The 144,179-nt window shown below is 45.0% G+C and overlaps 1 protein-coding gene and 1 long non-coding RNA gene across 2 annotated transcripts; one reads left to right on the top strand and one right to left on the bottom strand.

The window, feature by feature from the left end:
- Window positions 1–40,639: 40,639 nt before the first annotated feature.
- LOC135385234 (caspase-3-like) lies at window positions 40,640–111,508 on the top strand. The gene is made up of 7 exons (XM_064614427.1): window positions 40,640–40,690; window positions 78,512–78,563; window positions 82,118–82,250; window positions 90,449–90,630; window positions 97,210–97,251; window positions 97,346–97,454; window positions 110,961–111,508. Exons 1-7 carry the CDS (start codon window positions 40,683–40,685, stop codon window positions 111,215–111,217), a joined length of 783 nt encoding a protein of 260 aa, XP_064470497.1. The 5' UTR covers window positions 40,640–40,682; the 3' UTR covers window positions 111,218–111,508.
- On the bottom strand, window positions 64,750–67,161 carry LOC135383216 (uncharacterized). The gene is made up of 4 exons (XR_010419746.1): window positions 66,784–67,161; window positions 66,517–66,706; window positions 65,924–66,001; window positions 64,750–65,816 (listed from the first exon to the last, which is right to left on the bottom strand). It is a non-coding gene; the product is annotated as an uncharacterized LOC135383216 (long non-coding RNA).
- Window positions 111,509–144,179: the final 32,671 nt, after the last annotated feature.

The following is a 144,179-nucleotide window of genomic DNA, read 5'->3' as shown; positions in this document are numbered from 1 at the left end:
GAGCGTGGCGCCATCTAGAATCGGGAAAATCGTAAATCGGAGTTGCTCCCCGACTGGTATGGCCTCTTAACAGCATGTGCCCAAGGCGGATATTCCTTGATGGACTGCCAATCTGCCTTGATGGACCAGGGTGTGTTTGGTGGCTGCTTCTGATGGGCTTGGCCGCGATGGTGTTCTGCAGCCTTCGTTCGCCTGGTGCAGACCGAGGTGGGAGTGCAGGAAAGTCGTGTTTATTTGCACCAGACGTCACGGTGGCACTACCGCCCGTGGGAGCGTCAGAGGGAAGTCGTAGTATCCGATCTGGTGTCTTTTTTGTGGCGGAGGTTTTCAGTGGACATAAAGACAACGATGTAGGAAGGCCGGATTTACAGTTAGTACACGATGGCTCTCTGTTATTGTTACATTCTGATTGGCGGCGAGGCCTAGCGCATACGCCACACCTAGTAGCACCTCGGCAAATTCGAGCAATATGGCCAAATCGTTGACAGTTTCAGCACTGCATGGGACCTTCTATATGTCGCGACTAGGAAATACGAGTGAGAAAGAGACACAGGCGATCCGGTCGGCGGCCAGAACCAAACTTGCCGCGAGGTTGTAATGCCCGCGCCCAGCAAGCTACCGGCGCTGATGATGGCACTGGCCGTACGGCCGCTACAAGCCCCCCCCCCCCCCTCCTCTATCGAGCTGCTGGAGGCAGAGAGCGATAGCGCGCAAAAGTGGGGGCCCAAGATACGTGACGGGAAGCGGGCGTTGGGGGTGGTCCTTCGGAAAGCACAAGTGGTAAGGGGAAAGAGTCGTCCGGCTTAGGAAGCGTGATGGGTGCAGCAAGACCAGGATTCTCTAGGTAGGCGGACATCAACCGATGAAGCGAGGTGGTGTCTTGCCGGCCCTTAAGCGAGACGGTGAAGTGGTGACGGTCCTCTCGGATGACGTGGAATGGCCCAGAGTAAGAGGGCTGCAGCGGTCTCTTGCGGGCATCGCAGCAGATGAAAACGTGAGTGCACGTGCTCAAGTCAGGGTGCTGGTAACGGGCTGAGCAACGGCCTGAGCGGGTCGGGGCGAGTCGAAGGTCGGTTATGACACGACGGTGTCCACCGCACCCATGACCGATCAATATAATGGCGTGGAAAAGATAAAATATGTTTTTGTCATTGTTTACTGAATACGTGCGATTGGTGATGAGTCGTTTACAAATATGCTTAAAAAGTGTATGGCTATGAGGGTATAAAATAAATAAATATTACTATTAATGGCAGCATGAGTGATACAAATACCACGTCATACAGGTCCTACTCTACACGCGAATGGCAGAATAGAATGTAGGAATAAAATACAGTGCGAAACAACTGGATGCGCACTGAAGAAGCAACGACTTTTCCACTCCTGATAAAGGTTGACAATATGTTGAAGGTACAATGTAGAATCAACGAAAATATTTCCTCCGTATATCTACAGTTGAGTGGCTCATGGAAAATCAACGTTATGCTTTACGTTCACAATTCACCATTGACCAGGTACTGTTGAAACAGCGTTGATTCAGCGTTATGATTCTACATTCAACATTGTTCAACATTAGTCAACATTAAACAACGTAGATTCTACGTTCCACCAACAGTCGGTGTTGACTGGGTAGCGGTGTGTCGGATGGCCCAGCGATGACCTGAACGTCGGTGTTTATTGGAGAGTTCTTGCTATGCCAACGGTGTCGGACTTCCTACGAACTTCCTATTTCTTATGCACCGAATTTAACGCTACGAAGCCACATACAGTCTTTTTTTATTGGAAGCGCAACGATTCACGAAGAGAGCTATACAAGAAAACCGGAGACTATTTATACGCTATTGAGTTAGAAACTGGTGCTACTTTCTGTGTAGCACCTCTTCGTAACTCAAGCAGCAGAAATGTAGCGCTCGTTTTGCTTTTATCGCTGTTTTTGGGAGGCGCAGTGTTTCCAGTAAAGAAGACACCGTCTATGTCGCAAAGCTGAGCTGTACTGAACTGTTATATAAGGATACCATGTAAGGATACAAGGGGAAACCTCCTGCAACAGTTGCTACCACTTTGCGTTCTTGTTGCTCATGCATGCCTGGTTTCCTCTTACATTTGATGTAGAACAAAAAGAAATAAAGAAAAAGTCATTCTGTTTGGCCTAGTGGCAACATGTTGCGTTCTGAAGCATAAGTTCGCGAGTTCCAACCCTGGCGTGAGAACTGTTACGAATTTTTGCTGTGGCATTTTTTTAAATGTAATTATTTCCTGAGTGTGTTAGACTTCAAAACTACTTTACACTCAGGACGTGCAAAGCTCCAATGAATAATGTGCAGACTCTCAAAGCCAATCGCACAAAGGACTCCTAGGCAGTGCAGTGTCTATCTTGTGTAACTCAGAAGTAGTTATCCCATTCTATACGTTATTTCAGACCACTTCGCCCACATTCCCAGGGCATCCCAAAGGGTCCATGGATGAAGCAAATGAAGAACTTCCCGGAAGGATTTTGCGAAGCATCCATATCCGATTATCAACATGAAAGCGGCGCCCAAAAGTACTCCTCTCAAGGATATACAATGTTTAAAGGGGAGAAGGTGAAGAATGTTCTACTCCATTACTCATCTGATACGTGGGTCAAAGCATCAGTAGAAGCATCATTCACCCTGCGAAAAGAATACAGCGTTTCACTAGTTGTGAGCCCCACAGGCAAGATAAAAGGTGGTTGGTGTGGGTGTCCCGCCGACCAGGAAGGGTTGTGCAAGCATGTTCGTGCCATCGCCTGGTTCGTACTCGACGTCGTCCGTGCTGGCATTTCCTACATCCTTGACAGCTTGTCGTGCACTCAATAACCACAGCAGTGGGGGCATCACTGTGCTAAGGGTGGTCTTAACTGCCAGGAGTTTGCACAACTTAAATTCATCAGGCATAAACCCGGAAACTGTGACCGCTCTCCACGCAAGACAAAATTAAAAGCTAAAGTGAGACCATCAGAAAGTGCTGTGAGAACTCTTGCTGGAAGCATGACTAGTCAGTGAGAGGCACTGATGCACAGCAGGATATTACGTGAACACAATTTCCAGCCAGTTCCAAAGAAACAGCCCGCATCTGAAAAGCAAACCCACAGTCAAAACCCAGTGAGCCTTCCTCTCAGAGTCATGTGGGAAGAGGAAAGTCGAAAGTTCCCAAAGCATCATCAGCTCAGCTTGTAAAATGCACAGGAGTTGGAGAAACAGACGCGCGAGCAAAGCTCTGTCGAGCTATGGGCGTCCGAGAGGGCGACCAGGATTACTGCTTCTCACTTTGGAGATATCATAAGATAGAAAGCTCCGCTTACAGAGAGCTTCGTAGAATCTGTCTTTTCCAAACGGTGTCATCCGACAAAATATATGAAGATTGGACAAGAAAACGAGAAGTCAGCGTTGGGCGACTACGAAGCTGTCAAAAATGTGTAAGTTTTTCCAGTGGGGCTTTGTGTAAACCCTGATGTTCCGGACCTTCGTGCGTCACTTGATGGCCTTGTTTGTGATCAGTCTATCATGGGGTATGGGTTGGTTGAAGTCAAAACGCTCGCAAAATTTAAGGAACAAAACATCGACACGAGTGCTGCAATTTCGAGCGAACTGGCTCCGTTCCTGAAGTGTGGAAAGCTCAAGGAAACGCGTAAACACTACTATCCGATACAGGGGCAGATAGCTTTAACCGGTCTGTTGTGGTGCGACTTGGTTGTTGACAGTGGTTCAAGCGAGCCATTTGTGGACAGAATTTACTTTGATGAGCATCTCTGGAAAGATGTTATGCTTCCAACATTGCTGAGCTTTTATCAGGTTACTGATGTGATGAAGAACGTTTCATATGTGTAGATATGTATGCATGTAAATTAATTTTGTGTAAATAATAGACACATCTTATGCAGAGTACGGAAGGATAATTCTTGTAACTATGTGCATATCTCAATGCAGTTCAATGGCTACACTCTAAATCTGGTGATGCCTTTTCAGCGTTAAAAAAAAACAGTCCATTTTTGACACTAAAGTATTTGGTTAATAATAAAAACATGGTTGTAACTAACGGTTATTTTCTTAAGTGAAATTAAAGAACACACTTCAAAGACGTCACCGACAAATTTGTAAAGTATACTGTATACCGCAGGTTATAGTGGTTTATTCGAGCTGTTCAAAGGAAGAGCCCACGCTGACTGTTGAATTTCGAGGGTTTGTTTCAGAGTTTGATTATTCCAAGTGTAAATAAGATAGAGCCGAAATGTTTCGGGTACGTTTGCTCCGTAGGGTAGCCTTTCGGATTCATTTGGAGGAACCGACATTCAGTGGAGAGAAACAGTCTTTGGCGTAAAATAAGTGCCTTTTTTAACGCTGAAAAGGCGTCACGTAGTGATTTTAAGCGTCACCAGATTTAGTGTGTAGGAATCATATGCTCAATCATGACAAAATAACAGCTCCCGACATTTAAAACACACAATCTGCAGGTGCCTTTTCAGCATTAAAGGTGAATGCCCTGCAAGTATTGTTCAAACTTGCAGAAACAGATGGATCTTGTTTCGTACGTGGAACATTGCAAACACACGTAATCTTCCACAGATGCTGCGCACAGAGTGGCAGCCCCTCAAGCTATTTCCTTGTCAGCAGTGGTTCATCTAAGAAGTTGCACAACAATGCACAAGTCTTCCAAACAAAATTGAGTGACCCTGACATTGAGTTACAAAAAACGTACTTCAAAATTCGAAACGTTTTCACATTCCGAATAACACGTTCTACATGAATGCGAACTCTAGCGATCCTTCGTGTTGTGGTTGCATCTTCCAGGGTCAGCTGTGGAGCACCATTTAAGAATGGGGGAATATTTAAGCCAACATTCAGTGCAGCAAGGTCCTCAACAATAAGAAATCCCCGGTCCGCCATAACACTGTCGAGTGGTTCAAGTAATTGATACAGTCCACTCTGTTTAACTAGAGCCTCATCTAAGATCCTCCCAGGTGCCAAGTCACTTACAAATGCAACAAACCCATTTGGAGCAATACCGGGTGTACCCTGTTACCCACTCTTAATAGTACAACTTTTGAAATCCACACTAAGAAATCCACCCTTCAAATTCCAATCCTTTCAAATTCAAGCTGTCAAAATAAATCACAATGGGTCTATGCAGTCCAGTGTTAAGCATGGTTTTACGTGAGAAAATCAGTGTTTAAGAGGGTCACACTCCAGAATAACGAGTCTTTATGCAATTCTGTGTCGTATTCAGCATGTATCTCTCAATTATTCATTAACCTAATTAAGTTAGAGGCGTAAATAACTACGCGTATGAATACTAGGAAAACAACGCTTCAGAGGTTCGGCCGTTCGGCTACCATTGGGGACGAGGCTATTAGAGAAAATGAAGTAACGACGGAGCTGTCTGGTGTTGCGTGATGTGCTGCATAAAAAGGATAATCACTGCAAGCTCTAATAAAGCATATGTTTCTTCTGCCGATTTCGTAAGGTATTTTTCAGACGTGTAACGACTTGGTGTGCTAACACGCGCGTGTAACTTATGAAGGAATTCATTGGTGAAGTGACATTGATGCAGTCGTAGCTGTTTCGGACAGGCAATCTGGTAGCGAAAAATGTCCACGATAGGCAACATATAAAACGTACCGCAAAACTGCTGTGTCGACCATTTGTCACGACGGTAATCACGTACATCACGGTAAACATCATGGAAACGTCTCTTGCTTTCCTCGGCCTCGGCCTACGAAGAACCGCTAATGTTATGTTTGATAAGCGCCGCGAAAAGTAGTTTAGCAAGGTAAAACTGTGCCGGCAACGCCGTCACATGAGTGATCTGTTTAATTAAATCACAGTGAAAGATGCAAAGGATTGTTACTGGTCATGTAGAAAGCAGATCTCGTTCACCAACATATCAATGGATTGTTTAAATAGTGTTCTTGTCAATGGACAACTGACGTTTTCGTCCCGTCTATACGAGCAATGTTGGCCCAGAGCTTGGTTTCTGGATGCCACAAAAAACTTCTCGCCAATGTGGTGCACTGTGACTCAATGGGGCATTTACAGCTCAGTGTCATTACCACATGAGGCAAGTTGACTCCCTCAGGTGCTGTCACAGCAGTGCTGTAGAAGATCCAGAGTATATTCTTTGTCATTGCCCACACTACTGAGCTTTCCAAACTGCCATTTTGAGATCTCAATAATCTGAACTCCTGCCCCTCTCTCTAAAATTCCTTGGCCTATAGCTAAATCGAGCCCACGAATGCCTGCTCTCGAAGCTCTTTTGGCAATTTTGGACTCCATGGGACATTATTTCCTTCCTCACACCATAAGCAGCTATGGGGTAGAGTACCGCCCCAGGCAATGAAACTTTCTCTCCGTCTCTAGATAAAGTTGATGAACAGCATCTGCAACTTCTGTGAGGTGGTTTAAACCAGTCTTATAACTACATGATACAGACAAAATACAGAAACCGACACTTCCTCAGGTAGGACCTAAGGAAGCGTGGACCTCCATGCGAAACCTTGTACAAATTAAACTTAAACAAAAATCTTCAGTGTCGGTTTCTGTATTTTGTTTATGCGATTTACAGGACTTGACTCCCCTCTTCGTATATCAACCACATGGTATGTGGATGGAGTGACTAGTTTGCCACAGTACCACAAATAGGAACACAAATGGCTGATAAATCTGCTACAGAATCTGGGCCATGACGATGAGCACTTGGAATCATCACAGTTTTCAATACCATGCAGAGGAAGATAGAGTAGAGTACCCTCAAATTGTGTACTACTTTTTCTGAATTACTTCTAATTATGCAGCAGCTACATAGGCAGCAGTTAAAATGCTACTCAGAATTGCCAAAACTTCATGCTAGCACTCAATTCTTTTTACAAACTTTGGTTTGTGATGTGACAAATGTTTCGGTGACTTCCATAGGCCCGGTTTCACCAACTCTGGTTAACTGAACCAATATCAAGGGTTGCCAATCCTCGAACAGACACTTAACAGACACTTCTTTTTTTCCATCGGTGATGTGGTGAAGCAGATAGTTTGATGACCGTTCATCTTAGTTCAGATGCTGAAAAGGTTGGTGAAACTGGGTCATTATGTAGCCTTTGTGTTTTGGTGCTGTGCAATGGTTTTTCGAGCGATTCAAACTACAAAAAAAGGTTAGTAATAAAAAAAAATTCTTGGCATACCTACCTACCTACATATATGTCCTGGACAGCATGTAAGAAACTCAACAGAATATAAATGTCATCATGACATTGGTAGACAGACTGATACCGAAACAAATCGGAAGGGGAGGGCTGGGTTCCACGAATGGGCACTTGTTCACTGCCTCCTCTTGAAAGAAAAGTAGGACCGAAAGTCGCGTGCTCTGTCAGAGACCACCATAGTCCCCTCAAGACCGTGCCTTTTTGATGCGAACTCGTCTCCCCTAGCTTTGAGCGTAGCTCAACTGTACCAAATTGGTGGCACTGTTGAACAGTATGATGTCATTTGTACCGTTTCTAAGGCATTTTGTACAAGGGTTTTGTATGCCAGCAGTGTACTGTCTGCGAAAGGTAGTTTCCGTGTCCACTTCAAGAAGACAATTTTTTTAAGAGACTTAGAGGATGCGTAACTAATGTGTGATTCCCACTAAACATCAGAAGAGAGGTCCACACTTAAATACCTGAAACCCTCAACTCAATTAATTGTAGGATCAAAATTACGTGGAAATATATTGAGGTTTGTCTTGTTCACAAAAGATATCATTGCACACTCTGCAAAGGTCATCGGTAGTTGCCATGGCCTACATCAATCATAAACACTGCAAACCACTCATTGAGCGTTGTCAGTCCACGGTATGCAAAATGAAAAGCGTCATTGCCCATTGTGAACATGGCCATGCAACAGTGCTTGTGGCTTCGCATTACTCACTAGTTTATTTCATCACTTTGTTATGAGATGACTAATGCTTTGCCAATTCAACACTTGGAACTTTGGAACAACTTTGCAAAGCATATGTACTCGTATGCACTTGCTTTAATCACTTCAGGAGTATTTCTTCCGTAACATATCTCAGCACAGCATTATGTCATGTAGGTAACATAATTTTGGCACAGTATTTGCTTGATATGTCCAACAAGCAGAGGTATCAAACCTTTGTGCCAAAATGGTGTGCCACGTGTCCGTGTAAAGACGAGTCGCTTAGATGGAATAGGTACAGCATCTTGATGTTGAATGCAAGAAGTTAATGTTTGAGAACATATATGTCAGGGGTTAAATAGAGCAGTATATCATACACATCAGAAGAATGCCAACACTTCAGTGATTTACGTTTACCTGTTATTCCAATGTTTACTCTCCCTTCTATTGGAATTATGTATTTCAGAATCATTTTTGTATTACTGAATTTTAATTTGGCAATCCTTTCACATGTCTTGTGATAGACAGGTTAGCAATGTAAGCAGTGTTTATGTGTCTCTCACAACCTGCATCTTTATGCAAAAGTACTCCAAAAGCCGGGAGACGACATAACTAGACAAAAAGGTAGAGAACTCCAACTTAACATAACAAAATAACAAGGTTTACTCAGACGTTTCATCCGTCATGCGACGGACATCATCAGTGCCAAACTGAATGAGCGATTGCAAAACCGGTCATTATTTAAGGAGATGAGAGTATTGTTCGGGGAAGAAACACGGTTTTTCTTAAAAACCGAGGGGTCACTGCGTATGTTCCGAGACTCTAGAAGCTTCATGTGTCCCCATCTTTGTTCTCTCTTGTTATGTTAAGTTGGAGTTCTCTACTTTTTTGTCTGCATTTTCATGTCTGAGGCTGTTTTTGTGACAAGAGGGCAAGGGTGCCGGCAACATGGCACATGTTCACAAAAATGCAGAACCGGAGACACACACACACAAAAAAAGTATAGCATAACACAGTCCCAATCATTTTGTCGTGTCCTTTTTTATGTGTCGTCTGTTCTACAGTTTTTTTTTCGTTTTTTTTTCGAGTGTAGTTTCTGGATTTTAAGCCCAGGAGCAGTTGCTGTAGAGGATGCTGAGAACATGTGAAGCATACATTTTCTCATTCTCACATTATGCTGTAAGCAGTGTGAAATACAACCCAAAAGGAATTTAATGAGAGACAACTTGTCATCAAGATCAGTGTGGGAACATTGCAAAGGAAAAATAATTCTGAACCATAATGGATTCCTATCCTATTTAATGGTACAGTATCAGATGAAAGTAATCCAAATAATCTTAAAGAAGTAACCGTGCAAATTATCAGTCAAACAGTGAAGCTGGCTGCAGTACACTACAATGTGTCACATGTAACAACATCAGTGTTTCTAAAACTGACACATAAACCCTAGGGAGGCCGCAATAGTCAAAGCGGGGGTTACACCAGTTGGCGAAAAGAAAAAGCAGATGAAATGAACGCAATATGCGACAAAACCAAGGAAACTATCACGCTACAACTGCAATATATTGAAGTTGTTTTTAAAAAATAGAAGTTAGTTCAGCGCACAGATATCAGCTGTCGAACACACAGCCATCCCGAAAACTATGCCCATCTTCGTTGATGCACCCACGAATTCACAGGAAGACCGCCGAGGCTTTCCCACTCGGATTAAGTATCTGTACCTTGAACTGTGAACAGTTTGGTGTACACTCCAGAAAACGAGAACAGCTGATTGCCGATTTCATGGGCGCGGCCATGCGAGCCGACAAGGACAGTTCAACAGAGGAGCACTTTGAACGCGAATGTGGCGCTAGTGGTAGGCGCAACAATTTGCACTTCAAACGACGTAAAGTGACCAAAAATTAAGCAGCGAGGATGCATGCTTGCTCATTTGTGATTATTTGGGACTGTAATCCACATCACGGTTCAGAAAAGCTGCTAAAAATGCCGATGACTGGCACAAGAAAAACGAGTTTGCAATGTTTTTTGACCCGTTGCGGTTCAAGCGAATATATCTTTTTTGTGCTTCCTTCCTCTTTTTTTCTTTCTTGTTTTTTCTTTTTCTTTTATTGTTTTTTACTGTTGTCGGTTCGTTCCGGAGCCCTAGCTTGGAAAGCTGCTCCTGTTTAGTTTCGGTATAAATCGGAATGTGGGGGCAGGGGGAACAGTCCACCGCTCCTCGAGTTTTCACGGTGCTGGCTCTGCCCCCCCCCCCCGAATTTTCCCTCCGAGGACCTCTTTGAAAATGCCGTACTTCTCAACCTCTAACTCCATGTCCAGCAGTGCTCTCCTTCAGGTTAGGTTAGGTTAGGTTATGTTAGGACTCGCTCCCCCTTGCCGACTTCCGAGTTAGTGCGAGCGAAATATCTCGATAATGGAAAATCTGAAACGGTGCACTAAAAACAAATGTCACCTCTGTGGATAATAATTTGAAGCATATAGATGAAGGATTCATCTCATATCTAAACCGATTGCCAGCAATTCTGCTCTTTCTGTTTCTCGAAGAAAGAAAAACAGCTTCACACACACACACACACAAATACATCTTAGTGAATTATGCAAATTAGAATGCCAAAATACCTTGCAGATAAGGTTTTCCTCCACTCGCGTACGCGTACGTGCGAAACTAATGTACACATAGTCCTAGTTGTTTTATTTTAAAAAATCTCCATTAAAATGGCTACGACCACGAAGTATGCGTTTGTGGCACCCGGTTTATTTTGTGTGTGTGTGTGTTTCAGCTTGGGGGGGGGACAAACTTTTATAAAAAAAGTCACGAGAGCACGTCATTTTCACAGTTGAGTTCTACGGGCGCGCATCTTTTCCAAGAGAGACTATAATGACTAATAAGGATGACTAATCAATTAAATTCATTAATTAACTCTAATAAGGACGTCTTGAACAAAAGCCAGATACCGATATGAGAGACTGTCTATCCACGTTTAAAAATTTTGAAACGCGTACGTGCATTAAAATATCAATCCCTGAATTTTGACATGCAAATGGCCAAAACCGAAACCTTGGCAACCGCGTCTGGGGTGGTGGTCTTCACGGTACGGGATCTGTATGGGATAGTTCTGTAAGTCAACTGCGCTCGGAACTATATTGTCTTGGCTCAGAAACCGTATGTTTCTGGAACGTAGAGAGGGAAAAAAGGAATCACACAACACGAATATACTTCAAGTACTCTTCTCCTTAAGGAAGCGAGGAAGCGAAAGATTTATTGACTCTACGTTGCACTAGTGTCAGCGCGCTGAGCGGTTGAGCTGGAATTGGAATTAGAATTGGAAATGAATAAAAAAGAATGATAAATATTACTAGAAAGAAAAAGAATGAAAAAAAGCGTTATCTGAGCTGATCGAGCTCGGTTCACTCTGGAAATTGTTGCACCGACGACTGGCGCCACGTTCGAACTTACCTAAAATTGCTCCTGTGTTGAACGGTCCTTATCGGCTCGCATGGCCGCTCGCATGGCCGCGCCCATGAAAGCAGCAATCAGCTGTTCTCATTTTCTGGAGTGTGCACCAAACTGTTTGTAGTTCAAGCTACAGGTGCTTAATACGAGTGGGAGAGCTGAGAGAGTGGCAGTCTTCCTGTGGATTCGTGGGTGCATCAACAAAGATGGGCATAGCCTTCGGGATGTCTGTGTGTGTGACAGCCGGTGTCTTTCTCCGTCTGTTACGTCGCGAGACAACTGAGATCACCGTCTGTGCGCGCTCAGGAAGCTTGAAATCTGCCCTGATACATATACAGTAATATACACCTTCAATATACGCTGATACATATACGGTCAATAAATTGGGACTTGCTCCACGGCAATCTTTCCCGGAGTTCACAAGAGACACTGTTTGTGGATTTATGCCTTACATTTAATCTATCGCATGTCGTTCCACATCCTACCCGAATAACTCATGCCACGCAGTCAACCCTTGACTTGGTTTTAACCTCCCATCCTGAGCACATCACTTCTTTGCATGTCACTGATGGTCTCAGTGACCACAAGGCCATTTTCTAAGATATATCTTCAAGTAGTCCAAATGTTCATAAATTCAACGATAAAACCATATACGACTATGCTCGAGCTAACTTCCAAGCCATCAACGAGGGTCTTGAAGCTCTGTATGAAAGTTCATTTCATGGCACCTTGCCTCACTCCATTGAGGATAACTGGTCCCTCTTTCATGACAACATAAACTACCCCAAGTACAATGTTCCAAAGATAAGAGTGAAATCTTATGATCACAATCCTTGGTTCACGAAAAGTCTTAAAATCTTGCTAACCAAGGAAAAGCGCTTATTCAGGAAAGCAAAGCGTCTTGGCGACAACGTATCATGGGCTAAATTTCACTACTGTGAACGGGAATACAGGCGCTCGAGCAAGGAAGTGAAACGTAAGTTCTTTACCATCGACCTCCCGACTCTCTTGACGAATAAACCAAAACAATTTTGGAAAATCTTATCTCCACCAAAATCCCACCGTATCAGTCTAACTGACACCCGCCAACAGCGACTGCGCCAACGCTTCCTTGTTTTCATCCGTTTTCAACACCGATAACGGGTACACCCAAAATCCATTATCAGTAATCGCCTTATCACCTATGGTCCCCATTCATATGAGCACTCATGGCATTTGTAAAATCATTGAGTCACTTAAGCTGTCGTCGAGTGCTGGTCCGGACTCTATTAACCCGAAGGTTCTATACAACACGAGATCTACTTCCAGCAAGATTCTATGTTGCATATTTACTCAGTCACTCCAAGATTCTGCTTTACCGCAGGACTGGAAGATGGCGAAGATTGTCCCTATTCACAAATCAGGCAGCTGCCACATCGTTAATAACTACCGCCCCATTTCGCTCACTTCTATAGTATGTAAAATTCTCGAACGCATACTCTAACGTAGTTAAGTACCTTGAAGAAAAATGCTTCTTCTATCACTTGCAGCACGGGTTTCGAAACCTCTTTTCATGTGAAACTCAAGTAGTCAGTTTTGTTCACGACATCTTTCTCCACGCAGACAATAATCATCAGACTGACGCCGCTTTCTTAGACTTTCGCAAGGCCTTCGATATGGTGCCGCACTCTAAGCTTCTATACAAACTCTATCTGCTTAACCTCGACCCGTATGTCACCCGTTGGATAGCTCAATTTCTGACTAATCTATTCTGACTAAGTTATTTGTTACTTGAAAAACAACCACCTATCCCCAGATGTACCTGTGCTTTCTGGTGTCCCTCAGGGTTCAGTCCTCGGCCTTCCCCTTTTCCTTATCTATATAAATGACCTTCCTTCAGGCATATCTTCCACGATTCGTCTCTTTGCTGACGACTGTGTAGTGTACAGGCAAATCCTCTCTCCTTCTGACCAACTAACCTTACAAAGCGACCTTTAACTAATCCGGCGTTGGTGCAATGAGTGCAAATACCTCTGAACATTGCACAGTGTCGCATTTTGTCGTTTTCTCGAAGACGGGTCTCCTGTCTTCCTCCCTTCCCCTACACTCTAAGTGATATCACATTAACCCGAGCAGATTCTTACAAATATCTTGGAATCCACCTTTCCTCCAACCTAACTTGGAACTAGCACATCAACCACATAATAACTAACGCTTCTCGCTCCCTAGGCTTTGTAGACGCACCTTCAGGTTGGCGGGCTCCATCTTAAGCTCCTAACCTTCACGGCTCTTGTAGGAAGCAAGCTGGAATATGTATTACCTATTTGGGACCCTCCCCAAAAGTATCTCTGTGACGCCCTAGAAGCCATCTAGAATCGGGCTGCCCGTTTCATTTCCAACGACTACAAATTCGATCCCTTGTAACCGCGTTAATATCAAATCTTAATCTGGACTCACTCGAACATCGTCGCCGTCTTGCCAAGTTAGCCCTCTTCCATTGGTTCTTTTTCATCTTGCCACCGCACCAATCGCCCATCACCCGCCCGAGTGTCATTTTTCCTCGCATCCACCACACCAATAAGGTCACATGCTTTCATTGTAATATCAATGCATTGTCCAGATCATTCTCTTGTTCAACTGCCATCGAATGGAACAACCTCCCATCACCTCTCGCAACTATTATCTACCATACAGTATTTTGTAACACCCTCTCCCGTTCACTCCACCCACAAGACCACCACGCTTGTATGTCAGTTGCTATGAAATTTTTCAGCTCCCCCTTATCATATTTGTTAATTATCTGTACTTACGTGAACGAACTCCCTGTTTCACGCTTTGATACCTGTTTTCATATAAGATTGTACTGTCGTCGTTTTTTTATTTTCCTGTTTACTTACTGCTAATTGTGTTGTTCTTTTTTGCTTGCTTGTTTGTTTCTATGTATGTATGTTCTATCTATGTTCTATGTATCTTACGCTCCAGTTCCCACCCCCCATGTAATGTCCTCCGGACCCTTGGGGTTCTCGAAATAAATAAAGAAATATGAATGTTATACTAGTGCGTGCAAATAGCGTCTGATGTAGGTCCACGGTCTCGTCATGATACAGTGAGGAATACTGCGGCACACTTGATTCAAAGCATTGCTGCGAGTTAGCTTGTTTCCCGACTGATTGTGTGCTGAACTGAACTTGCATTTTTGTAAAACAACTTCAATATAATGCAGTCGTAGAGAGATAGTTTCCTTGGTTTTGTGGCATATTGCCCTCACTTCATCTGCTTTCTCTTGGGCCCCGTTTGGGCTATCGCGGCCTCAATGGGGGTCCTGACACACGGTTTTGGAAACACTGAGGCATACTGTATATTGTTACATGTTGTAGTGTACTGAAGCCAGCTTCACTGTTGTATTGTTTCTTCGCATGGTTACTTCTTCAACGTTACTTGAATGAGGAATGCGGAGAATGAGGAAATGTATGCCTTGCATGTTCTGGATGTGCTCTAATTGCTGACCCCTGCTGTTGGGCTAAAATCCAGCAACTACACAAAAAGATTAACAAATACAGAACAGGAGACAGAAACACGGACACAATGACATGATTGAGATCATGATATGCTGTCAATTTTTTTTGGTGACGAAAAACCCGAGACTGGGAAAAAGGACGAAAAACAGACGACACAACACAAAGTCTCAAACACAGCTAAAGTTTAATCGACAACCGCACACTTTTAACAACATCAGGTGGGGGAGGAGGGACAGTGCAAAATGCTCGCCAAAGCAGGGCCGAAGGTCACAGACGCTTTGCTGACACAGTTCCCAGCCCCCAAAATTGACAACGTTTCTCTCAAAAGCCTCCGACTGAGACACTGTCCCTCCTCCCCCACCTGATGTTATTAAAAGTGTGCGGTTGTCGATTAAACTTTAGCTGTGTTTGAGACTTTGTGTTGTGTCGTCTGTTTTTCGTCCTTTTTCCCAGTCTCGGGTTTTTCGTCATGGATCTTAGCCACCAGCTCATTTGCTTTTTAACCATTTTATCTCTATAATTTTTTTCTGTGTCTCTGGTTCTTCATCTTATGAACATGTGCCACATTGCCAGCACCCTTTCCCTCTTGCTACGAAGAGAGCCTCTCAGCAATAAAAATGCAGGTTGTCAAATGCACGTAAACAGTGGTTACATTTTTTGGGGGTCTTCACTCATCTAATGTTTATGCCAGAAAATGCTCCCCTAGTTCACATGGCATACTGAATATGAGTGTGCTCAACAGCCACAAACTACATTGTAAATTAGCACTGCAGTATGTTTATCGGCACACATGAAATTACCCTTCATAAGTGCATCATGCAAGCTGATTGATTCTGATGCCAACTGCTCATGAAATAACGTGGGGTGGGGTGAAAGACACTGGAATCACATGTTGCGTCACTAGCAGTGCCGTACTCACTCAGCAGTGACATCACAAGCAGTGATTTTTCACTGAAGCCTGCAACTCAACGATGTAATTTACATCTTGATTGCAGAAAAAGTAAGCACATGTTTGTTATTACTTGGTATACAGTTGAAACTTGTTAATGTGATGACGGTCATTCTCGTTGATTTTGGCAATGAAACCATTTTAGGATAAAAAAACACCTGTCAAGGTGTAAGCTATGAAAAGTAGTAAGTTGAGTGAGGCATTTTAAATTGCCATTTTTCCTTTATATTTTCAGTGCTGACATACATCAGCTTGTGTAACTGTCAACCTGGGCTATTCCAGCCAAAACCAGCCAGAGATGTAGCTTGACTCTGTTAAATATCACTGAAAAAAATTGTGTGCATTTTTTAGACGATGCATATATCGAATATAACTCATCATTTTGTTTTCTTGAACAATGGGGGCACATTAAACTGTGCCGAAATATGAAGTTGTCCCTTACGAGCTTCCTTCTGACATCTACATATGCATCATTTGTGCGCTTTCCTTGCCTGGTGTTAGAGGGGAACCACGGCTCTGCCATCCCAAAGGGTATGTAGAACGAGAATAAATCTGGTGACGTGGTGAGAACTCGAGAAAGGAGCACATTTGGAGTCAAGTTTACAATAAATTTCTGACAAATTAGCATTCTTGAAGGAGCCCCAGATTATTTATGCTTGTAATTGATTGCTTGTGATTAGCTTCACATAAAAATATCAAGCTGATCTATATTCATTGTTTAACCATTTGTTTGAGAATAACAAGCACTTGCAAAAAATTACTTTTTTTTTTCCGATAGTATATTCACATATAGGTCGTCTAAAAGAAATCTTCCCTTATTTGTATAACTAGTCCTCTCCTGCAACATATTGAAAATCTAGAGGTTTATTTTTCTTTAGAAAAAATTAAAAAAATTGTCACCATAATGTGCTGCAGCTTGTTCGTCAGTTGAGGCCATCTAGGAAGCAAAAAAAATATTTTGAGAACCTACAGGTGTATTTGCTCTTACGCAAGAAAAATGTTTCGTCAGCTCATTCATATCCCATCTGTATGACGCTATAGCACACTTTGAACAAATTCTGCATTCAACCGTTCTGCCCAGTTCTACAGATTAATTGCAGTCGCTGCTTCATAACAGCTTTGTCAACATTTATGATTGTTTTCACATACCTGGAGTCATCTGGAAAGTGAACAAATCTCATCATTTCAAGGGCATACCCTCTCCTATAGCATGTTCAGAATCTGCTGGCATGTGTTTTCTGTAGGTCTTATAGCATCAGCTGACCATATTGGCTCAGATCATGTCAGAATGCGACGTAACAGCTTTTGGAAACAATTTATTATGATCTCGTGTGCCCTTCAACCACAACAGAAAAAAAAAACAGTCTTTCTTTCAGTGGAAATAGGTGTTTTTGCTGCATTAACAGAAGGTGGCTCAAATTAATTGTGTACCTCCTTGTGGCCTGGGTGGAGCATGCCTCACTGTGCTTTATGTTCAGTAATTTCTTCTCCAACCGTATCTCTTTGGCAGTGAGCCACAACGTATGCAGTCTTCAAGCTTTCTTTCACCCGGAAGAACAGCTTACAGCTCTGCAGGCATCAGAATATCTGCACACTATAGGGGGCTACAATCTAGCCCTATAGGTGCCAACGTCTTAAATGGTACTGCGAACACAGTCATAGTACCCTATATCACGGCACAAAGCAATTATGTCAAAGTCATGCTTGTGGAGGCAAAGTCACGCTTGCCAAAGCCAAAGAGGCAAAGTGATGCTTATGGAGGGTATTATTATGCCCTGCTGCTCAGTGTACGGCTTCTGTTTTTAGCTGGAACAAACCAATAAAAAAAAATCTGAGGAAAGAAATATGCCACCTTCAGTTGTCATCGACCAAGCAAACTAAGTCAATAATGGTGGTTGTTATTCACTCTGCTATGTGATTGTCTTCATGTAAATTCACCTGTTTGGTACTGTTGTATCAGGTAGCTTCCTTGTAGCGTAACATACATGTGACCACATAGAGGACAAAGAGGAGGAATTAGCTAGTCTGCCGTAGGAGCTCTCACACTGGCATAGCTGGTCAAAAAGAAAATGTGGGCCATACATCACATAAAACACAAATACCAGTATATTTTCAGCAAGCACTGGTTAATTTCTAGTAGGTGCGGTGCATATAGCATGTCCATGAACTGATTTCTTATTCTTAGAGAAATAATATTTTTGCAGTTATAAAGGATGACAACATGTTCTACATCCGAAGCGAATGTACTAATTAGGTCTCGTTTAATTATTAGAAACAGAAGGTCGGTGCAAATGCAATGTCGGTTTCCCTATGTGCCGCTATAGTTTTCCAAAGTATGCTCGTGACCATTTAGTGCGAGGACATGGCCCCGAAATAATGGCTGTGTGAGAGTAAGTCCCGGAACGTTCTCTTTGCCTTTTCACTTGAACGTGAGGAAGAAACAACGCTGCAGAACTGCAAGTTTTACAGCGATTTCGTATTTCAGCACAATATTTATAAGCTGTAAAAATGGGTGCAAGGGTACCATACAGTGAAGTAGCTGGTACCGTAAATTTTAGACCTCTTCTTGGCATAAAGAGTGACTGCTAATAAACGTACTTGGGGATTTCTGAATGCGAAGATCATAGGAGAGAAACGAAGGCAAACAAATACAACGGAGGATGCCATTTCTTTCTCACACTTCTGATTGCAGTTACTTCATTGCTCTTAGTTTTCTTCAGTTCCGACATCTGATAACCAGAATTTACACTGTATGTCCACGCGAATAAAAAAGATGCAAAAATTCCTGTGAGAAAATTTCATGGTTTTTAAGACCTTGAAAATGGCATTCTTCGATTTGAGTGTATTCAAAGACCAGTGAAAACAAAGTGCTTGAAGTATTATGTCTAGATACATCTTTTGCAGCTTTTGCATGGCAAATCGTTGTCTAGGGAGGTGCGCGAATCAATGTGGATGTTCCTGAAATTGAATCTTATTTCGTTACACTTTGAGATTACCGTATGCTGGTTACAAAAAAATTAGGACCTGTGCTGACTCAAGTTATTCATTCGAGAGAAAATAGTTTTTTCTTGCAAACAAACACACAATTTCTTCACATTCATATGCAGCTTATTTGCAGAAATGCATTTCGAGAGTCTGTCCAGTACCTGTTCCGTGCGTTAATCAGAACGTAGGCTCACAAGGAAAACCACAGGCAGGTTCCGATTTCACGATTCTACGGTTCTGAGGCTGGAACACACGCAAACACATACAGACGGATAAACACAACACATCCACACGGTATCGGAATCAGGCTTTTTCGTCGATCGTCACTTTTCAACTCTACGACTTCACAACCAAGGCAGCTGCAGGAGAATGGCGATGTTCGCGACAATGTTCATAATATAGCAGGTGTCCACCATAGCTGGGACGGCTGGGACCAACACCGGGAACTCATTCGGTGACACCACACGAATTCAGAGTTCGACATACTCAAATTTGACAGGCGAGCAGCAGAGCAAATCATTAACAGCAGTGTCAACAGAATCCTGATAGCCGGCGGAGAATACAGTAAACGATTCGTCCAGACTCGGCACTCTCGTTCCCAGCCCAGCGCAAAAAGCCTCACCCTGCGGGGAACTATTTTGAGACGCGGGAGCCAAAAGCCTTCGCTGCTCTGAGGCTGCCGTGCCTGTCGACCAATCAGAGACGATTTATTTTGAAAGTTTGAATCTGAAGGGTTTGTATCGCAAAAGTTGATTTTTACGGCTTTATCTTTACAGCGTGGATTTTTTCGTGATTTATTTCGAGGAGTTTATTCTCGAAGTTTATTTTGCGAAGTGTAAACCAGAGTGATCCCCAAACATTCCTGTGAGAAAATTTCATGGTTTAAGACCTTGAAAATGGCATTCTTCGGTTCCAGTGTATTCAAAGACCAGTGAAAACAAAGTGCTTGAAGTATTATGTCTAGATACATCTTTTGCAGCTTTTGCATGGCAAATCGTTGTCTAGGAAGGTGCGCGAATCAATGTGGATGTTCCTGAAATTAGAATCTTATTTCGGTACACTTTGAGATTACCGTATGCTGGTTACAAAAAAATTAGGACCTCTGCTGACTCAAGTTATTCATTCGAGAGAAAATAGTTTCTTCTTGCAAACAAACACACAATTTCTTCACATTCATATGCAGCTTATTTGCAGAAATGCATTTCGAGAGTCTGTCCAGTACCTGTTCCGTGCGTTAATCAGAACGTAGGCTCACAAGGAAAACCACAGGCAGGTTCCGATTTCACGATTCTACGGTTCTGAGGCTGGAACACACACAAACACATACAGACGGATAAACACAACACATCCACACGGTACCGGAATCAGGCTTTTTCGTCGATCATCACTTCTCAACTCTACCACTTCACAACCAAGGCAGCTGCAGGAGAATGGCGATGTTCACGACAATGTTCATAATATAGCAGGTGTCCACCATAGCTGGGACGGCTGGGACCAACACAGGGAACTCATTCGGTGACACCACACGAATTCAGAGTTCGACATACTCAAATTTGACAGGCGAGCAGCAGAGCAAATCATTAACTGCAGCGTCAACAGAATCCTGATAACCGGCGGAGAATACAGTAAACGATTCGTCCAGACTCTGTACTCTCGTTCCCAGCCCACCGCAAAAAGCCTCAACCTGCGGGGAACTATTTTGAGACGCGGGAGCCATCATTGTTGCAGCGACGAGTGTCGTGTGTGTGTTGTGCTGATTTCGTGCTGTGTGTGTTGAAAATCGCTGTTCTTTTTGCAAACATTTTATAAGTGCCTTTGCTACTGAGCTATAGGTGTGCCTAATATGCCTGTTCAGCGGTTCCAAAGAGATACCATGGGCAGTTTCAAGATTTTTTTAAGGGTCCTGAAATCCCTGAGTCACGTTAGATTCCATTTTACTGCTGCATCTGTGTAGCTTGTGGGAAAATGTTATGTGCAGTAAACAAACATCTGCCATCTGCTGCCCACAGTACGTGCAAAGTACTTCTGTGTTTGTGGAGCTATGGTTTATAGTGCTGCGCTGCACGATTCGTCGGAGTCGTCGACATTTTATTGACGTTTCAGTGATTCAATAATTTAGTTGCTGATTTCTTTAAGTTGGCGTAAACATAGTGTTCTGCAGGGGAGTTACTGACGTACAAAATTTACATTTACCAGCAACGGTAACGCCATCAGGAACGCTAGTTCAAGAAACATTGCCCCGAACAAATGCGAGCTTTCGTTAAGAAAAAAGATACATATTCAGTAAAATAAAATATTACTTCACAGCACTTAGATTCTGGTAATGTCTTCTAGTTGTGGATGCTATATATATGCATGTCAGTGAGCCAAGAAAACTGGGATCATCGTATGTATGGACATTATTTAAATTATCTACGTACCTGACCCTACGTACCCTTATCTACGTAGTCAGACTGCCTTCATCTGACTGATCTTTTGTTACAGTATACGGGCACACAACTCACATAGCATGAAAGACTACATACTATCCATTTGGTCATAATATAATTGGACCAAGTTAATGTGGTCCATTCATCCATAGTTTCTGCAGGTTGTTGCAGAGTCCAGTTTTATTACCTCAGTATGATCATTTGCAAACAGTCTGTACTTGCTGCTTCACACACGTGTGATGGAAAGTAAGAGAAGAAGGAATTTCCTTCATGTATGAGGACCATCCAGCAAAAGTTCCTCTGCTGTGAACAAAACAATAAATCTATAGCATAACATTGAAAAAAATTATGTACAGATTAGACCTCAACGTTGCTCCCCAATATAGTCACCTTATTTAGCTGAACATTTTTGATACTGCACTCTAAATAATTTTACACCTTAAAGGGTGTGAAAGAACATGTGCATGGCGCACACCTTTTAAGGTGTAACGGAACACCCTCAAGAAATCAAGGGTGTAATTGTATGAAAGGGTGTAATGTAACCTGCAAACCATAGAAGAGGCAGCTGGAAATTATTACAGCTTCACTGCGAAAGTATAGTGTTTCTAGTTTTTACAGAAGGCAGATGCTTGGTACTTTGGAGTGTTATTGTGGCTATCTTGGCATCACTCTTCGATCACAGCAATGCAAAATATTCCTTAAAAAGTCAAGAATATACTTTTCTCGCACTGAACTTGTAATACTTCCCAGGTACACTACTCCAGCTGTACCCTGTGTGAAGCAAATATACGACATTGCAGACACGTGTTGCACAGCACACACATGTTATAGGTGATTGACGCGGGTATATGCGGGCATCATACATATAAGACACAATCACAGAAATTGATTAGTTAGTCATTAGTTATGCTTTTATTAGGTTGACATTATGCCGTGCACCATACATATCCTACATTACGTAGGCATGAAGGTATTCAAACGTATCACCTAATACAGCTTTATCACATAGTCCTCTAACCTTGAGGGGTTATATGACAGTGTACGAAATGTTGAGTAACTGTGCATTTGGTCTTTATATCACAACTTGTATCACAAGCTTAAGTTCTGAGTACCACAAGCACTCCAACACTGCACAGGAACAGGAATACATTTGGCCTGTGTAATGGAGCCTCTCCCACCTCCAAATACACCCTTTGTTGCACCCTCATCACACCCTCCTGACAATGTCTCATAAAAAGGTGTAATTCAAAATAGTTACACCCTCGAAAATTTTCAAGCCAAAGTTCTAGGGTGTAAAACAGGTGTATACATGAGAATACACCAATTTTGCACCTTTAAAGGTGTGGAAATATTTAGAGTGTGTGAGTATTAGTAGTAAGTATTCAATACGTTGTCTGTGCAATGCTATGTCCTGTTTACAAAGTGAGGCATTCACTTTGCATTTCACCTGATCAATTTGTGTTTCATGATCACTTGCGAATTGGTGACTGCCGAGGGGCGCTTTGAGAGGAAGATGGAACAGCAAATTGGGCAAATTTTCATTGAAGTAGGAATCATCACCTTGAGCACGAGGAGAACGAAGTATACAGGAAGCTCACGAATAGGAAAATCACGTTTGTGAGTCTCCTGTATACTTCATTCTCCTCATGCTCAAGGTGATGCTTCCTACTTCTGCGTTGCACCAGCTCACTTGCGTACTTTTTCTCTCTTTGGCAAATTTCCAGATGAATTTCTGTAACAAATGCCGAGTCTTCGAAGACGAGTGCAGACAGCGTTGACGTGGTACGCTACACCCTTCCAAGTCCTGTGCTTTTTTGTTTCATTGTACTTTGAAGCTTACCCAGGATCTCGCAGTACATCTGCATTTACTGTGATTGCGCGTGTGAGGTAATCTACAAGTTGCATACAACGATAGTCCTAAAACAATGTCGGCATAGCCTTTCCACACGAACCTTCAGAATGCTTTCACCGGGCACCCACCATGACTTCCTATGGTATTTTGTCTCAGAACATGCATAATGCACCCACGTTTCATTAATAATAACGGTTCCAAGGAATTCGTTTTGACCGTCTTGATACCATTGAAGGAAAATTCAAGCTGCATTCATTCGTTGATCTTTACAAACGTTACCGAGCAAATGTGGCCCCCATCTCGTATAACTTTCGTTGACCAAGCTGAAGGAAATTTGTTCCCATGAGTATCAGAGTGCAGGACCAGTGATCCGCCAGTCTCCGTTAACACTTCTCGGAATTTCAGAAACGAAACGGTGTTTCGTGGAGCTGATCTCCCAGTGTAATGTTCATTGTGCAGATTTTATAGAGGATCCTGAATAGAGGACACACCATTTCAATGCCTGTAAAGTGTTTTGTATAAACAGGTCTTAACTGTCAGTGGATATTCTCTAAAGCACTCTTTTTTTTAACGAAAAGTAGGATAGCTCTTACTTGCTAGGATAGTCAGATGTACTCGGAAATATTACATCCATACTTGAATGCCTGATACATAGGTGAACGGCACTCCATTAGCCAACGTCTGCAGTGCCGGGATGTCACACCCAACTACTACACCATTCAGATTTGTCCTAGTGGTGTTTCCTTTGAATAACAAATATCGGGAAACTTATTTTTGGATGACCCTCCTAATTCCAGTTCTCTTTCTGCACTTGGCTACATTTTTTAGATTTCTTGTGGTGGACTCTTGTGGACAGACAACAGCATGGAAGACTTAAGAATAATTGGGGTTTACATTGCGAGACAACTGAGATCATGAGCGATGCCACAGCAGTCGGTCTGTGGATTGCCGACCTGAGTGTCCTTAAATGTGCAATGAAATCTCACCACACAACACATCGTATTTAATGTCCCTTGCGGAAGATGGCATGTCTGAGCAACTTGTATCTTGGCACTAAGTTACTGGTGTTTTTGGCCGGGTTCGAACTGGCGATCTCGGGATCAGAAGGCGAACACACTACAGGCTCAGCCACCAAGGCCGGTTCACGGACAACTTGAACAACACAGTTATGTTAACTCTGCCATCAAGTAATTCAGTTTCCTGCATATGTTTTGTAACAATTAAACTTCAGATTTGTAAGTATGAAGGCTAAGTTTAGAACCACCTATTATAATTTAGTGACTCTATTTGATGTGTGAGTGTGTTCACACCTCTTAAAAACCTAATAAGACAAAATCTTGATGATTTCTAATATGTGGTATATACAAGGCCAGCTACAAGACGCCTACAATTAGACGTAAATTACTAAATGTCTACCAGATGTCTTGTAAATCACTAATTTTAGACATCTAAATAATGGTAAGATTTTTAGACGTCTAGTCAACGTCTAGTATGGGCACTATCCCTAAAGTCTAAGGTTAGAACAGGTCAGGATGTCTTGTAGAGTACCATGTGTTCACTCTTGGAGAAGAGGTGTGGTTTAAAGACAGGACTCGCAAGAATCACTGGCTCAGAGGAACCATCGTCCGTTGCCTCAGAAGTGTTATTTACGTATCCGAGGACCACAAAGAGCATAGGATCCATGCCGCCGATCTCAAGCAACGACATTCCGATACTGACTGGATGCACGTATTTGAGCCGGCAATAATAGATACGTCAAATGCGTCATCATTACAGGAGCAGAGTTCGTCTGTTGCACCGCCATCTTAGCGTCGCTATCCTGCACGGGAGCATCGTCCTCCAGACCGGTACGGCTCTACTTAAAGGGCAGGAGTGTGGTGGCGTCAGCGGATGAAGCTGAAGAAGGAAACTCCGAAAAGGCACGCGACACGGGAATTCTGTTTCATTCGGAAACCGGGAGCTGCCTGAGACCCACGTTTCTATATAGCTCATTAAACAGTGCACTGCCACCTTGTTACAAATATGTACTTCCGAAATAGTTATCTCTGATAGGGTTTTGCTCACACTTGTAACTGCACGCATTGGACGTGGTTCATCCTTCCCACTCCACAAAGCATGCGACATTCGAATCTCAAAAAACTCTGACACAGGCATCGGTATGTTTTTAAAAGTAAAAAACCGCTTTGCTTTGGGAATAGCATTATTTGCTTCAAATCACATCACCTAATGATGCCTGCCAGATCGATGCTGATTTATTTGCTCCCCCAAATGAATGAGCATGTGCAATTTCGGGAAGTACTCACTATCTCCGTAACATTCACAAAAAACACTGCTATGATCAGTGATTGTTTCTGCAAGCAGAGACACGGCATTGAGTGTTATCATGGCCGATAGAATTAAGTGCGTTACTTTGACCAGCATTAGCAAGCAGTTGACATTGGGGTTCTCAAATTGCAGGTGCCTCTCAAGTATGAGTGGGAGGTGCAGCAACAAAATTCGTGCTGCACTAGCAGAAGTACGCACGTTTTGTTCATACTCTGTATGGTAGTCACTTGGGCTTACTGACTTATCGTAATCGAAATGAGTTAGCATCTCATTTAGCTCCTTCCGTGTGAACCACTTCATAACGTAGATTGCGTAGCCCAGAAACAGGGATACCGCTTTTGGGATGATGCGCTAAGTAGGATATGCGTCGGACCAAACAGTAAGTCAGTTGTTTCTGGATAGTGGTTCACATCCGCAAAAATGCATTCTCCATTTAGGCTGAATTACGAGGAAAGGGCTATCCGGTCTGATGGAATGGCAGCAGCATTTAACTGGCTCACCTGATTTTTTATCATTTCGTCACTCCGAAGCTGGCATTGTCCATGGAACACAATGTTAGGGAATGTGTCTCTAGTATCTGTGCAGGCTTTGCAGGGCCGCCTAATGTTTGGCCAAATGATTCCTTAAAACCTCCGACAGCGTGGCAGGCCAGTGTATCACCGATAAAAGCGACAAGACACCCAAAAAACTTCTGAGTGCCAGATGCAGTGTGAAGAACAATTCCAGATGAGCTCAAAACATTGACTGTATGTATTGTCTCTGAAAGGACTTTTTTCTTTGTTGCGGCACTTTTTAGAGTGCTACTACCCACAGCTAGGTAGCAGATAATATGCTGTCAACTTTAAACCTGTCCGTTGGTTGAAGATTGAGAAAGGAAATATAAAAAACTGTGAGTTTTCCTTCGCGACCTCTTTTCATGCCTATGGCATTTGCAAGCTCTATGTCGTCACAATATATCACCAAGCGAATGATACTGCAAAAATTTGCTGTCAGTACCGGATGACCTTGTGGACCAAGCCCATCGTGAAAATCAGTTAGAACACCGTGGATAGAAGAGTGTGTCGAGCAAAAAGTAGAGCTGTCATCTGGGTGTTGACACAAATGAGACAGCAAATCTTTAAGAGACACAGCATATGCTTTTTCCTCGCACTGATGCATACTGGCTTCGGCTGCAGGTATATACTCCGGCTTCTTTGTACGCTTTAAGCCGCAATTTATTTGCGCTAAGCTGAGGATCTTCAAAGCTGAGGCCCCTTCTATGAAACATGTTTCTAGAGATTGGACGAATCCAGAATTTCTCGAATCCGAATCCGAATCGAAGGAAGGTTCTGCGAATCCACGAATCCTACGAATCTCGAATCTTTCGAATCCTTTCTTCAAAAAGAGTTTAAAAAGCCAGGGAAAAAACTGTTCTACTGAAAAGTGTTTTGAAGCAGAATTTGATATCTTTCTTTAAGAAAAAACAAATTTCGAGAGAAGACATACCCACCAAGTAAGCACAAATACTTGCTGTGACGTTGCACCAGTATTGCCATGCAATATTATTATGTTGCTGATGGCCGCTTTCGTTATACTGCTAAAGATGTTATTGAAACAATATTGCAAAAATGTGAGATTGCAATGCTGATGTGACATTGCTAAAGACCGGCTTCGTTATTTTGCAACAATATTACAGAAACAGCATTGCAAAAACTGTGATAATGCAATGTCACATTCCAACATTGCCAATGACCAGTTCTTTTACTGTGTAGCAACGTTACGAAAGCAACACCGAAGGAACACTACAGTCTTGATGATGTATGTGCAAGCGAGCACAGTATGCTTACATATTTCAGTAATCGTCCTGATCCTGGGCAGACTTCAGGGGAATGGTGCCGACATTCGTCTGAAAGCCTACCGGGAAGGCCTTGGAGAACCGCTGGCAGCACACACAGGATCCGAACCCCTGTTACCTCCCAGTCTTTGAATGGAAGGCGATCATTCTAACCACTACGTCGCACGAGGGCTCAAGGGCTGTGGTCGCACTGACGCTATGGAAGAACGTCATATCGAGGGTCAGCGCGCGTTCACATGTGCGTAAGAATGGATTGTAATTAACTTCAAGTTGTCCCTCAGATCAATTTTCTTTGAGATTATGTTGTCCTCGTCTCGATCCTTTTGTCCATAGTCATCTCCCATAGTCCGTCCGCAGTGTTGTCCCAGAATATGTCTCTCACAGTCTGAATTAATAGACTTCTCCCTGTTTGTAAACAAATGACATCATAGTGTTCGACAGCGCCACAAACTTGGTAGAGTTGAACTACGCTCGAAGTTAGAGGCGAACAAGGTCGCGCCCGAAACCCACGGTCTTGAGGGGATTACGATGGTCCCCGAAAAGGACGCGACCTTCGGTCTTAGTTTTCTTTCAATAGGAGGCAGCGAACAAGTGCCCATTCGTGGAACCCGGCCCTCCACTTCCGATTTGTCTCGATTTCAGTTTGTCTACTAACGTCATGATGTCTTTTCTCAGGTAGAGGTCTATTCTCCCCATCATTGGCACACTAACTGTAATGTTCCCTCACTGCAGCACGTGAAGCATTGTCTGAGCAACATAACCGTAATGTTTCTAAAATGCATCATCTCAAAATGCTGCACCAACATTGAACTAGCGGCATTGTGGTAACATTCCATTTTTGGACGAAACATTGCCGCAACATTTGAACACGTCGTCAGAAACAAACTGATAAATGAGGGGAGAACGTCACGGGAAGTTCCGAAGATTTCATTCATTGTTTATTGGTGGGAATTACAGATAGAACAAGATTTTGCAAACATTGTGTTACTGGAGCACTCGGTGCAAGTAATGTGATGTCATGTGATGTGATAAAGAAAAAAATGGGGATGTGAGTTTCGACGAAGTCGATCTGGTTACCACAGTGCCTCGGCAACGTTGCATGCAAAACGTGCAACATTGCAGCAATATGTTTGTTTCGATGTTGCTGCAATGCTTCAGCTGCAATGCTTCAGACGTTGCCTAGAGGTAACATGTCTATTACACATTGTAACTGCGACGTGTCCTCAATGTACCAGTGCAACATTGCTCTCGCAAGAGAATCACACTGTTAGCTCTACGCATCTTTTGAGATACACACACTAAACCTTTTTACACCCCTTCCAGTGTAAAAATGGTGTTTGATAACTCACACCTATTTGGGTGTAAGCAGTTACACCCTTTAGAACGGTGTACCTGGTTCGTCCCATTAATGCCACTGGGAACGTACTAGACAGGGCGTCTCAAGGAAAGTGGCAGATCCCAATGACCAATCAACGAAAACCTGAGGCTATACTTGTGGTACTTGATTTACATACAGGTGCACGTCAAAAGTAGCACCTGTTCAGCTCTGGTACCATAAATGTATAGCCTCAGGTTTCTGTGTATCGCTCTCTTAGGATACTCTGGTCCACTTTTCCTGCACCACACTGTATATAGGGTGTCCTTGTCTGTAATTCTGAATCCATGGTTCAACAATTCCTTGCAGGTTGTGGACGAAATGTCCAGGGAAAAGTAACAGCAAACAGGTGCCAGTTTGCTTGGTCTTTTCCAGCAGTTTTTTTTTTTTTTTTTGCAGGAAGCATTACAAATTGTAAAACAATGAATTCAAAATTACATACAGGTTATACATGTGTTGCATACGATACTCCAGCTGGTTAAATGACTGGCATCATGGATGACGCATAGGCAAGCAGTCACCAGATGACGAATGACCATATTGAAGCGACGTGTAAAACCATATTGACCATATTGACGTGTTAAAGGTTCATGCGAATTCGCAATTCGCATGATCCCTTTAACACGTCACAACTAACTCTTTAAATATTCTGCCAATGATGAGGACGGTGCCCAGAAGAACAACAGTCTCTGTTCGAAATATTGTCGCCTCCTATCCTGAGGCAACTCCCTTCCTAAAAAAATAATGGTTCAGCCATTAAAAAAATCAGGTTTGGGCAGGATTAGCTGAGTGAACGTTACGACGAATAACAGCTGAAGTGCAAAATGCCCTTGACTTGTCTACATAATATGTATATTAAACGTTATGGAAATCTGAAAAGGTATGCACAAAGAGCTGGCAAGGTAGTTTGCCACTAATGATTCAAGATGCCTTAAAAAGCAAAAGGCCATTACACTTAGTGGCCACAGTGTGTTAGCACAGCACTTGGGACATTTGCATCCGGCCTCACAAAACGTATAACCGTCACTCGGCGTCTGTGGGATACGCCGGAGCACTTGCCATCTTGTTGAGCAGTCTGATCACTGACGCTTTGGGTGTGGTGGCGTTGAGCTTGTACCAGTGGTTTTCGATGAAGGTCAAAGTGTTAGTGACGTTTTTGAAGTATCTCACTTGGAAGACCCAATAGGCAGCAAATATGGCGGCAATTGCTCCCTCTGCATCGATAACCCGGAAGATCTCCTGTCTTTCTACGTACAAGTGTAGATGTTGGGCCTCCTCGAGAGTCTCCCCTGTGTAGAGGACACACGGTGTGGATGGAATGTTCTTTTCCTGCAATACAAATGTAATTCAGTTACCATTACTGCATTCAAAATAAATACACTGTGTTATGCCAAGCCTTATTAGCCCTGTGTGAGAAACAAAAGGAAGTAATCCAAGCATGAATTAAGCAACAGACACACTCTGGTCTGGTTATTAGCATCAGGCATCTGCCAATAATCAAGTTGGAATGAACATTTTATTTTAGGGAAACAGCCGATGGTCACCTACTGGGCACGTGGAAGGGACAACAGCGGGTCACGTGCCTCGTTTTGCGTAGCTTGTCGTCGCCGTGTTCAGAATCATTTTTGCAACTTTAAGGCATTAGTTGCCTCATAAGGATATTTGCAGGGAGGTCTGCTGGGACTGCTATAGAAAGTGGAGTGGCTACAGAAATTATGCCCTTTGTGATGTTGCTGCAAGAATACTGCGCATGTTCAACGCCAAGAATTGCCTTCAATGTACCCAGACAGAACTCAAATGAATGTATTCATCAAAACATAAAGCTAGTGGGCCACATTGCTATCGGTGGCACAATCGAGCTCGCAGAATGGTAGGCTCCCACAGGGAAAACGCAGTACATGTTCAAAAAATTCTTTTTCGAAGTTAAGAAAAAGCATCTTGGTGACTATCTGCTGTGTGAAAGGGGACAGCCTGTGGTCCACCTTAGCATTGACCACGTGTTCCGAATGCCATGGCAACATTGACTTTTTCCACCTGCAATATTGCCCATTTCTGAAAAATGCATATTTTATTTCGTAATTATTTGGCAGCCTCCCCAGGAACTGAGAGAAATGAAAATTTTCTCACGTAATAAGTACGCACACAGCTCTTTGTGTACTAAATTTCAAAGCCCTACGTGGATGCCATGAACAGAAAAAAAAAAAAAGAAGAGACAAAAATGTGTTTTCGAGCTGACGACGCGTAAAGAAAACATATTGGTACTGAATTTTTTTAATACAGAACTGAATGCCTGTGAACATTTTTGCCATGGCAAATTATAAATACCTGCAGCTGTATTGCACGGAAAAGTCGTTAAATGTGCCACACTTTTTGGGCAACTTCTGACCTTTATCGCCACCTTGTAGGAAAACGGCAAAGAATCCCACAACAATACTTATTTCACGTTGATATTTCAGTGACGGGAATCCATGAAAAAAAATGAAAATTGCACAAAGGACGCGGGAAACAGGGCATTTCTGCAAAATTCCACGCGGAATCAGTTTTCATAACATGTCTGCTGTTAACAGGGTTACTGTAATTACAGATAGGCTTCTAGAAACAGCGAGGTGAATAAGGGGAACAAAACTCACATTTTTGGGCACAAAAAGGTGTGACACACCTTCAGTCTCACGAACACAGCGGCAGAGCGCGCGGACAGCGGCCACTGCAAGTTGATCTGCAACAGATAGAATGCCACCAGCTCCAGCAATTGTGAATTCTAAGCAGCATCTCCAGCTGAGGCACAAGCCACATATGAAATGATGACTTCCAGTTGACCCCATACATTCTTTTAAAAATTAGAGGCACTCTACCCTGCAGAAATCAACAATGGTGGATCTGCCCTCCTGTGTGAGCAGGATCATTATGTGTTACCCATAGCAGTGTAATGATGCAAGGGAAGATGGCAATAAATGTCTTGAAACTCAGAAAAGCAACTATGATTGCTTACGCTTCTTTCGCCTTTCACATATTTCTTCCCTGTGAGGAATCTGCCGTAAGCTATCAAGCAGGGAGTTGCAGGTGTCGATCGTGCTATCCAGTGTCTTCCTGACCAGTTCTTCCACTCCACGTTCGACCGGTTGCAGTGCGTTCCGCGCAGTCAAAGTTGTGAAGTCGTTGAAGAACTAAAACCAATATTACAACATGATTAAATACGGCACAAGTAATACGGCAGTTCCTTCACCCGCTGCGAATCCTGGATGTAGGGGTACTTGTCGAGCGCCACCTGTACAGGGATTGTTGCTAAGTCTGCAATCCTAGCCTTGTGTGTTACAGCCATTCTTATTTTTATCTGAGGTTCATCGGGGTTTCTTTTCTTCGTCTCACTTTTCAGCCACTCCTCGTGAATCTCTTGGCTTGCAATGTCCTCGGGGCCAGGATCAGGCGGAGCAATTTCCTTGGGAAAAAAAAAATATATGTATGCGCACAGTGTCTTGCGATACAGAGTGGCTCAGTGTCAAAACGATACAGAGCGCTTCACAATGCAATGACAAAAGTCGCAGCTGTCTGTGACTCAAGTTGCAGAAAAATAGTGTTTTTCTTTTACAGCTCGCTCTTTCTGAATCTATCGTTTAAAAAAGGACACAATGCAATTAATGAAAGAAGTGCAATGAAGTTTTTGCACTGTTGAATACGAAAGCTTGTAAACTTGCAGCCACAAAAGCTATCACTACTTTTGCTTGACAAATACATGCAAAGTGTGCCTGTAACGCTGGCCTCCCGCAATGCACCATGCTTGAAAAAACGTACCTGACGTTTTGTCCTTTGCAGCTCATGTACATCGTTATCACCGCTAGCTGGACGCCTTTTGCTTGCATATTTCACACGATTTTCCAGTACTACATCGTTGTCCATCATCGACGTTCGTTCTTGAACTTGTTTCTCACGGAGAGAAGCCATGAGCTCTGGACAAATGTTTAAAGAATTAACACTACATTTTGGCAAAGGTAAAAGCACAGCCCTGTCATCTGCAAATCCTTACTGCACTCTCGCACACTTTCCTTACCAGGTTCCACATCCTCACACAGGAGCAGCATTGCAAAAACTTTTTTTCAAAAAATGTAATTAACTGGATTTGATTTACATCATATTCATATAAGGTAAATCACATATCATCCAAGTTTTTTCCAGGTTTTTATCATCCAAGACTGATCTTCAACTCGTTCATACATCCTTTACAATTTGATACAGTAGCTAGGAAGCTGAGCCTTGTTTCAGTTCCATGTACTGTATTTTATTGAATATGAGACAATATCTTTTTTTTTTTTTTTCAATATAGCAAATTCCAAGCTCCAGTGTCACCTTACATCTGAATCCCTACGGTACCGGCAGAACATGTTCTCGCCAGTGGGGAAAGCATTCACCCATATCCAGTAGAAGGACCAACGATGTGGTGCACACCTCATAAGCACGTGTCTGAAATGTGCGAAGCGCTGCGTGTCTGTAGAACGCTTTGTGTTGCTGATGTTTACAAGAAGGCAAGCCCCTCAAATGCGAAACGTGTCAAAATGCTGTATGCAATATCGCATTTTATTTCCTATTCGGTGTCATCGTGCGCGGGCTCCGTGACGAAAAGTGAGGCATGTCCACTGCTTCGAAGGGAACACAAGACGATTCTCTGAGACGATAGTGATAGTGATAAACCAAATGGTGACACGGAGTACGTATGATGGTGACTAAGCACCAGTGACTTCATGATCACCGTACCGCTACGCCTTTTCCGTACTCATGTTCATTATTGTCATTTTTTCCCAAGTATCATTGCTCTCAACTCAGGGGCCGTCCTATAGTAAAACGAAATACGGTACCACCCTGTAGGTGCACGATCCCTTTTTTGACATGTCGGAAAAGTGTGGCCAAAATCGGGTCTATCAATGCTGTTACCACGGTCCCTTGATAGCTTTCTGGTCATGCAGCTCCGTCAAAAAGTTGGCCTAGGGACAACGGGAGCCGCGTGGTGGCGCCGCGATCGGAACGCGGTAGAATCTCCCGCTCGGGCCAGTCATGGGAACGGCAGATGCAGTGTTGTTTTTGCGCTTTTCCAGACATCCCACGAGAAAATTATTTATTGCAATGGTTTCCTTGCAATGGTTGCAGCAACTATAATCGAATAATCGTTTTCTGTTCGGCATTATTTTATGCGGAAAGCCGCTGCCGACCATTTCGAGTGGCACGGATGTATTGTTGCGAAACTCCTATCTTCAAACCCTCAACCGGAGATTCTGGCGCAGTTTATGTGCGTAGGGCACGGTGGTAAGGTGATCTGTACTTTACTTAGCGCGTACAGTACCTCCTACAGTTAATTGCGGACAGTTGCTGCGCCCATGACGGCGTACTAATTGACGCGATCAGCCGATCGCAATCACACCAGTCCTTTCACGAGGTACCAGATGAGTTACACTCAATTGTTGCCGCGGAGCTGATGAGGACAAAAGTATAGCGCATAAAAAGATCCCAACTGACAGACATGTCACAAAATTTAACCGCTGTGTCCTTGTCGTTCATCTCTTGTTTTAGTCATCTATCGTCTCGACCTCATTTCTTTTACGAGACTGAAAGGAACCGCCATGTATCCGACATGCTTACGTGAATCAATCTCGAGCGGCCTTTTTATCCTGCCATGCTAAACAACTTTAATAATGCGTACTTTATTTAGCGTGTAAAGGACTTTCTACAGTTAATCGCAGACAGTTACATGACCACTTAGAGGCCGCGTTCACATGTAGCAACTCGGTAGCTCCACCAACAAGCAACCTTACGGTGACAGGAGAGTGTGGGTTCGAATCCAACTGGTGGAGTCTTTTCCTTATCAACCGTTTGTCAAATTATAGTCTCTTTTTTTGCGCGAACAGATCAATATTACATTCTAGAATTGCAATTGACATATTTTCGTGACGTTCGTAATAAAAGAAGCAAGTCATTTTTGAGCTGCACGTGCAGGATTTGAACCCGTGAGTGCACGAACGAAATTCTCCACGCCCTCGGGAGCCATGTGACAGTACTCCTCTCGCTGATTGGCCAGCGCGCGAGCAACTTTTCGTTCGAGGAGCGATTACGAGCAACTCGAGTTGCTGGAGGTTGCCGGTGTCGGCGTGTCGGCCGACTCCCAATCACTCCAAAGTTGCTCATAGTTGATGGGAAAAGTTGCCCCGTGTGAATGCTGCCTTAGTATTTCACGCGATCGCTAGATCGCGATTACACGATTATTACAAATGTTGACATCCCTGGGAGCCAAATCAGCTCAAAAGCGCCAGATGCATGAGCAATTTTCTTTCAGATTCTATCCATAAAAGCACTGAGTTCGTTGTTGGTGTCTACGGCAGACGCTTTCTTTTTACGGGGCTGTTTCCCGGGCGTCGTTGTCTGACGGAACGGCTTCGCAGTTTCGACGTGCTCAGATACGAAGGCAGCCATCGAATATGCGCGGCACTGCATCTTCTCGAAGCTTTGACTTTCCACGCTTGTGCAGCACTTTATCGCCGTTGATGACGAATTCGTCGTGCCATATGACATCGCTGTGGTCAGAGTGCTTCTCGCAGACACGTGTGTGTGGAGAGTCAAAACTGAACTACACACCATCAATGCGATAGATAGCACGTTTCCAATTCTCACGTTTGTCAGAATACGCAGGAAAAGCGAACATGTGTACCTTGCCACCCCCCGAATACCCAGAGCGTATTTGGTAACACAGCATGTCTCTGGCATGCTGCTAGCACACGGTTATAACGCGACAACAGCCGAAAATCGTGAAAAGCAATGGGAGACGCAGGCGTCTCTCTCCCGCGTTCCGATGGCAGCGCCACCACGCGGGCGCTCCGGTCCCTGGGCAAAGCTTCCCCATAGAGTTACGGAGAAGCTGCGTGACCAGGAAGCTATCAAGGGACCGTGCTGTTACTAATGGCCATTAGCTAATGCAAATGGAGATAAACTCGAAAACCATCAATTAATATTCTGAATATTCCGAGTTCGGCTGAACCAACAAATTGAAAAAGCATCGGCCATGTGGAACGAACACATCCCATGAGGAACCAAGGTGTTCACACTCAGTATGCTGGGAACCCACTGAAGGGGTCATGTGATCATGTGTGTGCTAATAATCACTGATGTATTACGAGTATATCAAGTTGCTGTTCATTTCCATATATATTTTCATGTGCCCCAATGTCTCCTGTTTGCACTCGCTATCTAATTGAGGTAAGGAGGTGATCTAAATCATGATTAGACCCTGAAGTTTTCGGGTTTTATTTTTTTTCAAATTCGAGAGGTAAAACTCAGGTCTGTTTGTATGTTTGCTGTACCACTTATCCACATTGCCGTGGAGGTCAACCGTGTATCTTATGAAAAATTATTATGTAATTCCAGTGAGGTGCCTAGGTAAGATGCAGTTTTGCAGGTAGAAAACGGGTTTAACCATATACTAGTGAACCACGATTCAGGTTGCAAATTTGGGAAAAAAATTGTTTTTAACCCTAAAACTTAAGGGTCTAATCATGATTCCTTTTAAGGATCTAAATCGCAATTAAAATCCACCTCACAACAGAGGTGCAAAAATTGACCTCACCACCCTCCTTTGGTCCCCTCTCTGTCACCAAGCTTTTTTCCGCTGTACGGCAGGGTAAATTGACAATTTCAATCAATCCCTGGGAATTAATTTCAAGCATACTGCAAAATGCTATGACATGAGGTTGGGAAAAATCGTGAAGCGCTTTCTGCTTCTATGAACAAAAAGGGAGTTCACTTGGCAATTTTTAGAACTGAACTTAAGAAATTAAGTTTCCAGCAATTGAAAATTTATCCAACTTATTTCGAACAATGGCAAAAGTTGTGTAAGGTCAAGCATTGCTGACCACACAACACTCTGGCAAATAGTATTTTTGTATATTTTTTTACACGTTACACGGGACACCCTGTGGTGACGAGAGAGTAATACGCTTTTTATGCCGAACAGATTATGCAAATTATCAGGAAGAAAATCATATCGTGGAGGTAGTCAGGGATGAAACCGACACTTACAAGTCCATCACCAATGACATCTGTCAGTCCAGGGTAGCGCAGCAGCAGCAGGTTCACAGCCTTATGGTAGAACGTGCGGGATGGATAACTGCATCAGTGAAACAAAAACTATTCAAGCACAGTTACTGAAAGAACTTCTCTACAAAAATGAGTGTTCAGCTTCCCAGCACTGCAGCATGTTCAAAGACCTACTTACAGCGTAATCTTGACCATTGACTGAGAAAGCACTTCGACAATTTTAATTTCAAGCGACGATCTCAGTGGCTGCCCATGTGAAACAGCAAGCATTGCTGTATGAAGTGCACCAAAGTCGGGGAGTGTGTATCCTTTGCCGTCATGATCCTCACAGTGCACTCTGCAATGGAATGCCACTTTTATGTATACACAAAGAATACCGAGGTCACAATGAGAACTAGCGATACCTAATGAAACAACTAATGGTTTCAATTCTGCTCTTTCTCAATGAAAATTGTATTGCTTGCCTGGACTCTACCACACTGGTACTAGGCCCTGGTTGAAGCTCTTCTTTCCTATTGGGTGATACTGGCTCCTGAAAAAAGTGAAACAGCCTAAGAGCATCAAGGCAGGCCCTTTCGGATAGCTACCTGCTGTCCGGAGTCAGTCGTATTCCCGCTTGGACAGAGACGCACAGTCGACAAGTGTGGAATTGTGTCCTCGTCAATAAGGGACACAAAACACTTAAAATCGTTGTCGTATAACTGCAATGTAAATTGCGATGGTTACACATGTTGGACAGTACGACGGCTGCAACTGTATGATGTTATGCTCTACTACAGCACGCAGGCAATTCAGAGCCGATGGGTCCCTCAATCCACGGCCAGCGTGCCCCCCCCCCCCCCCATAAAAAAAAACTGTCCTGAAAGGAGGGCGCACCGAAAGCAGACGATGGCCCTGCCGTAGTCGACCAAACAAGGCTGCGGTTGTGCCGCAATAATATGTATATACACCTGCTTCTGATTTCGGTCTTTCCCTCTACAAAACGTAGCTATGCCGGCCCCTTCCCTCTTCCATGTAAAAGTGGCGCCCAAACGATAGTAAGAAGTGACAGGTTACAGTACCTTAAAGAGAGCATCTCTAGCAGACAGGCTGATGCCGAGGAGACTGCAGTCGCGAACTGCATCCTTCAATTTGCCTTCGTCTGCATCGAACTGAAACTTGCGTTTCACGTCAGTGCCATCAACTTCGACGAGACACGCGGTTAGATGCATTGCGAGCAAGCGAGCGGTGGAAGACAGTACCAGTACCGACTGCTTACGTACTGTCAATCTCTTCAAAGGACAACGCACTACTAACTCTCACTTTAGCGAGTTAAAGAGTTAAACATGTGCACTCACATGTGTCACATGTGAAAACAAGTGTCCCAACGAAAACCGCTGAACATCGAACTGTGGATTGGATTGGGTTGGCTTGGGCAGGATGGGAGGATTGGACGTGGATTAGACTTGGTCAAAGTCCAAGTCGAATCCAACCAAGAGTTTGGCGCTAAGCCATCTACGATTTTTGACGAAGCTTCTTAGTTCTTGTCGCTGCCTATATTACAGGAAAAAGACTTGCTACTGCATGATGTTCCGCTTCACGTTCGACGCTTTGATTTTCAAAGTCTTCTAGCACTAGACTACTTTCACCAGTGGTGTCTGTAGAGCTCAGTGATTCTGTTTGAACTGACCACCTTTGTACATGTTCTCTGTAATCCACAGCAGCGTTGAAATTACTGTTACAGTTTCTACACGTGAAAGTCCTGAAATAAGCATGAAAACAATTCACATGCTGAAAGTATGATAATAACGCTTTAGTAACAAAGATGCAAGGTTTGCACTGATGAAGTACCATTTGGCAAGTCGCACGTAGTTGATAAATGTGGTCTGTAATACTGCCAGATACAGGGACTGTCGGATGCGTTGCAGCTGCAGTACATGTGTTCAAAGTACTTCATTCTATTCTGGAATATGATCTACCTCATGAAGTAAACAGTGTTTTGTACTACCTTATCATGATTTAACATAACTGAACTACTGAATAACGGAACCAGGCATTGCAAACTAGGACATCATCCATTGTGAACTAATTTGGTATGCCAGACTGCTTTGCGTAGGAAATGCCAAATCCCATGTCCTAGATGTCAGCATGCTTTAAAAGAAATTAAGCCAGCTGACAGTGCAATGTGTATAAGATCAATATCATTCACCCTTGGCATTTATGGAGCAGCGCTCCCAACACTTGCCCATGATTATTACATATTTTATGCTGGAACCGAATTGCATTGCCCAAATAGAAAATTAGATACAACAGCAAGACATTAAGCAGAACACTTCTGTGCCTAAACAAGATGTTCCCTTGCTGATACAACCAAGCAGTCTTGGAGCACGCAACGGTACACTACCAGAGGGACCAATTTCTGGCGAACTTGAGGGACCACCATGATGACCACCACGAACCACCATGATGACCACAATATGAGCATGGGTCTGAGGCTGCAGTGAATAGGATATCTCTTAGTACATTATAACCAAGATACCTAAAATGAGGGTGCAATCATGAATGCTACCATATACTTAGGATTGCCCGAAATTAAATAGGCACACTTCTCGACATCTGATTCCCGATATCATAAGGGAACATGTGAGATCGCTTCTGTGGGTCTGGTCTATCGATTTAAAGCGTACGGAATAAGAGCAGAATGATCGTAGATATTGCAGCTCCGACGTCTAGCTGATGCGTCCAAGATTCCACATGTTGGGCACTAAAGTTTTTCTGCGCGAATATGCAGCCGTAATCAATAACACGATTGGTGACCAGGGTGATTTTTCTTATAAAAGCGCTGCCGCACGAATGAGAGAGATAGCAGCTACGAGGCCGTAACAAATCACTAATTCGCATCCGCAAAGTTTTCGGCGCAATCGTCGCACCGACAACGTGCATTTCAGCGGATGCATACTTTTCTCATTCTAGTGTCACACAATATGTGGAAATGCGCCTGCTTACCCAGTCGAAGGCTTTTATGTAACTTGCATACTCTAGAGAAACTTAAGTTACTCTATCTTAAATGATTTTTAGGAGTAACTTGTACTCATCTCGTAAGTTATTCCTCAGACACTTCATTTGTTTTCTTGTTTGCTTTTTTAGACAGGAAGGATTAGATAACGTTGCATTTCATGTGTTTTTCTCGTGTAACTTAGATCTGCATACATGGAGCGAGGAGAAGAGGAATGCCCAAGAAGGATCCATTGCCACCGTAGCCATCTTAGGAATCTCAAGGAAGCTAATTCCACTTCATGCGCTTGTCCGATGTGTACAGCCATTGGTCACAGTTTAGCGGTATTACAAAAGTGTACACGTAGTTCAAACGAAGAACGCTAGTGATTGCATTCCCTGCTGGCGTCCCATATGTGTTCGTTTGGCCCACTAGTGGGCGTGATCCATTGCAGCCCACATCACAATGCCGTGTGTCAGGGGGAGCTCTATTGCGATGACGCCCTGATCATCCCATACAGAAACCAGGGCATCGTGGTGATTTCGCGTGTCCGTTGAGTTTAGGTGCTTTACGTTTCATGCTTGCTGAGGAAATAGCTTTCAATGTTGATATTGATAATGAAAAAATGGCTAGGAAGCAAGCGAGCTCGTGAAGATGATGCATAACGTAAAAACCCCGAGACTAGGGAACACGAACACAGTAATGCCATGATTGAGGTCAACACTTATATCATTTTCATTACACACAAGACAGGAAGTGCAACAAATGAGAGAAGCGACCTCCTGAGACCTGTTACAAGTAGGCTTGACTTTCTGGCACACCTCATTGAAACCCATGAGAGAGACTACACTAAAAACGCTGTTGCCTTCTTCCTGGCAAGAGTAAATATCTCTCGTGCTGCAGAAACTGTCTGAAGTATCACTTTCAACGTGAACCTCTGCACGACAGTGGTTTCTATGCGACGTTATCAAGAGCAGATACGCTTGAATAGCGACTCGTAGCATATCTTGAGTCACTCGTCGACTACTACGGAAATGGAAAGGTAAGTCAACTGACTCTTTAAGACGTGTATGTTGGCCGCATTTGGTCAACGCGAATTCAAAATTGACGCACTGCAGTGAAATGTGAAAATTTATGCTGTGGGAAAGAGAAAAAGGAGTCATATAGGGTAGGTGGGAAGTGATGCACCGCAAACAACTGAGTAACTGAGTGCATGAGAGATGAACCGAACATACGAAGCGTGCAAAAGAATCACCATATTCGATGTGCATTTTATAATTTCTTTGGTCACTCAAACGGCAAAAAGTAGGGAAGGGGGGAGGCAAGTTGAACCAATTTTTGAGAAAACCGTCCTAATTTGAAACGTACTTGAGGATACAGGCGTCTCAGTGCACTAGTTGCTCTGTTCATCCTTCTGGATACTGCGAAATAAAAATGACGCGAATGACAATGTGGCCAAATATGCAACAGGAGGCAGAGTGCTTCAATATGCAGCAACCTTGGGGCATGTAGCAACAGGCTACGGGTATGTTGAGACAATTGGATGTTGCATAAGGTAGGAATCTGGGATTTGCCGTGCAGTCAAGGCAAACGTATAATATGTCTTTGTTACTACAATTCCAATGTGACCGTCCTTTGCAAACCTTGCACTGAAGCAGTACCGGCGTCTACCATGGGCCGCCGGGGGGACAGGTGGGAAATTTGCGCCCCCACCTCCGGTATTCTTACTTCCCGAAAGGTGTCTTTTTCGCGCCCCTTTAGGCGGGCTCAGGGGGGCAGAGAAAGGGTGACAGAGGGGAAAGCGCCGCTGCTCAGATTGACATGGGGGTCCCCCTGCGCCTTCTTCTTTTGAAGAAAAAAATATGGCTCATGACGTTTAGAGAGCTCGCAAAAAAGGAGGAAACGAAAAGAAAGCTCCGGGTGCATCCCATATGGCAAGCTAAGCAGGTATATGTTTCTTTGTTTCTTTCTTTACTCCACCGGCCTCAAATGGTACCCAGCCCTCCATTTTTCAACGAACATTTTACGCCGTCCAGAACGAAAAGAGGTCACATGTGGAACTTCAACTGTGTCCCATCTCAAGGCTGTGTCGTCCACTGTTGCCAAGAAGAGCAAGGCGCTCTTTGTGACACGCCTTTGTCCCTGTACCTGCCCCGAAGACATAATCTCATTCTTGCGGGACAATGCCGTTAAATTGCCGGTATGTACTAAACTGGTAACTCGGAGCCCTGCCTATGCTTCCTTTCACATTTCTTAAGATAGTGATTTTGAAAAATTGATGGACGCGAATCTGTGGCCCGAAGACTATCTATTCCGCGAGTTCACTGGTCCCTTGCGTCCCCATATGATCTTCACAAGTGATGACGTAGGGCAAAGTGTTGCCCCACGTACATTAGTTTGTGCTTCTCGGGTGAAAGTGGTCTCACTTCCGCATAATCAGTTCGACGCCACTCATTGTGGAGTTTATTATCAGAATGTACGGGGTCTTAGGACAAAAGATGTAGTGTGCTTTAATGGAGTGATTGAATGATGTTTTGATGTCATATGCTTCACTTAAACATGGTTGTGGCCAGGTATACCCAGCTCCTCTTTTTTTTTTCTTCTTCGACTTGTACTGTGCATAGGTCTGATCGTTGTCAAACTCAAAATCAGAGGGGTGGTGCTTCACTTATTGCTGTTCGGTCCCATTTCAATGTATCTCGTCGCTCTGATCTGGAACTTGTACCGGAATGTGTTTGGGTTGAATGTTGGTTTCGTGATAACGACAGAATCTTAATAGGTGTGCATTATTTTCCTCCAGGTTCTAATGTAGCTGTTATTGAAAACTATTTGCTTGCAATAGGGCAGAAACTATATGGATGTTAATTCCAAAGTTTTAATTATTGGTGACTTTAATGCCCCTGGTGTTGACTTTATTAATGCCAGAGTATCACGAAATTGTCCTGCGTTTCATCTGGGTAATGGTCTTCTTGATTTCGCCCGCTTTCACCAACTAGCTCAGTCGAACAGCATACCTAACAAGGATGGTAATTTTCTAGACTTGTGTTTCTCAAACTTTGACGTTTCTTTGGAATGTTCAGGTTCGCCCATTGTTCCCGTTGACCCTTACCATACGCCCCTCTCTCTTCTGTTCTTGTGCCCCCCCGTGCGTTCACTGTCGTCTACACCTCGACTGGATCTGCGTAAGGGAGATTATGTCGGCCTGTATGACCACCATTTTGCGGCTTGTGATTTCTCCTCTGTGTAGAACTGTATTGATCCTGATGATGCAGTGTTGAATTTCACGAGTATTGTTAGAAATGCTATCTCTCAGTTTGTCCCATACACCATACCACGTCGGGGCAAATACCCAGTTTGGTTTTCTGCTCTCACACGCAGTTACCTTAGTAAAAAGATATATTTTCGTAGAAGATTTAAGATATTTGGAAGGCCGTTTGACTATGAACAGTTTGCTGCTTTTCGGCGGCTGTTCAAGAAGTCTGCTGACTCAGACCGTTATGCGTATTTGGCAGGGATTCAAGATGACGTGAAAAGCAATCCTCGTAATTTTTGGACCTGGCATAAACAACGTAAGCGTGAGAACGCTATCACCATCTCTCTGTTTGACGGTAACGTGATGCAATGCAATCCGCCAATCGTGGCAAATATCTTTGCGTCGCACTTTTCATCTGTGTTTGATGACTCGGCCAGCACAAATTCTGCCTTTTCTTTTACGCAAATGCACGGCGATCATCTGCCCTCGTTTGTTATTAGTGAGAATGATGTCCAAAATTCAATTCGTAAGCTAAGGCCCACAACAACACCGGGACCAGACAGTTTCCCTGCTATTTTCCTTAAAGTTTATCGTGACATCCTTTCGCCTGTGCTTGCATTCATATTCAACCTTTCTGTTAAACGAAGTAATGTTCCACGACCGTGGAAGTCTTCCCTGGTAATTCCTGCCCATAAATCGGGCAACCATAACATTGTTACTAATTATAGACCTGTAAGTATTTTATGCGCCTGCTCCAAAGTTTTGAACACATTATTTTTGTTAATCTATCCTCGTCCGTTAAGCGCAAAATTGCAGACAGTAAGCATGGCTTTATGCCTGGGAGATCAACAGTCACAAATCTTGTATCATTCATGTCAGGCTGTTCCCCAGCGGTTATTTCTCGTGGTCAAATGGATGTAATCTATTTTGACGTCTCGAAAGAATTTGACATAATGAACCATGATCTGCTCCTTCGCAAGCTTAGTTTATATGGTGTTTCGGACTCTCATTTAGGTTTCTTTGCCTCTTACTTACGGCATCGCTTATACTCTGTTTGTGTGTCCGGATCCTACTCTGATACCTATGTTTCTACGTCTGGTAGAAACATTTCTACCCAGACCCAGAGGTTTGACCCAGGGGTCAAATCTCGGGCCTCTACTCTATTTTTATGAATGATCTTGTATCTTGTGTTAAAGGGACCGAAAAGTGAAAAATAACCCCCATATTTTTGCCCACTGTCGTGCACAACGTCGTTGTTTGATAAGATACAGAAAGCATTACTTCTCAATTCGGCATATTTTTTATGTATAAATATTTTGAAGATTGCCGGAACATGGACGGTGCTGCCAGCGAACGGCGAAAAAGAGCAACTTGGGTTTCAGGTCCAGGGTTCCCAGGGATTGGTCAACCCTTACCACGTGAGAGTTAATTTTGTAGAGAACAAAGCTGACGCACATTATCTTACAGCTAAACGCCATTTTGAAAATGACGCTCACCTCCATAGCTTTTACGTTAATAAAGCATTCAGCTACTTCGCCGCTACGAGCTACGATCCGCCGCGCCATCTGCAAGGCCGTCTGTCGCCGTTTACGTCGTGGGTGGTCGTGTTGGTCGCGCGAAGAGAAGTGAATGACATGTTCGTCGTGGTTGTGTCAATTATTCTAGAGACCTACATATGCCTGGTGTAGTTTTGGTGTTCGGGGATGCAAAAATCATGGTTGTTCACCATCGGCGGCGGGCGTTTTCTACCACAAGATTCAACAGGAGAGTGCGCGAAAGCGAATGTGGTTCGAAACACTCGGTTATTAGATGTAGCAGTCGTTCCTTGTGTGTGCTGTTCTCATTTTGCTGCCGATGACTACGAAGATGCCGTAGAAGGCGAATTGCGAAGACGTCCGAAGCACACTGATGCACAGTACCCAGTGATTTTGTAACCCCCAAGGTGACGAGTTCAACACAACGTCTTAGGTATGTACAGGCGTCACACATGTATAAATTATAATATAGCGACGACGTATTCCATTTCACTTATGTTATCCTACTTGTCCCGTACTCAACATTGTCAACATCAACAAATTTAATTTTAGGGGCCTTCCAGTGTTGAAGTGGCACAAGACTGCTTAGTGTGTGTGTGATCCAGGCACTCAAGTTGACATGGCAGAAATAGCTGAAAGCAGGTATGCAAAGTCCACAGATGGAAGTACTAGATTTGTTACGTGTTGCAGATTTTGCGACATTTTTTTTAGTCTTTGGACAGGTGCAGAACATTAGTATGACGTCAACAAGGGGAGAAGAAACCGATCAGAATTACTAGCTTGTTTGAAGGGTATAAGAATACTTCCTGTTGAGATGTAGTTATGACTTTATGACTAAGGAACGCTAATTAATTTTCTAGAGATGCATCCTCTACACTTGAATGCCCAGTGAAACAGCAAACGTTCGTTGTCTTTGAAGCCCCACTACTGGAATTGTTCAATGTGTGTCAGAGCTGCAGTGAGCCATGCAAGGTTACCATATCATATTGGTCCTAAATTTGCAGAGTTCCCCTATCTAGGACGCAACTGTCATTTCTCTCTATTGCTTTTCCGATCCTACCTTCTCGGAGATTAATGTGGTTCACCATAAACTGCATGGCACTGCCTTTCTCTATACTCATGCTTTCGGTTTCTTGTTCTGTTGAATAAATCTTCACTTGAGTTTGCAGCCATCACGCTGTCTACTGTGTTTGCCCCTCATCAATATTGATGTGCTGTAACGGTATAGCACATTAACATGCCAACAATTTACCAAACAACCTTGCCTAGTCCTACTTTTGGATGGAAACTGCACGATGTGGTAACATCCACATATAAAGTTTTAGTCGACGGAGATTTGCTGTTTTTGTACAACCTTCATTGTACATTTCTTTTGTCTCACTTAGCATGCCTGAAGAAATGTTCTGATCTTCATCAAGATGACAGGTCATTGTTCGATCTGCAGCATTATTGTTCCTGTAATCTTTTCACCAACAGAGAATACAAAAGTGAACAAATGGTAAAATATAACTAGCTCGTTAAATTCAAAAGGGAAAGACAAAACTGTTTATACTTCTCTTGTTTATTTTGTTGCAGGTTTTACAACTCAAGTACGTCTAAATATCAGAGTGCAGGAAGTCCTACTCTGTTTCCTAAATCCCTGGACAATAAAAAAGAAAGATATAGTTTGAGTTGTGACAAAATGTTGCTTCTGCTCTTATATTATATTTCAATTAAATGTTACGATGCATTCGTAGTGTACACTGAAGCCAGTTTCAGTTTGCAGGGCTGTCAAAAGTACTTTACAAAAGTACATCTCAATTACAGTAACAGAGAACTTATGCAATAAATTATTTAGCCATTTTGGAGTACTATGCACACCAATGGTGCATGGTTAACTTTGAACCCAGATCAAGGGTTAATAATACTTGAAGTCAGCCCTCAAGTCCTTCTTTACAAATGTTAGTTGGTGATTCAAGTACTCCATTTGGCAAAACAGAGTTAAGTGTTAAATCCCAATCTTGGTTCAATTATTAGTTGACATTTGGAAACGTGGTCACTAAGAAGTATACTAAAAGGTTATGAACACAGTTCAGCTGAATGACACTGATGAAAATTATCTTACTTACTCCTCACATATACAATTGAGACATGAGTATAACCTACAAATACATCTATGCCCACAGGTTATTTAACCCTCCAGGAACAAACTAGTAATTATAATATGCTGTGACAGCAAACAAAAAGCAATGAGAAAAACTTGCAGCAAACAAGAAATAAAAATCTGCTGATAACGTTTTCTACAGGTTAACGCACTGATGGGAAAGCATCCCTAATAGCATGCATGACGCAGATCGAGATCCAGTGGAGTACTTTCTATTGTATTTTCTCAGAGCACCCCCATATCCTTCTTGTGAATGGCCGACAGGTGGTATAACGGAATTTCCTGCAGAAATAAGGGTTTTCCGTCCAGTTTGCCGTTCAAGTAGTGCGTAAAGACAACACGGCGCTGCCGTGTATGTTGCCATGCTCTTCGGTTTTTCGGATGTATGTAAAAGACACTTGCAGTACTTCGGTGTCAAGGCGCAGTATTTTGAAATATTTGTTAGTTCTGATGCAATCGTCTGCCTGCTTTTCACACGCATTCTCTACCTCTCGGCAGCAAAAACCGTAGTATCCATCCGTAGTATCCGTCGGTTTGCATTTCACACATGAACACCTGCACGACGAAAAACCAGTGCTTGTTTCGGCTTACACAAATGCTTCTCCCTGATACATGGAAATTTCATAAAGCAGTCCATGTTCACAGCACGGTGAGCTACTGCTGAGGACGAATGTGACTCCGATTGATCTCTGGACGAGGAATCTTCTGCTGCGAAGAACACACTTTCCAGCACGCTAACGCACGAACAACAGTTCTGTGTGAACGACAGTTCTCGAATGTGAAATTCATGCGCACTCATGTTCAAGAGGCTCGACATTCTCGACGTAGAAAGTGGCCACAAATGCCCACTGCTATTTTCGTTTTCGCCGGATTAGCGCCCGGAAGTGCGCGTATTACATGCGTCCTCGACAGATGGCGCGGGGTCATGCAATTGTTGACAGACTGCACGGTTTCCTACTAGATCCCTGGACATGCAATTATGGAAAATTCGATTACAGAAAAACTACAGCGACTTCAGCGGAGTTCTTTGATATTCGAACCTTTGAAGGTTCAAGCTTTTCGCCGAACACAAAGTTTCGATAGGTTTATATTCACTTTTCGGTCCCTTTAAACATTCCATCATGCTACAGTATGCTGATGACTTCAAAATAATGAAAAGCATAACCTCGCCTTCCGATTGCTTACTGCTTCAGGAGGATGTTTACAGTGTTATTTCTTGGTGTACTTCTAATTTCCTCAAAATCAACACGTCAAAAACTAAAATTATCTCATTCATGCGCAAGTATCAAGTAACCCGATTTCAGTACTTTTCTGATGGCGAAACAGCCCGAGTCGACACCATTCGTGGTTGGGGTGTTTGTCTTTGATGCGAAGCTTCAATTTCATGAGCATGTGAGTGCAATTCGTTCTGTTGCTCTGCGTATGCTTGGTTTGCTCACTTACACCTGTAAAATGTTTTCTTCTCACACGGTATTCTTACTCTCTATAAAGCTTGCGTCCTTCCCCTACTTGAATATGCGTCGGTAGTATGGAATGCTTTATATGCCACCGATATCAAACCTCTTGAAGCTGTGCAAAAGAGGGCACTTCACATTATTCATTCACGTTTCTTGCGGAATGTCCCCGCATTTTTATCTTAGGACTATGACGAGCTTTCAAATTACCTGCACTTGCTTCCTCTTGTTAACCGCCGCCGCATTCATGACATGATGTTTCTTTATAAATGTGCGCACTCCGTATTTGATTCTCCTTTACTGTTAGGCCGCCTAAATTTTTGTCTCCCATGTGCTACTCTGCGGAATCCCCCAACGTGCTATGTCAACCACTGCTGTCCTAATAATCCTCTTACATGGGGCCAAATTTTGTTTCACTCGCTTCCTTCATCTCTTTATATTTTTTCATCATCATGTACATGATTTAGGCACAATATATTTTCCCATTTTGCGGAACTTTCATTTCTTTGTTTTTTTTTTCTGATAATTTCCCTTTTGTTGCCGTAGGAATGTATGGGTTTCTCACATTACAATGCGCGTGTGCTCTTTTCTTGTTTTCAATTCAAGTCATGTACTTTTTTTTCATGTACGGTTTTTTTTGATTGCATAGATCGTGTCTTATGGTTAGTGCATATTGTGTGTATTCGCATATTGTATTTATTTGCATATTTTGTCTGTTTGTAGTGCAGAGTATTTAAAGCGTCTCTGACCAGAAGCTGGAGAGACTTTTACGCAGTTGCTACCTATAGAATACACAAAAGCAACTTCACATACGAAAATGCATGCCTCAACACTTCGTAGTTTTTCTGACCTCGAATTTTGAGCATCGCGGTTCAGGCCGACGCTGGCACACCTAGCGTCAAACCAAGAAAACGTACGCTTATATAGAAAAATCATCTGGTCATCCATCTGGGATGACCTCAATCGCCCATGCAATCAGCGCGCAGAATGCCGTCACGTGATCGAGCACTACAACAACAACTTTCAGCAATAACCAACATTTTTACGCAGATATACTGTTGTCACAATGTCTGGTAATAAAAAGTATGTATATACTTCGAAATCTGCGACCTGTTTTATAAGTGCGATAATCCAATTTGCGACTTCCGTGGAAAGGAGAACTAGCTACGAGGCTACGAGCTACGATCTATACGACGACTTCCTTTCGGGATCCAGCGCGCTGTTTCACAGCGTTAGCGTAGTGTGTGCAGTTCCAAGTTTTCTTTATTTATATCTTCTGGAACAACGACCAATTTATCGAGGTACATAGACTTCATTTGACATGCCTCGGTTGTGTCGTCAAAGCGAGATTTCTCGGCGGGGATTCAGTTCCGTACGATACTGCGCGTTCAACCACAGCGGCACATATGGTTGGCAGCGGATATTGCCAATCGTATTTGAAGAATGCAGACTATGAGACGGACCCCTCAGTTTGAGTACAAAGAACCTCCGCCTACAGCAGTCTGCAGTGCTTTCCTTGAATCTATCTTCCGAGTCTGTTGCATCTGGACGTGACGAGGTTAGTGTCTTCTGTTTAATTTATACAGTGATTACTCTCCTTGTGAGAATTACATTGTGGCATGCAGATGTTAGGAGACCATTTACGCAACAAAGAAAAATAAGGATTAAAGAAAACTGAAGTTTACGCACTAAATCAAAAGATATACTGTACACTTCGGGGTGTTGTTCAGAATGCACCCATGCCAATGCAGTAAGCAACATCCACACTACCGCCGTGTATTCCGCATCTAGGTGTAACATTTTAATTGTCACAGCAGTGTGCACCAATGTAGTTCATGACTTCCTTTGACAAGATGTGGAACCAAATGTTGGAAATACAAGGCAGGGATCAGGTACAAGTTTTGTTCTATTTGTTTTCCTTATAATATGCAACATACTGCACATTGTAAAGAAGGGCTCTGGATTCTAAACCAACGCAGTTGAAATCCTTAGTTTACCTCAAGTTGTACTATTGTTGTCTAATCTGCGGAAACACCACAGAGCGCAACTACTATAAAATTGCAGTGCACAAAAAAAAAGAAAGAAAGAAAGCCTGGTGTACGACAACCATATCTACAGATGCAATGTGCTGGACCCTCTTTGCAAAGAGGCCCACTAGGGGTGCCACTACAATCCATCCATCCATCCAGCCCCTCAGCTTCTTCAAGACAAGCAAAATACAGTAGACAAAGTGTTCACTTGGAAATCAGACATTTACACAAAATTCCCTTGCGAATTCAGGATCTTTTAACGCCATCCCAAACACTTGCCATTACGGCATGAAATCTATCACTGTACCACCTTACAAGGTTCCACTGCTACGGACCAACTACGGAAATCAGCAGAACCCGTTCCTTTTCCGAACAATTTTTTTTCAGCTGATTGGAAATGGCCTTCCTGTGTCCAGTTTCAAAACAGATTTACACAAGATTGTTGAAGTATTATTAGAGACAGGCCACTCTGTTATGTATTTGTGTGTGTGTGTGTGTGTGTGTGTGTGTGAAAATGTGCACAGCTCGATGCAATTGTGTATTTTATTTATGTGGTTGTAATTTGCTGTATGCTCGTAGTGATAATAATCTCAGTTATCGCACACAGTATTGGTACGAGGCACCTCATCAGGCTGGTGCCTTTCCTGCCTGGTAGCCTCATTTAATTTTCTATGAAATGAGATCCTCATAAATTTATATGGCTTTTTTTAACAATGTTAGGGTGATGACTTCATGGAAGTGGAAGGAACAGGAGAGGAAGATATATGCAATGGTCATGACAGTTGTCCGTCAGGTACGGGGCCAATTTCTTTTATAAATGTGGTATATAGCGTGAAGTTGTCACTAACAAAAAGTTTTTTGTTCCCTTTAAGGGAATCTACAGGTGGTGAGCACGCGTAAGGACTTGACATACCTCAATACAACTTAGACCCGCCTGTTCCACATGAGATGTGTGACTCTACTTACACACACAAGCTTCTGCAGGTTCGATGCATGTATATTTTGAAACATGAAAGACAGAGTGCTAAAAATATATCTGATGGTGAAAAATTGAGCAGCTCATTGCAGTAATTCTATCGATTTATTTTCAGCATTTTGGGAAATATATAGTGATGGCAAGATAACCTGTGTTGTACTGCCAGACCATCTGCTATTGAAGTTCCATGTCCTAGTCATTATCTATAATAGTTGTTTGAGGCTATTACATATTTATTATGCAAGTTTTGTGCCTGTGCGTTCCTTCAAATGTGCCCTGCGGTGATCATACTGGACAGAGAGCCATGCCTGTATAATAACAGTGACTAATGTTATCCTGCCCATAAACCTATTCCTAGGGTACATCTGCACCCTTGGATGTCACTGGAGAGGCGTGTTAGCTTAGTTGAATTGGTAAAAGCCCTAGATCGGTAATACAGAAGATGTGGGTTCAAGTCCTACTACTGGCTAACCTTTCCAGTGACTGCCTTCTTTCATGATTCATTTCTAAGGCACTTGATGCTCTGTATGTATTTGTCCTTTCTATGTGTTCCAGTCTCAGAACATCAACTGCCATGTTCAAAAGAACTGGAATATGCCCCTGCAATCTGGAACCCATCCCAACATCTCTTAATCGACAACGTAGAATTTGTACAGAACCGCAGGGTTTGTTGCTCGTGATTATCATCCTTTTTCCAGCGTCTCAGTCATTAAAGCCCAACTCTTTCTTACTCTGATTACCAGATGAAAGGTATCAGGCCTGGCATTCTTTCATAAGTTATATTACGGCCACCCTCCTCCCCACCCCACTTAGTGTCAATCCCCTCACAAGTTACTTCCAAGACTTGATGACCCGCACAAAGTACTTGCTCCACCTACACACACACACACAAAAAAAAAAAAAAAGATTCCTCTACTCTCCGCACCAGCTGATGGTGTCAAACTGGAATGACTTTCCTGGCCGCATAGCATCAGAACAAAATATATCGTCATTTATTTCCAAGTGCTATGATCGTTTTCAGATCGAATGAATTTCTTTGTGGTGAGTGAACGAATTTTGTGTATTTTTGTGTACATCATTTTGGTATTTGTATTTTTTGGATACAAACCTCCCCCCTTTATGTAAATTCCCTCACAAGGGTCTTTAAAGTAAACAAATGAAATGAAGAACTTTGTGATAGTTTCATAGTGGGAGCATTTTTAATGCATATTTTAAAACAGTGGTTGCTAAAAATGTGTCAGACACCGTTACAAAGGCTGTCGTCTGTATCAGGTGAATCATGATTTTTCCCAGAAGCCCAATAATGTATGACGCTCCATCACATATGCTATTTTGGAACAATCTCTGCAGACATATTATGAAGATATTACCTGAGTGCCACAATAAACTGTATGAACCACATTTCATGTTACATCACCTTTGACTGTCACATGCCTATTTGAGTATTTGAGCAGCCCAAGATACAAAGCTTGGTTCCTCAAGGTCTACATCCTACTTGAACTGGGTGCGCACTTTGCACACAAAAGGAAGATTGAGAATGAAAAAATGGATAGGAAGCAAGCTAGCCGGGGTTTTATATCATGCATGGAAGATTGAGGTTTTCGATAGTCAACTTGTGTAGTGAGCACTTCTGGAGGACTGAGAGCAGCAACCGGAGGTCACACACAGGGTAACCTGCATAACAGTCAGATTTACTTCCACGTAACGATAATTAAAATACTTGAGGTGCTAAACAATACTATTTGGGTGCTATCAGACAGTAAGAGTTCGAACAACACTTACGAAATACTGACTGAATGGGTGGACAAAAGGATGCGTCAGAATAGGATAGGATTTGTGTCTGTGGTGGAACTGAGAGCCCAATGCAATTCTTACCAGGCGGAGCAGGCTCATGAGATGGTGCTTTGTGCCAGGGATCAGCACAGTGGTTTATCCAGAATCCCAAGCATGGAGGGGTGTTGAAAAAAGTTGGGGGAGGGGGGTCATTATTATAGTTATATCATTACCGACGTGTGTCTACAGCTGAAATTACAGGGGCACTCCCTGTTGGGGGTACTTCCACCTAGTATCTTGGGTATTTAAAGCATGTAGTAGTTACTATGGGAAAGGCTTTGCGTATCCTGTTCACCGCGCAGACTGGTATAACGATTCTCTTCTTTTTTTTTCAAGTTTGTGCAACACCCATCTCACAAACTGTTGGTATGTAGTGTATCTATTTCCTGTATGAGACACGCAAGCTTTGAACAAAGGTAAAGGAGTAGGACGCCGAGTATTAATTCAGCTGCACTCTTTCTGAATAAGTGACGAACAATTACGAAATGTTCAGAATAACTATTTTGTATTGAAACCAACAAGCATGATTGTGCATGAGACACGCTTCTTACTTGTAAATATGAGCGCTAGGTTCGTGCTGCCCTCGAAGTTCTAAATATGCTAGTTTAAGAGCAGCTCCTTGCACTTCACTTACTTCTTTGGGCATTATTATGCATGAACCACTCCGGCCCCTTTACACGGGGCCGTCAAACACAAAATTTACACAAACTGTTCATGTGTTTCATCACGATGGATGCTGAAAGCTCATCTAACAGTCTGTTGTTAGAACTACCTCTTCATGCTGAAGTCGATTCGTGGCTCAAGATTTCAAAAGCAAGGCCTCCAAACTCTGCTGCACCTAGCAGGTGCCTCTCAGCTGTTGAAAGGTAGCTGAAAAGCTGACTTGTTAACCCCGCTGTGCTTCCACGTCCATATTGAAAAAGCACCCAGCAATACGGAAGTTGCGGAAACCACCCGAACTTACGGTGTGGACTTTCCACCAATAAACGTCGCGTGCGTTTTCGTCATACACATGGGAAAACCCATAGAGTTAATATAGGAAGACTCTAGAGAACGTACTTGGCGCGCCGTCAATGGGATTCTCCTATCCCCGAGCGAGACCGCCCGGGCGCAGCCATCCGTTGGTCAAGGACAGTGTTAGTGGACGAATTTCAGTTCTCTAACTACAGCGGAGCTGCTCCGTTTGCTGCCAACCCTATGCAGTCACGTGGGATGACAAAAGGGGGAACGAGCAATGGAGGTAGCAGCGTCCACCCAAGGAAGGGATGCCAGCCGTGTCATTGCGTTGAGTACGCACGATTCTTCGGGAGGCGTGAAGAATTGAGCAGTGCTATCCGAATCACAAGGTAAACGTAGATATATCAAACGTGAATCATACCTTATCTCTGAGATTACCTACAAACCCTTTGCTTTCCACCGACACGGATGAAGATGTTTACCGAGCCTCCTGACGTGTTGAAGTGCGTTTGTATGCTTTGCTAGCGAAATCAATAAATTGTTACCCATCGTAACAAATATAGGCATGTATTTCCGAAGGCAACGGAATTCCAATGATGAATACACACAGTAAACCGCCATTTTCATGCTGCTCTGCGAACCAACGGGAACCGGAAATGGCAAAAACGAAACCACCCGCCATTCCATGCTCTGGTCTGTCGAGTCTCGAGTGTCGTGATAATAAAGTGACGAATGAACGGCAGCACACAAGCGACGGATGTAGTAGGAAAATGTTCACTGCTTATTTGTTTAATGAATACATATGAGATACGCACATAGCACGCCGAATTTAGATAGCAAGTGATGAATTTCGGAAAACGAGCACGTAAAGTTTAGCGGAATGAAGCAGCCAACGGAAGGCAACACCTTCCATGACCAGCATGATGGCAGCTCCAGCGTGGTCACGCTCTTTTCAGCGAATCCGACCCTCCTGGGAAAACCACTGCATAATAGCTAGAGTTTTGCGCTGATCGCACGAGTTGAGGGCAGAAATCGAAACCGCTTTTCGGCTCCTTGTTTGGAATAGCTCGCGGCTAGACGAAATCTTTCAGTTGTAACTTGAAGGCACCATGTAGGTTCGTTATCCATACAAACAAAGACATTGACCAGGTTCTGGTCAGAGACCCTTTAACTGCGCCAACATTAGGGTCGTCTTGACCATTCTTGGGCACCAATAAAACATTATTATTATTATTATTATTATTATTATTACATAATTTTCCCCGACTATTTCTGTTGTGATACTGTGCGTAGTTTCTGTTAGGTCTGTGGTTATCCGTGGATGACTCCATATTTCTATAAAAAAAAAGTGAGGTTCGCTTGGGAATTTTCAAAGTTCAATCGAAAAAATAAATTTTCCTCAATTAAAAATTGTCCGAAACCATACTTAATGGTGGCAAAAGTTTCCATAGGGCAATTGCTGGAAGTCCCCCAATCGTTCGGCGGGTACGTCGTCAGTTAGAATTTTGTGTCACATTAGGTGATACATCCTGTATACGTGCATTAGCTCTATACCACTTTTGCACCTGACGAAATGCGGATCAATGCAAGAAAGCTTCTGAGTTGGTAACCGTATTTTCAGTGTTTTTATCTTTTCATCACTGCCCTTGGAACCCAAAATGAACAAGCAGCAGTGTGAGCATACCTTCCGATCTCCACTTGATCTTTGAGAAACATGAGTAGGTGGAAGTACGGCCAGTGCATCTGACGCACGTCGTTGGCACCGGAGCCACTTGGCACTCCTTCCTACCATGCATGATGTGTTTTCGTGAATATATCGCGCAGGCTTTTCCAACGCGCTTGTACGAGGGGCGTTCAAGTCAAACCGGGAATTTCTGTCTCCTGAGTGTACAAATGACTCGCGCTACTTCTTTTTCGTCATTTTCACAGGCGACAGGCCTCCGCGTTCACCACGTGGTGGTCCAAAGTTTGTTCAAAACAGAAGACACGGGCTGGACAAGATGGCCGACAACGAGGTGAGCGCGCACATCGAACAGCGAATTGTCATGAAGTTTCTCGTGAATAAAGGCGTAATATCACTGAAATTCACAGAAGACTTCAGGCTCAGTATGGCCGCGATACACTTATCCGCAGCAAACCATTTGAGTGGTGCAAACGGTTCCGAGACGGCCGTGCATCAGTGCAGGACGATCCTGTGCTTGCCCAGTGTCAGAGTTCCTGAGAACATCCAACTTGTGGAGCGCCTGATCCTCAAGGACCGACGGATAACATTTCTCGAACTGACTCGAAAGACAGACCTTTCTCTGGTAACATTGAACACTATCATTCATGCACACCTCCAGTTTCGGAAAGTTAGTACCCGTTGGGTCCCGAGGCAGCTCTTCGTGTTTGACCGGCACAAAAGACTGGAAATCTCCCAAGAGCTAAGTTACCGTTTCGACAATGAAGGACAGCCGTTCCTTGATCGGATCATTACGTGCGATGAAACATGGGTGCACCATTTCACTCCTGAGTCTAACTGCGCATCAAAACAGTGGAAGCATCCGGGCTCGCCAGCTGCCAAGAAGCCCGAAGCACCCCGTCTGCGGGTAGGGTCATGGCCACAGTTTTCTGGGACAAGGCTGGCGTTGTTCAGGTTTTTCTGCCCAGTGGTACCACCATCAATAGTGCATATTACTGCTAGGTTCTCAGAGATCTGCATAAGGCGCTGAAGCAAAAGCGACCCTGCCTCATCACCAAAGGAGTCCTCCTCCTACAGGACAATGCACGCCCGCATACCGCGCACCTCATGACACGCACCTTACAGGAACTTGGCTGGGAGTTGCTGACACATCCCCCTTACAGTCCAGACCTCGCTCCCAGCGATTTCCATTTCTTCAGGCCACTGAAGGTGTTCCTTGGGGGCCCCCACTTCAGCTGGGCCGACGAGGTCAAGAATGCGGTCCGATCATGGCTGCTACGTGCCGGTAAAGATTTCTACGCTGCTGGCATCCAAGCCTTCGTGAAACGCTGGGACAAGTGTATTAGTGCAGCTGGAGATTACGTTGAAAAATAAAACTGATTTCTCGCCTGTAAGTTCATTTTACTTTTGCGAAAAATGAAAAGTCCCGATTTGACTTGAACACCCCTCATACAATGCAGCCTGCAAGCAGAACGAATTTATCAGCCGAAAACTACCTAGCAACAAGCAGACGCTAGTTGATCGCTGGCTCGTCGTGGTATGGTTAGAATGTGTGGAAAAACTGATTAATGCCGGGCTCTGTGATAGCCGTGTGTGTTTGAAAGTAGGAAAGAAACGACACTAATAGCAGTGTAAACGTACCTTCTTGGTCGCTTCCAATTTTGGCGACGAATTTGATCCAAGGCAACGCTTTTTTTTTTTTTTCATCATTATAGTCCATAGGCCATCAATCCCAGAGGATAGGGCGCTTCTGCACGGCGGTAATGAACGTGTCGCGATATTCTAGACGCGCCGGTTTTGGCGTCATGGCAGAATACACTGGTGTGCTATTTTTCTGGTGTTGGCCAAAACAATCGGCTGTCCAGAAAATGTCTATGTGAGACATATCAAAGGTGAAGGTGTCTTTTACGCTTTGCAACTTTGTGCGCAACTGTGGGATGTTCCTGTTTTGTCCCCACGACAAAAGAAGTGATAACGAGCTCAGTGTGGCTTAAAAAGCTTCTTTAATTAACGCATGCACAAATTACTGATACGCCACCCCCTTTGAGTAGGCTCCGCCGGTAATACATATATTCTAGGAAGGAAAAACAAACCGCGAATTGAATAATATTCTGGACAGTCTCACACACACACGTGTCACACACACAGTCTCACACACACACGGACGTGACACACCCAGTGTATCTATACTAGTATATCACTCACTATAGTTTCTGACCTGTGGCTTGAACTACCTTTGTTCCCTGCAGTTGCGGAATTCATCAAATTGTCCGTTTTAAGCTTCGCGCAAGGGCATAATCACAATACAGGTCGTCATTGTGAATCGGAACCCCTGCGGATTACACTCACCATATGAACAGATTTTCACGTGCTGTATTTTTTATAGTTATTCAGATTCATTCGCAGTATTGCAGGACACACCCCTCAAGTTGGCTTGACCGGAGTATACATGCCGCTCTGCATTGAAGCTACGCAGTTCACCCGGAATATATCCATCGGCCTTCGGCTTTAGAAAGACGTGTCAACGCTTACGTACATCTATGAGAGGTCCCACGATGGTGTAGAACTGGATTGGAAGTGCAAGTGCGTCAGATTTATTTCCTTTTTTTATCTGGGGTACTAATTTTCGTTGTTTCATGGAAAAATGCATTCGCGTGCCATTTTGCTTGTGTTTCGTGAAGGCAACGTGTTTTCCAGAAGGTGTCGTCTGTGTTCGAAAGTGTCATTGTCCGGCATGACACGTGAACCTGTCTTTTACGCTTCTTTCCGCGCAACTGTAGTCCCCCCCCCCCCCATTTTTTTTTCGCGACGGACGAAGAACGATTAGCCCAGTGTGCCTTTCCAAGCGGTTGCGTCTTGATCCCTCGCGATGGCAACATGTTGGGCTGTTGGTTCAGTGGTGCAGTTGTCGATTCCAGCCTTCACGTTCCCTAGCTCGATCTGAGGATCATGCCTCTCTTCTTTTTTATGAAGCTAGTTTTGAGATTATGGCAGGGCAAGAGCGTCACAATTTTCTTCCTGGATGGCTTATTAATAGCACTATGACATAACATGACTAGTATGTGAAACGTAGGCCACTTTCCATTGCATCCAGACCAGCTTCATCGTTACAGGTAGTCCCCGCTTTGAAGAATGCCAAGGTGTTAACATTAGAGAACAACAGCAGTAACCGGGTATACGGACGATTCGGTACAAGACATTTCGGTTCACGGATATTTCGGCATTACACATATACACATATACACACGGCATATTACACGGACATTTTGGTACACGGACATTTTGGTACGCGAACGTTTCGGTGCACGGGCATCCTGGTACACGGACATTTCGGCGCACGGACATCTTGGTACATGGACGTTTCGGTACACGGGCAGCTTCGTACATGAACATCTCGGTACACTGGCATCTCGGTATAAATTATCTTACCGAGGTGTTTTTGTAACAAACACCAAGGTTATTTGAGAGGTCGAAAACACTTACACTCATTTCTACTTACAACGTACCAAATGCTATGCATATGACGAAATACTACGCAGAGAATTCTCTGCTTCCAAATTTATTTTTGGCATGACCATTTTCCTGGAGGAAGGGAACAAATGTAATGTTCAATCAATCATGTAAAACACTCATATTTATCAACCAATACGGCTAATTTTCCCGAATTTTTGTCGTGTTTTAGAAATACTCTGTGCATCCTGAACTGTGTTTAATAGGTCTGTGCGAATACTGAATAAACAAATACTTGTGCATTCGATTGGAATTCTTCGTGGAGTTTTCTTTTTCTCCTTTTCAAAGCTGTCCAGGTGTGGAATGCTCTTCCACCAGCTTTTGTGTCCAATTGGTCTCTTCCAAGCTTTGTCAACGGGGTAAACGCTCTGTTGGCATAGAGTCTTTCCGTCTGTATTTTTAAAATGTTGTTTATTCTTGATTATTATCATATGTATGATTTATGGTAGTTATAGGATGTTTTCTTATGAGCCAGGAATTCCAATATCGACATACACCATATTTTATCCAATGTCGATCATTAAGGGTTTAAACTGGGGTGTTGAAACAGGTGTTTACGTCCACTACACCTTTCTTCCAACCCCATTTGAACTAGGAATATGGTGTTAAAAATTGTGTTTTAATTCGTGAGAGAAAAATTATGCTGGTTTCACAGGTCCGCTCAGCAAGTAATCACATTATAGACGAGAACCTGAGTTAAAAACACAGTACTCGACAGGGAAGGATGTTAGGAATTTAGCTGATATCTTTGACTCTTTGGAAGCGTATATGTTAATCGCAAAAACGCATTCCCGTCACCGTTACAAACGTTTCCCGCCCCAACAAATTTAACTTTAGTATATGATCCATCTGATACGCCAATATAGGCTACTGAGGGTGCCCAGGTCCCTTCAACCCTCGGCACCCATGTTTGTCCACAGCGTTATCAAGCTAACAAAGCGTGCCTGTGACGCATTGCTCTCTGGTTTAGGTTCTACGATGCAACCGCGGCTGGAAGTCTGCCGTGCTCAGGGTGGTGCTTGCCATAGAAGCAAGAATGTCGAACTGTATATCTCTAGCTATTTGAGAGGGAGTATTTTCCAGAAAACAATGCCGTCCTAAAAGGTGTTTTCGATAGAATACTCTCCTTTTAAGTGTGTTTTTGTTTTTAAACGCCCATTATAAGAGTGACGTGTGGCCTCCTTCGCCGTTTTCATTTATTTTTTTTTCTCCTACGAATTTCTGACACAGTGGAGTCAAGCTACGCTTCTGCAAAAATGTAATGCTGGTGCAGTCTCACTAACGCACCTTAATATCTGAACTGAGAAGAAAAGGCTTTGGACGCATTTATCAACTCTTCTTTGCCAACGCTAGCTAACGTTATACAACCTTGGTTACGTCGCTAACAGTAGAGAAATTCGGCGACAACTTTAGAGAACCTTTAATGAAACCCGACCACACTTTGTCATCGTCGACGGCATCTTCATTCTCCACAGAGTGAACAAAAAATAGATGAGAACCAGCTTTACGAGTGCCAATCATCTCGTTGTACACGCTACGAGTAGCAGACCAGAATTCTGAGCGGAAGTACAGCAGAGAAAGGCTTGGTAAAAGTTGTCAGAGCTGATTCATCACATTTTCATTCTGCGTTTTGCAATTGCTGCTGATAGTCGGGCTCCATGCGCGATATCTGATGTACAAATTCCCTTTCGCGTCTGCACACGCCTTTTTCCATCTTCCTTCCTCCTCACCTCATGCTATTATTTCAAGTTGGATTTCTTACATTTTCTTCTGCTATCAGGCAGAACCTGCATCAGAGGAGGTATCCCTGAATTCGGCCCATGGACGGAAATCAGGGCCAGTAGTAAGCCCCTATTTGGCTGTTTTCCCGACGTGCCTGCTCGCTGCTTCGGGTAGCGCCGGACGCGAAGCGAAATTTTCTGGCCTGGCTAGATGGACTGCGAGCGGCATATTTTTTTGACGCTGTGCGTCAAGCGAATGACGCAGGGCGAATTTCGCCGACTGCTCGTCGCATATTCGTTCCATGTAACCCGACCTTAACTCGGTACCATTTATTGTAACTTCTAGCTATAGGCAGAAGTCCGATACCACTATTTAGAGGTCAGAAACGGCTTATAACCTGACATTGTAGGAGCATTAGAAGTTACTTCCGATTGTAAACAAAACCCAGACGTCGTAACTTATAAATGTGCCCTTTATAGGGACGTTCTAACTGCTAAACGTATTCCGCGTCTGCTTTTCCTTAGTTGCTTTTTTCTCTCTTTGCAAAGTGACATTTAAAAGGTTCTGCTAAAAAAATCCTGTGTTCCGCATATACAACCGAGAGTTTCGGATCAGTGTGCGTTACGTTATTGTGTCTCTACTTCTCTATGAATCACAGATCGTGTAAAGAATTTGAAAGAAGCACAATATTGATGTGATTGAACTTTACCATGATCTTTGTACCGTATGCTCACTACAAAGTTCCCATAGTTACGTCACCTACAAGTAAGACAGAGGAGCCCGCGCTGTCCAATAAGAGCGTATACTGTTACCTTTCTCGACGCATCATCCATAGACGTTGAGCGAGCATAGCCACCCTGGGAAGGCAGTTCTGGCGAGATAGAATTCCCTAAGCTACACAGGTTACCGAACGCGGTCTAGTTACTTTCTCACATTACACATGTTACACTGTAGGTATATGAGCCACCAAAATGAAGAAAGAATAATATTATTCGGGAGTCAGTGTATGCCAACATGCTTATTTGCACACTTGCTTGGTGGCGGCACACAGATGATTAATATTAAATCGGTTGATTGTTGATACCGTGCAACATGATCGCGTAAAAGCTACATGATATTGTTCTCTGTGAATGCTTCATTACGGAGGTAATCTCACACTGCTAGACCCTTCCTGAGGAATTTCCTTCCTTTCCGGGACTATAAAGTCCCGGAAAAAGCGTATCAAACGTAGTTTTTTGTATAGTCAAACGCTTTGAAAGAGAAGGTGTCGTGTGGCTGGAAGAAGGAGAGCACAGGTTAAGCAACAACAGTAAATCGTAATGCCTGTAACACCTAAGCTTTGGTGCAGTATGCCAAAAGCGCTTGCGTCGCTCCCGTGATCAGTACGTCGTCTAAGTAGCAGAATAATTTTAGCAAACCCGCTGGAATATGACGGGAGCGGATGCTAGTCCAAGATGAAGAGGTTTGATTTGAAACAATCCTTTATGGGTATTTAAAGTTGAGCACTTTTTAGATTCTTCGCACATTTCCAGTTGCTAGTAAGCCATACTAAGTTTATTTTGTAGAACTTTTGACTTCTAGCCAAACTTGCTAAAGGTTGCTCATTCTTTGGTATAGGATAATGATCGATGACTAACAGACAATAATACAGGGACGGGTAAATTAGTGCGAAATAGAGTGATATTCTTAACCAGGCAGGTAATAAATCCCTGATACGGTACAGTGCTCCTATTTTCCGGGTGACTGCCGATGTGACATTGTTAACGTGGACATCCCACAATACATTCTCTTCGAACCAAGTGCCTAGAAACTTGACGTGTGACACTATTTCAATTTCATTCTGACTAATACATAAATTCATAGAGTCGTCAGTGATCGTCTTATTCTTCGCTGCGAATACTAAATATTACATATATATATATATATATATGTTCCACGGCTGTTCCACGGTGACGGCGCCCCCTGTGGAAGCCGCAGCTCAAGCCAGCAAGTACAGATACTAAGTAAGATAATTTTCCTTTGTATATGTACTTGCTGGCTTGCACTGCGGCCTCCACAGGTGGCACCGTCACCGCGGAATATTGACGTCTTGCCGAGACGCACTGTTAGCGCCGACCCAAGATTGTGTCACTTCCCTGCGCCGGCCTGACGAGCTTCAAGTAGAGCGAAACAGCAGTCCTCGGCTGGGAGTGCACGATCAAATTGTTAGCATATGCTCAACGTACAGCCACAAAGCTTCGGCTAATTTTCCTTTGTATATGCTCTTCTGTCATCTGCATGCTGCACAGTATCGTTAGCACCGGGAACTGCAATGATGTCATTTATGAAGATAAGGAACAGGGTAGGACCGGGATCGAACCTTGATGAACATAATATTTTATCAACTGCTTGAGGAATCATTACCGTGGATTGAAACGTACTGATACCTAGATACAATGTAACTGGAAAATAGGTTGTGGGCTATTCCGTTAATACCGCAAAGATTATTATTATATTATTATATTATATATAGTGAACCCTCGTTATTATGACCATGGTCGTTCCCGAAAATTTTGGTCATAATGCGGAATTGTCATATTAACGGGGGGGGGGGGGGGATTTGCAGCGGTTTCACTGCATTGTTCCCCAGGAGTATGGTCGTAAAGCTCGTATGTCAGATTTTCCTGGGTCAGATTAACGAGGGTTCACTGTATTAAGATATTATATTACCGCGTTATTACCGCAAAGTTTGCCCAACAGGATATCATGGCTATTGCTATAGGCAGCTTTTCTGAGATCCAGAAACAATCCAATTGTACAAATTGCATAAAGACGGTTCCCGATATTCTCGATGATTTTATCATTTACTCCCAGCAATGCAATTATCTACAGATTTTGCCAAGCCAAATTGGGATTTAGCTATTAATTTCTTTTTCTGTAGAAACCAAGATAGTCTGTTATTTAAAAGCTTCTCGACTACTTTGGAGAACATAGGTAAAATAGAGATTGGTCTGTAGTAATTTATATCATCTTTGTTATGACTTTTGCTTAAAATGATGACTTTGGCCGTTTTATGTTGATCAGAGAAAACCACAGTGGTGAATATCGAATTGGCTGTGACAGGGAGGATAGGATAATACAGCAGAGACATGTCTAATTGGGAAAATGCTGAAGCCACCTCGATATTTATCAAATGATTATTTACCATATCCCCAAGCGCCTGTCTTGAGTAAGTATTTCCGTCTATTTTTAGCTCATTAGGCACTTCAGATGATGAAAAGCCCAATCCCCTGACTGTACACTCTAAAGTCCGTAACCCATAAATAGAAGTAAAAAACTTGCAAACTTTTTACCTCTATTTCTAGAGGTAACTATGTTACCTATACTCTGAATAACCCTTGTACACAGGTTAAAGCATAACCTGTAGTCACTTTCCACGTTGCTGCCCATGTAACTCTTACACAGAGGTTAAAGTATAACCTATACCCACCCACTGCGTTGCTAGGTTTGTAACCTTTATCTTAAAGTTATTCAGTGAAGCCATCTACACAGGAAGGCGGGGTGAGCCGTCCCTGAGAACATTGCACGAACTCCTAATAAAAGAAGCACACCACAGAGAAATGTGTCCTAACACTATTGGGTAATCATAACTATGCGCTCGCGGATGCCGATTTGCCTGTACCTGAAGCAGAGTAAGCTCGACACGCGCATCTTTTTGGAAAAATAAAAAAATCACAATACTAAAAAAAATTGGGGAGCTCAGTTGCAAAAAAAAACGAGTAAGAATGGAACCACTGAAAACAAATTAAACGCATGTCACGAGTTTCCAAAAACCTCACGGAACTAAATATCGTCCACTGCATGCCGCTATGTAAAGTTACTCTCATAACTACACTCATTAACTAAAAGGTTGTGACACGTTCTCAAGGACACCTTGCCCAATAAAACGCAGGAAATGCTAAACGAAAATATGAAGCTTTTCTTTGCAAACACAGCGTTACTTTATTATCAACGGTTCATACTACATAGTATTCTACGCAAAATACTCGAAAAATATACAGTAAAATTCTTTATCATCTTCATATGACACATGGAAAGACCATTCAAAGAATGAATTGTAACATATTAAATAGGAGTAATATTAAAAGTTCAAGATGCAATACACTTTGCACTGAAAGTCAAAATCGAGTTCACAAGTCTCTTCTTCAGTGGAGCAAAATATCTCCGAAGGATCATGCAGAGAAAAGGCATATATGAAATATGAGTATTACTAAACTGCAGAACACCTTGCACTGAATGTACATATAACGGAACTGAGTTGACAAGTCACTTTTTGACTTTAGCAAAATAGATAATTCGTAGTCATCTTCGCATGACGTGTAGAAAAATTATCTAAATGAAAGTTTAATGAGATAAAGCACCCCAACGCATTTTGCACTTAAGGCACGTTACAAAAAATCAGGGGTTCCTCATAATGCAGCTTCCGAACCTGATCTGATTTTACCAAAGTGGTGTCAATCTGCACACCCATTTCCTGAAACAATTCCTCTATGCTGCTTACAACGCAATCGACAACCACCTTGGAGAACATGTAGTGGCCCTCTGGGTTATGGCATAAATAGCCTTTTTTTTTTTTTTTTTTTCAGATTATTCTTCGAACTTTGATCTGTTCTTTCCATCTGCTCAAGTAGCTCACCTATACATTGTGTTGGCTGGCTCATCCTGTCATGTTATGTCATCCTGTACTCGTGTGCTTAACTAAATACAAAAATTCAAATGATGTATGTATCTTTAGATGGTTTCAAACGTTGTTCCACAAGTATCACAAGAAGGGAGAAAACCACACCCAACACACTGAACAACGTGGTCACAAAAGCACTGGAAATACCTAGTCGACAATCTACAATGTTGGCAAATATAGGTTCGTACATGGCTGGCTGGCTGGGTTTGCGACGAATCCCGAGCTTGCGGAGAGTTGTGGGAAGGACATGGTTTGCTGCTATCTCTCTGAGCCTCTGCAGAGTTATAGACTGGGATTGGGCTGCTGCTGTATTTCTGCTAGACTGTTCGTATGTACTTCTGTGGCACAAGATACCTAAATATAAACAGTAAGGTCAAAAGGGGGCGCGCTGATTATTTCATCTTTACACGTATCCCCACAGTTTACGAGTGCAGGAACCATTACCCACACTATTCACTTACCCTGTGCCACAATACTGCCAGGTAACTCATGGCTGTGTCCATCAAATTTGGAACCAGTGGAGCTGCGCTATGGGTTACCTGCGAAGAACAATCTTTTTTACTGCAATATTCTGCACAAATTGCAAGGCCATAATATATCGGGTGCTTTTAGTCCTACCACTTTCTGTGCTATTGCGCCGAATGCAATTGTAACGTTAAAAATGCTTTGCTCATGACGTCTCAAGTTCAAAACAACCTGCGAAGAGCCAAATGATAACGGTTACACAAGTCTGACGTGGAAACGCGCAGCTTGCTTATCCTCCTTTTCGGGATTCTGTCATGTAGTCACAGGCAACCAAGTGATGATAACCGACATTTCAGTGCAATGACAGAAGAAAAAAAAAAGACCATAAGGCGACCGTTAAAATAACTGGTTAGGAATCGACTTAAACAATAGTGAAGGAAAAGAAGGAATGTGTAATTCAGGACGAGGAAGAAGCAGTCGCAATTATGATGCGTCTTTGGGATCACTAAAAGCGAATGCATCAAGAAGTTTCACGCAACGCAATCACTTGCTCAACGCATGCATAAAGCTTGTTCCTCGTGTTACTAACCTGTTTCACTCAGTGCTGCATGCTTGGCTCGTGCATGGTGACAATAACAGCATGCTACTTCCAGTGCATGTCAATTTTCATCCATTTCTCCAATAAATGCATCACGATCACAGCCGGCGTCCGTGTAACGTCCCTGTGTGAAACCTCGAATGTCTGTGTGCGTCCGTCACATCATATATCCACCTGCGAGCTTCGCCCATGCAACATTGCACTAACATGAGAGTGAACTACGCAGGAATGTCATAGCAAATGCAGAAGGTTACTTACTATGTGACTTTGAATTCCGTTGTTTCCAATGCAACGGATGTCGAAGCGGCGAGGTACCACACAGCAAGCGAAACGCTCCTCCCGCTTTTTCCTGATACACGCTGTTGCCAACTGCCACTTGACGTGCAACCTCCACCTGCCGACTTTCGCGAAACTGCGGACCACTTCGCTTTTATAAGTAACGCTGGTAACTTCTCCAAAAGCGTAACGCCGTCCTTAGGGGTAACGCCACTGTTTCTCTCGCAATGTAACCTGTAAGAGGGCAGCGCACGTCCGCATGTAACCTTTGAATGGGCTGTAACCTTTACATCGAGCACAAATAACTTGTATTTCACAAGTTAGGTGCGTATCAGAGTAACGTTAGAGGGAACTAGATTAAGAGTGTACGCAGGACTTTGGGCTAATACTACGTACTGCCTCCTGGGCTAATACGTAATACTGCCTCTTAGCGTGCTCCAGCCTGTTTCTCTCCTTGTTATGGAACCGTTTGAATTCCGTGAGATCGTCACGATTTCGAGTTTTGAGAAATTTTTGAAATAGCTTATTTTTCTCTTTTATGTGTCTGAAGAGCAATGGTGTTACCCAAGGTTTACTAATTTTCTTACTACGTAACCAAGTGGTGCGAATAGGAAAGGGCTTATCATAGCATTCAGTTATGGTTGCATGTAGCATGTGGCAATGAACATTTGGATCGGTTTGAAAAGAAAAAATACGTCCAGTCGATACCTGTCAATTTAGCGATAAAATCGTTTAATGATTGTTCGTTTATAGTCCTTTTGTTTTGCGGAACATGACATCGCTGCCGGACATATGTCTAACTGAAGCTAGAGATGTTACGCAATATACAAGTAAATAGTCACTGATCAATGTTGGGAAAACCCCGGCGTAAAGCACTTGCGAGCTATCTGTTATGCATGGACGAAGCAGGGTGTTTGACTCTGGACGAGTGGGAAGGTCTATAACGTTAATATAGCCTAATGACTCGTAAAGGTTCATGATGTCTATGGAATCGCCGGACAGCAAGTTAATATTTAAATCACCGAGAATAACTAGTGGTAGCTTTATAATATTAGCTTCTCTTAGGGGCACTTGCAAATAATCCAGGAATAATTTCATAGTCCCTGAAGGGGGTCTATAGATCACTTGCATCAACACCCCAAGGGTACAAACAATCAGACATTCGAAATCATTTTTCAACCTTTGTAAGTTCAGTCTCCAGAGTGTACTGATGGCTTATATACATTGCAACGCCACCAACCCGTCTACCCATTCATCCTTTGCAACGGGAGAATAACCTGGGATGTGCAGTGGTGTGTCACCATGGCGAAACCATGTATCAGTTAAGGTCAGTATATCAGATTTGAAATTTAATGACTCCAAAAACAACTCTGTAACATCCTTCTTTGCACGAAGGCCTTGTGCATTAAGTGGAACATAGACAAGTACGAGTGAAAGGCAGGATGTGACTGTTCTACCGAAAACTTCATTTCAAACATAGTCTGTACAAGTCATAGCATTCCAACAGTACGCTCGTGATAGTGAACATGTAAGGTTAGATTAGATTGAGGAATTCTTGCTCCGAGGTTATCCTGATTGGCCCATCTCCTTCCTTCTTGCGCATGTAAACAACACCATTTCTCTGCCATGTTTACGCGAATGTTTGCCAAGTTTACGCCAGTATCACCGAGGCACTAAACAAATGCTGACTGCGCTAAGAGATACACTAAAGCGAGATCGCCAGTGTCGTGCGTTAGCGGCGCCTTTCCCTACCGGGCCCTTCAAAGCTGTAAACAACCACTACTTCAAAGGAGTCCTAGCCTGCCCGTGTGTCACGGGTATCACAAGCCCACTGAATATTGCCTTTCTCGCTGCAGCCGTAAATAATAATAATAATAATAATGGAGCCGTGATGTTACACGTAAGGTTTCGCTGCTTATAGTGCAGCCGTAGCAAGTTGCGTTGATACAAGGGTACGACGATGCGACGTGTTTCTTTGAAGCTGCGAGCATTCCTTCGATAAGGCTCGAGGGCCTTTATCGGACTGCAAGCCTCCCGGATGTTATTCTGTTGTGTGAGTTGCTGTTGCATTTTTGGACGCTGTCTCCAAGGCGAAAGCTTTATCGATAGGCTTTTGGTAGGAAAACTTTTTTTCATCTGTAAAAAGTACACGTTGTGTCTTGACGCGTTGCCGACCGCAGACAAATCGATCCCGCCAAGGTTCGTCTTGAAATTATTCGTTCTCGGTTGGAAAACTCGGTGATCTTCAAAGAGAATCGCCTATACTTGATTGATTATTCATTCCAACTACCCAAATAACGATAAAGCCCCCTTGTGTAACCTTAAACTCGAATCACTACTGAACAAAAAGAAACGACTCTATAGGAGAGCCAGACCATCAAACAGCCCCGATGACCGGAACAAGTACAAGCTGCAAGCTACCGGCACTCAGTTTCTATGCGCAAAGAGGAATTCTACGCCACGGATCTTCCAGCTATCCTCACATCTAACCCATGCAAATTCTGGCGCCTTCTTAGGCCTGTAAGGTTCACATGGAAACCTGGCTTTGTGATATCGGTGGTTCACCGGTCCCTTTTTCTCAGTGCTCCGAAATATTTACCACCGCATTCGTTGGCGTCTTTTTGCATAACGAGCCTGCAGACATCCCCACATTCCCATCCCTTTTCCAACAACAACAACTTTATTACGAGATGATGGCTGGGGAGTTTCATCGCCGGGGCGATACTCTACCTAATTGCTGGTGGTGAGGCGGGGAATGAAATAATGAGCCCCTTCACAATAAGGATCGAAGTCCCTGTGGTGTCCAGAAAGGTTTCTACTCTCTTCCTGACTGACATCTTCAACCAATCGCTACCAAAAGCGGGGAGGCGGCTAGCGACTGGAGAATTGGTAAGAATATTCCCATTCCGCTCATCTACCGGACTGTATCGTTCATAAGTACACCATACAAGCTTTTAGAGCACGTAATTTTCTCGCTCGAACCTCTCTGATTTCTTAGAAGCACATTATTTTTTCTTCCCTCTCCAACACAGTTTTCCGCGAGGCCATTCATGTACTACTCAACTTGCAATGTTCATTCATGACCTTCATTACAATCTTGATAAAAGTATAATCAGTGACGTTATATTCCTTGATTTTAAGAAGGTGTTTGATAAAGTTCCTTACTACCGCCTGATCGCCAAACTAATGGTGTCTTCGCCTGGTTGCTTCCGATCGCCCTAGAGCGCTCTGGAGCGACATTTCATATTCGAGTGGTCGAAACAAAACACTCTCACTGCACTCGACTGGTTTATTGGGGGCGCTCTAAAGTGCTGTCACCAACGCTGTCGGAGCGGTTGCAACTTTTGTTTCAACACGTTCTAGCTTTAAACACGCCGTTGAACAACAACACCAAGCTGTGGAATATCAGTTGCACAGGGAGAAGCAACAAGCAATCCCTCGGAAACAAAAGATAAAACTCTACAAGGCGAATACCAATCGCGTCATTTGATCTCAGCGTTCTACGCCTTCTACCATTCATAATGAAGTGAATGTTGCATCCACAAACATATGTACATACCTGCCAAACTGACGAAGTCAAAATTTGGGAGATCACACGGAGCGCGAAGTACGGGGTACGCGCTGCGCATTAATTACGTACATTCAGAATAGCATTGCCAACGTCTGTATTGAGATTCCTCTATGTCGCATGTATAGCCACTTTCAAGTGGAGTTGCGAAGCACTATAGTTGGGCTTCCGACAGTCGCAATTGCGAAGACGCGTCGTCTCAGGCTCTCCCACATTGGATTTTTTGCGCGGGCGCAGCCACTTCACAAATGAAGCCGGCGGTCTTCGTCCGTTGCAACCTGTAGCGCTTCACATACAAAATAATTGAACAGTGTTCGGGTTTTGCGGCAATTTCTCCTCTCCCTGACACTTGTTCCTGAAATCATGGAACAGCCCGCTTTGTCGCTGGAGCGAGGGAAATAGCGATGTTGTTTCTCAGTCTACATTATCATAAAACGTGCCGTATTTGATTTTCTTTCCGCGTTATCTCGTTTGATCTGCACAACAGAGTTCGCGATGTGATGCGGTAAACGTCACGCAATAAAACTACAAATGCATTACTGTAAAAACATGGCAGATAACAAAAAGGCAATCACCGATTCCGCTGCTTAATAAATGTCTGCGTTGTATCAGATTTTAACGAGAGAAAAACAACCAGGACGCTAGGAAGCGCCCCCCCCCCCCCATGTTTTGGGGAACAGCGTGATGCCAGTATCGTCAAACGGTGACAGTGAAGCTGATAGGAAAGAGCGGCTGCCGAACTCGCGGCAACTCTCGACGATAGTGCATTTTCGCTCATTTTTTAAGGGCACAGAGAGGCGTTACTGTTTCGATTCCTGCTGACTACACTTCTCAGGGTTGTGTTCTCCCAATTTGGAAATGCGCGCTCAGCTTGTTTTCAGGAATTATGAAGATTCATTACAAAAATAATTAACGGCCACACTAATTACATTGATAATACACATACCGTCCACAACTATTGCACTCGAGACATTGTGCTGCTTGGGCATCTCTCTTCCTTTTGTCTTTGATTCGAGCGCCTATTTGAGCAACACCTACAGGATATGGAGAAGGCCTGTCCCTTGCGTCGCATTGGAAGGCCTGCTGTTACTATTGTGGATGCTGCCATGAAGTAAATGAAAGAACGAACGAGAAGAAAGCTCGAAGCAGGTCGCAGGCCTCCATATAGGTGACGTAAGCGTGCATGCCCGACATTATTTAGGAAGTGTTCGCTTCGGCACTTTCTTGTGCCGAACGTGACTCTGAAAGTAAGCAGTCTCCCGCTTGTTTATTTTCTTATTTTTATTTCTCTAAGGGAGGGAGTTGATAACCGACAAGCATTCTTGATGGTGCCGGGAAGAGACTGCAACGCAAAATTTGGAATTATGCATTGAAGTGTCCTCCTGATAAGGCCAAGAACAAACTGAAGCGTACGATACAGTGATCACTGAGTAACAAGGTGCAAGTAACAAAGTGAGGTGCGGTTGCTGAATTCGCTTTCTTAGATTATAGAGCATAATTTCTTTTCAGCATAATGTAGGATAATTTCTGGGCTTTTCCTCACACGCTGTCACACGTACGTCGGCACATTTCCCTCAGAAGTCGCCCCAGGACACACATTGGTCATCGTCGACGGCATCCCCGTTCCCCACAGAGGGAACAAAAAATGGACGAGGGCTAGCCTTACAAGTGGCAATCACCCCGTTCCACACGCTACGAGCAGCACCCCAGAACTCTGATCAGCAGCACAGCGAAGAAAAGTTTGGCAAAGCTTATCAAAGTTGACTCAACACGTTTTCATTCTGCGGTGGGCAATTGCTGCTGATAGCCGGGCCCCGCGAGCGATATCTGATGTACAAATTCCCTTTCTCGTCTGCCCACGTCTCATTCCATCTTCCTTCCTCCTCGCCGCATACTTTCCTTTCAAGTTGGCTTTCTTACACGTTCTTCTGCTATCACGCAGAACCTGCATCAGAGGAGGTGTCCCTGAATTCTGGTCATGCCGTCGAAAATTATATAAAAGGAAAATTGAGAAAATTTGCTTTCTGGTTGCTTTAAAGGGAACGGACGGCTTTCATTACAGTACGCTAACGAACAGAATTATTGTCTTTTTTCTGGTAAAGGTGTGTATTTATTTGTCCCAGTGACAAGGACACAGCTTCCAACTACACCCCCCTTGTCATAACGGTGTTTCATTCAAAGATTAATTCCTCGAAAGCAACAAAAAGTACCCTTTAGATTATGTGCTATGTTTCAGATGATACATTTATCTACACCATCGACAGATTGTTCGTATCGCGTTGGCCACATTTGTTTATTTTTTGTTGTAGTATGGTGATTTTCTAAAATTAGGCATATTTGCCTAATTATATCCAGGACTCATTTAGCGCCTGAGCAATATTTTTTCTTTGTTTTACCGAGTCACTATCTCCATGGCTACCAAATTTCATGCTTTAACTCGCAGGCAGTGAGTCAGCAAAAAATGCAAAACATTCATTTCTGTGTCTAGATTACGTCATAAAAGTAACGTCAAAACGAAGGTTTCTTTGATGTGGGTGAAAAATACATCCTTTTGGGTCACTTCCTAAAAGAGCCTTCAACCGTTTTCTGTGGAGATGCAATCAAGCGCACCTCACTTTTGACGCAATTCTCGGCATTTGGCGCCAGGTAGCGAAATAATACAGCCGAATTCGGCAAAAAGATTTCTTAGGTATTGATCTTTTAAAGGGACCGAAAAGTGAATATAAGCCTATCGAAACTTTATGTTCAGCGAAAAGCTTGAACCTTGAAAAGTTCAAATTAGAGCACTGCACGGGCCTAATTTTCAGGCCCCTGCACGGCCCAGGCCCGGCTGCTATGGCCCGTAATCGGCCCGGACCTCAGGTCTTCTATATATTTCCAGCCCGAGCCGGACTCCATCGGCCCGGGCCCAGCCCGTACTGGACTGTTTCCATGCTCAGGCCTGGTCGAGGTCCGCCTCTGCTCTATTTGTTCTCAAGGTTCGGAGGCGTATTTAGATTTACTAAAGAGCACAACGCACCAAGGAGAAGGACGCAGCTATACCCTATACCTACAGCGCTATACCTACAGCCCTATACGCTCTTTCCGGACTCTCATAAAAACGAAATATGTCAGAACACTTAACCTCACTGACCCTCGTTCCAGAACCTCACGAGAACGTAATATGTCCCAACACCTAACCTAACTGACGCTCGTGCAGGACCCCACACCAATCGTCCCCAAATGTGTGTGGGTGCACGCGTGAAATCCAAACCCATTCACGAAATAAGGAGGAGGAGGAGAAAGGCACAAGAGAAGAAGAAAAGGGAAGAAAAGCAGGGTAGAGGAGAAAAATGTGCGTGCGTGGACCATACAGCTGCTTGGAACGTAACGTGCGAATGGAGGTTTCCAGTTTGGTCGAGTATATAAATCGGGTCTGTTGTGCTCATCCTGGTCGTCACTAACCACGGCCCCAGACTTCGCCCATGTACAGATCAGAAAGCCGTGAACTGGGTCTTTGATGTCCCATTCGGCTGCAGATGACTTTCAGCTCGTGGATCTCGGAGTGAGAGCATTTCATAACAAACTGTCATTGTGAGTGTCACCTTGCCTATCCGCGCAAGAACTTCCAGAAAATCCACTCTAGCTTTCTTTCTCGTCCTCGTCGAGGCTACCGACATCACATGAGCTTGTCTCGATTAGCAAAAGGTACACGGTACACTGATTACAATTCTTCTGGCTTATCGTACTTCCTTCTGTAATCGGGAACCCTAATTCGCATGCTTCGAGGATAGCGAGGGTCAACAGGCTGTGGCAGGAGGTAGTCGTTATAAATTCGCGCAAGGTACACCACGCTTTTCTCGTTCCGAAAAGCGTCGTCCAGTACCTACAACGAAGAGGCAGTACTGCCGGTTGGTTATACGTGGAGTTGGCCGTGGATCTGGTACCAGTAGACATGCGCGCACTTCCACAGACCGCACTTCCTCAGTTCCGGTACGTGACTCTGTCCTGTATGCTTGCTACCGTACACCAGTTGGTCCTGATATTTCGCGAATGTTCCGGTCACCATGCACGGCATGCTTAGTGCGGCGCATAACTGATGATCGGCTCAATATGCCGTTCCACTAGAGAGGACTCCCAAGACTACAGCGGTGTTCACGTCCATTTGATCTTGCCCGATGCTTGGTGGAACCTCAGTGTCAGCCACACCCTTTAGTGTGGACATTTTGCACTGCAGTGTTAGTTCACTGCGCAGTCCTTTTCTGCGTTCAGAAACGACTTCCATGTCCGCAAGTGCACAACTGAATGGGTGATAGATTCCGAGCGCCTTGAAGCTACTGATCCGCATGTGAGCATCCAGGTGTTGTAATCTTTGCTTCATCGTGCGAGCAACTACACATGTATAACTTTCTGAGGTACCACTAAAGTATTACTGGCATCATATGCTCACGTTCATCAGTGTCCGCCCTGACGCCCTCATTGTGTAACGGTGTGAGGAAGACGGCACTGTGGGTTTGCCGTGCCGCCGGTTTTTGACGCTTCTGCCATCCCAGTACTCGCTCATGACGTCGTAACGCTGATATTCATTTCCCAATCTGAGGGAGCCAACATTTCTATCCATTTATTTACCGTACTTCGACCTGGGTCCCAAGTGCTCTATTCCATTTCAGCTTCCATTCTGATTCAACTTCGATCCCGAATAACTTTTCTCAGCCGAAGGATATTTGCACACTTGCCCATCAAATTGTCCGCTGTACCTTATTGTACACTAAACGATATGGACGTGTCTGAAATCTGTCCCAACCAGCTCCAACCGCCGCCCGAAATTCCAAATGCTTAGAGCCTAGGGTACTTGATCCGCGCTCCTAACCACGTCATGGGACGAGGGGATACCCAGTGCGGTTCAAATAACTATTGTAAAGTTGTCCCATGAAACAATAGACCCCCTTCTCGTTGACACCCTACTGGATGAGTGCTAAAAGCGCTGCCAGGTTTCCGGCATCCAGTGTAAAAGAAAAGATTTCACTGTATAACCTATCCAGCACCACTATTTTTTTTACAAGCATGATCCTTCCACATTTCTGTGGCTGCGACTAGGAATTCCAAGACAAATAAGTTTCATCTACTGTTCCCCGAGAAAATGAGCATTGTTGAACAAACAAACAAAATTTTGGGCTGGGCTACGCTGCCCGTGCTCGTGCTCCCGCGTCATGGCCTGGTCGTCTTTCGGCCACGTGCAGCGGTATATCATTTCCAGCGGTCAAATTGTTGTTGCTTGTGACGACGCACTCGATGATAGATGGCAGCACTGCGCTTCCCATTCTGAAGGGACGTACTCGACGGATGACCATACCTGACAGAAACTCGTGTGCCGAGTCAACGGCTTGACATAGATGAAATCTTTTTGTTGGCATTGGTTCTTGATATGTTTTTCTAGTGCGTGATCGAGCCAGATTTTCGATTTCGTGCGGCTCTATTTTGTAAGCGAGCGGAATGTCGAAATATAGTTTTTCCCAAACCTTTCGACGACGATATAAAAATTTCTGAGCCTAAAACGCAAAATCTGCTTCGATCATGCACTAGATCTAAGCATCCTCTTCCATTTAAAAGCAGTTGCACGGATATCAACCAAATTTCCGCGGCGCTACGAGAGTTGAAAAATGTATGGGGATTCGCATAGAGCGTTGGTGGTGATGCACCGCCTTAAGGTAGCATTCCTTTTCTAGTACTTTCATCAATACTTTTCAGTACAGTTGCATCACGGCGAAAGAAGAAAAAGCAGGAGGGAATCAAACAGACAATAAAAAGGCAAAGTGCCGCGTTGTCATCGCCACTGTGCCCACTGATCGTCTAGCAGATCCGGCACCATGCAAGGATGATAGATAAGAGTGTAGGTGGAATGGATCGCATATCTCCTTTTTCGTCAAATGAACGTGGGAGGGCGATGCGATCGAGCGCTCTTTTGGCGTGACGGAAACATGCTCCATCCAAGTTTCGGAAATCCGGGCACATTTCTGCAGACCCGGGAAAAAACGAGTCGTTAGAGCTGGAGTGTTGCAAGCCACTGGATTCGTTTTCTCATGGCAGCGCCTATACAACTTCACAATTGACATCTTCGTTGTAATCCTCGTAACTGGAAAGCTATAAAATTAATTTCTACTAACTAATTAATTAATTACAGTATAAAAATACTTTGAAACGCTTTAGGCTACTAGCAATACTATGCAGTTGGTTTCGATGTGATGCAATGAGCCGTTATTTTTTAAGGCGGGGTTCGAGTTAAATGAAACACCCTGTATGTTTCCATGCGTACTTCGCTTCCTAACTGATCGGATCCCTGTATTACTTATCGCGGAGCTTCAGAGGTATAAAATATTAACCACATTGTAAATAGAGCCTAAATGGTTTGAAACTCCCTCTCAGAAAGACGTACGTCCTACATCAGCTTGCCGACTTTGCGACGATACCAGACCGTTCTCTTGGCGCCATTTTACGCGACTTCAACTGCGTTCGAGCTGTTTCACACGAGTGCGCCCAAAACCAAACCCACGAGGGTTTCTTTTTGAGAACCACGAGAGGGAGAACTTCACCACATAGCACGCTCCTAGCCAACCATCATCCCGAATGACAATGTTCTCGCCCCTGATTTGTTGAAAACGGGAGGCGGTCCCTATTCTGTGCCGTGCATAATGGACACAAAATAGGCTCCGCCTCCCGTTTTCAGCAACTCTAGGGCGAGAACGTTGTCATTGATCGTTGTTGGTTGGCTAGGAGCGTGCTATGTGGTGAAGTTCATTTTTAAGAGTGTAGGGAAGTCAGGAATGGGGCATAGTCCATGGCATGTTGGTAGCATAGCCAAAGAAGTGCTCTAGACACGGACAGAGAGCTGCCATGCTATGTTCCTGTCTTGAAAGCTTCTTTAGCTTGGTTAGTTCTTACTGCTCCTAACTCCCATCGACCCCATTCAGCGCCATCTATTGAGCGGGGAGATAATTTACCCCGGCGGGCTTAAGGTCACCGGCGCCGCAGTGCGAGACCATAGGAACGTGGAAAAAGCTCTCGCTGCAGAGAAGGTGCAAAAACACTCCAAAAGCCGGGAGACGACATAACTGGACAAAAAATTGTAGAGAAACTCCGACTTAACATAGCAAAATAACAAGGTTTACTCAGACGCTTAGTCCGTCATGCGACGGACATCATCAGTGCCAAACTGAATGAGAGATTACACAGCAGAGAAGGTGGAGGTGTGTGAGAGGACGCTGACCCGTGACCGTCATTGCCCAACATCACAGAAACGTCACGGGTGATTAATCTTCTGCTTGCAATAACTGTAATTGAAATGAATGTAACCCTAGAAATACCTCGAATTCCAGCGAAAAGTCTTCCAGGAGAGCACTTTGGAGTTAAAGTGCCACTCAGGACTCGGAAAACAGCGTTTATTTAGTCCATGAAAAGAAGGCGTCTCAATGATTCTATACGGGAAATCTCAATCCTGTTTACGTACGCTGTCCATCTCTGTAAATTTTTGAAGATCTGCTGAGCGTCCCCAAGTTTCAATGACGCATCGAGGGAGTGCTGTAATCATAAGCCCGCAAACTGCAATGACGTCATGTTCTGGAGAGGGCCTTTGTCTCTTAGCAGCAACATCGGCATCCGGGGAGGGTGACGTGGTGGAGAGGATGATCGAAAGAGGGGAAAATGGGAGAGATGTCTTCAACCTCCTTTGTGTTTTCTCCAAGGTCGGAGCGGTTGGACGTTATGTCACGTGAGGCTCCACTATAGGAGTGCAAAAAGTCAGCCCCCCGGAAGACTCGAAGGGCAACTACTTTGCCAGATGAGAGCTGGGTGGTCTGTCGGAGCATAACATGGCGTCACAGTTCTCAGAAATAAAAATTAAAGTTGTCTAGCTTTCGCGTCACGTAGAGCAAAAGTCTCAGAGAGCAAAAGACAAGAGATTTAGTCATTAGTGGCACTTAAAGCTTTTTGTCAGACCTATTTATCTCAAGTGCACTACGGGAGCTAACGCTCCCTCTCATCTCCAGGGCACTGGTAGGTCCCACAGTGCAATGTGCAAAATCGCATTGTACACTGGGTCGTGCTTGTACATCAAGAACTGATGCGTGACATTGGGTCTGTATGACAGAGATGTTGGTCTCGTTTCAGATACCATATCTGGGAAGGCCGTAAGGGTCTGTGCATCATCTTAGATATTACGGTACGTACAGCCACCATGCTACGTACGCCTTTTTCTAAGTGTTCAGGCTTGGCATTGTCAGCAATGGTGGAAGAGACCATGCGACACACACAGCCTCTATGAATCGTTCGTTTCTCAGCAGCTCCTAAAATGTCACCAACGGAGGTATCTTCTGACGAAGAAGTTCAAAGAGAAGAACGTGCTCCGGTAACCATGCTGACAGTAAACGGCTATATTAGATTTTTCGTAGGATTCTGTGTCATCCGTTAATACAATCTTGTCTGCAGATAAAACTGAAACATATTTCATGGCGAAGTATGCAATCTTGTTTGCAAATTTTGCAGTTTGCTCGCAAAAGCCCGTCCACGAATCGGCAACATGTTCTGTGTATGATGTCACGGGCATTTCGCCTCGGAGGCGGGCCGCAGCAGCTCCCGTTCGCGCCCGTGATTAATATAGAATATCTTCGCTATTTGACCGATTTTCAACCTCATATTTCACAGAGTGAATGCTTTAGTATAGGGGAGCAGAATAAAAATGATCGTGGGCTTGTCAGATATCCTTTCATGGTCCCTTTAAGGACGCTGGCTTGAGTTCTGCCATGTCGCATTTCCAAGAGAACATTTAATGAACGCGTTAATTAATGAATTTTAGCTAAATAATCGTCCAGTAGTTGCAAACGCTGTCGCATAGAATGTTCGCATTGCCATATAACTCACCTCCAAAAATTTGCACTACTAGTTTTTGCACTAACTGCACTAGTGCACTAAATCTGCACTACTAGCAGTACATACTATTTTGCACTGCTAGTTTCTTATTAAACATTCTGTAACGAATAAGAAAAACACCCCATATAATGTGCCTTTCGCTGTATTGCAAGTGATTTCTACGACACATGCGGCGTCGTTGTTGTCCAAACCGAAATCATGCACCCACATGGTCCCGCGGGGTGTGTCCTCCTCGTCGTTCACGGTTGGCTGAGAGAAAACGTTGACGATGACGTAAGCGCGCTTCGAAGGCATGTATCCAGCGGTTACGCCCTGCTGTTTTTGTCTGATAACTGCCTTCCCCGTTGTACTGAATACGGTTAAAAGTCGATGTGTGCACGATAGTGAGCGATCATGAGAACGGTTTCCTGCAGAGGACTCGTAATTCGCGGAAATCATTTCATGGTTCCTTTAATAAACACCCTATGAAGCGAACTTATTTTGATATCTAAAATGTTAAATTTCGCTATGCAACACAAACAAGGACTAAGTGCTTCTCAAACGCAGACGACGCGGCCTTAACCTTATCTGGGTTGGAGTGCGGCCTTAGATTTTGCACCTGCTCCAATCTTGTCCATCGCTTTAAAGCACGTGCCCTCTCAGAGAGATTGGCTATCCCTCTATCTGAGCTCAAGCTCGTTCACCGTAGTTCCGGTTTCGGCACATTTCTATAGCGAAATTTGGCAACTTATATGTCCAAGTACGTTCGTTTCTCAGGGCGTTTAATAAGGGCGATGGATTTCAGTAATGACTGGCTCTAATTCTGCAATCCCGCATTTTCCAGAAAACATCTTATTAATAAGTTAATTAATAAATTGTAGCTAATTAGTCGTCCAGGTGTTGCATGCGCTGTTCTACAGGATGACTGCCTGACAGTGATTTCCCCAGAAATTCACTATCGGTGAGGTGCCGAGCTTTCAAAGGGGGGGGGGGGTCATGCTTGGTGAAGGTTCCACTTACGGAACTTTTCGTAGACACGGAAAGAATCGTACACGTACACGGTAGAGCACAGTGCATTAGGATAGAGATTCATTGTGAACTGCATTTCAACATGAAGATGCATAATCACACGACCGACAAAGAAAAGAGACTAGCATCTTGTCAATGAACACCTGGCAACCAACGGTGAAAACCTTACAACACATCGCTTGATTGAGTTGGGCGCAAATGACTCTTGATGATCCACATCGAGTTATCGTTCCCGGATGCATTTTTGCTCGTATATGCGCGCGGTATATGCACTGCACAGTCACTTTCAAATGATTTTGGACAAATGCATGGTACGATCAACTGCATGACTGTGGTCCTGCAGCCCAAGTTTGACAGCACAGGATGTAATTGGCTGCGCCAGACTCACTACCAGAACGTGTTGGTGGCCGAGCTGGGTGGGGTCACCTGAGAAATTTCAGGGGGGGGGGGGTGCTGCAAAAATGCAGAAGGTTGTCCCCCCTAGGGAAATCTCTGGCCGTATAGCCCACCTGCTGAAACGGCAACTCTTTCGTTCTTCTAGTTCTTAAAAAAAAAAAAACACCCTGTATATGTGCTGGTTCTCGTTGCCCTGTAATCATTGGCCACTCGCGATGCCTGGCCACGATACCACAAACTGCGGAGGAACAGCAGAAGAACAAACAAAAGAACAACATACTCTGTTTCTCATCACTATATCGCTGTATCTTCTGCATTTCTGCAATTAGGAGAGTAGCTCGAAAGGGAAGACACGTCTCTGGACATGCGCAATGAACAAAATAAAGAGAAAAATGGTGTTCCTTCACGAATTTTTAGCGGACGATCGATCTAAAAAACGGTAAAAATTCGTCTTTAGCCCCGCCAGCTTGATTGTCGCAAAGAAAAGCGCACGATATTTGCGGGGAGAGGAGGAAGTGCCCCCACCTCTTGTTTTACCCTTCTTTCCGCCGCGTTGTCCTTGATGCTGGTGACAACCGACTTATCACAAAGAAAACAAAACAACCGTCTTACCACAAAGAAGCCAAGACAAATGAAGGCGCGGACACTTTCTCGTCTAGACGCAGATTTCGCGCGCGCTTCTCTGCGAAAATCAAGCAGGCGGGTCTAAAGCGTAATTTTTAATATTCTTTTCGACTATTTCTGTTGCGATACTGTGCGTAGTTTTTGTTGGGTCTGCGGTTATCCGTGGAGGACACCACATTTCTGTAAAAAAAAAAAAAAAAAATGTCAGGTTCGCTTTGCAATTTTCAAAGTTCAATTGAAAAAATAAATTTCCTGCAATTAAAAATTGTCCAAAGCCTTCCTCAACGATGGCAAAAGTTTCCAGAAGGTAAATGCCGCAAGTCCGACAATCCTCCGGCGAGTACGTCGCCAGTTATAATTTTTTATCACCTTAGGTGAAACGCACTCTATATAGAAATCTGTTCGACAGCTAGCTGGGACACACTGTATATATACTTGCAAATTCCGTACTTCCCGCTGAGTAATCCCCGAAGGTGACTGCATACCACAGACTTCGCTAAGCAGCAGCAACTATTCAACTGTTCTAGATGTACAGAGAGAAATCCTTGCTTTCTGCTGGTATTCTACACGATGCGGGGCGTGTATAAGCGAGGTATATTCATGTATGACCCGTCAAGTCGCAGTGACTTTAATTGCGCGACTCACAAACAGAGTTAGGAATTATCCTGCGTTAAAGCGCAATATTGGGCAGAATCCGTTATCGTTCGCGGCATAGAAGCTTTGAACAAGTTATAGCGTATTCGGTGGGCTATCATAGTGAGCCTTCCTTCCTTCGTCCCTGTTACCGTAATCCCGTAATCACTCTGTGCTGCTCCGCAGGTTTTTCGTACGTTTGCTCATCGAGATGCCCGAGAAGGCTTCATGTTGGCGGAAAGATTTTGTAAGCTCGGCTTCACAACCACGCACATCACGGGATATGTCTCTGAAGCTCGTATCATCGAAGAAATGAAAGGTACGCTTCTTTTCAAGTGCCGCACAAAGCTACGCTTTCGATGCTGTCACATATTGCCTCTACTCTGTGCGAGACTCGCAATTTCCTTCGTAATATATGCTAACAACAAACGTTCATGCAAAGATTATTATTAATCGGAGCAGGCCTAGACCTAAGAGGAGTCAGGCTGCATTCGTTGGGTGAAATACTGCACGTACCGCAGCATATGACTGCGGATAATTTTGACCATTGGGAATGTTTAACGTGCGCCAGAAATCTCCGATACAAGAAGGGAGTACTGAAAGCAATGTTTATCTCCGCCACGTTGTTAACGTCCTCAGCCTGGACGTAACCCGCGAATTCGAGCTCCGTAAGACAGCACGCTACCAACTGAGGTACTTTCGTGTATCGTATACCTATTTTCCAGAGAAGTAATTGACTTTTCTATTGCGGAACTTCTCTTCTTTTATAATAATGGTGAGTTGAAGTTGCTCATTACTTTCGGTACGAACCTCGTATAATACCACATACACACACACACACACACACACACACACACACACACACTCACTCACTCACACCAAAAAGAAGAAACCTGAGATGGTGGGACGGTGGGATGGAAATTGATGTTGCAACACAGGTTCCTTTTCACAACAAACTGATCATAATTATACGTGTAATGTTGAACCATACCGTTTTCATACCTCTGGCTTTAACAGTTCATTTCTTGTTAAAACTATTAAATGGAATGCCGCTTAGAGTGACCTTCTTGTTGGTGCTCCAGTGACGCTTTTGCAAAGATGGTACTTAAATTTCGTTTTCATTAGTGTCACTTGATACTTAATACCTGTTAAATATGGACGTCTCGTCTGAGTAATTGCCTTTGCTTTTATCATTCACTCTAGAACATAAGGGAGTCAGGGTGACTTGATGCCCCCGGAAGTGGGGGGACCTTCCACCCCCACACAAAAAATGCGCCAAAACGAAGCACCGTTGCAATAAATTGTTTCCCTGCAGTACTCACTATAACTGCAGCAGTTCTTGACCGAAACGCACAAATATAAATTCAGTTTGGTCACATAGACGAAGGTGTACTGGCAGTTAGAACATACAGCAGAAATACATAATTTGTTGCAAATGGTATTCTACAATTTTGACAAGCTACTGAATGATTCCAGACTATAGGCTTAAGATAAGAGATTTTTATTGATTTGACAATTAGCACTCCTTTGAGACAAGATAGCACAAACAGGCTAAGTGACTAAGTTACATATGTTTTGCTCTTTCAATTGAAACAACTGAACCACCTGCTCAACTTTGACGCTCTTCACAGCCCTGCACAAATCTGATGATCCACATCGATTAAGAACTAGCACTTCCTGAGCGTAGTGGCTACTGAGTATCCTATACTTCTTGAAACCAGTTTCATCCAGTTAGAGTGAACAGCTGAATTAATTTTTGACTAGGATGAATGTTTTTCTCCTGTTATTTTTTCATTTGCGGTGAGACAAAATACATTTACAAGGTGGTGCCTTCAGAGACCCACCAGTCTATTTCCTGTACTGCAGATACGGAAATGGTAGCTGTGGCTTTCCGAACTGAGGGAGAACTAATTCACAGTACCTGAGAGAACAATGCGGATGTGATTCGATATGAAAAGTTGCCTAAACATACACAAAATAGAATGCAAAAAGGTTTCTCGCAACAGCACGAACATCTTACTCATGTGCAGGCTCGTGATGCTGCCGCCAGAATCCACGTAACACTTGCATACTTTCCGTTGATGCTGCCATTGTTACTGTATAAGTCTGCTAGTAACAATTACGCGCTGTCTTGTGTGCTGTTTCATACTTACATTCGAGTAACATATTATTAGCTGCTATTCCAAATCAATTCCCAGTTTGCCCCCTGATAACAAGAACAGGTGGTGTATGCTTGCAATCTCACGGGCGTTTGTCACACGGGTGTACCCTGTTACCCACTCTTAATAATACAACTTTTGAAATCCACGCTAAGAAATGCACCCTTCAAAATCCAACCCTTTGAAATTCACGCTGTCAAAATAAATCACAATGGGTCTATGCAGTCCAGTGTTAAGCATGGAGATACGTGAGAAAATCAGTGTTTAAGAACATCAACAGAAAAAGTAGGGCCGGTTGGTAGAACTCCATTTCTTAGCGCCAATAAATAGGGACACTCGGTTAGAACAGAATAGGAAAGACGAGGTCGCAACTTTCAACCACTTTACTAGAATGAGACCAAAAAATACAAGCCTCTTTCAAACCCTCCCCCTCTTCTTCCAAACCTGAGCGCCGCATACCGCTTCAACCGCCAAGCAAAGACGATACCGCCAATCATGAAAGATAACACCCTTCAGAACACCCGTCCGGAGTTGATAAGGTGTTGCTGTTTCTCTGTCAGGGTCGCCGTCGCAGCACTGACGCATTTATCTTTAAGTTGCATTATCGTTTTTGTCTCTAACACATGCCGCACATGAACGTCTTTAGATCTGTATAAGACTTTTGTCTGGCTGTACTGGGGTTGGCACCGGCAATAAATGACGTGGCCTGCAAGCCGAGATCCCTCTTCATCTTTCTTGTCCACCTTGTTTCGATGCTCTCGGATCCGGTCATTCAAACACCTAGAGGTTTCTCCTACATACTGTCGACCGCATGACGTTGGAGAAGACGGTGGTGATCCCGTATGTGCATGGAGCAACGCACCGACAGGTAAAAGTGGCTCAAAAACAAGGGATCAAGGTTGTGCCCACTGTTAGGAGCAAACTCAGTTCATTGCCGGGATGGGTCGCGGCAGAGGATGCCAGACCGACTTGCGGGGTAAAACACAGGAACAGATTCGTGGAGTGTTGCGCGGGTGTAGTGTACTCCATACCAACGTCATGCGGTCGACACTATGTAGGAGAAACCTCTAGGTGTTTGAGTGACCGGATCCGAGAGCATCGAAACAAGGTGGACAAGAAAGATGAAGAGGGATCTCGGCTTGCAGGCCACGTCATTTATTGCCGGTGCCAACCCCAGTACAGCCAGACAAAAGTCTTATACAGATCTAAAGACGTTCATGTGCGGCATGTGTTAGAGACAAAAACGATAATGCAACTTAAAGATAAATGCGTCAGTGCTGCGACGGCGACCCTGACAGAGAAACAGCAACACCTTATCAACTCCGGACGGGTGTTCTGAAGGGTGTTATCTTTCATGATTGGCGGTATCGTCTTTGTTTGGCGGTTGAAGCGGTATGCGGCACTCAGGTTTGGAAGAAGAGGGGGAGGGTTTGAAAGAGGCTTGTATTTTTTGGTCTCATTCTAGTAAAGTGGTTGAAAGTTGCGACCTCGTCTTTCCTATTCTGTTCTAACCGAGTGTCCCTATTTATTGTCGCTAAGAAATGGAGTGTTTAAGAAGGTCACACTCCAGAATAACGAGTCTTTATGCAATTCTGTGTCATATTCAGCATGCATCTCTCAATTATTCATTAATTTACATTAGGTTACAGGCGTAAATAACTATGCGTATGAATACTGTAGGGAAAGAACGCTTCAGCGGTTCGGCCGTTTGGCCACCATTGGGGACGAGGCTATTTGAGAAAATGGAGTAATGACGGGACCGTATGGTGTTGTGGGATGTGCTGCATAAAAGGATAATCACTGCAAGGTGTAATAAAGCATATGTTTCTTCTGCCGATTTCGTCAGGTATTTTTCAGACGTGTAACGACTTGGTGTGGTAACACGCGCGTGCAACTCATGAAGGAATTCATGGATGAAGTGACATTGACGCAGTCGTAGCTGTTTTGGACAGGAAATCGGGTAGTGAAAAATGTCCAGGATGAGCAACATATAAAACGTACCGCAAATCTGCTGTGTCGACCATTTGTCACGACGGTAATCACGTAACCATCATGTAAACGTCTCTTGCTTTCCTCGGCCTCAGCCTACGAAGAACCGCTAATGTTATGTTCGATAAGAGCCGCGAAAGTGGTTCAGCAAGGTAAAACTGTGCCGGGAACAACGTGACATGAGGGATGTGTTTAATTAAATCACAGTGAAAGATAGCAAAGGACTGTTACTGGTCATGTAGAAAGCAGATCTCGTTCACCAATACATCAATGGATTGTATAAATAGTCTTGCTGTCAATGGACAACTGACATTTTCCTCCCGTCTATACTGAGCAATGTTGAACCAGAGCCTGGTTTCTGGATGCCACAAAACACTTCTAGCCTCTCCCAACGCGAAATAGGGCAGTGTACCGCCTCAGCGGCGGTGTATCGCCCACCCCATCACCATCCAATGTATGTGCGTGTGTGTGTGTGTGTGTGTGTCGCAAACATGGTGCACTGTGACTCATGGACTGTGACTCAATGGGGCATTTACCGCTCAGTGTCATTACCACATGAGGCAAGTTGACTCTCTCAGATGCTGTCACTGCAGTGCTGTAGAAGACCCAGAGTATATTCTTTGTCATTTCCCACGCTACCGAGCTTTCAAAACTGCCATATTCGGATCTCTCAATAATCTGAACTCCGGCCCCTCTCTCTAAAATTGCTTGGCCTATGGCTAAATCGAGCCCACGAATGCCTGCCCTCAAAGCTTTGCCCTCTTTTGGAAATTTTGGACTCCATGGGACATTATTTTCCTCCTCACACCACAAGCAGCTATGGGGTAGAGTATCGCCCCAGGCAATGAAACTCCCTGTCCATCTCAAAATAAAGTTGATGGACAGGATCCGCAACTTCTGCGAGGTGGTTTAAACCACTCTTATAACTACATGTTATGTGTAACCTAGGAATGCTGGTATGTGGGTGGAGTGGCTAGTTTGCCACAGTACCACAAAATAGGAACACAAATGGCTGATAAATCTGCTACAGAATCTGGGCCAAGACGTTGAACTCTTGGAATCATCACAGTTTTTAGTACCATGCAGAGGAAGATAGAGTAGAGTACCCTCAAATTTGATACTACTTTTTCTGAATTAGCTGTAATTATACCAGCAGTGTACTGTCTGCGAAAGGTAGTTTTCGTGTCCACTTCAAGAAGACAATCTTTTTTAAGAGGCTTAGAGGATGTGTTACCAATGTGTGATTTCCACTATATATCAGAAGAGAGGTGCACACCTAAATACCTGAAACCCTCAATTAATTGTAGGATCAAAATTGCATGAGAATATATTGAGGTTTTCATTGTTCACAAAAGATATCATTGCACAATCTGCAAAGTTCATCGGTAGTTGCCATGTCCTACATCAATCGTAAACACTGCAAACCACTCATTGAGCATAGTCAGTCCGCGGTACGGAAAGTGAAACACGTCATTGCCCATTGTGAACATGGCCATGCAACAGTGCTTGCGGCTTTGCATTTCTCACTACTTTCTTTCATCACTTTGTTATGAGATGACTAATGCTTTGCCAATTCAACACGAACATAATTATACTTTGGAACAACTTGTTTGCAAAGCATATGTACTCGTATGCACTTCCTTTAATCGCTTCGGGAGTATTTCTCCCGTAACATATCTCAGCATAAGTGCATCATGCAAGCTCATTGATTCTGATGCTAATTGCTCATGAACTAACATGGGGTGGGGTGGAAGACACTGGAATCACATGTTGCGTCACTAGCAGTGCCGTACTCATTCAGCAGTGACATCACAAGCAGTGATTTTTCACTGAAGCCTGCAACTCAACGATGTAATTCACATCTTGATTGCAGAAAAAGTAAGCACATGTTGGTTATTACTTGGTATACAGTTGAAACTTGTTAATGTGATGACGGTCATTCTCGTGGATTTTAGCAATACAACCATTTTAGGATAAAACAACACCTGTCAAGGTCTAAGCTATGAAAAGTAGTAAATTGAGTGAGCTATTTTGAATTGCCTTTTTTCCTTTATATTTTCAATGCTGACATACATCAGCTTGTGTACTTGTCGATCTGGGCTATTGCAGCCAAAACCAGCCAGAGATGTAGCTTGACTCTCTTAAATATCACTAAAAAAATTGTGTGCATTTTTTAGACGATGCATATATCGAATGTAAATCATCATTTTGTTTTCTCGAACAATGGGGGCGCATTAAACTGTGCCGAAATATAAAGTTGTCACTTACGAGCTTCCTTCTGACATCTACATATACATCATTTGTGCGCTTCCCGTGCTTGGTGTTAGAGGGGAAGCACGGGTCTGTCATCCCAAAGGGCATGTAGAACGGGTCTAAAGCTGGTGACGTACTAAGAACTCGAGAACGAAGCACATTTTGGGTAATGTTTACGATAAATTTCCGACAAATTAGCATTCTTGAAGGAGCCCCAGATTATTTATGCTTGTAGTCGCTTATTCGTTCGAGAAGCATCGCAGATGTTTTTCTTGCTTGGTTAACTTGCAAGCGAGCATCTTCAACTCCGTGTTAGCGCCGCGAGGCAACTGTGGCTATGAGCGGCGTACTGACGGGGGCACGTGTAGTGAGGACTGCAGGAAGGAGTGGAGCAACAGGGGGCACGAAAATCTTTGATCGCTGTGTTATCTGTTCTTATACATGGTCTTCTCGTCGCCATATTTCCCACCATACACTGCGAGTCAACGTTCACGTGTCAAGGTTGGCGACAACGAGACCGAATCTGCAACTCGGTCTTTTTCATATAAATAACCGGCCAGGGTGCAAAGCTTGCGCAGGTAGCGCTGGGACTAAGATTACAGTATTCTTTCCAAGCATCCCTTTTGTAGTATCCCCACATGTAGTATCACTTTGAAACATTCAGTTTTAAAATTAACTGCAGTAATCTGTCCTTTCGGACATTGTGGCTACCAGAGTTGCGGAGTTGGCACTCTGGGGTTGGAATGATTCGGGAATCATTCCAGATTTATCAGAGCCCGGAATGGAATTGGAATAGAATGGCGGAAACTTTCCTGGGAATGGAATGGGAATGGAATTAGGCATTTTTTCGCAGGCGGAATGGAATTGGAATGTAACGGTCTGGGTGCTACACGGTCAAGGGCGATGGTTTGGTTTGGGTTTAAAGAAAAATAAAATGGAGATTTTGGCTTCACTAGTGTGAGGCCCGCAACCCCACATGACTTGCAGCAGTTACTTTAGTGGAAAACTCCTGTAATGATGATGCCAATGAAGGAGGAGGAGGAGGAGGAGGAGGAGGAGAGGAGGAGGGCGAAATAAGCTTGTCTTTCTGCTTTTTCCGTGCTGGGTAATGTCAATCTTCTCTATAGCACTGCTGGGCTAGCAAATACGGTTACGGGTCCTAATTATTTTATTGGTGGAATTAGAGGAATGAAATCGGGTTGCCAAGCCATTCCAGGAGTGGGAATTGACCATACCTTTTCATTCCGTGGAATTGAAAGGAATGGAATTATCACAAATATTGAATTGGAATTGGAATGGAATGGAAGGAATTGGAATGAATGGGTGATCCCATTCCGCAACCCTGGTGGCTACCCTATGTACACTCGCTATGAGACACGCTGGTAGAATCATGCCTGGTTCACAGTGTTGCATTTTCACGCGTTACGGATGCGGCGGGGCACGGTTATCATGGCTACGAAGTGCGGCGGACTGAATAGCACACGCACTGCCAGGGTTGGGCTCGACCGAACTCCGCGGATTACGATACGGATTACTCTGTACGGACTCCATGGTACGGATTACCTCTGGCCATTGAGCGAAGGAGCACTGGAGAGTGGAGAGAGACAGACAGACAGACGGACGGACGGATGGATGAACAAACGTTGAACGAGTGGCGCTATTATTTATTTCAGCCATAGGAGTTTTCGGTATCAAGAACGCATGTGTATGAACAGCGTGTCGCACGACAACCGCATCCGCACTCTTTCTGTACCGTATCCTCAATGGAGAGATATTGCAGTGTGAACCAGGCATCATTCAGTTTTCTGTCTTTAGAAAAACGTAAACCGCGTTCAAATCTGCCACTAGCCAAAGATGTCAAAGCCTGTCACTAATGTAAAATACAATAATATTTAAAAAGAAAGATACCTTCTGACGAAAGTAGCGTCATCAGTTTAGAGAGAAAAGAATGAAAGCTATGAAAGGAAATCTGCATTCAAAACTTTTGGCCTTGGTGTTGCGTTCTGTGAGAGCAGTGTAAAAGACGCACTCGACAGGTAACCAGTGCGTTCAAGTCATAATGAATGATTAGGGGAAAATACGGGTTCAAAATATCAAACTTTATATCGCATTGCAGGTGTTACCAAGTGGATAACAGAGTGTGATTCCCTTCTGATTGTCTGCGTTATGAGTCACGGAGAGAGAGGGAGCATCATCTCATCCGAGGAATGCAGGGTGCCACTGCAAAGTATAATCAATGTATTCAATAACCAAAACTGCCCAAACCTTAAGGGAAAACCTCGGCTATTCTTTATTGAGGTAAGAAATGTTGTACCTTGGAATTTTTGCCGCGGTTAACTACATGAGCAGGTCAATCGGCTCATCTGCTTTTCTCCCGTTTTTTTATATATATTCAAACTCTCAACACTCTTCCTTCTTTTCAATCGTTCCGGACCTAAGCAGGAACATATTAGGCGAGAGCGTGCTCCTTAGAAAAGAAAACGAAGGAACTGCTGTCACAAGATTATTTATGATCCTTAAAATCGTCATGCACAATATTTCTGCAGCCAATTACTTAAAATGCACTTCTTAGTCACAGCAAGAGGACACATCTCCTCTGCTTAATCGAAACTGATTTCTGAGCGCTGCTGTGTGCGTTAGATTCACAGTTGTTAGGTAGACGCAAAAGTCAAACGCAAAAAAAAGAGGAAAGGAGAGAAAAAGAACATGGTCGATCCATTGGTGGATACAACAGAAATACATTGGCATTAAAACTTGAAGGCCCTTTGGGAACTAACCTTCACAACGCTGCACAACTCTTCAATGACCCTTCACAAACGCCACACAACCCTTCAGACAGCCCTACACAATGCTAACGCAAGACAGCGTCCACAGCTGAACGACCGGTGTCGGTTCCTCCGATTTCAGCTTGGCGGCGCCGTCTCGCAGCCATCCGCCACAACTCTGCACAGCTTTCATAACCCATGGCGCGCCCACGAGGACACGTCTGAACTACACTCACTATATAAACTACGCTTACAGTATCGGCACTGAGCTACGTAGCCGAGTGCGACGGCCATCCTGGGGCCTACCCCTCTCACCAGCCCCCTCCTTCCAAGGCGCTTTTCGGTTCGGTTTGACGCATCGGTGGTGATGATTTCTCGGTTGCCTGTAGGAAGGTCCTCACGCGTGTGTGTTTCCCAACAATGTGTCCAAAGTACATTCCTGAATTCTTGACTGCGTTCCTTGTGAAAATACCTTGTGAAAAAAATGGGTAGTCATTCGTCGACAATAGCCGTAGGAAATCACTGCCCGTGGCGGAATTTATATTTGTAAAAATATCACGGCAGATGTTTGTCGCTGTTATCAGTGTCGTTGTTGTCTAATTTTATATAAGTGTTTATTTGATTCATTATATCGCACGATAACGTTTCGATAAACGGAGCTGTCAAATCATGGGCCAACATCACAATGCAATATACTGAACCTGAATAAACGTGTTTTGAGATATATTTTATACATCACGTTGAGTCCCAATCTCAATTCATATACTCAGGAGATTTTACGTTGTTGTTCTTTCTGGCATATTCACGATTAATCTGAAACATATTGCTTACAGTTTTTCCTGTCTCTCTCTCTCTCTCTCCTCTCTTGAGAGCTGACCACCTGCAGTAGTCACACAGCATTTCTGAATGGCTGATGAAACCAACCAACGGTGCCGATTATGTATCAAAATTGCTTGCCATGCAATATAACTTGATTTCAGTGAGCATTGCAGAATGCGATGTGACTACTATGATAAATTTCACTTCAAGTAGGGAAACTTTATTTTCAAAACTACTGTCAATGTGTGTATCTCAAACATTTCATAAGGGTTTTCATAACACACAGCACAGCCTCTGTATAAGGCAAGAGGGGCGGCCCTGAAAAGGGCTTCTTTCTCGTTTCTTCTCTTATTCGTGGTGTTGCCTCTTTCGCAGTGGTTGTGCGCTTATTACTGTAGGTGCGATGATGCTCACTTCACGTTCTCCGCCAAAACCTGCATAGCAACACTTTTGATCCCACATTTTGGAGATTCTGACTTTGCAGACTTGTAGGTCTTCCGGAATGATATTGCATCATCAGAGTTAAAAAAACTTCTCAACCAGGTGCCTGCCAATATCGTGGCAAGAAGGATAGTGGAAATCCACGGACTGCAACACAGATTGAGTAGGCGGTGGCAATGACATATTGAAAATTTTATCTTCTTGCTACCGGAACAGCCTGTCTGCGTGTTGTAATTGGTCCCATACATTCTTTGAAGGTCGGCACAGCGGGTTGTTCGCATTGGGCCCTCAGTACGACTTGAATTGGAGAAGCATATCGTTGTCATCAATTAGGTCCTCTTGCAGGAATATGTTGCACGTTGTACACAATCTGTAGCGGGACGAAACACTTCTGGTAATATAGCCTGCCACGCAGAAGAGCGACTGCGCTTCTACGTCATTCATTAGAATTGGGTCATCTATACAGTCAAAGATGTCAGCATCTGTGTCTGCGGTGCCGTGGTTACTATTGTCCCGTGAAACGCCTTTTCCAATTTCGACGAATTCCAAGGGACCACCACTGTCACTGATGTTGTAGCTCCCTTCGCGACTAGGACGAAAATACTGCGGAAGCATTATCAATCGAAGTGTCAGCTTGAATTCCTAGGACATGGGTACAGAGTTCTTTACCCGGACACAAGAAAACGGATTCTCCAAAGCGTCCTGGCTTAGTCTCCCCAGCATGAAGAACTTGAATCGTTGTTTGTCGAGAAAGAAGGCTTTCAGTCAAATCGCGCTTTGCGTCGACACCATGACACCTACCTGCACTGGCGTAAAGCAGGCACTCTGGACTTATTTTCTGATTGTAACTCTTGACATCAGACTGGCGAACTTCCTCAGGAAAGCCACAGCATCTCCGTGTTTCTTTTCCTTCGCGTGACTCAGTCCAGTACTTATGGATCTGGCCGACATGAACGAGAACCATCGCTCCACCTGATCGTGGAACCAAGCATAAGTTAACGATTCCTTGTCAAGGTGACCCAGGTTGGCCAGGATTCGAATGGCTGCAGCAACGGCATGATTTAAAACTTCCACAGCAGACGAGGCGTTATTTTTTCTGAATGGGTAGGCTGCTAGTACCGCAGCTTGAAGTGGGGTGCCAGCTTCAAATCATGGACAGCGTCAATCTCCGCAACCCCCCTTTGGTGCCGCACTGAGACCTAGTAAACCATCAATGCGTCACTTAACTCCATTAAATAAACACTACAGTCAAACACGTATAGGCCCGATTTCACCAATGCTGATTAACTTGGAACCTAGATCAATGGTTGGTAAGACTCAAATTTAACGCTCAGTTCTTTTCCACAAATGTTTGTTGGTGACGTGATGAATAGTGACAATAACTCCCTTGAGCGAAACAGAATTGAGCTTTCAGATTAAGGGACCGTTGATATCGATTGGAATCTTAATCGGCGTTGCTGAAACCGGGCCATAGGCACTCACCTCGTCACTTGTAGGGTGCTCAGCTTCGACAACACCGGGTGGAAGACGGATAGACTGGCCCATACGAGACGACCTCGGATGTTCTTGAGTACATGTGGCGGGTCAGCGAAAAAGTACAGCCTCCGTTCCGCACAGCAACGGTGGATGCAGGGCACGCTGGCTCAAGAGTTTATCCCACCACCAATACCGCACGATTTCAAAAGTGCTTTATTGCTGGGGCCCATATCACAGATAACGGTATCAACTTGTGCTCCCACTGGCTGACTTCTTGATGACGTCAAACACAAACTGCTTCAAAAACGTTCCATCAACTGAGTCATCTGCAAGAAATAAGAACATATTAGCAATCATTTTGTTGTTATACAGTTGGTAAACTGCGTGACAATCTGTCACAAGCAAAAGCAAACTGAGAAATGTTACGCAATCATTTGCTTCCACCTTGATGATAGCCCTGCCAGCATAACTACGAGACCATAAAACGCTAAACCTAAAACCTACGACGCTAAACCATGCCAGTGAGAGATGAGTCAATATTTATTTACAAAATATGATGGATTACACTATTACATTATCTACATTGATTCATCTCCAAGTGTCGCTAATTGTGGGTTCCACACCAGAAATTCTGTTTCTCTTGCTTATTGTTTTTCTTGTTTCAAGTATCCGAACTAAGATGGTACTAGATGTCTGCATACCCGCTTGTCCATTTCTAGAGTAGCTTGATGGGCTTGTTGGTACATGACTCAGAGAACTCATTGGTACATGACTCAGTTGGTACATGACTCAGATGGTACATGACTCAGATGTTTGTGTGTCTTCTTGTGTCGTTGTCCCTGTTTTTGACTGCTCCTTGTTCTCTGTGTCCATTTCTGTTCATTTTGTTTGTCCACAAGCGACAAGACTGGATTCCTGAGCGTGGCAAGTCGAAACAGTGTCAACATAAAACCTTTACAAACTGAATCAATACTGGCCATAGGCACAGTAACCACCCACTCTTGCAATGACTCCAAACAACCTTGGGATTTGTATCTGAGCCGGATACGGCTGCAGTGCGGGTGGCGCCAATTTTGTTACTCTCCTGGCTGTTCACTAGTAGCAACGGCGTCCCCTGGCACGCTAAAGTACTCGCCGACAGTCATAGAAATATGCCTATGCTAACTGAAAGATGTCTCCTAGGGGAGGCTACAGGTACCACGGGCGAATGTCACAAGAAGAACGCTAATATTAAAGGGACCATGAAATGATTTTTTTCTCGTTTTCATCAGAAAGAAAACATGTTTCTGAGTCTAGAACCAAAATTTTACCTTCGTCGCGCGAGGAGTATTCTGGGGAGCGAATTTAAACGGAGCAGCGAAGGGAGTACGGCTGGCGCCGCACCGTGGCGAGCTCAGTCTCCGCTACATGGCGACACCATTCTTGTTTCACCAGCATGTACACAGGTGCCGCAATAGGCCCAAGAATATTAGCAATTGTCGTCGTCGTCAGCAGCTTTGCGTACTTTTAGCTGCAAAATAACAAAACGCACGCCGGAGCTAAAGCGCGCTCTGTAAACGATGAAAAAAAAATCAAACTTGGAAACGTTGGAAAGATATTTGATGCCAAAATCGCTATCCCTGGAAGTGCGTCGTACCTGCCATATTGTTCCTGATTTTTAAACAGTGCAATGCTATTTAGGGATCTAGTATGAGTTGGGAAGGCGATTCCACTTATGTGATGTTTTTGGGACAAATTACACACAGTATGTTTGTGTTACACAGCGATGAATACCTACTTTCTGGTAATCATCAATCCGAGGAGAAATCTACGTACCTAGGAAGGAGGAGGAGGTATCACTTTAGCGAAGGTATATTGTGGTATGTTTTTGTATAAGATCAGATACGTGTTATTATGCGACGGAGTGAGAATAGTGGTATGCGAAAGCTAGGCGTCGTCCGTGCAGTGCGGTTGTACTTCAGATGAAACGTGCTGCCCTATTCTGCACATGTCCAAGGAAATGGATGAGGGCGTGTAATTGCGGGTGTACATGCAGTGCGTCGGCGGGAAGTCATGGTATGCCTGCGTCAGGCGCCGCGGGTGGGGTCAGGGTGATATATTTGAGAAACTTGTCAACCAGGTCATGAAAGACGAACTTCGTACAGTTTTTTACTCAGAATATTTCATTCTGTTCTGAGCGATGCGTCTGACATATCCGCCCCTGACTGTGTAAACTGCGACACTTCTCTCTTCATAGGAGGTACCCCAACAACACGTACAAATGGCTTGGACGGGTGTCGCAGTAATATACCTTTTGCTGCCACTATATTTCCGAGTAGATACACTTGCATTGGACGCCGTAAGCACGACTTCCCAGAATGATTATGTGTGCCCGATGAATTAGTGTGTCCTTTAGCGTGATCCTTTATGGTGGTGTTTCCGTGCCGCACTTCAGAGCTTTACTCTAGTTGTGTTGATTCCATATGATCATTTCCTGTTGCAATCCACACGCACAACTCCGACAGCAGCCTATATATGCGCATAAATAAACGGAAAAATGTGAGGCGAGCTGTTTAGTGTACCTCTGTGTCTCCGAGAATACATCGACCATCATGAAACAGGACCAGCTTGCGGGAGGCAACCCCTGTACCTATGCGTGAAAATCAAACCGATAATCTGGACACGCCTATTATGATTACCCTATATTTGAACAGCGAATTTGGCAGCACAAATTTTCGAGTGCAATTTGTGGAAAACCTTCCGGTTAACCAACCACCGGGACCACGCCCGTTCATCCAACCCGCGCAAGGAACGCAGACACAAGTTCCAACAACAAGCAAATGATTTATTTCATACCTTCAGACGGCACAAGCCAAGGCTTTCCCCCAAGAAGAGCGAGCCTAAAACGTTACAGACCGTACCCTCCTCTCGCCAACGGACCCGGGCCCCACGTTGGGCGCCAGCTGTGGGAACCTTACTGCCTCTTCTAGGCAGGCGAAACCCACAACCAGAACCCGCCGTCCGTTTACCGGCGAAAGGAAGTACTACACGAACAACACGTAATACAAAGGCAACGATTTATTACATACTAGCGAATGCAAGAAAAAACACAAGCGATACCAACAGTCCCCCCCAGCAAGTTCCTCCTGGTCCGGGGAAACAGGAGCCTCTCTCTCAAGCTAGGCCACGAGCCTCGTTTTTACCATTTTGGCCCCGCCCTCTGTATGCCCTTGCCTAGAACTTCGGCACGTTTCACGCCAGACACCTTCGTTCGCGACAGTTATCAGTCCTTTGAGAACAAGAGTTCCACATCCCCCCTTCCAAAAAACATTTCAACAGCAACTAGCTTGCAGCCCCCGCACACTAGAGAGTGACAGCGTGTCTTTTTCTAACGCAGGCATGCCAGAACGACGAAATCGAACCGGAAAAGAAAAAAGCGGTAAGGAAACGTACAGAGCGTTGCCTGTAGTGATGAAACACCTTAATCATGATCATCATCGCCATCATCAAAACAGAGCTGATATTGTTGTTAGGGAGATGATGACTCTGATGACTCTGATGACGAGGAAGGATGCTACGCCACTTGGGACTACAAGATTGTCCTGCCCGCGGACTTCTTCTTGAGCTTTGGAACTCCTCCTGGTGAGTTTAACGCATAGATACCGCTTCAGACACCGCTACAAACGGCGATCCGACGGAAATGTGTGGACTTTGCTGCGTGCTTTGCCCACGTTGTCGCCCCCCCCCCCCCCCCACAAGGATCCGGACAATCTACTGTAAAAACGTTTTGTTGACTTATCGGCACGTTGGAGATATTTTCATGTGAAAGAGAAGCAACTGTGAATCCACCTTGGCGTCTTTATTGCGTGCTCCAGCTTCCCCCTGTACTTTTAAAGGGGCAATGAGGTGTGATTTAACGTGGCTCGAAACCCTGTCTCATTCGTCAAGATGTCAGTCATAGGGCTCACCACGCAAAATAATTTCGCCGTTCCGTGTGTTGTCGATGCGCAATTAAGTTTGCAAAAACAGTCTGAGAAAGGAACCGCGGACGACTCACACGATCGTCGCCTGACCTCGAAAAGTCCCCGTGCCTTTTCTTTGTTGCTTTACTCTCAGTTCACGCGCTGCTTTCACCCAGTCTACGTCACGAGTCACATGCCAGGGGACCACGCTACGTCACGACGTTCCCTTATCCTCTGATATGCTCTTTCCAAGGGCGGAGTATGCGGAGTATATTACAAAGGTGTGTAGAAAAGAGGCTTCGCGCGCGTGCCGCAGTTCGCTTGCGCCCGTCGTTCTTTCGCAGGAGCTCATTTGATTCGTTGGAGAATACACCGTAGGATTGAGGGTCACCTCAGTGCCCCTTCGAGGTAGCAATGAAAATCCTCGCAATGTTTCTTGTTTGCTTTAGGATAGGCAGTGGAACACTAATCATAGCAGACCAGTCTGTACCGCTTCGATCCAGACGTGCTCTTGATGCCCTTCGATTCCGGATGCGCCTTTTTCAGTGGCATCAGGCAGTGTTGGGAAACGTCCAAAGCTAACCGCATTCAACGTTTGCGCAACGGCGGGTGGACCTCAAGTGATCATTTACGTACTCTCTCAAGGAGACAATCTCCTTGAGACCTGAAGAACACTTTTACTACAAGCGAAAAAGTCTCAGAGAGGTATTTGTGAGCGACAATGAATTATAACGAGCAGTACTGCAGCAATGCGTACGCATGATGCCATTGATTGTGACTGTAGTTCCGCTATTGAACTCCCACAAGGTACGCAAACGCACTATAGTATGATCACACTTTAGTATGATCCCGCAGCAGTCGGATAGGGGTAGACTTGTGGCGGCATTGCCAGCGCCATCACATCAACGCGCGAATAATAAATAGCCTTGCCTCGGGCAACCCGAGCTCTCGCTCTGACCTGGCAATTCCACCGCCATGTTGTTGCCCGGTCTTGTTGGTGTTCAGTAGCGCTACAGTGGTGACCCGGACCCGCGCTTAACCCCGCTTGTCCATTTCTAGAGTAGCTTGATGGGCTTGTTGGTACATGACTCAGAGAACTCATTGGTACACGACTCAGTTGGTACATGACTCAGATGGTACATGACTCAGATGTTTGTGTGTCTTCTTGTGTCGTTGTCCCTGTTTTTGACTGCTCCTTGTTCTCTTGCAAGTCGAAACAGGGTCAACATAAAACCTTTACAAATACTGGCCGTAGGCACAGTAACCACCCACTCTTGCAATGACTCCAAACAACCTTGGGATTTGTATCTGAGCCGGATACGGCTGCAGTGGGGGTGGCGCCAATTTTGTTACTCTCCTGGCTGTTCACTAGTAGCAACGGCGTCCCCTGGCACGCTAAAGTACTCGCCGACAGTCATAGAAATATGCCTATGCTAACTGAAAGATGTCTCCTAGTGGAGGCTACAGGTACCACGGGCGAATGTCACAAGAAGAACGCTAATATTAAAGGGACCATGAAATTATTATTTTTTCTCGTTTTCATCAGAAAGAAAACATTTTTCATGACAAAACATAGAGGATGTCGACCTGCTAGGCGCTACACATCCGGTCGCGTGCGACACGTCACAAGGTCGACCCCGCCCATTTGTTCCGACGGCACTTCAACGAGAAGTCTTCTCGAGCTATCATTCATTATCCTGTAGCGGGCCGTGGACAACGACGAAGATGGCCACGCGCCTGAGCACCGGCCTCAGTTCCACCGGCGCGGCCATGGAGATAGGCCACCGTCATCGCCTCTCCGTGGTATACCATCACCGTCGGTCGGGGCTCATGTAGAGGAACTCCACCTCCTCTACATTTGGTGACCCGGACGATGAAGATCAAGTTCGGAGCAATTAGGCCCTTGACCATCCCAAATTTCTGACAACACCACGGCACGCTCTCCCTGGAAGCCACCGCCATTCCTCATCATGACGACATCACGACCGCTGCTCGCCGATCAACACGCCGACCGCTCCCGTCCCGCTTCTGTCCACGCTACCGATCCGACCGACCCGCACAGACCGACCGCCCGACTCGCAACGACCCGACCGACCCGTACCGACCGACCGACAGACCCGCAACGACCCGACAGCTCACTGATCATCGCATCCGCCCACCGACCATCGATTCAAGGCTTCCAGGGACCGCTATCCACGGCCCCCGGCACACTCACCACCCTCTTCTTCATTTCTGCATCTCAACTCTCACTCGCTGCCGGCCGCGACACCTGAGCAACGTGCTCGCCTGCCGGTTTCGGCAGTCGCGGCAGCCGACGCCACGGCACGCATCAGCCGGCGTCTCGGCAATCCTCACGGCTACGCCGCCTCACTTCCTGGGACCCTACGAGCTCTCGCTCCCGTGCCGGTTGCGGCGCCCCAGGCCACGACTCCAACGCCAGACCACGCCTTCGACGACGTCAACGTTCATCTCTGGCAAACCTCATCTCGGCCGCTCCCGCCCCACTCATCGACCTCTGCCTGCAACGTGTGCTGTGCCGCCCGAGGACATGTCCAGCAGTGCGCGTCATCCACGGTCACTCTGGCTCTCTCCCTCCGGTATAGACGTGATTCTTGGATCTTTCTTATCGCCGCTCCGCGTCTGAGGGGGGGAGCACTGTAGCGGGCCGTGGACAACGACGAAGATGGCCACGCGCCTGAGCACCGGCCTCAGTTCCACCGGCGCGGCCATGGAGATAGGCCACCGTCATCGCCTCTCCGTGGTATACCATCATCGCCGGTCGGTACTCATGTGGAGGAAGACTATCGTCCTCTACAATCCCATCCTGGCATACGCGCAACTCAACTCATATCTCGGCGCTACGTCTGGCCCTTCATGAACAAGGACATCAGGCGCTGGGTTCAAGCCTGCATTCCGTGTCAGCGGACCAAGGTTCACAGGCACACCCGCCTTCATCCTTCTCAGTTCCCCGCGCCAGACAGCCGCTTCGCTCATATCCACATCGACTTGGTGGGACCACTCCCAATATCATCCGGCTATCGTTACATCTTCACCATCATTGACCACTTCACCCGTTGGCCTGAGGCTGTACCGGTACCCGACGCCACTGCATCCACAGTTGCAGCCGCCCTCTTGAACACCTGGGTGCCGCGCTTCGGTGTACCCTTTATCATCACGTCAGACCGAGGTCCCCAGTTCGAGTCCGCCCTCTTCTCTAGACTCTTCAACACACTGGGCTGCAAGCGGATTCGAACGACTGCCTACCACCCGGCGTCAAACGGCCTCGTTGAGCGCTTCCACCGACAGCTCAAGGTTGCCCTCCGGGCTGCTCCTGAAGCACGCTGGCCAGAAGTCATACCGCTCGCGCTCCTGGGGATCCGTTCCACCTTCAAAGCTGACATGAGCTGCGCCGTCGCCGAGATGGTATACGGCATGTCCCTACGCCTCCCCGGAGATCTCATTTACCCGTTGCCAGGCAGCACTGCTCTCTCACCAGCTGACTACGTTTCGCGGCTCCGCCGTACTATGGCCGCCCTTCGTCCAGCAAATTCTCGGCCCTCGCGTGTGCCCTCGGCCTTCCAGCAGCCCGACCTTGCCTCCTGCACACACGTCTTTGTGCGCTGTGACGCTGTACGAAGCCCCTGCAACCGCCCTACAAAGGCCCTCACCTCGTGCTGCGCCGTTCACCCAACTTTTACACCATTCAGCTGAACGGCCGCGAGGACACTGTTGCCTTAGAACGGCTTAAGCCGGCATACGTCGACGCTGTACCACCGTTGCCGCCGTCCTTCTTCGTGGAGCTACTCCACGACTCACCCCCCACGGCAAGCTGTCCGCTCACTACTCCGGCTGCTCTTCCCCCACCGTCTCCCCGACTCAGACCGCCCCGACAAGTCACTTGGGCTCCCAAGCTCGTTTCTATTCGCCAGCTTCCAGCGCTTGGCTAGGGTGGAGGCCCTGTGGTGGCATTGCCAGCGCTATCACATCAAGGCGCGAATAATAAATAGCCTTGCCTCGGTCAGCCCGAGCTCTCGCTCTGACCTGGCAATTCCACTGCCATGCTGTTGCCTGGTCTCGTTAGTTTTCAGTAGCACTACAGACTTAATGGGGGCTCGGCCCGTTCGGCGATCATTGTTGCCAGACGTCTGAATTTTGACATATCCTATGGAATAAACATGACATCGTCTGCTAAATTACTAAAAGCTATGCAATAATTTTTATTTAATTAGGACCTGAAAAAGTAAATTACGAGATGGACACGTTTGAAAATATCAGCTTTCAATGTTCGTACAGTAGGAAATCGCAAAAAGAAATAGCAGAAAGTGGAATCAAGAAGATAATGCTTGACCCCTTCATTTCGATCAGCAGTATCCAAGGCGAGATACCATGGTGTGCATGATACTAAGATATGCAGAGCATGGATTGTGGATACTGCATGTGCAGAACATACATACATACCAGTAGTTTATCCAGTTTAGTTTATCCAGTTTAGTTATATTTAGTTTATATATATTAGGTAAAAAAATTGAGGGAGCAGTTACATTGTAACAGGAGTACACAGGGGAAAATAGGGGGGTGTTGCCAAACATTTGGGGGGGTTTCGAGGGGACTGCACGAATCACTGATGCAGACGTTTTTTCAGGAGTCGGGACTAAGGTTCCGAATCCCGAGCCGTTTTTATAATCCCGGGATTTCGGGATTTCGAAATGTGGATCCCGGGATCTCGGGACGGGATCGGGATTTTTTCGCAACTATACCAATGGTTATGGCTATACCTATGGTTCCTTTGCATGTTTATGTACAGCGTGATTCCTTTCAAGCGATACGATAAAAAAAAAAGAAAAAGACGCACTTGTTTTCACCGCTCGCGGTTAATGTAATTAATGTATTTGCATTCCCGTCTGAGGGGTATAAAACACGAGTCCCAAATTTACGTTTCGGATGGAAGCCCTAATTAGTTTCATTAACTAACGAAAATAGACATTTATTGTGATATGAAGCTTGGATGTGCTCTCAAACTTCTCATACAAAGTAGAACGTGAAGAAAAACAATGTGCAAGTTTCCGGCGATGCAGGATCAAAAATAACAAAGACGGTTAAGAGCATCAGCTGTTTACTATATACATTAAAAACAAGACTTTCGTGCAGTAGGCTGCACTTCTTCAGGTTTGAGGACCTGTTACAAGTGGTGAAGCATATATCAAAAAACCAAGTCACATGGTACAAGAGAAAAGGGTAAGGGTGAAGGGAACTACAAACACAATACAAATATCAACAAAAATGAAAATGAAAAACAAAACAAAACGCAATCAGTAGGAGGTGGCTCGACAAGGTCAGACAGACATGCATACAGACGAGTCGGAGTTGTACGTGGAGGAAACCAGTGAACAGCACATGAATAGGCACAGCAGCCAGTTGGCACAAAAGGCTTTAGAATGCGTACGGGGAATTAGGGCTCAAGGGCGAAGGATTGAGGACACACAGCACCTTGATGGCTAAGAGCTTCCAGACTCTGGGAAAGTAACGCGGGGTTGGTGTCTTACTGATTGTGTATCATCGTGTATGATGTGAAAAATGGCAGACAAGTTATAATACAATAAATAGACTCATAGTGTAAAGGACTGTAATGGACCGCCGTACACGTTGATGCCGTGCGGCTGTAACGTTGCAAATTTCGAAATGAAAAAGGATTCTCGATTTTTGCGTTTGATGTCATTAGCGTACCCGGATTCTAAAATGGTGATAAGTATATGCGTATGCAGATCATGTCCCGGAAGATTAAAATGTAGCGATACAGGTGACTGGCGTTTATTAACAATATCTGATTTATGGCCATAAAATCTTTCACGGATGGTGTTACGTGTTTCGCCTATGTATTGTTTATTGCACAATTTGCATGTAATGAGATAGCAAACATTGAATGAGTTACAGTGAAGGGACTGCCGAATAGAGAAAACGAAACCATTAACAGCGCTACAGGTGGAGGTACATGTTGCAATAAATGAGCAAGTTTGGCAGCGGTTGCTGTTGCAAGGAGCGCAACCGGGACTCTGTTGATTATTGCGAGAGGAAGTGAGTAAGTCGCGTATGTTACGTGATCTCCGAAATGTAATAGTTGGAGCATTAGGGAAAATGTCTTTGAGATATTCATCGGCGTGGAGTATGTTTAAATGGCGTTTGAACACAGATCCTACATTACGGAGTGTGCGGTTGTAAGGTGTAATGAAAGTACATTTATTATGACTTGATGCCTTATTGGATTCACGAGAAAGCAACCTTTCCCTGTCTAGGGCGGTGGCTCTGGCTAGGGCATTGTTGATGAGATCGTCGGGATATCTACGCTCCTTGAAGTCATTGCACATGTCCTTTACATGCTTCAAAAAAATCTTGTGTATTGGAACATATGCGTTTTAAACGTGTGAGTTGTCCAAATGGAATGTTTCGCTTTTGGATATTAGGGTGATGGCTGTTGAAATGAAGGTACTGCCGTTTGTCAGTCGGCTTCTTATAGAGCTCTGTGACGAGTTTACCCGACTCGAGAGAAACAGTGACGTCTAGAAAGTTGATTGAAGTACGAGAGTAGTTGCACGTGAATTTGATGGAATTGTGTCGTGAGTTAAAATGATCAAAAAATGAGAGTAGAGAGCTGCTGTCCAGATGGCAAAAATATCATCAATGTATCGCAGGAATACTAATGGTGTCACTGGAAAAGACTCTAAGGCTCTTTGTTCAAACAGGCCCATGAAGAGGTTTGCGTAATTGGGTGAAACACGGGAACCCATCGCTGCGCCCTGAAAGTTGTTGTACTGCAAGACTAACTCAAGAAGACAGATAATGGTTTTAGTTTGAAGAAGATCAGACGGAAAGGAGGAAAGAAAAAGCTCTACAGCGTTGACACCTTCATCATGGGGAATATTTGTATATAATGACGTCACATCCATAGTTACCAGTATAGCGTTGTTGAGGTTAGGAGAACTGTTATTAATGGAATTTATTTGGGCAAGGAAGTCGTTAGTGTCCTTTACATAAGAGGGAAGTTGTGGAGGAATATGCTTGATGCAGTGATCTAAGACGAGGGATATTTTCTCAGTCGGTGTATTAACACCCGAAATTATAGGCCTGCCAGGGTGGTTAATTTTGTGCATCTTAATAAGGAGATAAAAAGAGCCAGGCGTGGTGTTCTTTGGCTTAATAAAGTCTGCTATATTGCGCGGGAGAGAGTTGTCTTTGGTAAGTTCTAAGATCTTCTTGTTGATTATTTGGCAGAATAATGACGTCGGGTCGCCATCAAGAGGTCTGTAAAAAGTCTCATCATCAAGGTGTTTGTTTGCCTCATCTATGTAGGCCGATGCATTCATAACGACTATTCCGCCACCTTTGTCAGCAGGTCTAATAATGATATCTTTACGTCTCTTAAGATTCATTAAGGCCGTCCTTTCTGCTTTAGATAAGTTAAAATTATTAGCGTTGATATCAATGACAGTTAGGCATTTAATATCGTTATAAACCGCTCTAATGTAATTGTCAATCATGGGGCTTGTTTTCGACGGGTCTGGTGTCCAGCTTGAGGGTTTCTTAAATGGTGTTATCTCTATGTTCACTGCCGTGGAAAAACGTCTGCAGGTGCATTCTACGACCTAAGCTCAGAAGGTCATTTAGGATTTCGAAATTGTCAGTGCTGGGAGGGGTGGGCACAAAGGTGAGACCTTTGGATAACACATTTACTTCTGCTTTGTTTAATGGTACGTTAGCGAGATTGAATACCACGTTGTTTGTGGCTGAACTGGGATATGTATGAGGTGTCAAAGCATCGCAAATATCAAGATCCTCAATCGGAGTGAGTTGAATGCCGTCGCGTTTCGCCTTCTTGGACTTAGTGCGTTGCAGGACGGAAAGTTTACGGACACAAAAAGAGCGCAGCTCATCCAGCTCATCCGGCGATAGTACACGGCTAAGTTGTCGAAGTTGATTGTCTGTGTCCTTAATGACATGTGAGGCTTCATTCTGTGAGATTCTGATGAGGCTTATGGAAGCATGGGTCAAGATATTGGACCAACTTTTGGAATTACGGGGAGATTGAAATTTAAATGAGGAACATGCACTCAGCAGCAAACCTTTAGGAACAACGTGTTGTCTAATGCAATCGGTATAAAAAATACGAGTGGGAAACAAACCTTGCTTTCTTATCTAACAATTTTCGAGCCTTCAGGAAAGAAGGGGACTTTGAATTGGGAATTGAATTGTTTTTAACGACAAACATTATGTCCAAGTTCAGGGCGCAGCGATGGGTTCCCGTGTTTCACCCAATTACGCAAACCTCTTCATGGGCCTTTTTGAACAAAGAGCCTTAGAGTCTTTTCCAGTGACACCATTAGTATTCCTGCGATACATTGATGATATTTTTGCCATCTGGACAGCTGACGAAACCTCTCTACTCTCATTTTTTGATCATTTTAACTCACGACACAATTCCATCAAATTCACGTGCAACTACTCTCGTACTTCAATCAACTTTCTAGACGTCACTGTTTCTCTCGAGTCGGGTAAACTCGTCACAGATCTCTATAAGAAGCCGACTGACAAACGGCAGTACCTTCATTTCAACAGCCATCACCCTAATATCCAAAAGCGAAACATTCCATTTGGACAACTCACACGTTTAAAACGCATATGTTCCAATACACAAGATTTTTTGAAGCATGCAAAGGACATGTGCAATGACTTCAAGGAGCGTAGATATCCCGACGATCTCATCAACAATGCCCTAGCCAGAGCCACCTCCCTAGACAGGGAAAGGTTGCTTTCTCGTGAATCCAATAAGGCATCAAGTCATAATAAATGTACTTTCATTACACCTTACAACCGCACACTCCGTAATGTAGGATCTGTGTTCAAACGCCATTTAAACATACTCCACGCCGATGAATATCTCAAAGACATTTTCCCTAATGCTCCGACTATTACATTTCGGAGATCACGTAACATACGCGACTTACTCACTTCCTCTCGCAATAATCAACAGAGTCCCGGTTGCGCTCCTTGCAACAGCAACCGCTGCCAAACTTGCTCATTTATTGCAACATGTACCTCCACCTGTAGCACTGTTAATGGTTTCGTTTTCTCTATTCGGCAGTCCCTTCACTGTAACTCATTCAATGTTTGCTATCTCATTACATGCAAATTGTGCAATAAACAATACATAGGCGAAACACGTAACACCATCCGTGAAAGATTTTATGGCCATAAATCAGATATTGTTAATAAACGCCAGTCACCTGTATCGCTACATTTTAATCTTCCGGGACATGATCTGCATACGCATATACTTATCACCATTTTAGAATCCGGGTACGCTAATGACATCAAACGCAAAAATCGAGAATCCTTTTTCATTTCGAAATTTGCAACGTTACAGCCGCACGGCATCAACGTGTACGGCGGTCCATTACAGTCCTTTACACTATGAGTCTATTTATTGTATTATAACTTGTCTGCCATTTTTCACATCATACACGATGATACACAATCAGTAAGACACCAACCCCGCGTTACTTTCCCAGAGTCTGGAAGCTCTTAGCCATCAAGGTGCTGTGTGTCCTCAATCCTTCGCCCTTGAGCCCTAATTCCCCGTACGCATTCTAAAGCCTTTTGTGCCAACTGGCTGCTGTGCCTATTCATGTGCTGTTCACTGGTTTCCTCCACGTACAACTCCGACTCGTATGTATGTATGTCTGTCTGACCTTGTCGAGCCACCTCCTACTGATTGCGTTTTGTTTTGTTTTTCATTTTCATTTTGTTGATATTTGTATCGCGTTTGTAGTTCCCTTCACCCTTACCCTTTTCTCTTGTACCATGTGACTTGGTTTTTTGATATATGCTTCACCACTTGTAACAGGTCCTCAAACCTGAAGAAGTGCAGCCTACTGCACGAAAGTCTTGTTTTTAATGTATATAGTAAATAGCTGATGCTCTTAACCGTCTTTGTTATTTTTGATTCTCATACAAAGTGAGAAAAACGTTCAAAATTTAATGATGAAAGATGTACCCACAAAATCAAAATTTACCCACTTTTGTTTTTTGAGTTCGTCTTGGTCGGGGCGGTGTTGCAAATTAGCGTTCATCCGGAAGCTTTTTGGTGCTTATATTGTAAGCCCCTCATATGGGAATACAAATACACTAGTCGTGCTCGAAAAAAAAGTAGCGCGTCTAAATCAAAGAGGAATCACCCTGTATGTGTACTGTTTGTGCATACCATATCAGTCTGCAAACAAATGTTCCAACAGATTTCAAAGGATCCCCAGATTTGCACGTGGTGAAAGGACCGGCAGCCCTCCCCGAAAAAAAAGGAAAGAAAAGAAGGTAGACTCGTAGAAAGTAACACGTGTCAAATCGAATCATTCAAAGAACACGAAAAACAGTGAGAGAGGTGCTCCAGTTCTATTGCGTATAGACCCACTGCTTTGGCAATCCGAGTACGTTGTGAACACTAGTAACGGCAAAGCGGAAATGAACTTTTTCACTTTTGTACATCCTTCGTTAGATGACAGAACCAGCTACTACAGTTTCGCTTCCTCATAGGTAGGGTACGGAATCCGGAGCCGTTTTTGCAATCTCGGGATGTCGGGATACCTAACTGTTGATCCCAGGACGGGATCGGGTTTTTTACTTTTTGTTTGTTCCGCCACTCTCCTCAGAATGTCATATAGGACTGTATACACCTGCACTCCACGCCATATCGCAAGTTGCGGTCAAGTGCGCGGTTCGTGCGTCATTCCCACGGAACATTCTAGTGGAACAAAATGCAAGGGAAACAGAGAATGAAAAAACAAAAATGGTCAACTGCGAAAAGTTTTCTCACGTGGTATATTGAGCATTCGCACCACCCCGGAATTGCGAATCGGAATGCGTCTCTACTTGTCGTCTGCTACGAATTCTCTTGTGGCTGCGGTTTTTCCCGCGGTTAGCAGTGCGCGAGAATAACGGTATAAGAATTAGTTAGAATAAGTAGAACGTTCAGCACATGTATTTATGTGGCAGCCAAAATGTATGACGTTCTTCGCATATTCTGCTGGAGCATCCCAGGGAATGCCGCACACATGAATATATGGAATGGTGCGTTTTGCTCTTCTTCCATTTTATTCATCCACAGTGATGGTTGTGTTCTGTCTGGTGCAAATCGACGACAAGCGACGGAAGTGTGGCTAGCATAAGTGGCCTATCATAGATTAGCCTCACGTTAACATCATGTCATGCAGGCATTTTGAGAGATATAGATGGCAACTCGCGGAATTGTTCGAGAGGATCGCGTTCGGCGGAAGATCAGAAGATTGTTGCGGATGTTCAAAGCGTTATCCTTGTGTCAGCAGTCGCAATTTAGCATGCAAAACACGGGAAGTCATTGTGCAAAAGATGAAGTAAAAGTTCTTTCTCCCTCTACACGATTTTCGGGGTGTGCTGCTTGAGATCGCGACGGGTTTCCAAAAAGGACGCCTGATGAGGTAGATGACAAACTTCAGCAGCGTTTAATATGGTACAATATATACAAGGCTTACAGCTGGCTGGACAAGAACCCGGCGGAAGTGTGGACGGTGATACAAGGTCCCGGACCTCCCTGCAGGAAGGGTCTCCGTTCGAGCTACTCAAAACTTACATGCGCCCGCTTTTATGGGGCAAAAATGATCGCTGCCCACTCCAGGCAGGGCACAATGAAGGCACTCGAAGGAAACAAAAATTAAGTACCTAATTGGTGAAGTTAACAAGGTTGCTCACATGAAAATTCGCGTGTTAGCTTGGTTTCAATTCCAAATTCCTGTCCGCCATGTCGCAGCTTTCCTAGTGCTCTGATAAGGGCTCAAGGGATTATGCAAAGCTGGCAACAAAGTGTGAAGGCCAAGTGCTTCGCGCGCGCGCAGTTTCCCTTTCTGCCAGAGAAACGTGTGACAAACATCGAGGACTATTTGCCACTGCTCGGCAGCGAGATGGCAAAGTGAAACTAAAAATACCAAGCCTTTGCAATTACAGCCTTATAGATGAGGATGATCACGTTAACTGGAATGATGCATTCCCTTCGTGTGTTTGGGCACCTTGTGAAATTACATAGCTGAACGGCATTCACACCCAATGGCTCCATGTGTACGCATTGCTGAAATATCTGCATTACATTGCATTACCTTGTAATATGTTATCGGTTAAAAGCGCTTGTGCCTATCACTTTTTCTCTCGCGATAAAATTGTTTGAGTTCCTTTTCTTGAGAGACTACAGAAACAGTTGCTTCGGACACCGGCCTCTCGCCTTTTTGGAAATGCTGCATGTAGTTACCTTTCGGTGCGTCTCAGCGGCGTCGCGTATCGCTGACAGGAGCTCGGTATTCCCCTCGACGAACGCCAGACGCGGTCGGGCCGGAACAGTGGGCGAAACAGGAAAATACTGATGGGCATAACACAAGAAGGCAAGCGAGCTGGTGTGACGGGGAAGAAGACAACATCTCCTTAAGCTTGTGGATCGTAGAGGGATGAGGACGTGAACAAAGTCCACCTCGACGGTAACGAGGTAATAACGCCGGTAGTCGAGGCCGGTAACTAGAATCCAACACATTGGAAACGCGGTTCACTGTTTCGCTAGTGAATGAACAAGCTAAAGAATGGTCAACTATGGCATTATGTCTTATAAATACAGCCTGCTACATCAATTCGAGAAGGATTTAAACTCATGCAGCTCTTGGATCCGTTAGACAAGAAGGTATTGGCGTGGAGGGACAAAGAAGCACTGGTAGAATAGACGGTGCCATAGGAAGAACCTTTTCTGTTTTGGTAAGCCCCCCGGGCCATTCCGAGAAGTGCTCAGCGTGGCAAATGTACACGAAAACGCAAAATTCTTCATGGCGAACCATTAAGCATAGTCTGCTGCCTGACAGAAGTTGGGGCCCAATGTCCCAGTCCATATTGCGTAAGCTAACGACTCAAGGAATCTAGGCTTGTTGTTGTCCCTTTTCGCTGTAAATCGCGACCAGCCCATAGGCTCATGGCGGATGAAGGCGCCTCGGGGCCAGATTTAGTGTTCGAGAACGGCCCCTTCAGTTGCCTTGAGCTCAGCTGCAACACATAATCAAGCTTATAGGACATCCAGTTCCGCTTCTTTTTTTCTTTTTGTATGCAATGTCACATATAATTCTAACGGTCATTTCAGGGTACGTGGCCTGGTGGACTGATTGCAAAGGAAGCCCTTACCTTGCGGCTTTGCTCAAGGAGCTTCCGAAGGGTACAGGTTACCTAGACAACGAGAAAGAAACATACGCTTCCTTGACACAATTGCTCACCACTGTTGCCTCATCCGCCAGTCTGTTTGATGTGAGCGATAATATGTGTGATCCGAGTCAGCAAGGGGATGTCGTGAAACAAATGCCCTGCTACGTTTCGACGCTCACCAAGAGGCTGTTCCTGTAAACAGAGGACTGGTCAATGGTCACCAATTCAGACAAGAAACCTTAGTTGTGCCTACTCCACTCTCAACTGGATTCGGATACACCGGCGGCGCAGCGATTCCTTTGCTCGCGAACAACCAGAAAAAGTTTTGCATGCGGACGTCAAATCTGACTTTGCAGCTGATGTGAAACCCTTGGTGCGGTACAGTCCGTCTCTTATTGTTATAAAAGTATAAGCTACGTTATCATGTTTAATTTCTGTTAAATAGTCAGTCTGTTAAACAGCTTGGGTCAAATAAATGAAGTAAATCAAGCACTGCCTTTCCAGGAGGCGTGGTTCGAGAGCTTAACTAGACAGGAACAAATTTGCTCGTAAACATAGCACATTACCCAGTGGTATTAAGTGACTGTATAGCAGATAATATTTCCGGCAAAAACAAGAGAGGTTCGCGTGTATCGCCATCACTGTTCTTCGAAGCTGGGGAAGGGAGGGATGGAAAGTTAAAATACGCTGAACTGGCGAAGGCTGGGGAAGGCTTCGGCACATTTATCACTTTAGGTTTTGTTTCATTTGTTGAAGACGATTTTGTCTTGGAATGCACGGGAAAAGGCACGGGATGCCTGACGAAGCCATACCACCACGTTTTGTTAGCATGTTGCAGAAGCTTCTCGATGTTAGATATATTTCATCCATACAGTGTAGTTTGCAACAGTACGCTCCAGTGGCAGGAGATTTATCAAATTTTCGAACGATTTGCCTGAAGCGCGCCACGACCGAGGACAACGGTGTGCCCACTTATAAACCAAGGTAGGACTTGCAATCAGGAAGGTGTATTAATCTTTTTTTCTTCCTCTATCACATCACATCACAAATTTATTAATCATCCGGAAAGTCAGAGCCCTATACTCCATTTTCCGTGCGAAGTGAAGTCGAACGAAGCCTAACCTTCTCAATAACCGTAATCCTATCAATCTGCAATATGGTAGACACACGTTGGAACGATGAAGGACGTAAAACCGCAATTCACAGTAGTCCGTGAACTAGTATGGATCCTATTCCAGTGACCGCCATGCACTGCCTCTGCATCAGTTGCTTTCGTTTCAGCATTGTTTTGGCTTGTGGCGAATTGACACGTTGTTTTTTACAGTGAGCCACTTCCAGTAGCCATTTACAGTGAGCCACTTCCTGTATTCGACGATACGTTACACGGCCCTATTAAAAGTGCTTCTAGTGGTCCCCCTAACTCTCTAGGGTCTTAGGTATTATGGGACATTTGGGGTAACCCTTGTAGTATTCCGCCACCTGAATCCCACACGGGTGCGTGACCCGACCCATCAAGCACAGCAGCCGCAGCCCCGAGGAACGCCAACACAACAATTGAACCTCAGTGTGCAATAAGAGGATAAGGCGGCTTGTACCTCTTTGAGTAACTTGTAGCTGTTACCTGCGTCCAGAGTTGAAGTTTGCATTGAAGGGTACCCATTTTCAAACTCTGCCAGAATTCAAGTACAAAACGGCAACACTACTGAAGCTGCTGACACATGATGGTCTGGAGCACCACTTCCAACAGTAGGAAATTCGTGTCCAGCGTTGCATAGATAGGGGAGGGGAGTGTGTTGAAGAGGAAAACTGTTAATTTGGGATGACGTAATATTATACACGACCTTCCCCTCCAGTCTCGTTATTTAAATGGCCACACTGTCGGCCCAGGACGCATACTAATCCCCCTGTCCCCCACTCCTTCCTGCTGTCCTCTCTCCGTCTGTCCACATCTGTACGTCGCTCATAGCCACAGTTGCTTCGCGGCGCTAACACGCAATCAAAAAAAAAAATGGCCACACTCCTTTTGCAGCCCTCCAATCAATCGTAGATACATAAAATGTAAAGGTTAAACATACATTTGCATTAGTACCAAAGTCGGTAGTACGACGCATGAATATCAAGGTAAGGTTACATGAAATACTAAACGTTTTAATACATTTGCATTAGTACCAAAGTCAGTACTGGGATGCGTGAATGTCAAGGTATGGTTACATGAAGTACTAAAAGCTTTTTATACATTTGTATTAATGGCAAAGTCAGTAGTAGGACGCATGATTATCAAGGTATGGTTACATGACAGACTAAAAGGTTAAATGCATTTGCATGAATGCAAAAACCAGCGGCATAGCCGAGTGGGCTAAGGCGTCCGCTCATTGGTGATAACCAAGGTCGTGCTGTAGACTGGGAGGTGGCGGGTTCGAATCCTGTCACCGGCTGTGCTGTCTGAGGTTTTCCCTGGGCTTTCCGAAGACTTTCCAGACGAATGTCGGCAGAGTTCCCCTTGAAGACGGCCCAGGACGCATACTAATCCCCCTGTCCCCCACTCCTTCCTGCTGTCCTCTCTTCGTCTGTCCACATCTGTACGTCGCTCATAGCCACAGTTGCTTCGCGGCGCTACCACGCAATCAACAAAAAAAAAAAGCGAAAGTCAGTACTGGGATGCATGATTATAAAGGAATGGTTACATGAAATACTAAAAGGCTAAATACATTTGCATTAGTACCAAAGTCGGTAGTACGACGCATGAATATCAAGGTAAGGTTACATGAAATACTAAACGTTTTAATACATTTGCATTAGTACCAAAGTCAGTACTGGGATGCGTGAATGTCAAGGTATGGTTACATGAAGTACTAAAAGCTTTTTATACATTTGTATTAATGGCAAAGTCAGTAGTAGGACGCATGATTATCAAGGTATGGTTACATGACAGACTAAAAGGTTAAATGCATTTGCATGAATGCAAAAACCAGCGGCATAGCCGAGTGGGCTAAGGCGTCCGCTCATTGGTGATAACCAAGGTCGTGCTGTAGACTGGGAGGTGGCGGGTTCGAATCCTGTCACCGGCTGTGCTGTCTGAGGTTTTCCCTGGGCTTTCCGAAGACTTTCCAGACGAATGTCGGCAGAGTTCCCCTTGAAGACGGCCCAGGACGCATACTAATCCCCCTGTCCCCCACTCCTTCCTGCTGTCCTCTCTTCGTCTGTCCACATCTGTACGTCGCTCATAGCCACAGTTGCTTCGCGGCGCTACCACGCAATCAACAAAAAAAAAAAGCGAAAGTCAGTACTGGGATGCATGATTATAAAGGAATGGTTACATGAAATACTAAAAGGCTAAATACATTTGCATTAGTGCCAAAGTCAGTAGTAGGATGCATGAATATCAAGGTATGGTTATACGAAATACTAAACGGTTAAATACATTTGCATTAGTACCGAAGTCAGTAGTAGGATGCATGAATATCAATGCATGGTTACATGAAATACTAAACGGTTAAATACATTTACATTAGTGCCAAAGTCAGTAGTAGGACGCATGAATATCAATGTATGTTGCATTAAAATACTAAAAGGGTTTAATACATTTGTATTAGTGCGAAAGTCAGTTGTAGGACGCATGATTATCAAGGTATGGTTACATGAAATGCATTTGCATTAATACGAAAGTCCATAGTAGTATGCATAACTGGAATTGTTACATGAAATACTAAAAGGTTAAATACATTTGCATTAGTGGCAAAGTCAGTAGTAGGACGCATGAATATCAAGGTATGGTTGCATGAAATACTTAAAAGTTAAACATACATTTGCATTAGTGCCGAAGTCAGTACTAGGATGCATGATTGTAACGGAATGGTTACATGAAATACTAAAAGGTTAAACATACATTTGTATTAGTGCCAAAATCAGTATGCATGAATACCAAGGTATAGCAACACGGAATACTAAACGGTTAAATACATTTGCATTAGCACCAAAGTCAGTAGTGGGATGCATGAATACCAAGGTATGGTAACATGAAACACTAAACGGTTAAATACATTTGCATCAGTACCAAAGTCAGTAGTAGGATGCATGAATACCAAGGTATGGTAACATGAAACACTAAACGGTTAAATACATTTGCATCAATACCAAAGTCACTAGTAGGATGCATGAGCATCAAGCTATGGATACATGAATACTAAAAGATTTATAATTTGCATTAGCTCCAAAGTCAGTAGCAGGACGCATGATTATCAAGGAATGGTTACACGATGCACTAAAAGGTTAAGTTGATAATAATGATGATTGGGGTTTTTTTGGCGCATTTTTCTGTGTCATAATGCGCCATTGCAATGATAAGAATGAACCAGCTAAAAGAACCATGCTTATTTAAAACATCTCATGAATGTATAAAACTATCATTCTACAACTACAACACGTTAAGAATTCCTATGTATTTCAAGAAATTAAATACTGCACTAAAAGGCACGGTAGCTTCGTCACACAAGAGCACTGGGTGTAGTGGTAAAGGGTATTTGTAAAACCCGCTGAAAGGATGTCCGCGCTGTCTGTTGTGAGATGGACACGCGATAGCCCGTACGAAAATTCTTGAATCCGAAACTAGCCAAGTTTCTTCGATCAGGCCTGATTCCGGGCTGAACCCAAAATAGCGCGGGAATGACGATCAGGATTTATTCAAGAATGGGGTATCAGGATCCATTCCAGTAATTTATTCCGGGACTGAATGGGTCCTGAACTACAAACTGAATGTAACTGGAATAAACTCGCTATTTATCTGATCGTACCCGGATATGCGCCTAATAGAATGCTGGATAATCCCTGAATGAAAACGGAAAGCGCCTGAACAAAATCGGAAGAAATGCTGAATGCATGGCGGTGTATGCATTCATTTGCTATGAACCTTTACTGCAGCGGATCTATTTGAAAACAACACAAATGTAACCAGACCAGCAAGAGACCATGCAGGATTAGTGAAAAGCCTGAAATCGGGCTACTTGATCATGCGCCCTTGTCGTGCCTTTGGATAGTTCATGCATGAACGGAACACAAAGTGCAAGATTCAGTCGACAATTTTATTTCCATAGTGTCGTTTGCCTTTGAATTCACTTAATTTTATCCCAATAGATTTCAGTAGAGCCTGGGGTGAAGCCTTCCATTCCTCCTGTCCAACGCTGTGTGCCTGAGTGACTCCTGCAAATGAGGCACACACATGAAGACAGAGAAAGAAGTCCCTAAGCAGAATCGCGGCACAAAGCATTATAGCAGGACAACTTATCGTTTTGGAAGGAGAGGGCTTGTATTATGGTAATCCAAGAGAGCGCTGATACGATCGAGTTGGCTCCTATCGATTGACGACATGGCACGAACACAGAACGCACGACACAACACACACAAAACCGCCTTAGAACTCAGGAAGCGCAAGCAAATTCATGTTGCATTGTTCTCTTAAACGTTCATTTCATCCTCGAGTGCAGTCTTGTCGTCTGCAAGAAAGAAAGACGAAGTGATGGAGGAAGTAGCGCACACACAAAACACACGCAATAAGAAGCGGCCACTTACCAGAAATATTCATCAAATATACTACTTGCTTGTCAGTGTATGCGTATCTGGAGCACACACACACAAGTGTTTTCTTTCACACGAGGACGCCTTGATGCCGACGATGGCGAATGAATCCTGTCTGGGCCTAGCACTTCAAATGACTACGGAGGTCAGGTGACCTACTGACGCTGACAATATTCCAACAATAAGTATGTTCCCTATCAGCCCCAAGGGAGCAGTGGTGCAGAAGGGGAAGGGTCAGTGTATGCTTCTCACCGAGCTCTGGAATTTCCCTCTGACCAAACCAAGTCCAAACCAGTCTAGCTCCTCGTAGACCTTTGTCCAGGGGGACTGCAATGTATATGTGGTTTCGAAGCCGAACGGAAACTTTTGCAACACATCCGTATTATCATGTTATGTTACCTCCTCAAAAAAAAGTTAAAAAATAAGCAAGATATATTAAGCGTTATTGCTTTATGTCAACCTGTTTACGCATTAGTTATCAACCACATCATACTGTGCATTTCCGGCATTCACTGGTGTCCTTTTTCCCTACCCAGCAAGTCATTTCAGCAATAACAATTAATACTAATTCGTGGTTTTACGTCGCAGACAACTGTGACATTATTTTAGTCAAACATAAGCCTAACTTAATCCCGCCCTGTCAAGGTCACTTCACCTGATCGTCCGGCCATCACTTCATCTCATAGCTGGTTCGAGTGGCCAGCAAGGGATATCGAAATAAAGTACACAGCACGTGGCTACTGAAAAATTCCTGGGGGCATTGTGTTGAGGGATCCCGTGTATTTGCTCACCGGACAATTGCTTGAATGTGTTTCGGTTTCTGCTGCTGCTATAATCGGGAAAAAATGTCTTGCGGGATTCTGTCGATAACGGTCGTAAATACGCTACATATAATTTAATAATTCGAGACTTCGAGGGCAACGTGATCGAGGATCACTATAATCATGTTACGTAATATCTATTGCCACACTTGAAATATTTTCAAAGATTGTAAAAGGAACCCCGGTTGGCGACCAAGTATCAGGCACGTCCTTCCGGTTTGGTTCAGGCAGGCGGATTCAGGAAAGCGGCGTCCGGAATACGGCTGGACCTACGCCTGGGTATCCTGGTAGTGCCTGGACAGTGCCAGATTCCGCCGGAATCAGCCGGATAGTGCCCGGATTCAGGTCTGATTCAGGTTATTCAGGAAGTTTCGTACGACAAGGATGTGTAGCATGGACAGAGGTTCACCACAATGAGTGCATTCAGGTGGCTCCTCCCTTCGAAGCAGAAACCCGTGGGTTAAAAAAGTATGACCGATTCGTAGGCGCGATCGTACCATACATTGCAGCCGGTCCTCTAGGCACTGGGTGCAGCATTGAATATTGGGCTTTGCCCTTTGCAGTTTATTTTCAGTCTGCTATTCCCAAAATTCTAGCCAATTTAGGTTGACCACCTTATTTCGAGCTGATTTAAGATCCTGATAGGGCATTTCTAAGGGAGTGATGCCACCAGAAAGGGCTTCAGCAACAGCAACCAGATCTACGTGCTCATTGCCCAGTATGCCAGTGTGGCTAGACACCCGGCAGAACTTAAAGTGGAAACCTCGGTTTAGCACCACGCTAGCCAAATATAGTGCTCGTTGAAGTTTTCTACGTTTACGGCAGCATATACCGATGGCGCATCCCGAAACAGCAAGTCCGCCTCAGCATTCGTCATACCATCCGCGCGAAGGCGTAGTGCACGGAAGAAGCCTTTCACATCCAACCTCCTCCGCAGCTGCGGAACTCTATGCATCCTTTTCTTTCTACAACACATCGCTGATTTTACACCCCGGGAATGGGCAGTCTTTACAGACTCCAAATCTGCACGTCAAGCAATTGAAAATTCCGGCATACGCGGCCCATCCGCACCCCTAGCCACAGATGTGTTAATGGCTTACCACACTATCTACGCAGCAGGCCACAGGCTAGTTCTCCAGTGGGTTCCAGCCCATTGTGGCGTCGTGGGGAATGAGCAGGCCGACAGCGCCTTAGAAGCAGCACTCTCGTATCGGAAATGGACCAGTGTTGTTCTGCTGAGAGGAGACCGCCGTTCAATTCTGTGACGCCTAGTGACACCCCTGGCTTCCCGCCAACGGACAACCGACATTCTTCCCCCTCTATGTTGAGCAGAGTTGATCCAAAGCTCGCTTTCCGCATGCCACAAAACACCTTTCGTCAAGATGCTGCATTAATCCACCGAATGCGCCTCGATGTGGCCTTTACAGCTCAGTGGCGTTACTGCTTGAGACAAGTTGACTCTCCCACCTGCAGCCACTGTGGTGCTCTTGAGGATCTGGAGCATATTCTTCTTCATTGCCCTCAATACCAACCATCCCGAACCACACTCTCCGAGTCTCTTCGTCAGCTGGACTCTCGCCCTTTCTCCCTATCGAAATTACTTGGTCCCTGGCCCAATCCAGCCCAGAAACGCTCTGCGCTCAAAGCTCTTTTGACATTTCTGGACACCATCGGCCTTCGATCGTTATTGTGAAGGGACTAGTTATTTTATTACCCCCATTCCCACCAGCAATGGGGCAGAGCATCGCCTGTGGCGATGAAACTCCCCACTCTCCAAGGTCAAAAATAAAGTTGTTGTTGTTTTAGTGCTCGTTCTACTAGGTGTGTTTTTTTTTCTTTTCTTTTTGCGTACATTTCGTACGGCCTGGAGAGTGGAAAGAGAGTCTGTGCATATTATAGAGGATTTTATGTGAGTTTCCAATATGAAATTTAAAGCTAAGATGACTGAATAAACTTCTGCTGTAAATATTGATGCCACATTCTTCAACCGATGAGATCGTGTACATGTATCTGAAACCATGGCACATGCTAGTGCAGCTAATGGACTCTGAGCCGTTTGTATATATTTCGATGTGTTCTGGAAAACTTTGTGTGATATCTTTACATTCCTGCTGCAATACATGCGTAGGGTTTTCCTGCTTTTTATACTCTGGTGGCGCGTGCCACGAAGGAATCCCCTTAGTCGGTTCCACGGCAAAACAATTATAAAGAGTGAAAGCATAGTGTTCAGCATCCCTTGCAAGTCGTATGCTGAACGGAGGCACGACACTTTGTCAACTGTGTCACTTGGAGGTCAAATGTACAGGTTTTGTACATTTGACCTCCAAGCTGTTTACGTGAGGCAGAAATGTCAGCCTTTGTCAAATATTACCCGAATAAATTTGGGTTCGGACTGAACAGGAATATCATGGCCATCGAGTATAAGGCTCGGCAGTGAAAACGCTCCCCTAACTCACGGGAATTGGACACAGACTGTCTTCTTTTGTGAAAATTTAAACTCGCTCTGGAATCCCGTACGAAAATTCCTGAATCCGAAACCAATCAGGTTTCTTCGATCAGACCTGATTCCGGACTGAACCCAAAATTGGGCGGGAATGACGATCAGGAATTATTCAGGAATGGGGTATCAGGATCTATTCCGGTAATTTATTCCTGGACTGAATGGGTCCTGAACTCGAAACTGAATGTAACCGGAACAAACTCGCCATATATCTGATCATACCCGGATATGCGCCTGATAGAATACAGGATGATCCCTGAATGAAAACGGAGAGCGCCTGAATAATTTCGGAAGAAATGCTGAATCGGTGGTGGTGCATGCATTCGCTTGCTATAAACCTTTACTCGAGTGGATCTGTTTGAAAACAACAAAAATGTGACTAGACCAGCAAGAGATGCATGCAGGATTAGTGTGAAAACTGAAATCGGGCTGCTTGACCATGCGCCCTTGTCGTGCCTTTACATAATCCATGCATGAATGGAACACAAAGTGTAAGATTCAGTCGACAATTTTATTTTCATGGTTTCGTTTGCCTTTCAATTCACTTAATTTGGTCCCAATAGATTTCAGTAGAGCCGGGGCGACGCCTTCCATTCCTCCCGTCCTACGCTGTGTGCCTGAGTGACTTCTGCAAATAAGGCGCACACATGAAGACAGAGAAAGAAGTTACTAAGCGGAATCGCGGCACGAATACTTATAGCAAGACAACTTACCGTTTTGGGAGGAGAAGGCTTGTCTTGTGGTAATCCAAGAGAGCGCTGATGCGATCGAGTTGGTTCCTATCGATGGACGACATGGCATGGAACACAGAACGCACGACACGACACACACACAACCGCCTTCTCAGGAAGCGCAAACAAATTCCTGTTGCTTTCTTCTATTAAAACGTCAATTTCATCCTGGAGTGCAGTCTTGTCGTCTGCAAGAAAGAAAGACAAAGCGATGAAGGAAAAAGCGCACACACAAAACAAACGCAGTAAGAAGCGGCCACTTACCAGAAATATTCATCAAATATTCTTCTTGCTTGTCAGCGTACTCTAACTCTCCTACCTGTACACGTTTCACTGTTGTAGTTTTCTATGTGGAGCACACACACAAAAAAAAAGCGTTGTCAAACACGAGGACGTCTTGATGCCGACGATGGCGAATGAATCCTGTCTGGGCCTAGCACTTCAAATGACTACGGAGGTCAGGTGACCTACTGACAATATTCCAAGAATAAGTATGTTCCCTATCAGCCCGAAGGGAGCCGCGGTGCAGAAGGGGAAGGGTCAGTGTATGCTTCCCATTGAGCTCTGGAATTCCCGCTGACCTAAAAAGTCGAAACCAGTTTATCTCCTCGTACACTTTTGTCCAGAGGGACTGCAATGTACATGTGGTTTGGTGGTTTCGAAGCCAAACGGTAACTTTTGCAACACACCCGTATTATCAAGTTATCAAAAAGAAAAAAAAAGCATGATATATTAAGCTTTATTGCTTTTTGTCAACCTGTTTACGCATTAGTTATCAATCATATCATACTGTGCATTTCGTGCATTCACTGGTGTCCCTTTTCCCTGCCCAGAAAGTTATCTCAGCAATAACAATTAATACTAATTCGTGGTTTTACGTCAAACATAAGCTTAACATGGTCCCGCGCTACCAAGGTCACTTCACCTGATCGTCCTGCAATCACATCATCTCATCGCTGGTTCGTCTGGCCATGCACGGGATCTCGAAATAATGTACACACAGCACGTGGCTCCAGAAAAATGTTCCTGGGTGTATTGTGTTGAGGGATCCCGAGTATTTGCTCACCTTGAATGTATTTCCGTTTCTGCTGCTGCTATAATCGGGAAAAAATGTTTTGCGGGATTATGTCGATAACGGTCGTAGATACGCTACATATAATTTAATAATTCCAGACTTTGAGGGCAACGTGATCGAGGATCTCTGTAATCATGTTACATAATATCTATTGTCACACTTGAAATATTTTCAAATATTGTCAAAGAAATCCCGGTTGACGACCAAGTATCAGGCACGTCGTTCCGGTTTGGTTCAGGCGGATTCAGGAAAGCGCCCTCCGGAATCCGGCTGGACCTACGCCGGAATGTCCTGATAGTGCCTGAACAGTGCCGGATTCCGCCGGTGTCAGCCGGATAGTGCCCGGAATCAGGTCTGATTCAGGTTATTCAGGAAGTTTCGTACGGGATACCATTTCACTAGTCTATTTATCGCTAGCTGCATTTGTCACTCACATGTTGTTATTTTTGTGGAGCTACAAGATAACTGAATATCATCCACATACGAAGAGTACTTAGTATAGGCGGCTCAGCTAGACAAATGGTTTTCTTCCAAGTAGTGGACCAACCGCTTATAAATCCTTCGCTCGGGTTGTTTTTTAACGGTTAACGTTTAACGATTAATCACGGTTTTCGAATGTCGAATTTTTCTGGAAAGATCGTGAAAGATCCTGTAATTGTGACTGAAATGGGGTGTTGTGGCCATGGGCTTTCTAATTAGCGCTAAAAACGTTAGTATCTTTCCTAGTACCCTTCGTCTGTCGTTAGCCGATGTACTGTAGCGTCGTTGCCTTTGTGAAATTCAGCTTGCCGCAGCCGGACTGTTTCTCGCCGGCGAGCCACTGTGATAGCCTTTTGTAGAGTGAGTTCGAAGTCGAGGTGTAGTTGTTCTGAAGCTTTCTTATCTCGAAGGCCTGCAACCAGTCTGTCGCGGATCACTTCTTCGTGCGACGGCCCATGATTGCATAAGTCTGCCACTGAATGCAGGACAGTCACGAATTTCTCCACAGATTCGCTACCCTCTTGTACTCTCGTGTTTACTTTGCACGCTTAAAGATGATGTTGCGGCGTGGAACGAAGTAGGTATCGAACGCTTCTAGCGCCTTGTCGAACTTGCTGCGTCTTCGGGACTAAGCCACAGCGCGGCATATATGTCGTCTGTTCGCTCGCCCATAATGTAGATCAGTGCATCTACTCGGCTTACCTCAGCCTTCTCGTTGATGCCAGAGGCAGCACGGAAACGCAGAAAGCGTTTCCTCCAAGTGGGCCGCTCATTTGGCGTCTTGCACGTGAAAGGTTCCGGGAGCGTTACGTTGAATGTAGCCAAAGATGCCGTAAGCGTCGAACGCTCTTGTGCGTCGCCGCCGTCGGGAAGAGACATCGTTGTGGAAGCGTGGTTACGTTCTAGAACTTTCTGGCACCATGTTTTAGTCCTAGCAGGAGCGATCGAGACAAGCGACCAGCCCGGTTAACAAAAACATGCAAAAATCATTCTTTCTTGGCTCGCAGCCACGCGCCAAACTGGTGCACTACGTCATCTTCGATGGCTATAACACAGAAATCATCAGTGGTCATCGCTTCAATATCCACTGTCCAATGTAGTGTGATGTTCAATGGGGGGTGACGTAGGGATTTCGAGCGTTTGCAGCCTTGTTGCAATGCGTCATCACTTTCCTCCAATGCAGCCTTCGAGCTGCTCAGTTACCTAGTCAGAAGTCGAGACTCAATTTTACTATACTCCCCAACACTAAGAGATAGATTGTTGACTCCAAGGAAGTTTCTACTTGATTGAGGAAACCTTGATTGTGTGTATATTTCTTTACGGTACAACTGGCACGTCAATCAGCACAGAGCTAATGCACTCGGCACACACTGCATTAGGACGCAAAATATATAATCAAATAAATCCAGGCGGTATGCTCGTAGTGCTGTCGGTCGAAATGGCGAGCGCTTAGAAGGCCAGACCCCCACGCCGGGATGCATGACATCGTGTAGAAAGTACATTAGTGAAGTCCGGCGGCGTTTGCCTTGCTTATTAGGACAGGGATGGTGAACTGAACATAGCGTTCGCTATCGTTAGTTTCCTGTCTCCTTTCTATTATTTTTATTTTTTATTTTTCAGTGTGGGTGCGTGCGCGCGCACTCGCTTCAAGTGTCATTCGGCGGCACATGCAAACCGTATCGAAAGGCCAGAATTTCAGGTAAACGTCACGATTCGCCATCGCGCGGGGGCTCGTGACGAATCACAGGAGAGCCATGCACATAACGTGCGCTGTAGAATAACGCAAAGTTGAGCATCGATCCCTTGGGGAACAGAATAGTTAGCTCATTATATGAGTCAAAGCAGTCGATGCAGTTCTCTATGCCAGACAATGCTTCGGATGGTAGTAGTTTTCTGCATTCTAGGAACGGCACTAAGAACTTTATGCAGTGGTGGAATGGAATTTTCGGGTTAGTTGGATTATTGTCTACCGTGTCAATTGTCTGACGCCCAGTCAGACGCCGGGCTTTGACGCAGTCTGGTTATAAGATTAGCCTAAATACTAAATTCGTACTTTTTCAGATTTTGTAGCCAATGTTTCCGTGCAAATTCTGCCAAAGCCAATTAACATCTTGCTGGACGACTCGTTGGGTAAGTTCTCGCAGTTTGAGCTTGGCAAAGGGGGGCTTATTATGCATTATTTTTGCTTTGTATTTTTTGTACGGGCTCTTATGGTCTATCACTCTAAATCCCATCACACCGTAAATGTGAAAAATACGTGTATATAGCTGCACTACGTCCCCTTTACACACTATGAGTCTCGTTTTGGAGTTGCTGAGGCTGTAAATATGGTGTATTACACCCTTTTCTAAAGTATCGTGGTGAGGGCATGATACAGGGTGTAAGGTGAATTAAGATGTTCAACATCGATTTATTCTTTCTGCATTGAAAACAAATCACACCTTGAAACCGTAATTAATACACATTAGAGAAGTACCACATGCGTTCTTCGTCGTAAGGGTTTCCTGCACTAACTGCACACAGTTTTACTTGCTGCTGTTAATTCTAGAATGTCTGATGCTCAACACACGACTGCCCTCGCTGCGATCAAGGGGGAAATACCCATTGCATTGTCTATCTTGTTTTAGCACGCATGCAATGTAATAATTAATACAGTGCTTTTTACATTTCGCATTTGACATTTTTCAGGGTTTTTTTTAGCCTTGGGGACTATATTGTCGTATTTTACACACCTTCTGAGATATAATTGGGTGATACACGAACTGATTCCCATTCCCAGGAATGCGGGACACAGTTTCTTAAAGTTGACTTGACCGGCGTACTCGCTGCCCTCCATTGAAGCAATGCATTCCATCTGGTTTTGTTAGAATATCTGTTGACCCTGAGCTTTAGAACGAAATGTCCACACATGGGTCCACAAGAAATTTGTCTTGTACGCTTTGCAACTTTGTGCGCAACTGAGGGACGCTCCAATTTTGTTGTCACGACAAAAGAAGTGTTGACAAGCTCAGTGTGGCTTGCGAAGCGTCTGTATCTTATTCCTATGCGATAGCAACGGGCAGTGTTTGGTCAGTGGTGAAGATGTTGGTCATTACTTTCTGGGGTCTTGGTTCGATCCGCGGTCAGCTTACTTTTCTTTTTCCTTTTGTTCTTTCGTTGTTGTTTTTCTTCTATTTACTTTTTTTTTTTGTAAAGGGAGTTACGAGAGTAACGGCAGGACGAGAGCGTCAGAGTTTTGGCTTAATAATGCCGTACTGGATATATATCATACTGCATGGCCTTCGGTTTGATTTATTTGCGGCAATGCTGTGCGATCGCCTGTGCACTTAATATGTGAATAGCAGATGACTTTCCCTTGCACTACGACTTACTTCACCCTTACAAGAAACCCCGTTTTGCGCAATGCCACGCGTATTTGTTGAAATGTATATATATTATTGTCAATCATTTACCATAAATTTGGGACCTGTGGCTTAAACGTCCTTTGTTCCCTGTCAAGGCGAAACTCAACAAATGTTAATTTATCGAGATCGACCTGACATGGAATCATCGTGCGGGCCCACTTTAACGCGCTCTAATGGCGAAACTAAGTAAGACGCACGAAGTGCCATTGCCGTGCTTATTGCCGTTGCCGTGTTTATTGTAATGTAGATGATCGGCAATCCTTTAACATGAATTTCGACCTTGTGGCTTAAAGGTCCTTTGTTCTCTGTAAAGACACACTCATCAAATTTTCATTCGAGATCGATGTGACGACGGAACCAATTATGCGGGCCAGCTTTGACGCGCTCTAATGATAAAGGGAATTAAGATTAACAAATTCCCACGCGTGTTTCTTGCAGTGTAGATACATGTCATTTCCTAACTCGCCAAATTTTTCGTTCTCATGCAGCATTGTGCAAGGCCGTAATCTCCTTACGGGTTAACTCGTTCTAGATAGGAAAATAATGGAATACGTTAAAAATACCATGCGTGCTTATTGTGATATATACAGGGCACGTAACGTAAGACTGACTAAATTTTATTAAATCCGCGATTGACTTTTTTCTTCACAAAAGTCGCTGAATATATCTATTCCGCACGGGACCTACTCAAAGATGGTGGTGTATCAGCAAATAGCGCAGCCGTTAATTAACTTTCGTGATTAATCATTATAATTAGTGAAAATACGTTCACTGCGTAGTTGCTTTGCAGAATGCCAAGGTGTTAACTTTCCAGAAGAACAACACCAGAGAGAGCAGCTTTAACCGCTATCTTTACAACAGCAAGGCGCGTGGAGTCGAAATTATTGTTTCTCTTTTTATATTTTATTTGTTCATCCTTAAGAACGTGCTCTTGTTCGCACTCACAAGACTTTCCATGCATTTTAATCAAACTGTCATATCAAGTAATGCTCGTCCCATGGAGACTGCGGATTAAGCATTACAGTGCTTCCGACGAGTAAGAAAACTTGTACTTGCATCCGTGTTTTTCTTTACCGCTTCTCGCATATTACAACGTGCCTTCATATGGAACTACGAGGACTGTCGTTGCTGGCTAGTTGAAGTCCCTAATTTCACGTTATCAATAGCAAGCGCATAAAAGCAGTTTTAGCAGACGGTTTGTGAGGTTATCATGCTTGTCGGCGCCAATTTGCAGTTATGTAAGACTCAGAATCTTACCCACTGAGTGATTCAGGCATTATAGAGCCCTGCATGGGCCCGGGCCCCCGACCCGGCCCGCGGGCCGGGCCGAGCCCGGGCCGACAAAATACGCTAGCACCGCGGGCCGGGCCCTGGCCGTTAAAATACGCCACCACCGCGGGCCGGGCCGGGTCGGGCCGGGCCCGGGCCGACAAATATGTTTCGAGAGTCAGGCCCGGCCGGGCCACGCAGCTAATTCCACACAATGGAGATGCATTAGTTCATATCATCATGCGCTTGCGTAATTCCTGTGCATATTTTGCAAAGACAAGCAAGGGATACTGCATTAGGCATATCCCAGCAAACCATATACATCCCAGGTACATCCTGTCGATATCGCAAATTAGATGTTGGATATCCATGGGAGCTTCACAGAGAGCCCGTTTACGTAGAAAGTACATCCATGCGACTGCCAGATTCCTACTGTTTTCACATCCCAGAACCGTCGCATAGACATCTATTTTGGATATTTGGTTGTCCCTGGGATATTTTAAAATGTATGCTATTCTTGTGTTGAATCAATTTGAAATTGATAGTGATTGATTGCTATAGCAAATGAATGTTGCACACACTAATTAAACAAAAGGGCATCTACTTTTGGCAGCACACCCCACTTGGGGAGGGGTCAACTTTCGGCCATAATTCAATACCAATGCAGACCGCGCGATCGTAAAGGAGCTTTCGCCTGTCGCCATATGACTGATATGAGACGCAGGCTACCTTTTTGGTCCCTCCGCCGCGTACGGGGATTTCAAAAGATACCAGAGCGAGCATATACTGAAATATAAGTTGTTGGAGTACGTTCATCAAGTGTATCGTGGCGTATCACGTTTGCAACGGTGACAACGTCTTTGCCGTTAACTTGAGAGTCTGCAAACGACGTCAGCGTATAGCTGCGAGCGTTCTTTACACCCCATCCCTGCAAATATCGTGTTTCTAACTCAAGCTACCGTATATAATGTGATTATTTGGTAGATAAAGCAGTAAACCTACAGTTTTTCACCGTTTGCTTACGTCACGCCACTAAAGGTCACGTGCCCTAAATGTCTCCGAAAAATAAAGCGCGCTTGCGCGTTTCTTTTTACATCTATCAGATGTCCCAGGGATATAGAAAGTAAGACACTTTTTGAAGTCCCATTGTGGACGTACAGGTAACGTCGCATAGACGTGGTGGACATATGCGACGTGTGCGACCTTTGTGGGACGTACCTGGGATATTTCTGGTTTACTGAGTATGATTCGACCCCCTAGAACATTCTGAAATCCACTTTACATTGCTCCTCACTCCTCACGTATTTCACAATCACTTGGCAAAGCTTGGTGAGAGGGGTATGGACTGGGAGAAGGAGTTTGTCGACAGCATCCTCTACCTCCGCAAAATCTTGACAGTGTAACGATAACGCCCATGCCCGCGTACGTTCTGGATTTATTTTGGTCTGGAGCGGTTATGGTGTTAAACCGCCATCACTTGTATGTTTGTCTTCTCTCCTTATAAATTTACTGATGAATTGGTTTGATAATCGCCAGAAACGCCTAAGTCGTGGCTGGAAATACTATGCCGGGCTCTACTCGCCGGGTCACCGGGCCGGGCCGGGCTCTATTTGTTTGTTTGTTTGTTTGTTTATGGGGAAAAGAGAGGTTGGCCATGCTCAGCAGGCCTGCTACTCAGATTAGCAGATGCTACTTAGATTCCGGGCCGGGCCGGGTCGGGCCGCATAAAAATATGAATGTCTGGGCCCGGGTCGTGCCGGGCAATTTTTCGATGCGCCCGGGCCGGGTCGGGCCCGGAAAAGTCGGCCCGTGCAGGGCTCTATCAGGCAAGCCACGTAATATGAACGGTTTTCTAAAATTGTCTATCGTGTTCACCTGATTTCACAATAAAGCGAATCAGACGCCGGTAAGTATTCCAGAAGAATGGCGATTATCTGCGAGAAACAGTACGAACGTTTCCACGACTCTACTCTTGGTGCGATGAAAAGTGTGGTGACCCAGTTTGGGGGACAGGTGGGGAATAGTCCCGTGACTTGGACCCCCCAGGCGATCCCTCGACATAGGGATTTTCCACGGGCCAGTCTGGCCGCGTGGGCCGATTTGGCGTTTCGGTAGTAGGTCAGTGGAAGGTGTCGCGGGAGGGGACCCTGGGGAGGAAGAGGTCACTTGTGCCTCGGACGCGGAGGAGATCGGACACCGCAAGAATAAAGGCTGCAATGTGAGTTATCTCACACCTGTGTCGGAGTCATTCTTCGTTGGCGATAGGGAACGTACCGGTTACTTAGACTACACCCCGGTGGGGAAGACTACTTGCAGGAGCATATCCCACATCTGGCGCCCAACGTGGGGCTACGTTCCTTTGTCGTCAATTGAGAGTGGTTCTGAGCGCTCTACGTTTTGGGGCTCCGTTAGGATTTAGGGGGAACACGGGTGTTAGGCGCATCGTGGTATGGTAGTACAGGTCCCGAAAAAAGTTTACGGAACACGCGAGCGGTGTATTTTCTCCTCGGTACGACACCCTAGCGGCAAGCGGAAGCTGGCGAAGTCAGGCCAGTTCAGTGCCTCAGAGGGGTGGACGACTGCGCTCTCAGCGACACACAGCGGTAGTTTCGGTTTGATTACTGTTGTATGCATAGGCGCCGACTACGGGGGGGCGCGGGGGCCCTTGCCCCCCCGGAGCATGAACTAGGGGGGGCGCCGCCTCCCCCGGGAAGTCCCGCTAAGAGACTGACAACTCCCGCTGCTCCATTTCATTGACCATATTCATTATATTGCGCGCATTTCCGGTCAAACACCGAGGATTCAATGCATTTTGCTCCTTTTGCACTCAGTTTTCAAAGGTGTAATGCCTTCAGTTGTGCACATCTTCACTGTTTACGTTCTCTCTGTTTTTTCTTTTGTGTTATTTTTTTCTGTTCTTCCTTCCTCTTATTTCTATACCAGTTCCGCATACACCATAGGATCCCGCCAGAGTGCGTGATTCTTCAGCTTTAGTTTTGTGTTCTTCATTTTTCTTTTCCTTTTCTTTCCTTTTTCTGTTTTCTTATTTTCTTTGCTTTTTTGACTTCTCCCTTTCACTTTTTTTTGGAATAACAAGCCATCTGGCTTACCTTTCCTTTCTTTTTTTTCTTAATAAACATATCCCCCCCCCCGCCAGAGTACTTACTTCGCGGTGCGCCCTTGCCCCCTCCGGGAAAATGAAAACTCTCCGCCTCTGGTTGTATGTGCCCGCAAAGTGAGTTGGATTTTACTGTTGTGCTCGCCAACAACACGTGATTCAACAATTGTTGAGACACGGAGCTCGCCGCTTTCATCGTGATAACGAGGATTAATCATAGTGGCAACACTTTACGGTGTATTGCTTTTATTGGAAAGCCATGGTATGTATACAGGAGAAAGAAAGGTATCTGATAAACAGTTGCTTTATTATGGACGACGCGTGACGAGCTGATAAACAATTGACGCTGACATTGATAATTGATTGACTGATAAACAACTGACGTGAGTCACGAGTTGTTGACGAGCACAACAGTTAAATCCAACTCACTCGCGGCCATATACAACAGTAATCATACCGAAACTACCGCTGTGTGTCGCTAAGAGCGCAGGCGTCCACCCCTCTGAGGCAGTGAACTGGCCTGATTTCGCCAGGTTCTGCTTGCCGCTAGGGTGTCGTATGGCGGACTTCCGGCAGCGTTTTAGGGAGGAATTTTTGCCACCCGAATACGGAATGCGTGTGCGCGAAGAGTTAGCTTTTCGCACACAGCACGCCGACGAGTCTCTCATTGATTTTGTGCGCGCAATTCAGGAGCTCCACGATAGGGCCGACCCGACGGCCACAGATCAGGATAAGGTTTCGCGTGTTATACGGCAGAGCCATCCTAGCTTCCGTCCGTACTTACGGAGGCGAAATTTCCAGAATCTTGATGCGCTTGCACGAGAGGCTCGTGTGGTTCAGGCTGATTTATTGTCTGGATTGCGGTACCAACCTGCACCGCGCCCGGAACTGTCAGTTGAGCCGGGTTGCGCTTGGGCGGGTGTGAAGGACTCCGTTCCACGGGGAAGGGAAGCGACGTCCTTGCTTGTGGACGCGGGATGCCGGTCGGACGTTATCGTCCCCCCCCCCCCCCCCGCCTCGCTCCTTGGATCCTTACTCCTTCGAACAGAAGCACCGTGCGAAGTTTGGCGAAAACTCAAGCGGCAGTCCGAGGAGTGGAACATCATGATGACGAATAGCAGCAAGAAGACAAGGACAGGGTAAACGTAGACAGGCGACTGCAGGCTCTCAACTGACGTTTAATCAAGGAACACAGCATCTTAAACGCTAACATCTAGGTCTAAGACTAAAAAATGTACAGAGAAGACAAGGTTTATGCTGCCGGCTGGGAGATAGCACTCAACATCTTATCCATACGTAGAAAATCAATTTCCACGTCTGCTAACGTGACAGAAGGGGAGCTGACACATCCGTCATTACACGTGGCTATCAGAAATGCCTCCGTTATCTCCCGCACTAACTGATCTTTATGAACTGCCAGCACCTCGGTCTGATCGAAAAACGGCGTGCACTTACAATTTCGGCAATGAACGCTCAAGTGACCGGATGGGGTTCTTCCAAGTGAAGAGGCATGTTCCATAAGCCTAATGTTGAGGCATGTACATGATTGACCCACATAGCATCTGCCATCACGCACGCCCGAGCGAAGACCTTGGCCTTAGCCCTAGACAGGCACATTGTCCCGGATGAAGTGCAACTAGCCTTTGGGTTCTTGACACCGACCAGGGATCATGTGAGAAGGATTACAAAATTTATTAGAGGTGAGTATTGGAAGCACCTGAGATTCCTTCAGTACAACCTGCGGGCGGTGTGTTATATTATGTTGATGGTGAATCAGTGGACACTTATGCAGAAAGATACAATATATATTCAAGCATGGGTCGACGGTTGAATGCATTTTTTGGAACCTGAAGTTGACGCACCTGCTACAACAAAAGCGAAAACGGAAAAGAACCCCCCCCCCCTCGCCCCAGCAGGAGGTGTTTAACCTGGGTGGCGCGACCATACCAGAGAGAGTTGAAAACATCCTAAGACTTGGACCCAAGTTCTGTGTCCAACCAAAACTCACTAAGCCTGAGTTGCTTGCCGTGGTCAAGAAGGTTGCAGGCGCGGCTCCACCGGAAACGCAGGCAGCATGCATTGACCAGATAGTTCGTTCAGTTGGAACCATACGTGACACTACGTCGGGCCCAGACAGACTCTCCCAGGTTTCGCAATACTTCAGATCCACTGGGGATAAACTCGTAACATCCGACAAGGAAGGGGGCTTCGTTGTGATACCGGAGCAGGTTTACGTTCAGAAGACCACCGAGGCTTGGCATAAGAACTTTGTGACCACAAGCCCGCTACAAGAAAGAACGGCGTTTCAATCCATTAGTAGGATTTGCCAGACTCAGAATTTAGAACGGCTCTCCAAGGCTATCAAGAGCAAGAAAGGTAGGTTCCTGGTTCCACCTGGTTAAAGATAGGTTCCACCGCATTCTTCACTGGAAAGACGCACAAGGAGGGTCTACCTTTCCGCACTATAGTGTCTGAGAAGAAAACGTGGCAAAGATCAGTGTCGTTCTTCCTACAAAGATAACTTGACAACCTGAAGCTTACAGATCCGTTTGCAGTGAAAAACTCTGAAGCTGTTGTGCAGTTTCTTCAGCAGGATGGTGCAACAGGATGGGACTTCTTGTCTATAGATGTCGAGGATTTATACTATTCAATCCCACAGGCAGCTCTTTTACAAGCGGTGGAAACCCAAATTGAGAGACAGGGGTTGGTGGGTTTTCAGAATGCTGCTGGTATGTCCGCGAGTTCATTTCTTGAATTACTGTCTACGTACCTTGCGGCTACAGTGATCAAACATGAAGACATGTTTTACATCCAAAAAAAGTGTTTCGCCCATACTCTGTGAAATCCTTGGCAAATGTGACGAACGCATTGAGGGAGAATTGAACAACTTATGTCTGTGCCATGTCTTTAGGTACGTGGATGATTTCTTAGTGTTTTCGGTGAGGCCTCTGAGGTAGGAGCTGAGACAGTGCTGGATGTGTTCAAGAATTGTGCCGAAGGGCTCAGGTTGACGTCTGAGCTCCCTAGAGAGGATGTCTTGCAGTTTTTGGACTTACATTTGGAGAAAACGCCACAGCATACATGCTGGAGACCCTAGAACAAGAAAGGGCTTGCTTCCTTATGGCTCAGCTCATTCTAAGGTGGTCAAGAGGGCAATAGTTAAGTCGGCTTTGAGATCTTCTCTCATTAAGTCCTGTGTGCACACTGCCCCCTCCAGTTTTCAGATGCAACTTTCCAGAATGAGGAATGCGGGCTACTCTGAGCAGGCGTTGCTGTGAACTGCGGAGGTCCTCTTGAGGGAGTTCGGTAATCGTCAGTCACCCGCTAGAGCAGACCGGCCTAATGGTAGGCCTGTAGCCATTCCGTATATCCATAGGGTATCTCACAATTTGAAAAAAAGTGGCTATGAGATGTGGAGTGAATGTTGTATTTACGGCTCCGTTGAAATTGCAGTCTCTTTGCGCAAGAGTAAATGTACCAATAATGCCTTTAGAATGTAATGTAAAACATCGACAGCCATTCGTGGATTGCAAGCTTGATATCGTCTACCGCATACCGCTTCAGTGTGGCAGATGCTATGTGGGTCAATCATGTAGATGCCTTAACATTAGGCTTATGGAAGATGCCTCTTCACTTGGAAGAACCCCATCCGGTCACTTCAGCGCCCATTGCCGAGATTGTAAGTGCACGCCGTTTTTCGATCAGACCGAGGTGCTGGCAGTTCATAAAGATCAGTTAGTGCGCGGGAGATAATGGAGGCATTTCTGATAGCCACGTGTAATGACAGATGTGTCAGCTCTCCTTCTGTCACGTTAGCAGACGTGGAAATTGATTTTCTACGTATGGATAAGATGTTGAGTGCTATCTCCCAGCCGGCAGCATAAACCTTGTCTTCTCTGTACATTTTTTAGTCGATGACCTAGATGTTAGCGTTTAAGATGCTGTGTTCCTTGATTAAACGTCAGTTGAGAGTCTGCAGTCGTCCTGTCTACGTCCACCCTGTCCTTGTCTTCTTGCTGCTATTCGTCATCATGAACCTATACCAACTTCCCCGGGATTGTTCCTAGAGTGGAACATCCACTGCCTGGAGAGTTCAGGATAGGCAGAACCAGGTAGAGAAGGACCCCAGTAGCAGAATGCCACAGGCGGACCGCGGGCGGGCGCAGCCTAGATGTAATCAACTAGGGCATTACAAGCGTGACTGTCCGGTGCGTCGGGGAAATTTCCGCTCGGCGCAGGGAAACTAGTAATGCAGGCGGCGGCAGTTGGGGCTAGCCCTAATCCGTCGTCGGCAGTCAGAGAAAACTCGGGGCGTGTGCTTCATACCTCGCCGCAGTCTTTTGCCGAGGATGGATCAATTTTCGCCCCAATAGCTTGCAGGGTTCAGGAGTCTGCTCCTGTGTCCGGTCCGTACATAGGCGTAACGATAGGTGGGAAAGAGTACATTGGCCTGGTGGATACCGGTGTGCTCGGAGACGCCGTGTACGCGTACTGCCGTGAACGAAATGTCCGCGTCAGGAAGGTTCATATCCCATTGCGGTTAGCATCGGGAATGTCCACTGCTACAGGCGCAGTGAGACTTACAATGCGCTTTAGCGGGGGACGGTGCAGACAAATGTTCATTTACCTGTCAGGGCTGTCAATCCCAGTTATTTTGGGACGAGATTTCATTGTTCGAGAGGGATTGATTCTCGATTTAAAGGCAAACGGATATCGGTGTGGGGGACCGCTAAGTCCACTGATTCCTTTCGCCTCTCCTTTACCGACTGGCCGTTTAGCCAGTAGTTTGGATACTCACTCGTCAGAAACTAAGCTTGTGCAAACTGTGGGGAGAATCCCACAGTATATCGAGCGGGTGGTAGTGTCTTTCGGGGGCAGAGGTGTTGAGCACGCCAGGACTTTGGACGCTTTGCTACCCTTTTCCGAAATGTTTACGGAGCAGCCGGGAACAAGCGATGTTCTAGAACATCGGATTGATACTGGTACTGCGAGGCCCTGGCGGTGTAACCCCAGGCCCCTCAGCGCGCGTAAGAGGGATCTCCTCGACGCGGCGCTGGATGAGATGATTGCGACAGGCGCGGTTAGGCGGTCGCAGAGCCCCTGGACTTTCCCGGTGGTGGTGGCACCTAAAAAAGATGGGACGGCAAGGCTGTGCGTGGATTATCGCCAGTTGAACGCCGTGACAGTCAGAGATGGTTATCCTTTTCCGTCCATCGAGTCGTCCATGTACGCGTTGGGGAATACCAGCGTGTTAACGATTTTGAACTGTAGCAGGGGCTTTCTGCAGATTCCTGTAGGGGAGGAGGATATCCAAGAGACGGCATTCACGTGTCACAGGCGCTTGTTTGAATATACGAGACTCCCTTTTGGATTGTCCAACTCGCCCGCTAGTTTCGAGAGGCTAATGGACGTCGTGCTGGATGACGCGAAGTTCAATTATGCCATGGCTTACATGGATGACGTAGTGGCATTTTCTAAGTCGTTCGATTAGCATCTCGTTCACTTAGGCAATGTGCTAAGTCGGATGAGGGACGCGGGGTTGGCTATTAATCCGGCAAAGTTCAGCTTGCATCCTCCAAGGTGGATCTCCTTGGTTTTGTAGTTGATCGTGGTACGCTAAGTCCGAATGAGGATAAATTGAGGGCCACACTCGAGTATCCTCGTCCGCATGACGTCATGAGCCTTCAGAGGTTCCTAGGAATGGTTGGCATCTATCGCCCGTTCATCCCGCATTGCGCGTCTTTAGCAAAACCACTGTACGAGCTACTGCCGAAGAATTCCCAGTGGGCTTGGGGGCCTAGGCAGGAGGAGCCGTTTCGCTCCTTATCACAAGCTATAGCGGATACAGCTAAATTGTGGTTGCCACATCTTAACAAGCCGTTCGTTGTGCAAACTGATGAAAGCGATCATGGGCTTGGTGCAGTGTTGCTACAGGAACACGACGGCGGTCTATGCCCGGTCGGGTTCGCTAGTCGCACACTGTCGCCGGCGGAGATGAACTATTCCGTTACGGAGAAGGAGTGCCTGGCGATAATGTTTGGCTTGAAAAAGTCCGACATGTATTTGGATGGGACAACTTTTACCATTCAGACCTACCACAAAGCACTCTCTTGGCTCCAGTGGTTGAAGAAACCGTCTTGCAGATTAGCACGCTGGGCGTTAGCACTTCAGGGCTATTCCTACCATGTAGAATACCTGAAAGGAAACGCGAACAATGTGGCAGACGCTTTGTCCCGTGCGCCACTGGGTTACACCTGTGAATTACGGCAGGAATCTCAAGGTCAGGGAAGGTCATCGACCGCTTGTGTGGGTGACTTGGACGTGGCTAGAGCCTCTAGACGCCGGAGGTCCTCTCTCCCAGCGGAAGAGAGAGGAGGGGAGATTGGGTGCGTGTGCGATTACGCTAATCTCCCGGAAGGCGTGGAAGGGCAGATCGAGGAGGGGGATCTCGTGGCCGCGATTGGTTTGAATCGGACAGGTAACTTCTTGTCTTGGGGCACGATCGTAAGCAGGGAACAGCTCTTAGTGGCACAGAAGTCGGACGGTTTATGTCAGCGCGTGTCGGAAAAGCTGGCGGATAATAGCGCAGCTGACACCGGTAACGCTAGCAGGGATGACGACGGGTGCCTGGACTCACGTCTCTTGAGTGAGGACGCGCTTTTGCTGCGATATATGTCCGGGTTAGACGAGGAGGACGAGAGTGTTTCCCCCTTCAAGGTAGTAATTCCTAGGAAATTGCGAAGGGCGCTTATGCGTTATTTCCATGACTCAGCCCTTGCGGGTCACGGCAGTGGCAGCAAGACTTTTCATAAGTTATGCCGCGTCGCGACCTGGCCGGGGACGAGGCAGGATGCTATGCGCTTTACCCGGAGCTGCCCTGTGTGCCAGAAAGCGAAACCGAGGGGTGGTAAACCCCCGGGGTTCATGCAGCGTGTAGTCAGTAGCTACCCATGGCACATAGTGGCGTGTGACGTAATGGGTCCATTTCCCAGAAGTCCACGGGAGAATCAGTACCTGTTGGTGGTTACTGACCCCTTTTCTAAGTGGGTAGAGTTATTCCCGCTTAGGAAGCTGGTGTCGGAGCGGATATGGGACCGGCTGATGGAAACTTTTTCCCGGTTTTCCGGCACTGCTGATCACTGACAACGCCTTTTATTTCACTGGCCGAGTCTTTGTCTACTCTTGTGCGGCACTGGGTACTCAGCACAAGAGAACGACTCCGTATCATCCCCAAGCGAACATTACTGAAAGAGTGAATGTTGGTAGCTCTAACCGACAGGCACAAGGATTGGGATGTGCGTCTTACTGAGTTGGGATTTGCAACCAGGACGACAGTAAACAGGTCAACGGGGTTTTCCCCGGCATATCTTAACTTTGGGAAGGAGGTTGCTTTCCCATTGGAGAACGGACTGAGACAGTGCACGGAGCCCATTGCTCGGAATCTGTCGAGGTACGCGAGCGAGTTGCGTAGTCGGCTTTCGGGTGCGGTGAATTCCGCAAGGGAGAGCCTGGACGCCGCCCGCTCGGAACAAGCGCGTCAGTACGATAATGGGCACCGTCCTCTGTCATATGAAGTAAGGGAATTGGTCTCGAAGCGCACACACCCGCTGAGCAACGATGCCATAGGTTTCGAAACGTCACTGGCGCAGCGCTGGGGGGGGGGGGGGACCTTTTCGGGTGATTTCCCGATTATCTCGCTTGTCGTACCGACTCCGTCGTGTGAACACGGCGGACGAGACTGGACCCGTTGACGTTGGCGACATGAATCGCTATCATGAACGCGACCACGCGGCGGACGAGGGGGGCAAGTCTATCCGCCCACCTAACCAGCTGCAGGGTGACCTGGGCGGCTTTAGCCCAAGGCAACGTGGTAGGGCGGCATGCCCTACCCGCGGCGCAACACGGGCTGTAGGTCAGCATTCTCGTGCGTACAATGTGCGCGCGCGATAACACTTCCGTGTCTCCGCACGTTCTGTCTTTTCAGGACCCCCAACCCCAGACATGCCACTCCGAACGCGGTCATCAGTAACCGTTCGACGACGTGAGCACCCGTCTCCAGAGAAGAGGCTCGAGGACAGCGCCCTCGGCCGGACCCACCCCGCGGGTGACTCCAAGTCACCACTCTGTTGCTACCTGGACCGTGCAGGTCGGGGAGGAGCCAGTGTGCTTCCTGTCATTGAGGAGGTGGCGCGACCAGCCGCGTCCCCTCCGTGGCGTTGCTCCGGAGACCGTGGCATCCACCTTCCCGGGCCAAATTCTGTCCGACCGGCACCCCTCGGAGCCCCCGGCTCGTCTCTGCGGGACCTGCGGTGGGTTGGTGATCCACCGCACGACCCACGAGCTGGGTGACCGTCACCGTACCGCAGCGGCCACCCGAACAGCGACAGTCCCGGATGCTCCACCTGCGCCCTCCGCCGAGGATTTCGTCGCCGCCGCCCTGCAGATCCTTCGGGAGTTCGGGCCGGAGATTCTGCTGGAGGCCGGGTCATCGCCGCGTGGCGGAGCCACCGCCGAGGGCCTTCCCGCCGCTGGCGTCACCCTCAACCCGGTGCCCCCCAGCGACCAGACCCCGAAGTCGACGGCTGCGTTCGACCAGGAACTGGTGGACTTTTTGTGTTCGAACCCCACGTCGCGGCCTTAGGTGGGGGGAGTGTGGTGACCTTGTTTGGGGGACGCGTGGGGAATAGTCCCGTGACCTCAACCCCCCAGGCGATCCCTCGACTTCGGGATTTTCCACTGGCCAGTCAGGCCGCGTGGGCAGATTTGGCGATTCCGAAGTAGGTCAGTGGAAGGTGTCGCGGGAGGGGCGCTGGGGAGGAATGGGTCACTTGTGCCTGGGACACGGAGAAGATCGGACATCGCACGAATAAAGGCTGCAATGTGAGTTATCCCAAACCTGTGTCGGAGTCATTGTTGGTTGGCGATAGGGAACGTACCGGTTACTTAGACCACACCCCGGTGGGGAAGGCTACCTGCAGGAGCAAATCCCACAAAGGAAACTTTGGTATGACGTCCGTTGGTACCTACGATCTTATCAACAGTTTGCGATTACATCTCACTTCCTTTTGTCTTTGATTCTGGCGCTTATTTGAGCAACACCTCCAAGACATGGAGAAGGCCTGTGCCCTGCGTCACACTGGAAGGCCAGCTGGTACTTTTGTCGATGTTGCTATATGAAGTAAATGAAAGAACGAACGAGAAGAGAGCTCGAAGCAGATTGCAAAGCAGGACAGGTCTTCATAGGTGACGTAAGCGCCCATGCCCGACGTTATCCAGGAGGTGTTGGTTTACCAACACTTTTTGTGTCGAACGTGACTCTGCTGCCACCTCTAGATGTTCTGAAAATAAGCACTGTTCTGGTTGTTTGTTTGTTTATTTTTATTTTTTCTAGGGGAGGGTGTTGGTAACCAACAAACCCTCTTGATAGTGCCGGGAAGAGACTGTAACACGCAAAATTTGGAATTAAGCATTGATATGTCCTCATGATAAGGCCAAGAACAAACTGAAGCGTATGATACAGCGATCACTGTGTAACAAGGTGCAAGTAACAAAGTGAAGTACAGTTACTGAATTCGTTTTCGCAGCTTATAGAGTATAATTTCTTTTCATCATAATGTAGGATAATTTCTGGAGTTTTCCTCAGACGCTGCCACACATACGCCGGCACATTTTCCTCAGAAGTCGCCCCTGGACACATATTTCTCATCGTCGACGGCATCCCCACTACCCACACAGAGAGAGAGAGAGAGAGAGGATGAGGACCAGCCTTACCAGTGGCAATCACCCCGTTCCACACGCTACGAGCAGCTGCCCAGAATTCTGAGCAGAAGTACAGCGAAGAAAAGCTTGGCAAAAGTTATCACAGCTGATTTATCACGTTTTCATTCTGCGCTGGGCAATTGCTGCTGATAGCCGGGGACCGCGTGCGATATCTTGTACTTGTACTAGATGTACAAATTCCCTTTCTCGTCTTGCCGCGCCTCTTTCCATCTTCCTTCCTCCTTGCCTCATACTTTTCTTTCAAGTTGGCTTTCTTACACGTTCTTCTGCTATCAGGCAGAACCTGCATCAGAGGGGGTGTCCCTGAATTCTGGTCAGGTTTTTTTGGTGTAAATTAATACGCTCAAAGAATGGCGTCACGTGCGCAGCTTTGTTTTCATGGTATTTGTATTATGCATATCATCAAAATGTAATGCACCATGTGGCGGTATTGTATATTTAAAAAGAAATGTAGTGCATGACTCTATAACTTTCTACAGAACACATGAAATTAAATTGTATTGGTACCTGGAACCAGCAATTAACCCAAGAAGTAAACACATATTTGATAAATATTGGTCCAGTATGCCAATTTCAACCTCGTCCCTTTTTGGTAATATACGTTTAGATATACAGGGTGTTCGCTGTAATGTGTCCCTGAATTATATAAAAAAATCTAGACATTGTACAAGGATGCCGCTTCTGCATTAGTCTTTGCGGCACTTTTGCCACCAGGAAGACTGATTGTCAAATTTCAACTGCACTAAATTGAATTTTAATAATAATAATAATTTTATTTTTCCACTCTATATACAATTGCAAACTAATGCAGGCCCGTCTAAGCCGAAAGGCTTGAAATTAAAAATTGATCTCGCTAATTTGCCAAGTCAACCTCACGTTTTTCCAACGTAAATGGAAAGCGCATGTTCGATTTACCCCGAAACATCACTGAAGGCGTCCAGCACCACAGCGGGAACATATTAAAAAAAATATGCAAAAAGCGCTGCTCTGGGACTCGCAAGTCGCCGGGCGCGAGTATTTCAGCGCTATGCGGGACGTCGTTGTTCCGCCCCCTTGACATGCCCTCGCCGCACAAAATTTGCTGCCTCTGAGAAAGTCACCCCTTCATTTTCACCTGACGCTTCCTATCGTTCCAAGCATATCTCTTCTTGCCTTGAGCGTGCGTGTTAGCGCGCGCCCGGCGACTTGCGGGTCCCAAAACGGCGTTCTTTGCATATTTTTTTCATGTGTTCCCGCTATGGTGCTGGACGCCTTCAGTGATGTTTCGGGGTAAATCGAACATGTCTGACATCATCTAACATCGAACGGGGTCTCCATTTCCGTTGGAAAAACGTGAGGTTGACTTCGCATATTAGCGAGATCAATTTTAAAAGTTCAATTTATTGCAGTTGAAATTTGAGAAAATCAGTCTTCCCTGGTGGCAAAAGCGCCGCAAAGACCAATGCAGCAAGCGGCATCCTTGTACGATGTCTAGATTTTCAAATATAATTCAGAGACACGTTACAGCAAACACCCTGTATATCATGATAGGTTTGAAACATTACATCAGTCGAATAACAAACCAAAGCTCACAGGCATTTTCAGGAAGAAATCTTCCCGGCAACAGCATCGCAAAGGGTACAAAACAGTGCAAAGCGTATTTCCTTTCCCAGACAATTGCATGTTTTATAAGCTTCCGCAAATTCCCGAGGCTTGTTCGCCTTCGAGTCAAAATGGTGGGTGAGGTGTCTAAGTTGGATATGATTACAAACACAAACACACATACACAAAACACTGATGTGAGGAATTGCTTGGAATATTAACTTACCCTCAAGATAACGTCCGTATTTCTTACAGCTTTTGTTTGAGGGAAAAATTAAGACTCGGGGTACACGGTATTCATTTTCTTTGCACGACAATGCTGAACATTTCCCATCCTTTAACACAATTTTCACACACCAGTAGCCAGAGATACACCCTCAAAATCGACCTCTGTAACTATTACACCCTTCTAACACCCTCCATCGAAGCAGTTCCCCCGAAAAGGGTGTAACGGGGGGTGTAAAATGATTTACACCCAAACTGCACCGCATTTGCACCAAAAAGGAAGTTCAGAACTTAAGAGTGTATACCGTAAGTCCCATAAATTGTGTTGAAATACACATTGAAAGGTGTGCGCGCTGCACATTTTGGTTTGTACCCCCTTTAAGGTGTAAAAATATTTGGAGTGTATTCAGTGCTTTATCCAGAATCCCAAGCATGGAGGGGTGTTGGAAAAAAATGGGGGTGGGGGGTCATTATTATAGTTACGTTATTACGGCTTAACATATCATTACCGACATGTGTCTAAAGCTGAAATCGCAAGGGCACCACATGTAGGTGGTACACAGGTGAAAAAGTTGGGGGGATATCACTTAACATTTCGAGGGTGTTAGGGGGGTGTAGGGGGGTCCTGGATAGATCACGGAGTGTATTAGATTGAGAATATCCAGGTTCATATATTTTTGATGATGAATCTATAATGCGCATGAATGTACGAAGGTCGTACAACGAGGATTGACATTCCAACAGTTCCAGAAACTTCAGCTGTTAAGCTGTTTCGATGAATCTGAGCATATTAAGTTCAATTGATTTTCGGAAAATAAAGATCCAGCAGAAAGAAAATATGGTGCTTTGCAATCGTTCACGTGACTTTCTCAGAACATGCTACCATACGTATGCGCACATGTTGCACATCCGGTAGAAAATAGCGCAAATCTTTCTGCCAGAATAAAAATGTACTACCGATTATGATATGCACATCGTCTTTACGAAAGGACGTACATGACAAGAAGAGAATTCGCCACTTCGTTGTGACACTTCCCTGTTCACCAGAGTTGTGTCGTTATGTCTATCAAGCGTAAGTGTAGTGTAAACATGTATGTCCTGAGGAGTCGCTGCGTGCTGTGGTTCAAGTGAATGTCCTCATTTCCAAGGAAATGATTCCTCCATACAGTACACGCGTCCTGGCTTGCTTTATTGGTATTTCTACGTTACACTTTCAAGTTTGTATGTAACTGTGACGCGCTAGCGAAATAAAGTTTTCTCACAAATGTCGGTGGTATACTTTGATAATATATTTTTAAATGGACTGCACATTCAAAACAGAGAAAGGAGAGCGCGGTACACTGTCGATTGTAATGCCGAAGCACCAGCAAGATTTACATCTCGGGACAGGGATTATATTGTCGCCGCGTCCCGGGTAGTCCTTTCCAACATGGTTCCCACGTAGAATGTAGATCAAGCACTGGGACTTCTGAAGTGCGCGTCCCGACGCCCTACTCGATTATGGTGCCGCACTGAATGACACAAGAGCGACCTTCGACGGGTCACCGATTCTTTCCTTGTTCCGCACACTTATGCGGAGAGGGATATTGTCTGCATTGATCGTCACGTGTGGTGAATACGAATTCGGCCGCTTTCTTTGTTAAATTCCAAGCACGGTCAAATTGAATAGTGTTGGGAGAGAGAGATAGTGTTGGGGCTGCTTGGGAGACTTTCCGATGAAAAGGTCGCTTGGACCTTGTGTCCGCCGACAGCAACGTGGTATGTTGTGCTCGACAGGAAGCCGTTAAAGCTCAGCTACGCCGATTTTCGAGTGTTACAGAATGGAATGGTACTCACACGGTGTCTTCATAAGGGAACACTGATTATGTGTGCAAAATAGTTATCGCAAACTCCTCGCGGTTTTTCAAAAAAGTGAATTTTTAGTTTCACTGACATTCCGTCTTGTGGCCCGCAAACCCTGTGTCGACGACACGTTCGTGGTCTGCCCGTGCTCCGGCTTGGCATGCCGTTTGGCTTGGTTTCTTCCGCCAAGCCGGCCGGTTTCTTCTGCCGAGCCGTCTGCTGCGCAGATTGACATTGGGGAAGTGATAAGCAGTGCGCAATTAGGGAGCCAGAATATTTCTGGTCTTCACTAAACCCACGAGGAACGTGAGTTTTACTTCATTCGACTGCAAAGCATTTGCTAGGCAGACAGCTACAGACCTCCTGCAGACCTCCTGGTGTGTTTCGTGCTCAGAGCTGCGTGCCGAGAATACGTGAGCGTTTTGCTCCCGTCTGCAAGAAATACACTTCAGCATGCAGTTGCAATGTTTCAAACCACAACTTTCCGAAAGGCGAAAGAAAAAGCCATTGACTGCAACAATCGGTTCCAACTCCGACTGGGTGCCACCTTCGAAAGCAGCGATTTGATCTGTTCACTTCGCTCATACGAATGTTACGGAAGCAATGCGCAACTTGTTTCACACAAACCGAAGTTATATCGTTCGGGATGCTGTGCCAACTTTATGTGCAGCAGGAGATTGCAGAGGCAGGACTAGGCAGCAGATAGGTAAGTCGTGTATTGTTAGACAAGTCAGTTATGCGGTGCAAATACCATCACATAGAA

The sequence above is a fragment of the Ornithodoros turicata genome, chromosome 2, assembly GCF_037126465.1.
Source record: "Ornithodoros turicata isolate Travis chromosome 2, ASM3712646v1, whole genome shotgun sequence".
Lineage (NCBI taxonomy): Eukaryota > Metazoa > Arthropoda > Arachnida > Ixodida > Argasidae > Ornithodoros > Ornithodoros turicata.
The sequence above is the reverse complement of the archived record's forward strand: the minus strand, read 5'-3'. Positions and strand labels throughout refer to the sequence as shown.

Coding starts and splice junctions, on each gene's coding strand:
- LOC135385234 (XM_064614427.1), top strand. Junction 97,252..97,345: donor AACCGGAAAAGAAAAAAGCG/GTAAGGAAACGT, acceptor TATTGTTGTTAG/GGAGATGATGACTCTGATGA. Junction 97,455..110,960: donor GAGCTTTGGAACTCCTCCTG/GTGAGTTTAACG, acceptor CGGTCATTTCAG/GGTACGTGGCCTGGTGGACT.